This window comes from Zootoca vivipara, chromosome 13 (assembly GCF_963506605.1).
Source record: "Zootoca vivipara chromosome 13, rZooViv1.1, whole genome shotgun sequence".
Lineage (NCBI taxonomy): Eukaryota > Metazoa > Chordata > Lepidosauria > Squamata > Lacertidae > Zootoca > Zootoca vivipara.
The window spans coordinates 8,102,037-8,246,215 of record NC_083288.1 but is presented as its reverse complement, the minus strand read 5'-3'; the positions used below and the strand labels follow the sequence as shown (position 1 = coordinate 8,246,215).

Sequence of the window (144,179 nt, the reverse complement as noted above, 5' to 3'; positions counted from 1 at the left end):
TCACCTCATAGGAAGGACCATTAAACGACAGGAATGGCCTGGAGGATTTGTTTTCTGGGAACAGAAGCTGAACTTACTGGGGGGAAACACAAGAGGGTTTTAATTTGGAGGAGAGTATTTGTGTGGGGAAACTTCCAAAGGGCACGATTGCAGCCTGGCAATGAAAACGGTGGCATTCGCCTAGTGTCTGGGTGTAACTGGTTACAGGTAGGTAGCCATGTTGGTCTGACGTAGTCGAAACAAAATAAAAAAAATTCCTTCCAGTAGCACCTTAGAGACCAACTAAGTTTGTCATTGGTATGAGCTTTCGTGTGCATGGTATCTGAAGAAGTGTGCATGCACACGAAAGCTCGTACCAATGACAAACTTAGTTGGTCTCTAAGGTGCAACTGGAAGGAATTTTTTTATTGGGTGTAACTGGTAAAGCAGCACAACTTGTGCCAATTTTCCATTTAGTGGGTGGGTGAAAAAATATATGACTGTAAATTGCAGCAGCAGCAGCAGCAGCAGCAGCTCAAGGTTGTACAGCAGGAAAAGTAGCAAGCCGGAGGATGCGACAGAGCTGGGCCCCCCACCCGTCCTTTGGCTTGCTTCATGCAGTTCCAGGATGCTTGCTTAAAGTTGAAAGAGTTAGGAAGAAATGTTAAGCATGTGTATCTATGTGCTTGAACTTTTCAAAAAGAAGATTCCAGTTTCAGAGGAGAAGTGAGGCTATAGTGTCCATTATAAGGACTCTGAAATCCGAGGGTGGGAAGCTTAGAGAAGCTAAGGAACCATTGTCATCTCCTGCTTTCATTGATGGACGGAGAGACACTGGGAAATGCAGCTTGCTGCTCAAACCTTTCCACTACCCCTGACGTTATTCGGTGGGTGGGAATGTTGCATTGTGTTAAGCTAAGGTTACCAGACATCCCCGTTTCCTGGGGACAGTCCCCAGATTTTTCAAATCTGTCCCCATAGAAAATCCATTGAAGTTGAAATGTGTCCCCAGGTTTATTGAAAAAAAATCTGGTACCCTTATGTTAAGCTGGATGTTCTGAACACCCCTACAGTCAAAATTGGATCCTGGGTCAGGGGAAATCGCTCTGCTTTGAATTTTGGGTGGTGGAAGAGGAAAATAGGTACCTTTAAAAGCTACAGTCACTTTGCATACCAGAGACTAATTTCTAGGCTGCTGAAATAAAAGATAAAGCTCATGTTGATTTTTGTCACAGCCAATACCATCCAGCGTACAGTAGATTCAATATACTGTTATGAGTTCGTGGATGCTAAGTTTCTCGGGCAAGTGGATGCTAGAATTTAATTAAGGCTTGGGATGTCAAAAGCTAATTAGGATAGGCTAGTTGACCCATGTGTGTATTTGAGCTGTGTACTAGATGCTGTTAATCCTCTGGAATCAACATGTGTCAAAAGCTAATTAAGCCAGGACTAAGCCAGTGAGGCGATAGACTGGAAATAAGGAGCGATTAGGACAAGTAAGGATCAAGGACAAATCTCATTTGCAAATGAGTGGCTCTCCCTCCCTCTCTCAGCTGAGAGTTAGTTTTAAAAAGCAAGGCCGGTGTTTTAGATGAGATTTTTAGACTGCAGTTGGGAGTTATGCAATGGAGATAGTAAAGCAGTGGGCTGGAGAGCAATGTTTCAGAGCAATGGCTGAGTTCTCCAAGGCTGCCGTAGCACTGGGTGAAGTGAGGGTACTTTGGAGAGTGGTGCTGGGAAGCCTTCAATCATAGGCTCCGGTTGGATATATTCAAAGGTAAAAAGGTAAAAGACCCCCTGACAGTTAAGTCCAGTCGCAAATGACTCTGGGGTTGCAGCGCTCATCTCGCTTTGCTGGCCGAGGGAGCTGATGTTTGTCCGCAGACAGTTTTTCCGGGTCATGTGGCCAGCATGACTAAGCGGCTTCTGGCGAAACCAGAGCAGCGCACGGAAACGCTGTTTACCTTCCCACCGGAGCGGTACCTATTTATCTACTTGCACTTTGATGTGCTTTCGAACTGCTAGGTGGGCAGGAGCTGAGACCGAGCAACGGGAGCTCACCCCGTCGCGAGGATTCGAACCGCTGACCTTCTGATCGGCAAGCTCTAGGCTCAGTTGTCTAGACCACAGCGCCACCCACGTCGCTTGGATATATGGTAAAGGACTCTTGGATAGTTAAGTCCAATCAAAGGTGACTATGGGGTTGCGGCTTTCATCTCACTTTCAGGCCGAGGGAGCCGGAGTTTGTCCACAGAAAGCTTTCCGGGTCATGTGGCCAGCAGGACTAAAGCACTTCTGATGCAACGGAACGCTGTGACGGAAACCAGAGTGCATGGAAACGCTGCTTACCTTCCCGCTTCAGTCTACTTGCACTGGCGTGCTTTTGAACTGCTAGGTTGACAGGAGCTGGGACAGAGCAACGGGAGCTCACTCTGTTGCGGAGATTCAAACCGCTGACCTTCTGATCAGCAAGCCCAAGAGGCTCAGTGGTTTAGACTACAGTGCCACCTGCGTCCCTGTATGTGTACATAGGCCATGTATCATAAAGACAACATAGTCTCTGCTGTGCCTCATTTTCCAAAAGGAAACATGGACCCTGGGGAAATGCCTGGAATCCCAGAAATCTTGCACCGCTCAGAGATTGGGGTGGCATGTAAGAGTACTGCTATGTACTGAGCTGAATCCTAGAACAATAGGATCCAGAATGCAGCAGTCTTATTGGTCTACAGGAGCCACCCAATCCAGCTCCAGGTGGAAGTGAATCAGCGACCTGATTGGTCTACAGGAGCCACCCAATCCAGCTCCAGGTGGAAGTGAATCCGCAACCTGATTGGCCTACAGGAGCAGCCCGGAATTAGCCAACCACTTGGGGGAAAGTTTTGGGGAAAGTTTCATTCACTGTTTTACAAGCTGCAATAAAGAGCATGAAAGCACTACAGGACTCCCAGTATAATTCAAGTACCTTATATTTGCTTCCCAGTTCTCTCCCAGTTCTTAGAGAGATGGAGGCCCACAGACAAGAGGCTGAATTGCTAGATATGATTCTTCACTCTAGTGCCAAGCGCTGTCATTTGGACATGCCAGAATATTCAATTATCCTCTGGGCCTTGCACAGTACTCTCTCCATCTCTGCACGTGGGGGGGGGGGAGCAATATCTATGGTAATGAGACTTCTGTAGCCCAAGGGAGCAGCATAACCCTTTTACTACATGAAAGCTGTACACGTCTGCAGTTTTACTTACAGAAATTAACAAGTAAGAAGCAATGCAGTTCATAGCAGGACAGTGCTAGCCGTAGTTTAGCGTTGGCAATTGTTTAAAAATAATTTTAAAATCTCATTTGCAGTTGGAAATTAAGGGCTTTATTTATTTCCTGGTGCCAACTCTTTCCTGCCTGAGGAAACTGAAAGTGTCACAATTAAGTAGAAACTTTTGGTGCAGATAAACAATGTCTGCAATGGGATTAAGAAAATTAATTTTGTTTGATGCAGGACAAAGATAACTCAGGAGTATAACCAGTCAGCTTCTTATATGTACTGGCATTCAGGCTGCATTCACATGGCAGTTTATTCGATTTTCATGACACTTCCCTGTTAGGTTCTAGGTTATATTTGAGCTTCCACCCTACGTAAGAGCCACTTCTGGAACAATAATGGTGCTCATTTCCATGTTTTTGGCTTCCATAAAAACAACCCGTTTGCAAATAATATCGTAACAAGTGCTAAACTTGCACTATATTCCACTATAAAGGTAAAGGTAAAGGGGCCCCTGACCATCAGGTCCAGTTGTGTCCAACTCTGGGGTTGCGGCACTCATCTCGCTCTATAGGCCGAGGGAGCCGGCGTTTGTCCGCAGACAGCTTCCGGGTCATGTGGCCAGCATGACAAAGCTGCTTCTGGCGAACCAGAGCAGCGCACGGAAACGCCGTTTACCTTCCCGCCGGAGCAGTCCCTATTTATCTACTTGCACTTTGATGTGCTTTCAAACTGCTAGGTGGGCAGGAGCTGGGACTGAGCAACGGGAGCTCACCCTGTTGCAGGGATTCGAACCGCCGACCTTCTGATCAGCAAGTCCTTGACTCTGTGGTTTAACCCACAGCGCCACCTGGGTCCCCTACTGTACTACTAAGCAAGGGGAAATGGTATGATAATGTTATAAGAAAGTACTAGAAAGTACTAGAAAGCGACTCGCGGCACGAATTACTTTCGTCTTGCGAGGCACCACTGTACTACTAAAGGTAAAGGGGCCCCTGACCATCAGGTCCAGTCGTGTCCGACTCTGGGGTTGCGGCGCTCATCTCGCTCTATAGGCCGAGGGAGCCAGCGTTTGTCCACAGACAGCTTCCGGGTCATGTGGCCAGCATGACAAAGCTGCTTCTGGCGAACCAGAGCAGCGCACGGAAATGCCGTTTACCTTCCCGCCAGAGCGGTCTCTATTTATCTACTTGCACTTTGACGTGCTTTCGAACTGCTAGGTTGGCAGGAGCTGGGACCAAGCAACGGGAGCTCACCCCGTCACAGGGATTTGAACCCCCAACCTTATGATCGGCAAGCCCTAGGCTCTGTGGTTTAACCCACAGCGCCACCTGGGTCCCTATATTCCACTAGTAGTTTCATTAATTTGGCCACCTCCACCTGCCTAATGATAGGGCCAGTGCCCCTCCCCAAATTATCAGTCAGCATTCCGTGGCCACTGAGCATGCTCAGTCCTCATAGGGCTGATTTTGGCGCACACCTCTTGGGTGTCTCCCTCCCTTAGAGAATGAGGTTTTTTTGTTTTTTGGACTTCTGCAAACCTCAGGGTCTTCTGAAGCCTACAGATACCTCCGTCTTGTGTCTCTGGATGCTGTTTTGACCACATGAGGATCTACACTTGGAGAATGAGATCGCTGTTAGCAAATATGATTCTGTGCGTGTTTATCCTGCTCTTACCTTCAAGGAGCTCAGGGTGCCTTCCTGACGTCTTTTTCACCCCTTCTGTCCTTGTAATGATTCTGTGAGGTAGGTTAGGTTGAGAGACAGTAACTGCCCAAGGTCAGCTGGTTCTCATTTTGCAATCAAACCTAGGACTACTTTGCCATGTGTTTTATTGCCATAGCGACAGTTTTTCTTCAGACGAAGAGACAGTGCAATATAATAATAATAATAATAATAATAATAATAATAATAATAATAATAATATTTATTACTTATACCCCATCCATCTGTCTGGGTCTCCCCAGCCACACTCTGGGCAGCTCCCAACAGAATATTAAAAACACGATAAAACTTCAAACATTAAAAACTGCTTTTAAAGGGCTGCTTTCAGATGTCTTCTAAAAGTCAGCTAGTTTATTTCCTTGACATCTGATGGGAGGGCGTTCCACAGGACGGGCACCACTACCGAGAAGGCCCTCTGCCTTGTTCCCTGTAACTAGTAGTGTAGTAATGGGAGGATGGGGGACCTCTGACGGCCGCCACCATCGAGGAGAAGCCCCGATGCAAGCGAGACTACCTCATTGTATGCTTCCTGTTTGCCGCCCCGGGCAGCCAGGCGGCTAGCTACGCCGCTGCCTGTAACTCCACTTCTTGCAGCGAGGGGCTGGATGCTGGGGGTGGAGACGCTCCTTCAGTTATACTGGGGGGTGGCCGTTTAGGGCTTCAAAGGTCAGCACCAACACTTTGAATTGTGCTTGGAAATGTACAATGTAGGTCTTTCAGGACCGGTGTTATGTGGCCCTGTCGGCCGCTCCCAGTCACCAGTCTAGCTGCTGCATTCTGGTTTAGTTGTAGCTTCTGGGTCACCTTCAAATATAGCCCCACATAGAGCGCATTGCAGTAGTATACTGTATAGTTGAACTAGAACTGGAGAAATTAGTTCACAGGGTGACTTTGGATCATCTGGCGACTTCTTGCAACCAAACCTACATTGCAGGGTTGTGTGTATTCAAAGAGGGTTCAAAGAGAAGAACTATGGACACACGCCTGACCTCCCTGGGAAAAGTCTGGGACAGAAAATACAATTCACAACAACTGTGTTGATTTCTTAAAAGTTCAATTTGAGATTCCAAGTGTGCATTTATTTGCTTTGAAGACGGCTAACATACCAAAGGTTTTTGTTCACAAACTTGATGAGCTTTATTTGGAATGGATTAAATTAAATAAATAGATTACAGTGGTACCTCACAAGACGAATGCCCTGCAAGACGAAATTTTCGCGAGACAAATGCGTCTTGCGATCTAATGGTGACTCGCAAGACGAATTCGTTTTGCGAAAAATTCATCTTGTGACTCACGGTTTCCCGTAGGAATGCATTGAAATTTAATTAATGCGTTCCTATGGGCAAAAAAAAGAAATTTCAATGCATTCCTATGGGAAACCGTGATTCCCAAGACGATTTTTTCACAAAACGAATTGACTAGCGGAACGAATTAAATTCGTCTTGCGAGGCACCACTGTATATTGTATTTGTGGTTATCGTAAGACTGGTCCTTTGTAAGCGTTGGTACATTGTAAGTATTTGTACTTAAGTTGTACCCCTCATTCCCAGAGTGCTTGCTAGGTTCTCTCTACTCAACATCACTACATGACACAGGTAACAGTTTGAAGTCTTATTGAGGTCAGTTTCATGGTTAAAGGAAGTAACTTATCCAACACTTGAGACTCGAGTCACATTCACACCATGCATCTAAAGCAGTCAGTGCCCATTTAAAGCATGTGACTTCTCCAAAAGACTTCAGAGTTTACTCCTCACAGAGCTACAGTTGCCAGCACTCTTAATAAACTATAGTTCCCAGGATTCATTGCAGTGTGAGTCTGTGTGCCATGTGCTTTAAATGAGACAGGCTTGATTTAATTTCGGATGCCTTACCAAAGTAGGAAGAAAAGATTGGGGGCAATGGTTCTGTTTATTAAATGATGGAAAGATTTTGCTGGCTTTTTCAGAGCGCAGCAGTCAGCTAGAAGACACAGAGACTTTGAACCATGGAAGATCCTTCTCATCATTTTGGGCGCTTCGATTGCAGCAGCCATCGCCATCGGTCTCTTCGTTTACTTCATACACTTTCCGCAAGACAGGAAATATGGTAAATATCGTGTTCGATTTGTAGAGCTGCTTCCTGATGAATGGAAGTATTGGACCTGTCACTTTTGCATGGGGTCTGGGTAAAAGCCAGATCCAGTAGAATCAAAATGGCTTCCTGCAATCAAATTAAATATTATACATTCGCCCTAGTATTCTAGTATTCGCCAAAACCAAAAAATAAAATAAAAATTGCTCCAAGGCCCAGATCCTAATGGGTCTCATCATGATTTTTGGATGGCGATACCAGTAACAAATAATAGAACACAGTTGTGATCCATGATTTGAATGTGGTCTTTGAGTATCGCTTATAAAAACGATGAGGATCCATAACTATCTGTGCCCTGGATTCATTTTTTTGCACCTTTGCAGTGCAAGAAGGCATCAGATCCATGATTTTTATGATTCAGGGAATGGAGGCAAATTTGACAGTGGTTATGGGGAGGGAACCATGGGGGGGGGAGGGGAATCATTCAATTCCACTAGGATCTGTTTTACTGGATCCAATGTGTCTGAGCACACATCGTTGTCTTTTCTTGCTTTTTCTTGACTCCATCCCCAGTCACTCTGCCTGCCCCCTCTACTGGTCTCCCACATCCCTTCTATTCTCTCAGCTGCTCCACTTTCTGTTCAGCCGCTCAAGAAAGAGCATCACTCTTCAAGCTTCCTCCTTCAGGTCTATGAATTTTCTGAAAGTGGGGAAAGGAGCATTGAGTTTGCAGGAGGAGGAGACACAGGTGTTTGTGTCTGTGTAATTTTTATAGCAAAATGCAGGTGGAACTTGACCCACCCATACCATATTTCACCATATTTCAGTTCAATAAGGCTACCGGTATTGTGCCAGCCGAAGGTCATGCCAACACCATACAAGCACAATCAATAAAAATATAGAGCAAATACTCTGCATAAACCAACAGAACCAAGCAATGCAAGTGAGACTATAAATGGGGAGCCACCACAACTATGCACAGTGTGTTTCAAATTATACCTCCGAATCTGCCTTACAATTTACTGCAATTTTGCCCAGTTCCTTCTTCCTAATCTTTCTTGCCCCCAGTGTAAAACGCTCCAATTTATGAGTCACTGAGGGGTTCAAGTCACTCAGCAGTCACTCAGAACCCTCTTTGCCAAGGAGAGACTGCTTTCTTGAACCAACAGGAGATTTAGAAAACCATTCTTTATAGCAGTGGTTTCCAATTAGTGGTTTCACCGCGGCCACACCCCAACTAAACAATTGTCATTTTTCCATGGTAAGATCACAAATCTTATGGTCTGTTTTAGCGCTGTGCGGCTTTTCAATACATTGGCCAAAAATGGTTTTGAAATCACACTGTGCTAACAATTTTGACCCGGCAATACACAGCAATATATCGCTCCTCACTGAAGGGAGAGCAGGGCAGCCGATTTCAAGGCACCACCAATATCGCGCAATGATCTCAGCCAGGGCTGGATTTAGGTTTGATGAGGCCCTAAGCTACTGAAGGTAATGGGGCCCTTTATATCAGCTACTGAAGGTAATGGGGCCCTTTATACCAGGCTCTACGGCCAGGCTGGGCGCCACGCAGGCGCGCCCGCCCACCCACCGGCCGCTCCGCCGCGCAGCAAGCCCGCCCGCCCGCCGCGCTGGAAAACGGGGCGGCGGGGGGGGGCGGCAGAGGGATCCGTCACACCACGGCACCAGGGCGCCAAAGGTGCTTAAGGCGGCCCTGCTTTATATGTCCACAACAAATTGGTCAAATTGGTCAACAACAAATTGTGGCTGTTGTTGAATTTTGGGTTGAATATATGCTATAGCCCAGTGGTTCCCAACACGTGGTCCGGGGACCCCCAGGGGTTCGTGAGCTATGCCAGAGGGGTCCACAAGATGCTATTAGAATAAAAAATATATTAAATATATTTCATATGATAACAGATTTTTTGTTTTGGCCGCTTCCTGCATGAGCAGAGTCTAGCGCAAAACTAGAATTAGATGAGGCAGTAGTTCTGCTGTATGCCGTTAGGTGGCGCTTTACAAACACTACTGTTTTGCAAAGAGGCAGCGCACGCATTCTACTAACGCTCACCTCCCCAAGATGCTTTGCGCGTGTCGGCTTCATTTGTGCGCTACTGCGCAGGTACCCTGTCTTCTCCATTCCCCTCCCTCCTCCCTGGACTCTTATAAAAAGACTCTTAATTTGGCTCTCACTTTTTAATTTTAAGATTAGGAATTAATGGGGGTCCTTGTCACAATAGCGGCTCGATGAGGGGTCCTCGAGAAAATTTTGTTGGGAACCCCTGCTATAGCCTATGGTAATTTATGGGCCTAATAGGTATCTAAAGCCATTTGCACACAACAAATAGGAGCCTACACAACACAAAATGCTGTTGCTGTATGTAGGTTTTATTTTATTTGTTTTTTATATTATATTTTGGAAATGTACATGCAGTTTATTTTTCCCTTTAATTTTTTTGAGGCCCCCAAGAGAGTGGGGTCCTAAGCAGTAATGCTTGCTTAACTTATATGTAAATCTGGCACCGATCTCAGCCGATAGCGCTGCTGATCTGGGCTGCCTTTCCTCACGCTGACAGAGAACAGGGCAGCCGCTCGCCCTCACAAGGCACCATGGCACTACCTTCCCCTGGCACTGAGGCAGAGCAGCTTTTCTCAGTCAGCAGGAAAGCAGCAGCGGCCACAGTGGACGTGCATCTTCGCTGGCTGCCCCACTGATGAGGGCCAATCCCCATCCCCTCGCACTCAAACCATGAGGTGGACGTGACTCTGCTTCCTCTCCTCCCCCCACCCATTCAATCTCCGCAGCTGCTGCTTCCCTCACCCCCACGCCTGTTCTCCTATTTCAGACATCATGATATATCGGAATCTCGCACTGTTTAGCTGCTGACGTATCACGATGTTGAAAACCAGATATCGCTCAGCCCCGCTCTGTTTTTCCGTATACCTACAATCCTTTGTTTATTGGGGGCTACCCCAGATTTTGTTCAAAAAAGTGCTTTGTAGAGGTAACTACAGTAGATTTATCTAAAGTAAAGGGTCCGTGGCTTGGCTTTTGAAAAATAGGGAGTTCTCAGTAATTAGCTAATTGGAAATTGCCTTACACCAAGTCAGGCCATTGGTCTATTCAGCTCAGTTTTATCTACACTGACTGGCAGCAGCTCTCTGGGGTTTCACCTCTTCCTGGTCTGACCTGGAGATGCTGGGAATCGGATCTGCAACCTTTTTCATGCAAATTTCACGTTCCTTCAAAGTTCTTAGCTATTTTCAAACAGCTGAGGTTACTTACACCTTTCCAGGCCCAATTCCAGAAGTCAGTTGAGCTTGAGCAGGGCGAGAGAGTGGCTTAAGGTAGCCAAGTGTGGCAAGAGGGAGAGAGAATTGTTCCCCCCTTCCCCGCATGCTCATTTTGAGATATCTAGTGGAATGTAATTATTGGTGACTCTGGAGCGATGTGGACTTTCTAACACAACAGAGGCCTTATCATTCCCCCACTTTTTCTTTTACAGATCAGAGATTAACCTATTTCAGCAGCAACTTCAAAATTATGGGCGTCCAGTACAATCCTGCTTTGTCTCGACAGTCCTCAGATAGATTTAGAGACGCAGGAAATTGGATTGAGAAACTGGTATGTGCAATTTATTTGTTCATTGCAATTATTTATTTTCACTGTTTGAGATGCAAATCCTTCTAAGGTGGCTTACAAGTAACGTGAAACGACATCTAAAAGAATATGCAGTAAGCAATATCAAGAAATTGGGAAGCCCTTGGGATCCTTTCCATTGGGCAGTTGCGAGGAGATGTCCCTGGAGAGGGTGGGAACAGGCTCTGAGGACATTTTCCCTTCCTGCTTGCCTACTGCCACTTTGTTCTCCTGGATCAGTGTCACAGGGCAGTTGGTGGTTTATGATCTCCCTATCCCAGAGGTTTCCAAACTTTTTGAGTCCATGGCTTCCTTGGCCAGCTACATTCTTTCTGTGGCACCCCTGTGGGGCTCAAGAGCCCAGTTATGTCACCCTCTTGGCTGCAGAGCTGGCAGCCTCACCCTTTTTCGAACACCCTCCCTTGTGGAGTGTTTCCTCAGCTTCCTCTCCTCTCCTTAGCATACCTGCCAAGTTCCAGCCTGAGAAATAAGGGACCGGACTGGAAGTAGCAGACCGGAAGTAGCGCTGCCGCCATTTTGGAACTGGGCGGAGCATGCTCAGAAGTGACTTTTGATGCTGCTGTGCCCAGTTCCAAAATGGCCGCCACACCAGAAGTCACGCTGCAGCCATTTTGGAACTGGGCACAGCAGCATCAAAAGTCGCTTCTGAGCATGCTCCGCCCAATTCCAAAATGGCCGCCGCGCCAGAATAAACCGGGGGGAAAATATCCGTTTTTCCGGCTGGGAACAGCTGGGAAAACGGGGGTTTCCCGGGGAATACGGGAGACTTGGCAGCTATGCTCCTTAGGAGTCTTCTGGGCAGCTGCTACCCCTGATCTCTGAGCTGCCCGCCCTGCCCGCAAGAGAGGTGCCTCATGACACTGCCCCACAGTGGCCTGGGAAGAGGATGCCCCCAGCCTTAGTGGCCCAACAGAGACTGGCCAAGGTGAACTTGAGGCCAGCACCTTACTTTGGGAGGCAGCAGTGGGCGCTGCCAGGTCTGCATGGCAGAAAGGCTTCCCTTCAGCACCGGGCACTCAGCTCCCAGGCAGGTCTTGCACGCAGCAAGCACAAGAAAGGCCAGTGCAGCGCCTGCCCGGCCTCCCACTTGTCTGTCCATTCCCAACAGCAAGGGCTGGCGGACTGGCTGGCTGGGCTTCCTCCCCCACTTGCCTGTTTACTCTGAGGCTGTACCACTGACCACCATTCAAGGCCCCCGGGGTGCCATGGCACACTGGTTGAAAACCACTGCCCTGTCCTATTTTTCCTCCTGTCCTCATTGCTCAGCAGTACCAATTCTAGGAAATAAGAATGATGGGTAGTTGTTTTCCCCAACACCTGCTTCTAACATTGTGTCAGACCCCAGCAAAAACAGCCCATCTCACAGATAAGGTCTGCTGAATGTGACCATCAAGTCGCTATCTGAACATGGGTAAAAGCTAGACTTGTGTCTGTGTCCTTGGCCTGTGGCATTCATAGGACGGAAAGGATTATTGATGTATTTGGACTATTTGTGGAAGGCATGGGGAACCTGGGGGTCTCCAGATGTGGTTGGAAGTCTTCACACCACTAAATTCACAGGTAGATTGAGGGGAGAACAATCAGCTTGTTTCTTCCTAAAGTGAGGGGAAATGACCAAGGCCAGGGGTGTCCAAACTTTTTTCAAAGAGGGTCAGATTTGATGAAGTGAACATGAGTGAGGGCAGGATTAAATCGAGCTGCGGGCGGGATTAGGCCCCCCAAACGGACTTTGGACATGCCTGACCTAGGCTAAGCATGCCAGGACAGCCTACTCTATGGGCATTGGCAGGTAACCGCTGACTTCAACTAACAAGCGTAGGCAAACATTTTTAAACTGCCGAAGTTGTTCGTGAAAGATATGTGTAGCTTTTGGCTCAGCCCTGTGTTTCATACACTCCAAGCATGGAGTAAATTTACTGTGTGAGAACAGTGTTGTTTTTCCCCTGTGCAAATGCTTGGTGTTCCAATACTGGGGGAAAGTAGCGTATCTAAAACAGTCTACGGGAAAGAGTAGAAAGGCATTTGGATATCCCACACAGTTACAGAAGCGAATTCTCATTTATTGTACTCAAAAGTGAGTGTGCATTTTGAACGTTAAAGAGCTGCTGGCAGTTCTGTTGCAATTGGATTATCCTCTGGAAATTGGTTTTTAATCCATGTGAATCCTTTCTTGATGTATTCATTTGCTGCCTTACTGAAGATGATGGTGCTGATAATGTTTAATTGGTTACAGGTTTATGACTCTGGCTTTGAGAGTGCAGATGTCTTACTCTAGCATCTTTGTTTAGACGCCTATATACTTGTTTGGTCAGTACAACAAGCAAATATTCAGTTTCCTGTTCTTCTTTAAACAACCACGTGTTCACTTACTGAGAACCTAAATATATTGAACAAATGGTGTTTAAAGAAGGAGAGGAAACTGAGTTACCGTATATGCTGGCGTATAAGGCGACTGGGCGTATAAGACGACCCCTTACTTTTCAAGTTAAAATATAGAATTTGGGATGTGCTCCAGCCCTTTTTTGGCGGGGAGGGGAGGGGAGGCTGTCTTCTCCAGCACTCAAGTCTGCAGCCGGGGAAATGGTGGTTTGTTTGTTTGCTTGCTTGCTTAGTTATTGAGAGGGGGAAAGAAGCCAGAGAGAGGAGAGATAGAGAAGCAGAGACATCGATCAAAAGGAGGGAGAGGGAGGCAGAGACATCGAGCAAAAGGGGGGGGAAAGAAACCATAGAGAGGATAGCGATAGAGGGGCAGAGACATCGGAGGCTCGCACAGCCAGCGAAAGACGCTGAGCAGCAGTGAAAGAGAGAGACAACGAGGCTGGCTCAGTGAGCAAAAGGGGAATAGAAGCCAGGGAGAGGGAGAGGGAGGCAGAGACATCGAGCAAAAGGGGGGAAAGAAACCATAGAGAGGATAGCGATAGAGGGGCAGAGACATCGGAGGCTCACACAGCCAGCGAAAGACGCTGAGCAGCAGTGAAAGAGAGAGCGGAGAGAGAGACGGAGAGATCCCTTTGCTTTGCGCTGACAAAAAGAGAAGAGGCAGCAGCTTGACACCAATGAAATACACAAAACTGTATCTCTGCGCTGATCCAGGTCACAAAGCCATGAGGGAGCCATTCTCCCTGGCGGGGAGCAGCCCCATCCCGAGCGCACTTCTTTGCGTTCATATGGTCACTGCATACAGTGGGGATGCGGCCGTTTTTGAGCTCCCCCCACCGTATGCGGTGACTGCAGATTCTTGGACCCGGCGTATAAGACGGGCCCCCAACTTTTGAAAAAAATTTCCTGGGTTCAAAAGCCGTCTAATACGCCAGTATATACGGTATTTGCTTGTTGTACAGACCAAACAAATGCAACGCAGGAGTTCCGCCCTAGCCTTTTCCCAAGAGACTAGTTTTGTATATATGCAGGGATTCATTCACAAACCCACACTTGGCGGAAGCATTCGAGTGTTATTTCTACTCCTACTACAGCAGCCCATAAAGTAGGCCAGGAATATTAATTCCATAGTGCAGATTGTGGGGAAAGATTGAGAGTGAGAGAAGAGAAGCTTGACTCCTCAGGCTGTTTAGTGAGTCAATGGCTGAGGTGAAAACAACAGGGCCGGAAACACAATTTGGGTAGACTTGTGGCGGCATACGGGAAACAAAGATTGGGGAAAAAACCACACCTGCTAATGGATATATTCAAGATTGTAAAAAGGCAGTGTATTTTAAGGACATGCGTTGTGGTTATATCGGTGTATGTATCTATCAACATTATCCACATTTTGCAGGGGGGTTGGACTCGATCAGCCTCAGGGCCCCTTCCAACTCTACAATTCTATGACCAAGTAGACACCCCAAACTTTTTTTAAAAAAATATTTTTTTGAAGGAATTTGTGCCTTTGGTGTGCATAACATAGGTCCATACAGCAAAAATCTGTGATAGTCAATAGTCTGGAGTGTTGAAGTGATCCTGAGCAATCAGGGCCGGATTTAGGTTTGATGAGGCCCTAAGCTACTGAAGACAATGGGGCCCTTTATATGTCCAGCTGTCCTTTGTCAACAACAAATCGCCGCTGTTTTTTGTTGTTGAATATATGCTATGTGGCAATTTATGGACCTAATAGGTATCTAAAGCCATTTGCACATGCCGAATGTAGGTACCCTATATATAGATATATAGATATTTTAGGGAGCAGGCTACATCATAGGAGCCTACACAACACAAAACACTGTTGCTGCATGCAGGTTTTATTTTATTTGTTTTTTATCTTATATTTTGGAAATGTACATCTGGGGGGGTTTCCTTTAAAAAAAAAATGGGCCTCCAAGAGAGTGGGGCCCTAAGCTATAGCTGGCGATGTGGGTTAAACCACAGAGCCTAGGGCTTGCTGATCAGAAGGAGGTCAGCGGTTTGAATCCCTGGGACGGGGTGAGCTCCCGTTGCTCGGTCCCAGCTCCTGCCCACCTAGCAGTTCGAAAGCACATCAAAGTGCAAGTAGATAAATAGGTACCACTCTGGCAGGAAGACAAACGGCGTTTCCGTGTGCTGCTCTGGTTTGCCAGAAGCGGCTTTGTCATGCTGTCCACATGACCCGGAAGCTGTACGCCGGCTCCCTCGGCCAGTAAAGCGAGATGAGCGCCGCAACCCCAGAGTTGTTCACGACTGGACCTAACGGTCAGGGGTCTCTTTACCTTTAAATCCGGCACTGCGAGCAATAATGACCTATGACCTGAAATGTGACCCACCCAAATTTGAATGCCTTCTGTGGGAGCGGCAGGCCATATATCTAAGTGCCAGGCTGTCCCACTGAGCACCTAAACATAGAGAGTGGATAATGCTTTCCCTACGGTGACAAAGGCGCAGGAATGTCAGGATTCCTGCCGGAAGGATGATTAGCTCTGTGTACCAATCAGCTGCCGGTAACATCTGGAAAATCTGGGAAACGTGCTCCTTAGGTGGAGCTGAGACAAAGGAAGGAGTCAGTGACAAACAAAAAACTTTCACATTTCCTAATCATTAGAATTCTCTGAGGTTAACCATGGCCGTCTCCTCTTATTCCTACTCAAGTGGCCGCATGTTGCGCATGCGAGGACGAAACAAGACATGCTCTCCAATGTGTCTTTGCATTTGATGGGCAGGGTTGTTGCTTTTAAAAAATGGAAGCTTAGCTGGGAGGGTGGAAGTTGATACTTATTGGAGCATGAAAAGCATTTGTTTCACTGCTGCAGTCCTGAGGGAGGAAAAAAAATCTCATCTGAAACTTGCATTTTCTTATGGAGAAATCCAGTGGATTTCTCCCAAAGAAAACTTCACAGAACAGATATATCCCTCAGGGCTGCAGCAGGAGATGGAAGGTTTAAATCACCACCACCCTGCCTTCGGTGCTCCAATACAGTAATTATATTCCTCCTCCCAACGCTGATTTTATTTGCATTTTTTTAAGGCAGCAAAAATATGTTTAATGTCACAGGTACTCTTGCCATAAATCTTCTTGACCTGGATAATTATTTCCTTATCACCTGAGATCCTTCTCTCAAGGAGTAGAGAGAATGTTGTGAAACTAGACCTCGGAAGCTCAGTCCTGTGCACGTATACGCGGAATTATTATTGTCACTGTCTCCAGTTGGGCTCACTCCCATTTAAGCATGCATATAGCCTTCATCTCTCCCAGATCTTGCATTAGATGAAACTCCCAAGTCCTGTTTCTCTAAGGGCTGGTTTGCAAATGGCAGCAGGGCGTGCTGGATTTTTCAACTTTCAACTTCCCAAAATATAAGGGGTGCTAAAAAGGTTAGAACGACTTAGGAATTCAAAAGAGATTTTGGTTAAATATAATATAATTTAGTTTGCTTGTTAAGTAAAATGTGTGTAAAATTGCACAGGAAGAATTACAAATGATTGTCAAATACATTATTATTATTATTATTATTATTATTATTATTATTATTATTATTATTATTTTATATTTAGCATTACCTGACATTTTTGTAAGGTAAAATCAAAATTCTTTGGTTTTCCGAAAGCAGTTTGTGTGCTTCTTCATCATCAAACTCTTTAAGCCCATGCACGTGTCCCTGAGCTTCCTCTTTTGGGCTCTGTGCATCGGAACACCCGCCCACCTCTCCCTATATTTAGGGCTTGCGCTTGACCTTGCTATGCCGTCGTGTGTCGCCTGTCATTGGGACAGGGGCACGGCAGGAATTTTCTCCACTTGGCTGATTGGCTGGTGCCATTTGGGTTTCGCCTGCCGCGTAGCAAATCGTTACAACTTGTAAGGTTGCGGATAGGCTCTGGTTCAGGAGATAGGGGTGGCAGAATGCTCTAGCCTTCCCTATGCGATGGGTATTCCGCTAAAGGAATCCACAGACTCATTGGTTGGTCAACCCTGTGAGGGATTCTGCCCTGAGCCTGAGTCCAGGGGGGTATCTGGGTGGAGGACTAGCAGGTCTCCTGCTTTCCACTGTCCCAGGTGTTCACCCGAGGCTGACCTATGGTTGGTGCCCTGGGTCAGCGCTGCCTGCAAGGGTGCAGGGAGCTAGTCAAACCAGAGCCTATGCAACCACTCACTTGATTGCAATCAATAAAGTTGTGGCCTAAATTCTGCCAAAAACCAAAAATTTGAGTCTTGTCTGAATTTATTTCGGGGGGTGGTTAAAAGGTCTACACACGCAAAGCAACAGAGAGCTCATAGTAAGGTTATAAGAAAAAAATTTCTCCCTAGTTTGCTGATACTATGCCAAGACAGATTTACCGTATATACCGGTATCTCTTAGCTTCACAAACCGCAAAAGCAAGCTTTCATATTTAAAATGCATTATGTTTAAACTCTCTGAGTTGTCACTTCAAAAGAGCACAGTACTTCTATTAACTTTTTAATTTAAAAAAATCAAAAAATCCCTAGGAAACTCTGTGATCTAGTTCCCAAGGAGAACAGAACAGCATTTTAATGAATAACTGGGTGATATTATCTCTACCATCCCATTACAGTACAGTAGTCTTCTCAGATGCTACTTTTGAGAAGGAATTCAGAATGACTCATTTCCCTGTCTACATCATTAACATTCCCCGGTAATTTGGAAGAAACATTATTATAGTACTGCCACTAATGAGGTTGTGGTGTTGTGTTTGTGAAGTTGGACTTCGTTTAGTCAGATTATGCTACACTGTACAGATACAACCTATCTATTTGGAATCGGACCCATCAGAAGCCAATTAAGTCTATGACCTAGATGAGCACTTGCGTAACCAGCACTTAAAATCCAATTAAATTTAAATTAATAAAGGAACAGCACCAATTGTACTCATGATATCAGACACTCGTTGCATTAGACTAGGTTTCCGTAGCTTCGGATTGACTTGCAATGACCCCTTCCTCATAGCTCCGGTTATGGGCCTGCTGCCCGTTCCCTATAAAGTTGAGGGTGGAGGAGCTTCAAGGTCAGTTTGCAACAGCTGAGAAGGAGAACTAACTTCCACCTCTGGTTTTCTGCCCAAATGCATTGTTTTAAAACTCGGTTGTTCTCTTGGCAAGAATTATTGCAGTCCCATCAGGAGTGGGTGTGGGGGGGGGAGGGAGGGAGGGAGGGAGGGAGAGAGAACAAAAAAAAAAGGTTGTTGGAGGGAGTGTGATTCAACTCCCTCTTCCTACCCATATTGCACTTTAAACCACCACCATGGCTTTATAGGAAGTCAGCCGCAGACCTGAAGCATCATGGCAGGTGGGGGAGAGGGTTTTCCTCACTTACCTAAACAGGGTTGTATTTTGCGTTTGCACACACAGGAAAAATTAAATTAAAAAATTCCTTCAGTAGCACCTTAAAGACCAACTAAGTTTTTATTTTGGTATGAGCTTTTGTGTGCATGCACACTTCTTCAGATACACTTGAAACAGAAGAGTCAGACCCCTATGTATATACAGAGGATGGTGGGGGTGGGTGGGAATGGGTGATAGGCTGATGGGAGTGGTAAACCTGCAGATGGCTGTTAACGACTGATGATGACTGCAATTGGTCCTGCGGGGAAAAAGCAAGGGCTGAGGCGCTAAAGAAAGCTTGATCATGCATAATGAGATAAGAATGATCAATAATGAGATATGCATGATCAAGCTTTCTTTAGCGCCTCAGCGCTTGCTTTTTCCCCGCAGGACCAATTGCAGTCATCAGCAGTCGTTAACAGCCATCTACAGGTTTACCACTCCCATCAGCCCATCAGCCCGTCACCCATTCCCACCCCCCCACCCTCTGTAGTAAGTAAAACCTTTATTGGCAACAAACAAACTCGCAGACAAAATAATAACAGATTAAAACTGTCACTGTGGCAAACGCTGTGTTAAGAGAGAGAAGGGAATAATCCGCTATCCGCTTTCACGACAATGGGGCTTCTAATAATTCAGACGACTGCAGAGTATAACGACGAGAAAATAGTAAATTAAGATATTGAGCCACCATCTTGGTGAGGTCTGGGAATGCAGAGCCGGTCCAGGAATTGTTGACGAAGGTCGACATAAAGATTACAATGAAAAACCATATGTAGAAGGCTTTCCACCCTAGGGTCATGACACGGACAGATCCTCTCATCCTTCGCCCTGCCCGAGAATCTTCCCCACAGGAGGTTCGATGGATTTGTGTTGAACCTGGCCAACGGAAATGCCCTTCTTGTGGGTTCAGTAGGAAGTCAAGATAGTTAGGTTTTGTTTCATGAGGAAACAAACCCACCCTCTGTATATACATAAGGGTCTGACTCTTCTGTTTCAAGTGTATCTGAAGAAGTGTGCATGCACACGAAAGCTCGTACCAAAATAAAAACTTAGTTGGTCTTTAAGGTGCTACTGAAGGAATTTTTTTATTTTGCTTCGACTCAGACCAACACGGCTACCTACCTGTAAGGAAAAATTAAGTTTGCCACACAGGAAAAAAATTGAGTTGCAGTGGATGATTCCCCTGAGAAAACACTAATCACCTACTGAAAAACAAAGCACCACCTTGGGACTTTTATTTGACTAGGAAATACTTTTAATGGAACAAAAATACTTGCATTGCCGTGTGGCAAACTTAATTGACTTATACAAGAGTGACAGTACTGGCACAATAGTCTATGTAAGTTAATTGTCTTTGCCACACCTCAAAGAAAGCTGCAGTTCTTGTTGCGCTGCTTTGAAAAGGATATGTTCAGATTAGAAAAAGAACAAAGGAAATTAAAATTACGAGGGCATGAAAAGCGTTCTTCATCTTGGATAGAAAGAAGAAACAAATGAAAGAGACTGATAAAGTAATTGCGTGTGTCAGAGAATGTGAACAGGAAACTAGTTTTGGAGCAGCAAGTGTAAAACAACTGATTAATACTTTCATAAAATGATCAAAATAATGCACTGTGCAGACTTGGGGAAGTCTTGGGCAAACAGGTGGTATTGGGCAACATGACTGATGATTTTTTTTAACACAACACTACACAAATTCTTAAGAAAGTCTTGGTTGGTCTTTTAATGTGTAAAGGAGGTAATTTTAATCTGTTTCTGTATTTTAACTTTTGCGTGTTTTTATTTTACTGCCTTACATTTTGTAAACCACTTTGATGTTTGTTTGTTTTTACAGTCAAACGGTTTATAAATTTTATGAAATGGAATGAATGAATGAATGAATGGTCACTAAATTGTTAACTACTTGGAACCCCAGGAATGACAGGGGATAAGGCTCTCTTTTTGTATCATATGCCATTCTGAATTGGTGACTGTGATGCTGTTGCTCTCTTTGGGTGTCCAGCCTGGACATGCAAGAGCAAATAGTGTGCAGGGCTTGTGTTTGTGTATGCTGCTTCCCCCCCCCCCTGCATACACCAACCCAATTTGCTTCATTCCTGACTTCTGTGTGTTCGAAGTCAAGGGTCGACAATTTTTTTTAGCTGCAGGCCAGTCCACTGTCCCTCAGACCTTGTGGCGGGCCGGAGAAGCAGCACGGGGTGGGGGGAGCTGAAAGAAGAGGCAAGGGGGGCAAGTTGTCCTCCCCACATCCAACCCCAGCCACTGCGCTTACCTTCCCAGACCCATGATCTGAGCAACCCTGGCCCCTTCCCCTCTCCTGGGAAGGGGAAGCGGGAGCCCTTCCCTGGCGCTTCGGCCTCTAGGACTCTCGCCGGGCACCTCCTTCAGCAGCGGGCTGTGCTCGGGTCGGCCAGGAGCTGGCCTGCCAGGCCAGGACTCTTTGTGGCGGCCCTCTGGCTTGGCCCCTTCGCTCCACACCTGGCCCCTCCTGCGGGGCTGGAGCTTGCCCTGGGCTCGCTGGGTGGTGCGCTCGCAGTGTTTCTGGCTCCTCCTCACGCTCTTTCCCCAGGGTTCCCACAGGCAGGATGGCGGCCGTAGCCTGGCAGCCCTCGGCGGGCTGCAGGGTGGGTCCGTAGCTGGTGCGGGAGGGGGGGAATGGTGGCGCAGGGGGAAAAAAATGGTAGTGGGGTAAAAAAATGAACAGAATCCCCATGGCCCACGCAAATCCATGGACTGTTCACGAGCCAGATCCTGAAGGCAATTGGGCCGGATCCTAAGTTTGCCATGTTGGGCAATACGCACCAACCGAGTGGCAACAGCGGCAGGGTTGACGAAATAACAAAGTCGTCTTCAGTATCTTTGCTTGCTTTTATTTACAATTAAATACAACACACTCCTCTACTCCATTCATTTCATTTCACAATCCATCACCACCACACCCATGAACCATTTGGGTAGCTTAAATACAGAATTCAAAATAGTCAATTACCCAATCACATTACAGTAAGCAAACTCTACCTTCAATTATTCAAATTAGCAAAAGCTCACAGGTGTGTTAACATTCAGAACAAGGTTACAAACACACCATTTGTGTAGCACCATTGACCACATCAGTCTTAAAGGAAAAACCTAACATGCCAACCCCTGGTTTAGCTTGTAGTACAACCAGCCTGGTGTATTATAGCATTATCCAACCCAGTGCCCTCCATGGATTGTTGGATTCCTACAAGCTCCAGCCAATATGACCAGTGGTCAGGGTTGGTGGGAGCTATCATCCAAAACATCTAGTCTAGAGGACACCAGGTTGGGAAAGTCTGTTGTAATAGGTAAGGTGTCAAAACTAAGAGTTGATAGACCTTGGACAAATCCCCACTCTAGCTGCTCAGTGAGTGGTCTTGGGATAGTCACTGTCAGGATAATGCCAGCAGCTCCTGCCTGGTTGCCCAGGAAAGTATAAAGACAATGGAAAGTTTCTTACTGTCCTTTTTTATTTCAGTCTTTACAGAGAGAGTCTATAGAACCCAGCCTCAAGTTCTGTATCAAATCCCTAGAGCAGGCATAGGCAAACTCTGCCCTCCAGATGTTTTGGGATTACAATTCCCATCATCCGTGACCACTGGTCCTGTTAGCTAGGGATGATGGGAGTTGTCTGTACAGTTAAAGCTATGGTTTTCCCAGTAGTGATGTATGGAAGTGAGAGCTGGACCATAAAGAAGGCTGATTGCCAAAGAATGGATGCTTTTGAATTATGGTGCTGGAGGAGACTCTTGAGAGTCCCATGGACTGCAAGAAGATCAAACCTATCCATTCTGAAGGAAATCAGCCCTGAGTGCTCGCTGGAGAGACAGATCCTGAAGCTGAGGCTCCAATACTTTGGTCACCTCACGAGAAGAGAAGACTCCCTGGAAAAGACCCTGATGTTGGGAAAGATTGAGGGCACTAGGAGAAGGGGACGACAGAGGACGAGATGGTTGGACGGTGTTCTCGAAGCTACTAACATGAGTTTGACCGAACTGTGGGAGGCAGTAGAAGACAGGAGTGCCTGCCGTGCTCTGGTCCATGGAGTCACGAAGAGTCGGACACGACTAAACAACAACAACAAATGTGTGGTCCCACTGTTGCTTCAGCGGTTCAGCTGGGGCACAAGCCTGGGAAAGTGAATGACAGCTATGTAGTGTCTAGAAGTGTGTGTGTTTTTATTCAGTGCATCTCAGGAGCTGCTGTGAATGCCTGCTTTTGTCAGTAAATAATTGAACTCCTGGTTGTTTGTCCTCCTTGGTTGGGTGTGCTCAGGACACCAGGTAAATGATAGTCGCCTGAGGTTTTGATCTGGTGAGCTTGAATTCTAAAGGCAGGGAACAAAAATAGAGAAAGGCTGCATGTGCGTGACAGTTTATTTTAGAATCAACGGGGACTGACAGAAACCAAAAATAATTTTTGCCCCCCCAAAGTGCTTCTTGAGACACTGGTTTCATTCTGAAAATCAAAGCTCATTGAAGACTGATTCTGCATTGCCCCACAGTGTGTGCATTTGAAAACAGAGGTAGGTGATGGTGTCAATAAGAGGGTTGTGGGGGCATATACCCATACTGCAATGATGGTTTCTTTCTTCATTCACCTGGGGTATGTGCAAGGAGGAAAATGAATGGATAACTTTGGTATTCAGGGCAGATTGAGGGTTCTGCTAGTGCACTCCCCCCCCCTCCTGCTCATCTGTCTTCCTGCTTGAACTGTCAGAGGTGGTCGTGGATTTGGTGCTGGAAACTCCCAGAATGATTGTCCTGTGCGACTCTGAACATAAATCCCGAGGCTTAGGATTTCATGGCTTCCATGACAACTATGGGGCTGACCCAACATGTCATCAACCCAGGACATGCAGGACAGACTCTTGATTTGGATTTCTATTGTCATGGCCAGAAAACTTCATGTTTAACTTTAGACTTTCCACAGCTCTACTCCCCTGCACGGGTGGGGGAACTATTAGAACGGTCCACCCTTGGAGTGTAATGAGTCCTCTGGTGAACTTCCTGCTGTGGTGCTCCTGTCAAATCCCTAGTTGCATTGTGGATATGGAGATGACCCAAGTGGTTGATATGCTCCAGTACAATGGTTAGAAAGGAGATGGAGGAAGACTGGCGACGAGTTCAATGAAGTATGTTAAGAGGTGAGCTCATTATCGAGCCGACTCAATGGAAATGCTGGTATCAAAGAAGGATTTATTTTCACCATTGCATCTTCTCATTGTCAGATGTTCTGACAACAGTCCATGGCCTCATGCAGTTTGGCCTGGGGAGAAATGCTGTGGTATGTTTGGTAAATTTGCTCCCAATTGCCATGATCTGGACTCTGCAGTTTAATCAGTGGAGGTGTTCAGGGGCCTATCAGGTTCAGTTTTTATGGATATTTTAAGGGTTGTCTGAGGGTGTGGACAAAATCTTTGGTTACATCCAGCCGACCATCAATATGCTTGAGTGTCCTTGTCCACTGCGGCTTGTTACTCTAATAAAGAGGTGATGTCTGGCCGAGTCTAGGATCCATTTCAGTATGATTTCAAGATCAATGTTGGGCCTGATATTGCCTTGATCAGTCTATGGTGTTGGATCTGTTGATAAGAAGACAGAATGGGTGAACCCTTATTTATTATTTTCAACTTCTTGGAAGCTTGTGATGCCATCGGTCATAGTATCTTTCTGAATAGGCTGAGTAGTTTTCCCCACCTCTTGCAAAGAGTGACTGGGGAAACCCAGCCAGATGGGCGGGGTATAAATAATAATAATAAAAGTTTCCAATATTCTCCCTATTGACGTCTAGAGAGATGGTCCTGCAATTGTGTCAGGGAGAATGGTGCTGAGCCCTAAAGAAAAACAAATGCCACAATTATTAGGGAAATATAAGAGAGAGAGAGAGAGAGAGAGAGAGAGAGAGAGAGAGAGAGAGAGAGAGAGAGAGAGAGAGAGAGAATATGCAGCCCTGTCTGGAAAGCAGTGAAGTGGCTCAGTAAGAAATAAAATCGCCTTTGCATGAGATTATGTGACAGGACATAGGTGGCATCCTGGTTCATCTATGGGCTCATCCACACACCGTGCTTTCTAGGCACAAGTCTGCACTTTCCTGATCCCTGTTCGAGGACTTTCCCCACCACTTTCCCCAGGAAAACCCACTCTTTGATGCTGAATCAGAACAAACAGCAATTTGGGTTTTCTGCTGAATGGGGAGTGGAACTGCGGATGGGCACAAGAAAGCTGCCTCAGCAGCATCCTTGTGCAGTGTCGTCCGGCCGAGGAGAGGGGCAGAGAATTGACTCTCCTCTCCAGGCCAGGCTTGACGCAGGGGTGGAGCTGTGCGGTTCTGCCCTCCCAAAAAAGTGCAAACCTGTGCCTAGAAAGTGCGGAGGAAAATGAGTGTGGATGATCCCTATGTTGATAGGGATGCTGTGCAATTTGAGATGAAACCGAGATGATGAACTGCTGCGGTATGTGATAAGAATACATTTAGAAGACACCTGGGATTACTCACCAGCATTTTTTCTCAGCTACCAAGCAAGTCGTGTCTCCATCTAACATTCCAAAGCCTTGAGCCGCTGCTCAGAGGTGGCCATTAAACCATAGTAACAGCAATAACATTTCTGTACCAGAAACTGCATTGCCTCACTGTTAGGAGTCTTGCAGCACACTGTTAAGTAGGGAAGTGCTATTATCTCCTTTCTGCAGACCAGGACATCCTGGGAATTTGCAGTGGGAGGAGGGAAACTGAATCTTTGTCAAAAGCAGGGGCGCAGCCAAGGGGGGCAGGTGCCCCCCCAACCAAGTAGAACAATAAAAATAATTAATTAACTGAGTTTCTGCCCCTCCTCAGCATAAATCCTGGCTATGCCCATGGTCCAAAGACTTGGCAGTCATTTAAAAAAAGCAGATTTAACATTAAGGTTGTACTCTCTCTAGAAGTTCCACTGAACTTATGGTAGAACTTGCTTCCAAGTAAACATGTGCAGGATTGTGCTCTTAAGTCTTCCTTTGATATGAAATTTTGCTTTAACCATCTCATAAGTAATACCATAAACACAAACTTTGTACAACAAAACAGAGTAAGACTACATGAACACCCAGGGCTGGCCCTACGGCCAGGCTGGGTGGCGCAGGGCACACGGCGCCGGCCCGCCGCGCAGCTGCGCCCACGGCAACCACGCTGTGCCTGCCCACCCGCCATGCAGCTGCGCCCACCCACCCGCCCACTGCGCTGGGAAACGGGGCGGGGGGGGGCGCCGAAGGGATCCGTCACTCCACAGCGCCAGGGCGCTTAAGATGGCCCTGTGAACACCACCTTGAGCTCCTATAAAGCAGGATGCTTTATAAATATAACAAGTCATTGAAAAGTAATAAAACTGAGCAGGAAATATTTTCATTTTCATATGGGACATAAGGCTGCCTTTCAGTTATAAAGTGTTTGAAGAGTTTTGTAATTCAAGTCTACTAAATTTATGGATAACTAGTGGATTTTAGCCCGTTTAAAAACGGGCGCTAGAGGAAGCGGCCTGCCGGGACTGGCTTGGCGGTGGCGGGTCTTCCCGCCACCACCAAGCCAGTTCGCAGCGGGGGCTTTTCGCCGTTTGCCTTCCCCTGAGGGGGAGGCAAACGGCGAAAAACCCCGCCGCGCCGCAATTCGGCTCCGGGACTGGCTTGGCGGTGGCGGGTCTTCCCGCCACCGCCAAGCCAGTCCGCAGCGGGGGCTTTTCGCCGTTTGCCTTCCCCTGGGGGAGGCAAACGGCGAAAAACCTCGCCGCGCCGCAATTCGGCTCCGGGACTGGCTTGGCGGTGGCGGGTCTTCCCGCCACCGCCAAGCCAGTCCGCAGCGGGGGGTTTTCGCCGTTTGCCTTCCCCTGGGGGAGGCAAACAGCGAAAAACCCCGCCGCGCCGCAATTCGGCTCCGGGACTGGCTTGGCGGTGGCGGGATGTTCCCGCCACCGCCAAGCCAGTCCGCAGCGGGGGCTTTTCGCCGTTTGCCTTCCCCTGGGGGAGGCAAACGGCGAAAAACCCCGCCGCGCCGCAATTCGGCTCCGGGACTGGCTTGGCGGTGGCGGGTCTTCCCGCCACCGCCAAGCCAGTCCGCAGCGGGGGCTTTTCGCCGTTTGCCTTCCCTCGAGGGGGAGGCAAACGGCGAAAAACCCCGCCGCGCCGCAATTCGGCTCCGGGACTGGCTTGGCGGTGGCGGGTCTTCCCGCCACCGCCAAGCCAGTCCGCAGTGGGGTTTTTTCGCCGTTTGCCTTCCCCTGGGGGAGGCAAACGGCGAAAAACCCCGCCGCGCCGCAAATCGGCTCCGGGACTGGCTTGGCGGTGGCGGGTCTTCCCGCCACCGCCAAGCCAGTCCGCAGCGGGGGGTTTTCGCCGTTTGCCTTCCCTCGAGGGGGAGGCAAACGGCGAAAAACCCCGCCGCGCCGCAATTCGGCTCCGGGACTGGCTTGGCGGCGGCGGGAAAAAGGGGAGGAATTCCTCCCCTTCTTCCCGCCGCTGCCAAGCCAAAGCGGGCCTCCCTCCGCGCCCGCTGCCGCTTCGGCTTCCTCGGGTTCCCCGAGGAAGCGCCGTCCCATGCCGGAGGTGTGCGGCAAGGCTGCCGGGGGGGGGAGCGCTTCTCTCCCCCGCCGCCTCACCGCGCACCTCCAGCATGAGACTGGGCTTCGGAGCGGCGGTTGGCGGAGCGGCAGTTGGCTGTTCCCTGTGTCCCGAGAGCACGGGTCCAATCCCTGTGTCCCTGGTTGTCCCTCCGTCCAATCCCTGTGTCTCTGGGGGACATGCGCAGTACCCCAGGGACACACGGGACATCTGGACGCAGGGACAACATGGACATTATTATATAGGATATTAATTGGTTGTTGTGATTTGCATTTGTTAAATCACTTTATACAGAAGTTGCAAAGCAAGTTAACAGGATAAAAGACAAATAAAACTGGACATGTCTAAAATACGGGCAGGCTTCTTATTTACTGCTTGTGGTTAGAAAACAAATGGCAAGATGCTGCGAATGAAAATGCATTCTTAGGAAGTGGTAGAACATTTGCAGAAGACGTTTTGGACACAGATTACACAAGAAGACATTCCAGTCTAGCAAAGAGAATTTCAATTCTGGAGAACTGGGCTCAAACACTGTCTGAGATGGATAGCTTTGTGCAGGGGTCAGCAAACTTATTCAACAGGGGGTTGGTCCACTGTTCCTCAGACCTTGTGTGGGGCCAGACTATATTTTTGGGGGGCAGGGGGAATGAACAAATTCCTGTGCCCCACAAATAACCCAGAGATGCATTTTAAATAAAAGCCCACATTCTACTCATGTGAAAACACCAGGCAGGCCCCAGAAATAACCCAGAGATGCATTTTAAATAAAAGGATACATTCTACTCATGTAAAAACACGCTGACTCCCAGACCATCCGCGGGCCGGATTGAGAAGGCGATTGGGCCGGATCCTGCCCCTGGGCCTTAGTTTGCCTCCCCATGGCTGTGAGGCTTGTGGGTGATTTACAGTGCAATCTTAATCCCCACATTTGCTGGCTGGAAAGGGCTAGGATGGGGTGGAGATACCTTTCTGCAGGAAGAGAAGATCTTCATCAGCATGGGGTGCATATGCCAGAGAGGCCCTTGCTATACCTGTGAAAAGTACAATGGGCACCAATTTAGCATTAATAGTATTTTTGTTGACAGCAACCACTCAGCCCTGAAACGGGGCATTCTGAAGATGGAGCAGAGGCAACCTAAAATACCTTCATTCTTCTGTAAATCCCCAGGATCGGGCTCACCAGCTACGGTATACTAGCATCAACTACACCTCACCCAAATTGATTTTACAAAAATGGAAATCGGCTGGAGGGGGGAATAAAACTTATTTCTCCCACCCGGGCCACTGTGAGATGGCAACACTTTGAAAGCAGTGGACTATCCCCCCTTTCACTCCTTTTCAACGCATTCCAATTCAGGAATGCTCAGCCCAGTTGCGAGCCTACCCACTCGCAATGGGAGAAAGCCCTGTCCAATTCACGACTTCTGTGTAGGGATGCATAGGGTTGCACAGTTTAAATAATATACTGTACTTAAATCCTGTGAGAAATGTAGCCTTTCCTAAAATCACTTCGTTAATAGTGCTTGGGGTTCTGAGAAACAAATGAAGACAAGCTAGGCAGCTGTTTGTGATGCAAGCTCTTACTTTATGCTACTGCAGCTGAATTGGAGCCAGGGGCAGGTATGATTCAGCTGAACGAAAATGGTTCTTTCTGCATTCTGGAGGAGATCTCTGCAATGTGGCGTTGCAGAGCTAGTATGAGCAGGTGTTCCTCAGATGATCCTAAGTTCTCTTTGCTAAAAGAAGACTTTTGCTTTCTCCCAACAGATGTACGAGACATTTCACAATTCCATTTTAAGGCATAAATATAGAGGCTCACGGCTTGTCAAAGTGAGGTATGTAAAACCACAGTCCAAAGACATGGCAAAAATCTTCCCTCCTCTGCATTGCAGGGGAATGGAATGATTGATCCCCAGAGTCCCTTCCAACTCTACAATTCTGTGATTCTCCTGTGACTCAGCCAGCAGGTGGATTTGCCATGGTGTGTGTGTGTGTGTGTGTGCGAAGTTGTTTGCCTGGATTCCACCAAGCTGGTCCTGATGTGTGATACATTTCTCTATACCACTTAGCAGAATGGTACAGGTGACCACAGTTTGTTGGGCCAAGGTAGCTCATCCCAGCGTCCTTTTCACCTGTATTGGCTCTCTGAATAATCTTGCCACTTATGTGTGGTACAGATGTGTACAGATGTGTGGTAAAGGTAAAGGGACCCCTGACCGTTAGGGTCCAGTCGCGGACAACTCTGGGGTTGGGGCGCTCATTTCGCTTTACTGGCCGAGGGAGCCGGCATACAGCTTCCGGGTCATGTGGCCAGCATGACTAACCTGCTTCTGGCGAACCATAAATAGGTACTGCTATTTATCTACTTGGACTTTGATGTGCTTTTGAACTGCTAGGTGGGCAGGAGCAGGGACTGAGCAACGGGAGCTCACCCCGTGGTGCGGATTCGAACCGCCAACCTTCTGATCGGCAAGCCCTAGGCTCTGTGGTTTAACCCACAGCGCCACGTAGAAAGGTTATAAACTGCTCGTCTGGATCCACCTTGAATGGCATCTTTCTGCATGATCCCACACTAGCAGAGCCTTAGGAAGACACAGATGTCTCTGTACTGTAACAACTGTCAGCTTTAGATACCTTTGGAAATTATTTGCCTTGGAACTGAAATGCGTTAACCTGCGTTAGTGTACTAAACTGGAGAGCTTACACTCCTTTCTGCAATAATTTGTAAAAGACCACAGGACTGCTAAATCCACAAACCACATGTAATGCTGGTGACTGGGATAGCACAGAGCGTCACCGTCACACCTAGTTTGACACTAAAGCCACCTAGCAGGTTGATAACATAGGTGATAGTTCAGCTGGGGAATTTACTCTATGCCTCCTCCCTGTTCAACTCATATGAACCTAATCATTGCAACCTCTCCTCTTGACATATTACTCTTGAGAGGTACCTAGTTTTTCCAGTTTGTGCTGTAACACAGATGAACATTTTTAATTTCCAAGACCTGAGTATTTCCACATTTTCCTAAAGCTGCCAGTTGGGCAGTTCCTTTTGACTACTGTAGTTTGAAATGTGTTCAAAACCTTTCAGATATTTGTTCGGTGTAAACATGTCCTTGTGACCCTCGACAGCCTCACTCCTGTCCCTTTTAAATTTATCCCAGGGATCTGAAACGTCTTAACTTGTAATGCCAATGAAGGTATTTGTATTGTATTGTCCTATCTGAAGGTAGCAAATATGTGCTATATAGACTTGGTGGCCAGGAAACTAAGACTAGCCCAAGCTTCTAAGACAGGCTCTCTGTGGCAACACAGCTTTTCCTCTGTGTAATATGCAAAGCAGCCTTTATTGTTTGCTGGCATATTCTTAAGGAATAGAGGATGTAGTTAAATGTGCATTGCATTCCAGGTCATGAATCAGGGCACTGTATTTTAATTGGCAGCTCTTTGATTAAAATCAGTTGTATTCTCAGATGTTTATGAACTCCCGAGTTCCTTACACTGGCAGCATGACCCTCCATGACCCTCCCCGCAGCTCCAATCCACTGAACATATACCAGGAAGGCAAGGCTGTGTTGCTTTCCTGGTTCCTTCTTTTCAAAGCAGCAGCCTAGTGGCCATTGGCAGAGCACTTTCCATAAGCCCTTAATAGCTATATTTCACAGGTCATTCTATGTCACCTGCGGGTGACACAGTCCTGGATGGAAATGAGTATATTTCATTTGCATGAATGCAGTCAGCCGGGGACATTAAGGGCTTTGACTGTAGCAGGTGAAGAAAGCAATGACTGAATGCTCCCTCCCCATGGGCTGCACAGTATCAACTTAACTATGGTTGCCAGCTTTGAGAAGGGGAGGGTGTCTGGCTGTACTTCTTCAGCAGGCTGTGCCCCTAACCCCCCCCCCCATTTATTTGTCTTCCTGTGAGTTTAGGGCACTGTTCCTCAATTAGTATTTTTTATTTTTTAAAAAAACATAGGGCTTCCCTTCGAAATAAATTCCACCTTCTGTGACTGCAACAATGAACGTTCACCCTGTACTCATATTGATTTGCTTGTGGGGCGTTTATAATTTCCTGCTAATCATTCAGCACTCTCCGGTACATTTCCTTGCTACTTCCACAACTGCCAAAAGTCTTTTTAAAGGATGTTTTTAAAAAGGTGTCGTTGCAACACCTTAGGGTGACAGAGCACTTTAATCCACTTCAATCATATAAGCCTAAATTTACCAGCTGTTGCTCGAGGCTGCAGCAAAATGCTGACAGTCTGGAGGCACCTTGCAGCGTGCAGCTGTGTGAGGTCACCTGTAGACTGACAAATGAATAGTGGGGATTATTTTAGCTTTCTCTTTCACTTGATGACAGTAACCTTCTAGCAGCACTGGCCATTGACCTAAAGCAGGGGTGGGCAATTTCCGGTTTTCAACTCAATCGATGCCTGCCAGGGGGTCCAAACTGACCCATGAGGCCATTTTCCTCAAACCACGCCCACCTGTCCCCCAGGGGGACATCAGCTGATACATGGGAGGGGGGGTTCAAACTCGGTGGAATCTTCACTTGTGCAAAGCGGTCAGCAGAATTTCACTCTTTGCTCACCAGCTGGAGGCTCAAAGAAAAGCACAGGGCAGTGTGGAAAAGCAGCCAAGCACTACACTTTGAAGTCCCAACTGCTGGAGCATCAAAGTGCAGCATCCCTTGATGCCACCATGACAACAAGGGATTTGACCTGTCAAGTTTGGCCCTCCTGGGGTGGGGAGATAAGGATCTGGTCCACCAGCCATAAAAAGGTTCCTCGCCCCTGATCTGAAGAAAAGGAAGGAATGACGAAGCACTTTCCATCGGCTAATGCTTGCAAAGCTTGGGGTGAAGGAAAGGGGGGGGGGTGAAGAGAGAGAAAGAGAAAGTGAACTTTTAGGTTTTGCTTGCCTGCTCGCTCATTACTCCTAGTGTCCCTGCATTTGCAGCCTCCAACACACACTTTGGGAAGCAAAATGTTACAACTTTTGCTTGTGCACACTGTTTCGGTCCGTTTGAAAGATCAGGAAGGAAAGGAAAAGGAGCAGCTTTACTCTAAACCTTGTTGCCTTTTGAATTTGCAAGAAATTGAATGGAATTTGGAAGGTATCTTCAAGAGGTTGTTGACCCTGTTCTTCCCAGCTGTTTGCCTAAAATCCAGCTGCTCTTCTTTCTGAGATGTAAAAAGGATAGCTTATTCTTCCAGGCATAGGCAACCTTGGCTCTCCAGATGTTTTGGAACTACAACTCCCACGATCCCTGACCACTGGCCCTGTTAGCTAGGGATCATGGGAGTTGTAGTTCCAAAACATCTGGAGAGCCAAGGTTACCTATGCCTGCCTTATTCTGACTTGAGCGCATCAAATGTATCTGGAGTGATACATTGGGGCAGATTTCTGATGGTGCATGAGTGGTTGCTTCACATCAATTCATATATTATATTATTAAGGTGAAAGAACTGCAGTTAATTTTACCCTCAGGATCACTGCCATGTGAAAGAGTTTCCCTGGGACAAAATACCCAAGCACTGCATCCTGAAATCATACTAAAAAAACCAGTTCTTCAGGATGCAGAAACTCGCAGTGTTATCTTCTCGGAGGAACTTCCACGAGATCATTTTACAACATTTGTCTAGGAAGATCACTGTATAGTGACTCCCCTCAGTAATGGTTGGATTGGGACAGAACTAGAGTTTATAAACAACACTAAACACCTGCACTAAACACATTAGTTTGTAACATTTAGCACAACACACCTTGTGTCATCACACTAAGTGGCTCATCAAGTTTCACAGTGACCAGCCAGATGGTTATGGGGGCAGTGCTTTTTTTTTCCTTCTTAAAAAAATGTTTAGGGGTATTTTCAGCTCAAGAAAATCACCATTTTATAGTTCAAATCGGGGAAAATAAATACAGTAAATGGACAAGAGTACAAAGATTCACAAAATGTTTAGGGGTATGCAGGAGTGCCTGGCGTGCTATGGTCCATGGGGTCACGAAGAGTCGGACACGACTAAACAACAACAACAACAATGCATACCCCTGCGTCCCCATCCCCGCTCCGGAAAAAGAACTCTGGTTATGGGAAACCAAAAAGCAGGGCCTGAGCTCAAGAGCACTCTCCCCTCCTGTGGCCTCCAGAAAGTGGTATTCAGGAGCATTGTTGTGGAAGCAGAGCAGAACCATTCATAGTCTTCTCCTCCGTGAGTTTGTCCAATCCTCTTTTAAAGCCATCTAAGTTGGCGGCCACCACTGCCTCCCAGGGGAACAAGTTCCATAGTTTAACTATGTGGTGTGTAGCCATTGATAGCCTCCATGAATTTGTCGAATCCTCTTCTGAGATCAACACTACATCTTTGTAGCAAATGCCATCATTTATGCACTGTGTGAAGAACTTTCTTGTGACCGAATCTTCCAACATTCAACGTCATTGGATGACTCAGGGCTCTTATTATGAGAGAGGGAGGAAAACTCCTCTCTCTCCACAAACACAAACACAAACACAAACGCCTTCTCAAATACGAGGCATAATTTTATATACTTCTGTCTTATATACCTTACTGCTTTTTCTAAGCTAAAAAGCCTCAAATGTTGCAAGCTTTCCTCCTAGGCCTAGGGAATTGCTCCAGCCTCTGTACCATTTTGTCTGCCCTTTCTCGCACTTTCCCCAGCTCTACGGTATCCTTTTTGAGGTGCAGCAATAAGAACTAGACATAATATTCCAAGCACATGTGTGTTTTTAACAGTTTAAAAGTTGCATTTTCTCCCAAAGAATTCTAGGAACTGTAGTTTGGTGAAAATGCTAACAGTTCTGGATTAGTTTCTTAATGTTCCCAGGAATGACCATTAAAACGGGTTAAGCCTGCACTGTTGATATGCTTTTAGCCAATTTTCAGTCAACATTTCTTTAAGTATTTCCTTTTTTAACTTATTCAATGCAGTCAACATCTTTGAGTGGATGACAAATTTGCTGAATCTTATCCCTGAGAAGGAGCTAGCCTCAGAATATTACAGGAAGAAAAAAATACAGCCTTCTTTCCGTACAGCTGATATTTCCTTCCCCCTTCTCTCTTGAGTTGTTTTTACCCAATACAAGTCGCTTTCTGCAGTGGCATATAGAGCAGAAATGAAATTTTAGTTCGGTTATTAACTATATCATGTGAGTAAACGCTTGGTAACATTATATTGCCAAGAAAGGGCGATTGCATCCATGGTTGCATCCATACATTATTTAGAGTAAGTTATTAAAGGGTGAGACACTGTACTGCAGTGTTTGAAGAGGTGTGTCTCCAGACTAATTAAATTTGTGTGTGTGGTGCAGCACAGGAAGAAAGGGCGGGTTTGGGGTGAAGAGAGGAGAGGGAACATGCAGCATGGTACCCATTAAACAGACAATAAGATAATGACTCGTGTGTAGATTTAGTCATAATATTTAATATAATAGTATGATGGCTAATGGTACAGAAATCAGCCTTTGGGAGTACATATTTGGAGCCATATTTTACACTCCATAAAATCAGAACTGGGCTTTACATAGAATCATAGAGTTGGAAGGGACCACAAGGGCCATCCAGTCCAACACCCTGCCAAGCAGGAAACACCATCAAAGTATTCCTGACAGATGGCTGTCAAGCCTCCACTTAAAGACCTCCAAAGAAGGAGACTCCACCACACTCCTTGGCAGCAAGTTCCACTGTCGAACAGCTCTTACTGTCAGAAAGTTCTTCCTAATGTTTAAGTGCAATCTTCTTTCTTGTAGTTTGAATCCATTGCTCCGTGTCCGCTTCTCTGGAGCAGCAGAAAACAACCTTTCACCCTCTTCTATATGACATCCTTTTATATATTTGAACATGGCTATCATATCACCCCTTAACCTTCTCTTCTCCAGGCTAAACATACCCAGCTCCCTAAGCCGTTCCTCATAAGGCATTGTTTCCAGGCCTTTGACCATTTTGGTTGCCCTCCTCTGGACACGTTCCAGCTTGTCAGTATCCTTCTTGAACTGTGGTGCCCAGAACTGGACACGGGTTGCTTCCCATGACTTCCAGCAGAACATGTGAACTGTCTCCATGGGAATGTAATCTGCTTGAGTTAACCTTAAATGCCAGAGAAGTTCTTTCTGAGATGATTTTGAGAGCTTATTCACACATAGACGAGGGGCAGGTGGGGCTTGTCAACCTGGGAAGGCAGCTCATCCAGGAGAAGGAAAACTGATCCTAAACCTCTGCTGCTTTCTGGGAAAACTTCGGAAGAAGAAAAGGCTAAGGAGTAAACCCTACACACATTCAGAGTGGAGTCCCTAAGACGGTTGGATGGCACCTTATATGCCTCCTTCAGGCAACTCCTTCAGTCAAGCTGGTGCCAAACATCTTGCTCTGCTTTCCTTTGGACTACGGCAGAAAGGATGTCAACTGGGCAGCCCAGGACCTTCATACACCTTGTGCCCTGGGGAGGTCACTTCGGTGCTGCTGATGCAGCGGTTTGACTTCTCCCCTGGAGGCACACTCCATTGTCTCATTGCCAACAATTCACACATGCAATTCATTATTTGGTATACAGCTAATGTGTGGGGAACCGTCAACTGGTCTCATGTTGATAGCTCATTTTTGATGCTAAGATGCTAAAGCTGATTCCTGAGCACAAACTTTGCTCTCATAAGAAGCATATTTATTCTATAAGGGGGGGGTGCCCTGTTCATGGTTATTGATGAACGAAACTTGCCCATTCGGATTCAGAATGGAGTGGGTCTTTCTGTGGCTTTCTGGACATTTCTTTGGGGAGAGCTCAGTTTTCTGCCACTTCTACAAATCTCAAGAAGATTCAAGCTGGGGAGCCAGCCCTCTCGTGTACCAGTTATGTCCTGCCTCATTTTCCTGTACTTAAAAAGTTGTGATGAGTTGTGAGTTTCTGAGCTCTGAAACATTTGCAAGCTCTCTCAACTGCTAGTTTGCCTTCTTACCCTTGATAACTTTGGAGATGTGTGGGAATGGTGAAGAAGAAGAAATTACTTGAGAAGGCCAATCCTATGCCATGACAGGCTCACCTGGAATTTGGAAGGTGGGCTGGGCTCAATTCATAATGGCTCGATGATTTCCGAACTGGAGGAATTGGTTTCTGAACACCCCCGTTCTGAGATTATACTCAATCAGTATTCTTGATGGGAAGGGTTGTCTTGGTCCAATAAAAGCTTGTTGTTTCCTGTGTGTTTTTCTCTTTCCATTTTGCTTCATTGAAAATTGCCTCTGTGAGGGTGTGTAAACAGAAGCAGATGCACCTCTCCTCCTCCTACCTGAATCATCCAGCGCTGGCACAAATACAGTTTGTGGTTTCACAAATTTGCATGCTGCAACCACCTTTGGGTGGGGTGAATAAGCCAAAACAGAGGAGGAGACACAAGGAGACAGTCTTTAAGCGGAGTACTGTGCAAGCTTCATTAATTTCATTTGGGATTACTCATCATCCTCACAAGTGTATTGATAATGTCCAGCAGCAATTAGTGGGTTCCAGCTATTCTTTTCTATAACATTTAACCACGATGGGCATGAACAGGAATAAAAGGTGGGAAGTCATTCAAAAGGCTGCTATTCCAGATCTGATAGTGATACGCAGGGATAGCTACTGTACTTAGCTATCCTCTGCCAACTTGCTGCTACATATTTGAGAAAGTCCAATGTTCTAATGACAATAGATAAATTCAGATGCTGCCCCAATGTGCTTATATATGGGAAGGTGGAAGGAAAAATTGCTTGGTGGCTTAAGTGTAAGGTGATCTCTCGGGGAATATAAATTCAGGTCCTTACTCTTACATTTGCTTTAGGAAATAATGTCATATGGGTTAGCTCTCCATCTGTCAAATGAATATAGCTAAATAACTTTCCACTGTTTTATAGAAATTGTTGCCGTCCCCGTTGAAAGCATTCCAGTCTCAAGATGTGAGGCAAATGATTTATGGCCGGAATTTACTGTTCATCAATAGGTGTACAGTGGTACCTCGAGTTAAGAACTTAATTCGTTCCAGAGGTCCGTACTTAACCTGAAATGGTTCTTAACCTGAGGCGTGCTTTCGCTAATGGGGCCTTCTGCTGCCGCTGCGCCGCTTGCACGCGATTCCCGTTCTTATTCTGGGGCAAAGTTCTTAACCAGGAGCAACCACTTCCTGGTTAGCGGAGTTTGTAACCCGAAGCACCTGTAACCAGAGGTGTCACTGTATTGCCTTGTGTGCAATCCATATGTTCTCTAAAATATGGTTACATGTTGTAGAATGCATCCAGATACAGTATACATAATTTGAGCAGTGAGCATGCTGTGGAATTGCACTGTTTTAGTCAGATATACAACCCTCTCTTCATCAGGGAAAACCCACTCCTCTTGGCCAAATGTGAAGATGTGCACAGCAATGAGTTCATGTGACAGTCATGAAGCCACCTCACGCCATACCTGCCAAGTTGCTGTCAGAGAAATAAGGGACCGGGCCGGAAATAGCAGACCAGAAGTAGCGCTGCCGCCATTTTGGAACTGGGCGGAGCATGCTCAGAAGTGACTTTTGATGCTGTTTTGCCCAGTTCCAAAATGGCCACCGCGCCAGAAGTCGCACTGCAGCCATTTTGGAACTGGGCAGAGCAGCATCAAAAGTTGCTTCTGAGCATGCTCCGCCCAGTTCCAAAATGGCCGCCGCACCAGAATAAACCGGGGAAAAACAAAAAAATCCGTTTTTTCAGCTAGGAACAGCTGGGAAACGGGGATTTCCCGGGGGAAATGGGAGACTTGGCAGCTATGCCTCACGCCTCCCTTGAGCTGTTATCAGTTTAAAGGAACTTACTGGGATGTTTTAATTTAAAAACAAATTATTACTAAGGTAAACTTACAAGGTGCTTGGTGTGGATGTGTGCGTAGCAAAAAGGTGAACAGCCTGGGGAAAGGGTTAGAACCAAGAGGAAATCAGCATTGGATTCAGAAGCAAGTATATCCATCCATTGGGAGAAAGGGGGACAGGGAGAAGTTTTTCTGTCTCCCTTATAATACAAGAACCAAGTGCCATCTAATGATGCTAAACACTCAGGACAGACCAAAGAAAGCACTTCTTCACACAGTATATGAAGTTAAACTATGCCATTCTCTCTCACAAGATGCAGTGAGATGTCTAGGGATTGTCCACGTGCTGGTCTGAATTGTTTTGCCTTTGCCTCGCCACTTTCCCATGGAAAACCCACTTTTTAGTGCAAAATCAGAACAGCAGTCCATGGGAAATCAGATTGCCGTTTGTTCAGTGCTAAAGGGTGGTTTTTTTTCTGGGGGGCAGTGGTTGGGCAAATGGAGGTGTGGGTGAGGCCTGAGGAGTAAATTACAGTGCCCAGAATCCATAGTTCTAGTTACAGGTAGGTAGCCGTGTTGGTCTGCTGTAGTAATAATATTAATATTAATAATAATAATAATAATTCCTTCCAGTAGCACCTTAGAGACCAGCTAAGTTTGTCATTGGTATGAGCTTTTGTACTTCAGACAGGTGCCCAGAATGTAATTGAAAGAGAGAGAGAAATGCTTTGAATGTGCTTTCAGGTATAGGGTGGACACAGCCATAAACCAACCAGTTAGTTTTTGTGTGTGGTTTGGTTCTCTTTCAGCCCAGACACAGGCGGAGTGATTGCACAAGTTGTGCTGATGTTTCTCTTCTCTTCTACTGATAACACGGCACTACGGATGGCAGTTGACAAGATTTTGCAGGAGAGGCTGAAGATGTATCCTGGGTCTGCTCGCATCAACCTCTCCTCTTCCACCCTCACAGGCAAGTACCTTGAGTTTTTTTTAAACTATTGATTGGGCTTTCTATCCCAGGGTTTGTTATATTTATCATGTTGTGTTCCTACTCAACCTTGCCAGCTTCGTTTTTGTTTTTAAGAACAAGTTTTGTAGGCTAAAAGTACTGGGAAAGGTAGGTCTAAATTTCAATCAAGCAACATATTTTCTATTTTAGGCATATCATATTGTGAATCATAGTTCTGATTTATTTTTAAATAAGTAATGCTACAGTGCTGATGTATCTGATGGTAGACATGGGGTCAGCAAACTTTTTCAGCAGGAGCCAGTGCAGTTGGTAAAGCACTGGATGAATATGATCCCGCAGCCGGGACCCCATAAGGAGCCTCGCCGCGGCATTCTGCACCCGCTGGAGTTTCTGGGTCAGTTTCAAGGGCAGCCCCGCGTAGAGCGAATTACAATAATCAAGCCTAGAGGTGACCATCGCATGGATCACTGTGGCTAGATCAGGTTGAGAGAGATAGGGGACCAACTGCTTAATGCGGCGGAGATGGAAAAATGCCACCTTGGCTGTGGTTGCAACCTGTGCCTCCATGGAAAGGGAGGCATCCAAGGTTACCCCCAAGCTCTTGACAGAAGGGGCTGACACTAATTGGGCCCCAGCGAAAGATGGAAGTTGGCCCCCCCGCCCCATGTCATCCCGACCCAGCCAGAGGACCTCTGTCTTCGAAGGATTTAGCTTCAGCCGACTCCCACGTAGCCATCCAGCAACAGCTTCCAGGCACTTGGTCAATGTGTCCGGGGCCGAGGCAGGACGGTCATCCATCAACAGATAAATCTGGGTGTCATCAGCATATTGATGACAACCCAGCCCAAAACTCCGGACAATCTGGGCAAGGGGGCGCATGAAGATATTAAAAAGCATTGGGGAAAGGATTGCACCTTGCGGGACTCCACACACCAAGGAGTGCCGCGGTGACAACCCCCTCCCTAGCGCCACCCTCTGTCCCCGACCTGAGATAAAGGAACGCAGCCATTGTTGGACTGTACCCTGAATCCCCACGTCGGCAAGGCGGTGGTCTAAAAGCTCATAATCGACCATGTCGAAGGCGGCTGACAGATCTAGAAGAATCAGCAGCCCCGACCCGCCTTGATCCAGCTGTTTACGGAGGTCATCTGTTAGGGCGACCAGTGCTGTCTCGGTCCCGTGGCCGGGACGAAAGCCGGACTGGAATGGATCTAAAGCCAATGTTTCATCCAGAAACCTACCGAGCTGTTCGGCAACCGCTCTTTCAATTATCTTACCCAAGTATGGAAGATTTGAAACAGGGCGATAATTGGATAGATCTAGCGGATCTGACGATGCTTTCTTTAAGAGCGGACGCACCACTGCTTCCTTCAACTCCTCTGGGAAAGTCCCTGAACTGAGAGACAAGTTGATAATCTCAACCAGGGGGCCCCGTACCTCGTCTGGACACGCTCTAATCAGCCAGGACGGGCAGGGGTCTAGGGAGCAAGTGGTGGGCCTCCCAGCCTGGAGGAATCTGTCTACATCAGCGGGGAGTATGTGGTCGAAATGGTCCAATACTAAACTCGAAGACAGTCGAGGGGCCTCTAGTTCCGCTATTGTATCAAAATTGGCAGAAAGGTCACGGCGAAGTGTCAAGACTTTCTCCGCAAAAAAGCTCGCAAATGCCTCACAGCTATGGGTCGAATTAGTGCCTAAATTTGACTGATCCTCAAGGGTTGTTAGAGACCTGATTGTTCGAAAAAGTTGTGCCGGGCGAGAGCTAGCGGATGCGATGGAAGCTGAGAAGTAAGACTTCTTTGTGGCTTTCACCGCCATCTCGTAGGTTTTCATAAGCGACCTATAAGATGTTCTTGAGGCTCCGTCGCGAGTATGCCGCCATACTCGCTCAAGCCGTCTGAGGTCCCGCTTCATTTTCCGAAGTTCCTCGGTGAACCAAGGGGCCCGGTTTCGGCGGGGTTGCAGAGGGCGCTTAGGTGCGATCTCATCAATGGCCGCCAAGAGCCGGTTATTCCAGTTCTCGACCAGCTCATTTAACGAGCCACCAGGGGGAGCAGGGTCCCGTAAAGCCTGACGGAATCTATCAGGATCCATCAGCCTTCGCGGACGAGCCCAAATCGGCTCACCACCCAAGCGGGGCAGAGGCGGTAAGTCAATCCTGGCTTTCAGAGCGTAGTGATCAGACCATGGCACTTCCATAATTGGGGACATGATCACATCTATACCTGCACCAAAAATCAAATCCAGCGTGTGGCCTGCTTGGTGTGTGGGACCCAAAACAAACTGGGAGAGCCCTAATGTCGCCATGGAAGACACCAGGTCCAGAACCCGTGAGGAGGGGGTGGCATCAGCATGGATGTTGAAGTCCCCCAAAACCAATAAGTTAGGGAACTCCAAGGCCCAGCCGGCCACCACCTCCAACAGGTCCGACAGGGTGGCTGCTGGTGCGCTGGGTGGTCGGTACACCAGCCAGACAGCCAAGCCCTCCTTGGTGCCCCACACTAGGCCAACACATTCAATGCCGGTGATTGATGGTGATGGCAGAGCCCTGAAAGAGCAATCCTCCCGGATTAACAACGCCACCCCTCCCCCCCGACCCACAGTCCGTGACTGGTGGAGGACGGAGAACCCAGGGGGTGTTATTTCATGTAATGCAACTACTTCCCCTTCACGTACCCAGGTCTCCGTCACACAAGCCAGGTCAACCCCCAGTGAGATAAAAAAGTCTCGCATAGTGGCGGTTTTATTGCCTATGGACCTGGCATTGCACAACACCAGTGACGGAGGTGGATAATCCCTGCTCACCCTACCCTCGTCCCTCGGGATGGGGCGTAGATTGGAAGGGATTCGAGCATCACCACATCTCAAAACCCTTCGTCTGTGAAATCTACCCCCACCACCATACCTCCCTCGCCCATCGACAGTGGTGATCCCTAGCCCCGTGTCAGCGTCCTCCCCAAAGGAGTGATGTCCCTTCAATAACAGATCTGCCCTAGGCCCAGTCTCTTGAATAGGAAGGATATAATGATGATATGTAGAATCGGATGGACAGACATCTCCAATAGGTATAAGTATAGCCCCTCCCGCCACATCCCGGATTAAATTAAAGTGCACAGTTTGTCCATCAAGGCACCCGTCCCCTGGGTTCCTGTGTCAGTCTTCTGCCTGAATGGTTTCTAAAGTGCCAAGTTTGTCCACGAAGACTGAACCATTTCCAGGCCTAGGCTGCACCAGTTCAACTTGGTGTGTTGTCAATTTTGGTGTTGAAGGAAGTGTTGGGGGGCCCATTTCTTCCGGGGTCAGGTATTGACATGCCAACCACTCCTCATTAGATAGGGGCTTTGTTTTGTGATTGGCGTAATAATAATCCAAAGGGGCCGGAGGAGCTAGAAGGAAAATATGTTTTCTTAGGGCCGAGAGTTCATCGATCAGTGTATCCTGAGACTGCTGAAGTTGCTCTAGATTGGCCATCAGGCATTGCCCATTCTTTAGAATAAAATCATTTCCTTCCTTGCTAAATGATGTTTGGGGTTTGGGGGGCTTATTCTCATGGAGATGGGTTTTAACAGTGACTGGGTGTGGTGATTTAGGATTATCCTGGAGGCGGGTTTCATTTTTTGTAATGTCTGGCTGTGGTGGCTTAGGATTTTCCACCTTGCTGGGCTTGTTAATAGATATTTGAGTTTTGGGGAGCTTGACCTCCCGGGTGCTGCAGGCCCTCACACACACACATGTTTTAAAGCATGGTGGGCTGCAAGGGAGAAACATCCCCCCCCCCAATATTTTTTTGCAGTAGGAGCAAACGGTGCAAATAGGAGTTTTCCTCTCAATGTAAATAGCAGTGATGGGGAGGAGGGGCGATTTCTGTCAGGATTCCAGCAGGAGGGGATGGTTTAAAGCAGGGGTGGGCAACCAAGCGGCCCACGGGTGTCGTTTAACCGGCCCACGAGCCGCCCCTGAACCGAGCCGCCTGCTCGACGAGTCCCCGCGTGCTGCGCTAAAGCAATGTGGCACCGGAACTCACTTTCATGGTGCCAGAAATCGCCTCTGCACAGACGCTGGAAATCGTGGGCGTGCGATCTGGCCCATGGAGGGATCTCCACTGGAGTGATCCGGCCCAGGCAAGGTAAACCTTGCCAACCACTGGTTTAAAGTCTCCCTTCCTGTTTGCCACATTCCAGGTCTTGATCTTGTTCTGGGATGCCTTATGCCATTTAGTTGCACTAAAACCCCATGCACACTAAATAGGGCCAGCCCACCCATGAGACAAGATGAGGCAACTGCCTCAGGTGGCAACATCCACAGGGGCAGCAGATCCTGATGTCAATTCCCCCCACCCTGTTCCTGCTATAGAGCTTCATTCACCCCTTCTCCCCTGGAGGTGAGGGAAGCACCATTTTGTGGTTTGCCTCTGGTGCCAAAATGTCTTGGGCTGCCCTGACTTAAATGCATTAAAGCATTTAACTTCAGCCTACTTTGATGCTAACTAATAATGGACTTAATTGCTCTAAGCACTTAATGAACAAGCAACGAAGGGTGGTCTTAAGTCTTTGTGTCTACTGTCTAAACGGGTGAAAGAAGCAGAGCCAGTGCTGGCGTTTTCCAAAGCTGGATACTTGCTAGGGCCAGGTGATCGTCTTGGCCAAGATCTTCACACTTTCACGTAACAGAAAACCAAGGGGAAGGTGGGGCCTGAATCATGTCACTTGTCTATCCATCGACTCTTCCTGCTAGCCCTCTTCACAAATCCTGAAGCTAGTGCCGATGATACATAGTGCATTAACAAAACGCTCTTCCAGGCAAAGCATAAATCAACAAAACCGAATCAAGAAATCAGTTCCTTCTTTGATGAAAGCTATGGAATAATATTTTGAACGAATGCACGTGTTCAAAAATGTGGCATACACTCCAAATTAATCAGAATGAGATTGGGCTGCTGTAGCCTTCCTGTCTGAACCTCCCGACGGTGTTTCAAAACATCCTGCCTCTTCTCTGCTGTCTGTATCTTCTTCCCAGTAGACTAGCTGTAAATAGGTTTGGGGGTTTAGTGATAGCTTCAGTGCCTTGTAGCGCTCTCTTTTCTCAAAATGAAGGGAGAGAAAATAAGACCCCAAACAACTTCTGAACAGCTCAGAATATTGCTGGCTTTAAAAAAAAAACGAACAAAAAAATTTAAATGACAAACAAGGGAAAGAGCTTCTCTTCTCCCCCACCCCCTTATAAGATCCTCCTTGGGTGCCATGCTGATCGCTATCTGACCTGAATTGCTACCAACTGTGTCATCACATTTTTTCTCAAGGCATGTGCTTGTTATCTCACACATCTCTCCTGGCACAGAAGTGGGAGCAACCTGGAGGGGGATAGTGAAATTCGCATTGGAATGCTGACAACCAGTCTCATAAATAACTCTTATGACTACTGCTTTGCCAGGCACGGTGGAAGCTATTAATCTGGGATTGCTGGTGTGCACTGATCCCATGGCATTCCACAGCTGATGAAGGTTGGGGAACTCAGGAGACAGGATGGCTACCAATGCCCTCTGATTGTTGTTGTGCAAACATGGCACCACTGTGAAGGTGGAGCCTCAGCAATATTAATCCATAGCTCTGATTGATACCAACTTCCTCTGTTAGGGCTTCTTTCCAGGCACAGGTCTGTGCTTCAAAGCTGCATGTCCGAACGCCGTTTCCTTTGCTCTGGAGCCTTCGCCACGAAAACCCACTCTTTTAGCTGAATCATAGCAGGTGGTTATTTGGGTTTTTGGCTATTTGCAAAAAGCGGTTTTCTCTTGAGGTGTCTCAGGGCTTGATTCTGGATGATTCTGAGCTAAGCAGCCCAGAATTGATATGCCAAACAACTTTCAAGCTATCTCTATTCCTCTAAAGATGAAATATACACTCAGGTTTATATTTCCTTCTGCTGTTGCTTTGATGCATCAGGCAGTAAGAGAGACCGGAAGATGCTGTGTGAGAGAAATCTGTGTAAACACCATTGTTATTTACTCTTCCGAGGGACTGTAGCTTTGCAATTGTGCAAAGATCTGTTCGAAAGTCCACTGCCTTTCCTAGCAGCACAGTTCCCAGGGGTTATGAGACAAATACTTAAAAGTTAAATCAATTTAAGTTTGGAGTGCAGACCTGTCCTCTCTTCTGTTTGGTGAGATTTTGGATGCGAGCTCCCAATCCATCCTGGCATTAATGGGCCTTGAAGAAATCAAACAATTAGCTCAAGGTCGTGGCTACAACAGTCCTATAGAAAGCAGGACTCCTATTCTCTTACTTCTAATATCTCAAAATGAAATTCGGTATAGTTTTGTTAATGTGACAAAACGATAGAAGTTGTCCCCTTTCACACTCTCCCAAATGCCATGTGCATTTGGAAGTCTGAGGTGGCCTGCAGCAATACTTATAACCAATCTCTGAGCGGGATGAGATTCCAGGGGTTTCAGATGCTGGAAATGAGACACACCTGAGACTGTGGTGTCTTTATGACTATATGGTTTATTTACACATACATACAACCTGAGCCTACAATGGAGGGGTTCAGAGCATTAACACGCCAAGAGGGTCCTGCTTCATTCATAGTCACAGCCTAGGATGCAAGCAGAAATCAGGCATGTCTCTCCCTCATGGGCTTCAGTCTACTTCTTCCTCCAGCTTCTAGCTTACACACACACACAACACAGCTCTGGCCTATTTTCTAACCATCTACCAGTGAGCTAGAGCAGGCATGTCCAACAGGTAGATCATGATCTACCAGTAGATCACTGGATGTCTGTGGTAGATCACTGGTAGATCACCGGCTCCCCCCAAGAAGCCCTGCACCCCTAAAAAATGGGGCTTTCCTCCCTAAAAAAAGCTCAATAACTTTATCCTGAACCACCCAAAACAGGGTTTTCCTTCCTAAAAAAAAAGCTCAGCATCGCTTTCCTACTCCCTAAAGAAGCTCCACAACTTTGACCTGAATCCCCAAAAAGGGGGTAGATCACTGTCAGTTTTTAACTCTGTGAGTAGATCGCAGTCTCTTGGAAGTTGGCCACCCCTGAGCTAGAGGGAGCCCCCCCCCCGCCCATTTGTCATCTGGCATGGAGCCACTTCCTTTGTTACCTTAACAGCCCACATTTAGAGGGCTATTACCACACCAGGAAGCTAGCCTGGTTATTTCCATGGGACTCTCAAGAGTCTCCTCCAGCACCACAATTCAAAAGCATCAATTCTTCGGCGATCAGCCTTCTTTATGGTCCAGCTCTCACTTCCATACATCACTACTGGGAAAACCATAGCTTTAACTATACGGACCTTTGTCGGCAAGGTGATGTCTCTGCTTTTTAAGATGCTGTCTAGGTTTGTCATTGCTTTTCTCCCAAGAAGCAGGCGTCTTTTAATTTCGTGACTGCTGTCACCATCTGCAGTGATCAAGGAGCCCAAGAAGGTGAAATCTCTCACTGCCTCCATTTCTTCCCCTTCTATTTGCCAGGAGGTGATGGGACCAGTGGCCATGATCTTGGTTTTTTTGATGTTGAGCTTCAGACCATATTTTGCACTCTCCTCTTTCACCCTCATTAAAAGGTTTTTTAATTCCTCCTCGCTTTCTGCCATCAAGGTTGTGTCATCTGCATATCTGAGGTTGTTGATATTTCTTCCGGCAATCTTAATTCCGGCTTGGGATTCATCTAGTCCAGCCTTTCGCATGATGAATTCTGCATATAAGTTAAATAAGCAGGGAGACAATATACAACCTTGTCGTACTCCTTTCCCAGTTTTGAACCACTCAGTTGTTCCATATCCAGTTCTAACTGTAGCTTCTTGTCCCACATAGAGATTTCTCAGGAGACAGATGAGGTGATCAGGCACTCCCATTTCTTTAAGAACTTGCCATAGTTTGCTGTGGTCGACACAGTCAAAGGCTTTTGCATAGTCAATGAAGCAGAAGTAGACGTTTTTCTGGAACTCTCTAGCTTTCTCCACAATCCAGCACATGTTTGCTATTTGGTCTCTGGTTCCTCTGCCCTTTCGAAATCCAGCTTGCACTTCTGGGAGTTCTCGGTCCATATACTGCTTAAGCCTGCCTTGTAGAATTTTAAGCATAACCTTGCTAGCGTGTGAAATGAGCGCAATTGTGCGGTAGTTGGAGCATTCTTTGGCACTGCGCTTCTTTGGAATTGGGATGTAGACTGATCTTCTCCAATCCTCTGGCCATTGCTGAGTTTTCCAAACTTGCTGGCATATTGGGTGTAGCACCTTAACAGCATCATCTTTTAAAATTTTAAATAGTTCAGCTGGAATATCATCACTTCCACTGGCCTTGTTATTAGCAGTGCTTTCTAAGGCCCATTTGACTTCACTCTCCAAGATGTCTGGCTCAAGGTCAGCAACCACACTACCTGGGGTGTATGAGACCTCCATATCTTTCTGGTATAATTCCTCTGTGTATTCTTGCCACCTCTTCTTGATGTCTTCTGCTTCTGTTAGGTCCTTACCACTTTTGTCCTTGATTATGGTAATCTTTGTACGAAATGTTCCTTTCATGTCTCCAATTTTCTTGAACAGATCTCTGGTTTTCCCCATTCTATTGTTTTCCTCTATTTCTTTGCATTGCAAAGATATAACTGCCATTGCAAAGATATAACTGCCTTAAAAATGAGATTCATGTCTGATATGGGAAGATTTGTTTCTGCAACTGCAACAACAAAACATTTTAAAGGAATCCTTAGAGGCCTGCCCTGAATAAACTGGCCATCAGTTCAATCTAAAAAAAACCACCTGCATCTCAATAACTTGGATGACACTATTCCTGCAGTTCCGCAATACCACCTAGTCCTGTTTTATTGGATGAATGTCATTTGTTGATGCCTGAGGATGTGGACAAGGTGTTTGAAGGAGTGCAGCCTATTAACTGTTGCTCAACTCTCACTGCTCCTAGCCAATAACCTGCTCCTGTAGGAGATGGATCATCTGGCTTCATTTCTATTGGGTTTCTGTTCTGGTTGGCCTGGATACAGACTTGGTTTCTCTGATGGATGACCTGTATTAGGACTAGGGAATGTGACACTTCTAATTCTCCTGGACCTCTAAGTGTTTTCCAGTGCTCTGGTAACCTCTCTGAGTGAAGCTGTCTGGGATCAAAATTGGGGGCAATGTATTTCATCAGTTCTGCTTCTACCTCATTCCAGAATGGTAGTTGAGGGAGCTTATTATTACAGTAAATGATGTTAAAATTTATGTGAAACCCTTTGGCCAAAACTGCTGGTGCTGAGTAAGATCACACAAAGATCTGAGGTGATATCAATATCTAACTCTATTTCTCACAAATGCCCCCACAACACCTTAAAAAAGACGTGTTGCATCATTCCTGCCTTCATCTATACCCCCACATGCTACCACCTAAAGTAGACCACTTTACACTGGCACATGGCCACTGTGCTTCACCTGCTAGTAAACGTAAAACTGGATTACTGTTGTACATGGGGTTGGCTTCTCAAAACTTAGAAAAAATTGGAAGTTCAAAACGCAGGTACCAGATTTCTGGCAGGGACTAGTAGGATGGAACAGATCTTTCCAGTTCTTAAGCATCTTCTGGTCCATTTCTGCACACAATATAAAGTGATGGCCATATCCTTTGAAGCCCTATATCAGGCATCCCCAAACTGCGGCCCTCCAGATGTTTTGGCCTACAACGCCCATGATCCCTAGCTAACAGGACCAGTGGTCGAGGAAGATGGGAATTGTAGTCCAAAACATCTGGAGGGCTGAAGTTTGGGGATGCCTGCCCTATATTATATATTATTGACGGCTTGTACTTATTGCTCACTTTTTTTGGAAGTAAACTTAAAGAGACTTAGAATATGTTTTGTGTGCTGAGTCTCTTCAGGACTTACTGCACCAACGCGAGCCTGCTCAAATGCTGAGATTATCTTCAGAGGGCCTACTCAGGGTCTCCCTGCCTTCAGAAGTTAGGTGGGTGGCATCCAGAGAGGGTCCGTGTGGTTCAGTTGTGACAATACATTATAGAATGTTGTCTGCCGAGGCGCTGGTTTGGCGATGAACTGTTTGTCTTTTGTTGACACCAGGTCAAAACTGACATGTTTTACTCAGGCCTTTGACCATATAATGAGCTGATTTTTCTGTTAATGACAACTGTATTAAGCTGTTGTGGGATATGTCTTTCTTGCCTTGCTGTTTCAAACCTTACTGTATAGTAAGTTGCTCTGAATATTGCAAAACTGAAGGGCACAGGGAATAAATGCTACTGTATAATTTTATTTGATACAGAGCTCCACCTTGTGAATATTTGGTGCCAGTACATATAAGCAACTGCCTTGTGCTGAATTGGTTTATGTACCCCAGTACCAATTACTGTGCTTGGAAGTGGCTCCACCAAGATATTGGACAGGATCTTTCCCAGCACGATTACCGTATTTTTCCATGTTTAAAACTATATTTTCCCCTAAATTTTCAAAGTTTAAAATAAGGCATTGTCTTATACACGGATAGTGCATAGTGCGTTTTACTTAATTTTGAGTCCCAAAAAATCTCTCATTTTATCCCCACAACAAACCTGGGAGTTTGTGTAGGCTGAGAGACAGTGATGAGGCCAAGGTCATCCAGTGAGCTTCATGGCTAAGTGACGACTAGAATGGATACCAATAAAAGAATCTGAATTAATCCACTGCCTTAGGCCACAGTAACAGTTCTTTTATGCTAATGTTTTAATTGTTTTATGACTTGCAGGGATATTATTTTGACTGTTATATGTAAATCACTTCAATAATAAATCCATCAATCCCTTTTGTGTCTTAACAAAAAGCACAGGCGTTCTTGTAATAAATCATCTATCTATTCAATCTAATTTGAAGTAGCTCTTTCCAAAATTCATTCTAACTTGGAGTGAGATGTCAGATGACTGCAGTGCAATCTAATCCTGATTATGTCTTTCTTCCAGATATGAGGAAAGAAATGGCTGAAAAACTCTTTAGTGACTGTAAGTTTAAATCCTTCCTATTAGTTATAAGAAATGCAGTAATTCTCTTGAAGACATTTCTAAGCGACTCATGGTGATCAGGTCTTTGACTAATCTAGCAAAGTATAAATTGGGCTTATTAGGAGCCCATAAGGTTGATTTTCTGAAAGAGGTGGAGAAGTATTCTCTGCCCCCCTTGGGGATTGGCCCTCTTGTATAGTAAGAAGCAGGGCCAAGCTGCTGATTGGCTCCTCCATCAAAGGTGAGTGGATGAGAATCATAAACTTGCTGATTGGCTCTGCCCTCTCTTTTGTCCTCTTCTGCTTGTAATTGAAATGATTTTACTCAGAAAATGAATTTTCCTTAGTTCATCTTCCCCGCTAAAGGTGCATAGCTCAAAAGGCCCTGAACCATTTGTCTACAGTTTGGCAGGGCTATTAAGGCATCTTTCTCAGGTCTGCAATGGTCAAACTGCGCACAAAACACTACAAGAGATTAAACTATTCCTTTTTTAAAAAATCCATCCCAAATTGTAATGGCTGCTCTTGAAGTAAAATGATTGAAGCTAACCTTCTGAAAATTGATGGGATTTATGGCTTTGGAAGGGACAGACATGCCTGCAAATTTCTTCCAATTCTGCCCCAAAATAATAAAAAAGGTGTAATTTTGTGTGTGTGTGTGTGTGTGTGAAAACGCATTTTAGAAGTGTGCTGCACAAAAGCCTCTGGATCTATTTGCCTGTAATTTGGTATGCTTTATTCACAGTGGGGTGGCACTACCATGCCTGCAAATTTCATACACTTATGTCAAAAGGGGGAAACGTTATAACCAGTTTTTGATCCCCCAATAATGAATATGGGGAGGTTAAATAAAGTGCACTAAAACTCCCAAGCCAAGTTGAGCAGCCTCTGGATTGGTCTGAGCCAAACCAGCATAGCTGCCAAGTTTTCCCTTTTCTCGTGAGGAAGCCTATTCAGCATAAGGGAAAATCCCTTAAAAAAGGGATAACTTGGCAGCTATGCAAACCAGGCTATTTTACAAAGTCCCAAATTGAGGTTTGAACACAATATTGAGATTGAAGCACATCCCTACCAGAAACCAACCCCGACGGACATGGCTTGTTTATCTATTTATGTCTAGAAACGACCTCTGTTTTCTACATGATAGCAAATTGAAGTTGTATGGTTTGATTAATCAATGATTAAATTCTAGGCTGAATAGGCAAAATAAAAACGGACAAATGGCTGGCTCTGGATGATGTCCATCCAGGTTCAAAGAACCCAAATGTGAAATTGCTGATCTTCTAACAAAAAAAGGTGTAAATTGATCCTCCATACCTGAGAACTGGAAAGTAGCCAACGTGACACCAATTTAAAAAAAGGGATACAGGGGGCATCCTGAAAATTACAAGCCAGTTAGCTTAATGTCTGCATGGGAAAACTGGTGGAAAGTACCATTAAAGATAAGCAAGCATATAGAACAGGCTTCCTCAAACTCGGCCCTCCAGATGTTTTTGGCCTACATGATCCCTAGCTAGCAGGACCGGTGGTCAGGGATGATGAGAATTGTAGTCTCAAAACATCTGGAGGGCCGAGTTTGAGGAAGCCTGATATAGAAGAACAAGCATTGCTAAAGCAGAACCTGCATGACTTCTATAATATAAACCTATTAAGAGTTATTTGAGAGTGTAAACAAGCATACAGATGGCATAATGCACTTGGACTTTCAAAAAGCTTCTGGCAAGGTACCAAACCAAAGATTCCTGTGTAAGCTTAGCAGTCATGGAATAACAGAGTTCCTCTTGTGGATTGGGAACTGGTTAAGTAGCAGGAAGCAAGGAGCAGTAACAAATGGAGAATTCTCAAAATGGAGGGCTATAGAAAGGGGAGTCTCCTGCTGATTTTATCTTATTTTTGCAGCCATTTTTAAAGTTGTTCTAAGCCATTCCAAGCATTGCAGCTCAGAGGAGGAATCTAAACACTTCAAATTAGTAAAATGCATGTCTAGTAAAGAAAATTATCTTTATTACTACATGAGAGCTAGCCTGCCATATGCACGTATCCATGGGATAAGCACCATGATCTAAGTGTTTGGTTTAATGAGGTACTGAATACATATTTTGACTATGGTAAATTTGCAGAGCCTAACAAGAAAGAGGGAGTATACAGAAGAGTGTGTGAAGAGTACTGAAGTATATAGAATTTTGTGGGCTCACGGTGCCATACAGAGTCTGAATTAGGAGCATGTGGCAAAACTGACCCAGGTTTTGAAAGAAGGCCCCAGTGAAGATGGAGGTCTCCCCCCCCCAATGATTTTATGATCAGTATACACCAGAGATGTCCAACCAGTAGATCGTGATCTACCGGTAGATCCCCGGCTGATCCTGGTAGATCGTGGGATCCCTATCGTGTACAAAAAAAGTTATGGGGGAAAGCTAAAAAGCTGTGGGCAATCCACCCACCCCATGCACGCTCCTCCTCCCTCCAATGACAATTGTCCAATGACAGTTTTTTTATACTGGGAGTAGATCACAGTCTCTTGGGAGTTGGACATGCCTGGTATACACATACACCGCGGTAGACAGATCAGCAGGCTTATTTCATAAACCTCAACATCTAACTTTTTCTTGACATTAACAGTCTGTGGGCTTCGATATAACAGATCAACAGTTTCTCCAAGAATAACTGGAGGAGTTGAGATCTGGGGGTCTGGAGAGTGGCCATGGCAGGCCAGTCTCATGCGGAATAACATCCATCGTTGTGGTGCAACGCTGATCAGTAACACGTGGCTTGTGTCTGCAGCTCATTGCTTCAAAGAGTAAGTTTTCAACTGGAATAAGAAATGTATGTACTGGTTGAATTATAAAGTTAAGCAAGCTCTCTGATGTCATGAGAGATGTCTTGCTGACTTGTTGAGAACATATGAAGCTGCTCATTTAGCTTACCTTGCGGAATGATCTTCCCGGGGAGAGAACAGGTGGGCTCTAGCTGTTGCTTTACCAATTTCTTTACCAGTTGCTACTGTTCCCCATTACTGTGACATTTTAGTGTTTTATTATGATTGATATTTTAACTTGAGGAACATATCTGTCACCAGTGCACAGGACATGGTTGAATTATATGTTAAATTAAGTGGGTGGCACTGTGGTCTAAACCACTTAGCCTCTTGGGCTTGCCAATCAGAAGGTCGTGAGTTCAAATCCCCGTGACTGGGTGAGCTCCCGTTGCTCTGCCAACCTAGCAGTTCAAAAGCACGCCAGTGTAAGTAGATAAATAGCTACTGCTGTGACAGGAAGGTAAACAGTGTTTCTGTGCGCTCTGGTTTCCGGTCACAGTGTTCTGTTGCGCCAGAAGCGGTACAGTCATGGTGGCCACATGACCCGGAAAGCTGTCTGTGGACAGGCTCCCTTGGCCTGAAAGCGAATTGAGCGCCGCAACCCCATAGTCGCCTTTGACTGGACTTAACCATCTGGGGTCCTTTACCTTTTACCTTTCCTTACATTAAACTACCAACTGCCACCTTTAAGCTGGTCTCTGGGCTATCCTTAAAATGCATATACTTGTGCACACTTTTCTTATCTGTCCCCTATTATGATCCTCAGATGAAGTAGGGTATAGAAATTTAATAAATAACAATTAAATGTGTTTTATTGAAGTAACTTGATCGTTTTGTTTGTGAACCACCTTGACATTCTTGAAATGAAATGAAAGGCGGTATACAAATTTTATTAAATAAAATTAATAGCTCAGCATTGTCTACTTTGACCAAGTAGACAACACTGGGCAATTCATTTTATCTCCAGGAACTCAGGCAGTGGTCTTTTCCAGCACATGATCCTTTTTAGCTGGAGATGCCAGCCACTGAAATTGGGACCTTCTGCATGCTGAGCATGTTTCCTCTCATGAGCTATAGCCCATTCACAGCATAAAAGTTCTTGTAGAACAGGCCTTTATATAAAAATCAGAAGGAACAAAAGGGATGTATTATTGCAGTGAACTCATAGGCCTAGCCTACAGGTGAAGTTTATTTGCGTGAATCCCAGCTCCCGCTTTGTTTTTACCAAAAGCAGCTGCTGCAGGGTTGTAATTTTGATCTAAGCCTACTTTGTTCTTGACACCTACTGTGATAGCTGGGGAACAACAATGAATGCAAGTACAGTCGTACCTCGGGTACGAACACCTCGGGTTACGAACACCTCGGGTTACGAACTGTGCAAACCCGGAAGTATTTTCGCCGCACGCGCGTGCGCAGAAGCAGCACGCGCGGTTTGCGCATGCGCAAAATGGTGGTTCGGGTTACGAACTGCGACCCAGAACGGATCGTGTTCGTAACCCGAGGTATTACTGTAGGAGCTGCCATTTTCCTCACCTTACTGGTCTTTCACTCAACATTGCAGTCTCTGCAAACTGCTTTTCATTTAAAAACACTGCTGCCACATTAGGGAAAAGTTCAGTACAGTGGTACCTCGGTTTACAAACTTAATCTGTTCTAGAAGTCCATTTTTAAACCGAAACCGTTCTTAAACTGAGGTGCGCTTTCCCTAATGAGGCCTCCCAACGCTGGTGCCCTTCCACTGCTCGGCTTCCATTTGTAGTAAAATTCACTAACCAGAACACTACTTCTGGTTTTACGGAGTTCGTATACCAAACTAGCTGGCCCGGCCACACATTGCTGTGGCTCATCTCTGTGATTGGCCCCACCCTGTCTCGAGCCATGACCTTTCACGCCCCTCCTCCCCCCACCCAGGAGAGCCCCCACCTCTGCTCGGCCTAGTCTGTAAAGCTGAGCCTAGATGTTGTGGAGAGGGAAGATTTCCTACCTGCAGTACCAGTGTAGCCGCTGCTAGAGGCCGCTGTTGTGCAACCTCTCCTGTGCTCCTAGCATCTCCGGCTATCTGAGTTTTGTGTTCGGAAACAGTGGGTTTTATCTGCTTTACGTGCTGTAGGTGTGACATCTGTCTATGCAAATGGTATGTAAACCCTTGGATATTTGCATATGACATTGTGTCCAAATTTCAATGCAATTGGTTAAGCAGTTGCGGAGAAAGGTCATAAAACACAAACATGGACCTTTTACATCTATAGTTCGTAAAAAGGGCTGTTCTTAAATCAAGGTACCACTGTAATTGGGGATCAGCTGATATCTGAAAAATGACTCTTACCCAGTGCAGTGATTACTCCAGGCATAGGCAAACTTGACGCTCCAGATGTTTTGGGACTACAATTCCCATGATCCCTGACCACTGGCCCTGCAAACTAGGGATCATAGGAGTTGTAGTCCCAAAACATCTGGAGCGCTAAGTTTGCCTATGCCTGGAGTAATCACTGCTCTGGGTAAGAGTCATTTTTCAGATATCAGCTGATTCCCAATTACAGTGGTACCTCGCACGTGCGTGATGCGATTTGGCACTTCTGTGCATGCGTGAAGCGCGATTTAGCGCTTCTGCGCATGTGCAAGCGGCTAAACCCGGAAGTAACCCTAACCGGTACTTCCGGGTTTTCTGGCTTGCGGCTGCAGGATACGAACGCTGCGGGTTGTGGACGTGCCTCTGTCACGGATTACGTCCGCAACCCGAGGTTCCACTGTATAAATTAAGCACATATGCACATTTCTACTTTGTACAGCTTCATCTGCCTTTAGTTTTTGGGGTGTGGGGAGAGGAACTGGAGTGGTGGTATCTGTCAAGAAAGGAGAACTATAGGGACAGCCTAGAGCAGGCACCCCCAAACTTTGGCCCTCCAGATGTTTGGGACTACAATTCCCATCATCCCTGACCACTGGTCCTGTTAGCTAGGGATCATGGGAGTTGTAGGCCGAAAGATCTGGAGGGCCGCAGTTTGGGGATACCTAGCCTAGAGTATGGCCTTAGCTAGAAATACATGTTGTAGAGATTAAACAGTGGACTCACAATATTCTGTTTTCTTTGTAATGCTAATGTGAGTTGTAAGTATTGGAAGGGAATCAGTGGGCGAGGGATGCATAACCTTCCCCCCTCTTGAGAATTATCATCTGTAAATAACATCTCCTCCCTCTGCCACATTTATACTGCTCTTCTCTAGTTGGGCTCTCAGCTGGGAGTTCCGATTTGTCAAGAAGAACCTAGCAGGCATGGGAAGGGTTAAGCCAGGCACCCCCAAACTTTGGCCCTCCAGATGTTTTGGACTACAATTCCCATCACCCCTGACCACTGGTCCTGTTAGCTAGGGATCATGGGAGTTGTAGGCCAAAACATCTGGAGGGCCAAAGTTTGGGGATGCCTTGGTTAAGCAACCTCTCCTCCTGCCCACTGATGCTCTTTTAAAAAATCCTCTCCCAGTTTTTGTATTAGCTCATCACATATTGATTTGGGGACATGTATACTGACAAAAGTACTCAGAATCGGGGAGACAGATATGAATAGCAATGGGAGAAGGAGGAATAGCAGCTTGTGCAGAGAAATAACATTCCACCAACCAAAGTGGAGGTCCTTCTCAAATCCTTTCACAGATGGGTCTTCACTAGATGCCGTTCACATACTTCCAAGGCCTTGTGTGACCGTGAGGATTGTAGCTTGTTGCTTTGCTTTTTCTTTAGAAAAGATGAAGACAACAAAGAATCTCAAAATGCTGATTGGTAACATCATAATCAGTTCAACAGGAGCTAGAATACATGTAGCCCTTCTCTGCTTTCTCTTGGAGTCTAGTACAGTGGTGCCTCGCTAGACGAATTTGATTCGTTCCACGGGTCTTTTCTTATAACGAAAAATTCGTCTAGCGAATCCCATAGGAATGCATTGAATTTTTTTCTGAATTTTTTTTTGCCCATAGGAACACATTAATTGAATTTCAATGCATTCCTATGGGAAACCGCGATTTGCTAGACAAATTTTTCATAAAACGAATTCGTCTAGCGAGGCAACCTCCGCTCGAAAAATCCTTTCGTTAAGCAGAAATTTTGTTAAGCAGGGCATTCGTTAAGCGAGGCACCACTGTATTTCTGTTGTGTATCTGCATATGAACAAGTTCAGCAATGCTGGGATTCACTCTGTTGCTTCTTTTCAGGTCCAGTAACCCACGCTTATGGACTGTTAGCTTTGGAACCTATTTGACACCTTCACTACTTGTACGGCCTGTCAAGACCATTATAGTTCATGAAAAGTACCGTTATCCAGCCCATGAATACGACATTGCTGTTCTGCAGCTGGCTAAAGGTGTGGACTTCACAAGCGCTGTTCATCGGGTTTGCCTTCCAGATGCAAGTGAGATGATTCCATATAATATAGATGCTGTTATTACAGGATGGGGAGCAATGAGTGATGATGGTAAGCACATCTACTTAGAAGAAGACAGTATTTCATATGATAAGATTAAGGGTAGAGGTGGGAACGTATCTTTCTTCAGTGTTAAGATTTAAGGAGATGAAGACAGGAATGGATTCTTTTTTGCACAGGAGATTATGTTAAATCACCAATGCCATCTTTAAACTGGCCTCTGGGCTATGCTGAAAATGCATATACGTGTTCACACTTCCCTATTCCCATCTAATTGTACATACAGTTTTTGGAACCTTGTACAGGGAGTGGCCAGGCAGGGAGCAGAGGAGTGACAGCAGACTGCTGAGGGCTGCTGGTTTCTGTGGAGATGAGAAAATGCTGAGCAGGGAATGAAACGATAATTGCGGAGGGGCAAAAACCCCTCCCCCAAGCTGCCAAAGTGAGAGGAAAGGAAGGTGAAGAGAAGATGAAAGAAATCTTCGCCTGAGTGGAAGAAGAAATCATGGAGCTTAGAAGGGAATGGCTCAACAGCAGAGACACAAATATCTCCCCCCTTAAATCTCTTATATTCATGCAGGTTTAAGCAGCTGTGGCTAATCTTATATGACACACCATAAAAGTTTATTCTATGCCTTGCCTTACCTAGAGCAAAATTATTTGATGCACTGATGAATATTTTCCCTTTAGGTGAAACTCCTAATGTTCTTCAAGAAGCAACAGTAAAGCTCATAGACTCCAACACTTGTAACAGAAAAGAAGTGTACAATGGGGCCATAACACCTGGGATGATATGTGCTGGGTACTTGGAAGGAGGAGTAGATTCCTGTCAGGTATGTCCACTCTCATCTGATAAAATTAATCCCCTGTATACAAAGGTGACATTCCTGTGGGAAGAATATATTTAATATATATATTTATTATATATATATATATATATATATATATATATATATATATATATATATAATTTTATAATATATATATTTAAAGGAACATTACTTCCTGGTTTTGAGTACAGTCATACCTCGGGTTGCGTACTTTCGGGTTGCGTACTTGGCGGACCCGGAAGTGTTTACTTCCGAGTTCCGCTGCGTGTGCATGCGCAGAAGCGTTCTGCGCACTTCGCGCGTGCGCAGAAGCGCTCTATTGGTGCTTTGTGCATACGTTAAAGTGCCACTCGGGTTGAGTACTTTTCGGGGTGCAAACAGCACCCCGAAACGGATTGTGTACTCAACCCGAGGTACAACTTGTATTAGAAACCTTCCTCAATGTCCCGTACTTACTCTTATTTATTAAACGCAATATTTATAACCTGCCCTTCATTAATACAGACACCAGGGTGGGGTATAGAGCACAAAATAAAAGCAATCAATGAAATAAGCAGCAGTAGATGTAAAAACACAACATCAAACAAATAAATCAGCTAAAAACAAAAGAACGGAGGAGAGGCAGAGGTCCTTGCCACAGTGAGCCCTGAACTGAGTCTGTGCTTCCATCTCAAGGCTGGAAGGCTAGATCCGCCATCTGTATTGGGATGGCTTCTCTAGAGAAGCTCTTGTTGGAGAGAATGAATGTGAAACACAGCAGCTGGCTCTAGTTGCTCCATCTGTACATGCTCAAACTAAGCATTCTTCTTTGTGGTCTCTGCAGTTCCCCATATGGGTTCCTCGTCTGCACATAGCACAGCACACAACTAGAGCTAAAGACTCAACTGTTTTCGGTGCAAAGGTCAAACCCAAGAGCAGAGTGGCATACCCAGAGGGTAAGGCCAGCACCTTCCCACTCATTTCTTTTCTGTCTGCCTTAGGAGCAGCCATGTCTGAGACTAAAGACTGTGGACTGAGTCTGGTCTCTCCCCCTCATTCTTCCTTTCGTCTTTTTTTTTTGCTCCTCCTCTCTTTCTTTCCTGCCTTTTCCATTTGTGTTTTACCTATTGGAACTCGCGGAATACCAGTTATCTTTCAAATCCAGACTTCTTTTCTTGTTCTTACAAACACATCAATGTGGGATGAAGCAGGGGCCCTCTCTCTGAATGAATAACCACTACCGGTATGTGTCGAACATGCAAATATATCCTACTACTACTCAGTCTAGTTTCTCTCTCACTGGCTCTGATCCAGAGATACACACATGAAACCCAACACAAATAATTGCTTCCGTTAACACCATGTATTTTCTGGCACAGCAGAAATGCATGGCTCTTTGATTAAACTGTTGCAAAATTCAAAAATAGCTATCCTGTTGCCTCTGGTTTGGGGGGAGGGGATAACATTCGCAAAATGGGTAGGGAGGGACAACAGCAAGTACAACACCTGAATGTACTTTTAACATTCACTTGAAATGAATATATTTTAGCTTGATGCTGCCTCTTTAATCTTCTGCTTCTACTGAAAATCAATGTTTTATTAAACTCCCTTTCTTCCCCCTCTAGGGTGACTCTGGTGGCCCACTGGTTACACCTGACACAAGAAACATGTGGTATCTTGTCGGCATAGTGAGCTGGGGAGATGAATGTGCTAAGCCAAATAAGCCTGGAGTCTACACACGAGTGACCTACTTTCGGGACTGGATTACCAAATATACTGGGCTCTGATGCAAAATTTGTACGTTTTGCACATCATAAGTGGTATGCAGGTCATACTTGTTTGTAACTTGTGCAAAAGTCCTCTACGTGAGATTATCTGCCTTCTTTCCAAAGTTGTTGGCATTGCTCTGGTATGTTAAGAAGTAATGGAGGCTGACTGTTAAACAGTATTTATTTACAGTATTCACACAGGCTTTCCTCACAAAACAAGGGTAACCATCCCTTGCATAGCTTGAATGATTCCCCCCCCCCACTTTCCTCTGTTTTCTATTCCCCTCTCCCTATCCTTGTCCTGGAAGCTGCATGTTAGCAGAAAATATTGTGAGTTCAGAACATGGAAGGATTTACCCATTGCCTTCTGCCACTAAACAGCTACAACAGCAGTCAGGGCTGGCACCAGAGGTGAACACAAAATGGTACTCTCCACTAGGGAAGAAGGGGTGAGTGAAGATCTGCATCAGAAACAAGTTTACCCAATGGTTGAAGTGAGAATCGAAGGGCGCTTGGGGGTGGGGAGGGAGGGGAAGGTGCCCGCTCTGAATAATGCCACGCAGGTGCAGAGCCCAGGAGACTCCAGAGGTCACTCCTGCCATTTCCTCGCTAGGGGTGGGAGGAGACCAGCAGCACCTCCTGTTTGAAAATAGGCCGCTGTCAAGGAGGCCCAGGGGGAAGCTGCCAAGGAGGTGGCAGATTTCACCTCCAAGGAGTGTGCTGCTGCAGCCATCTCCGCCAGTGCAGTAGAGGGTGATACGTTCCTTGGGAGGCCGAATCTGCTGCCCCTGTGAATCCTGCTGCCAGAGGAGGTTACCTCACCTTGCGTCATGAGTGGCCCATCCCTGACAGCAGTCATAGATAAGGCGGACAGCTTGAAGTGAACTACATAGGACATTCTCTCTTTAGAGAGGGAACATACAGAGCTCCAGAGAACGGGAAGCAGCAGTCTCACTGCAAGGCATTCAGATGAGGCCATTGCCCTTAATTTTATCATGTAGAACCATTGCTATGTTCCTCTTTGCCTTGCATCCAGAAACATGCTAATGGTACCTTTTCCTGCATTATATCAGTAACATTATGGTAGGCCTGCTAGACACTTTCAACCAGCAGCAAAAGTAAACTACACATTTTTTTCAGAATTCCTATATTGCCCTGCTGGCACTTTAGCACAGTGATGTAAGTAGGTGCCATGCATTTTGGAACTTTGTAAAATTTAACATGTGCCTGTCTTCATCACATACACACAATCTGATGAAGGCGAGGATAAGTTGCACAAATCTTTTAATTGTACAACCTGAATTTGCCAAAATAGTGATAGTTTGAAAGCACCCTTAGAATGATGATGGATGTAATATATTATCAAGCTTCCTTTTGGCTTCATAGCTGAAATTAAAGTTATGCATGCTAGCAAATCAAATGCCACCTAAGGCATCAGTCTTGTCCACCTTAAAAAACAAACAAACTGCTGCATGTATGCTAATTTGCTCTTTGTGATTAAAAAAAGCGCCCAGAAATCTTTTTAGTGAAAAAGCTGTCCAAGGGATATTGAGGGGTGGGGTGGGGGGAGTTTCTTGGCAATTCCATGGATTCCAGCCTATAAACTTTCAGGACTGGGATGGTTATGTTTCCAAAACTATGCTCCTAGTCTAAAAACATTTCCGTTTGTCTTCACTAAAAAAACATCCAAAGATCAAAGGTTTATGCAAAACTAGAAAAAATCACTTACTTGAGTGATGCAAAGGACAATGCCTTGAGCTATGGATATTGTTACTTTCTCCTAAATTGAGGTGTGGATAAATAATTCATTTTCAGTTAAGATCTAAGAGTAGTCAACTACCGGTATGTTGTACGCAGAGCAGGCCCACTGAAAATAATGCAGATGACTAAGCTAGGTCCTTTAATTTAAATGAGTAGAGTAAAACTTAAATCACTATTACCCTGAATGATTTAAGGGCAACTGCTTTTAATATTTCCAAAGATGGAGAATTCATCATTGCATGAAATGTGCATAACACCAGAGTCTCCTGGAACAGACTCTCTCCGAAGGTGGTGGACTCTCCTTCATTGGAGGTATTTAAGCTGAGGATGGGTGGCCACCTGACAGGGGTGCCTTAGTTGAGATTCTTGCATTGGAAGGGGTTGGACTAGATGACCCTTGGGGTCACTTCCAACTCTACAATTCAGTGATTCTATATGTATGTCTGCTATCTCCTCCAACACTGCAGCTTTTAGATTCTTACCAGATTCAGACACGGATGGCTATGTTTCTAGCCTATTTTTTCTCCTCCATACCTGCTTTGTTTTCCAACTACCTTTCACACTATTTTGTAACATTTTGGTTGGCATAATAAAAGTATTGTCCCAATATGATTTTTGGAATTTAATTTATCCTTGAATTTCATTTTAGCAGCTCACTGGTAACTTCTTTCTCAGTGCCATGGCCATTAGCATGGTGGGTGCAGGGGGGGGCAGCTGCCCCCCAATCAATAAATAAAAATATTTAACTAACGACCAATTGTATTGCAGATAACTTGGTTCTAACCCCCCCAATAAATCCAGGCTATGCACATGCTCAGTGTCCTATATTTGAAAAGCTCCTGCCTATTGGTGCTAATGATTCAATACAAGAACATTGAGAAAAGAAATAAAGGAACTCTGAAGGAGGATCTTCTTTATCTTTTAAGATTAAATAATGGAAGAAACTTATCACAACATACTTTTGTTGGGTCATCTTTCTACATTTCTCTCTCTAAATCACTCATTAAACCATTTTTATACATACTGAAGTATATCAGTAGCTTTTTAACTTGTCTGCAGATGCCAATCAAGTACGAAACAACAAAAATGAGGAAGACAGACTTCCATTTCAGATTGTGGTTTTGTGGCTGCAAGGAGGCAAGCACAGAGAACTCTTTCACTGAGTTCACATGGGGGGCGGGGAATTCTGTTGAGGGTTACCATATACACCATCTTACACAAGTCCACCTTTGCTACTGCAGGTGAACAGATTCCCACTTGCATCTTAAGAAGGTCACAGGGAAAAGGTGTGGTTACAGAGGATTTAAATGGAGATTCTAACAAACCCTACAGCTGCAACACTAATTCCCGAAGGCCTCTACAGTATTGTGAAATCCATGACTTCCTTTCACTCAGTTTCACTTCGTCTGGTAACACTTGATGGGTTGCAGAAGCCAAAACTTTCACCATATAATTATAATATAATTTCAGACACATTTCATATTGTTTGTGGTGAGGTTTTCTTTTTCTTTTTCAAAAAATTAATTAGACTTTTGTGGATTATAGGCACAGCTAAATATTACATGTTCTAATGCAGTGTTTTTTTAGTTTTTAAACTTTGATATTTCTATTCTGAGTTTCCAATTTGTTATATATACATGTGTGTGTGTGTGTGTGTACACACACACACACACACACACACACACACGTGTCCTAGCCAATTAAGAATGTAACCAGATTTTTAAGATTGGAGAAAGGGTTATTGCATGGGTCAGCAACCTTTTTCAGCTGTTGGCTGGCCCACCGTCCCTCAGACCATGTGGTGGGCCAGACTATATGGGGGGGGATGAACTAATTTCTATGCCCCGCAAATAACCCAGAGATGCATTTAAAATAAAAGCACACATTCTACTCATGTAAAAACACCAGGCAGGCCCCACAAATAACCCAGAGATGCATTTAAAATAAAAGCACACATTCTACTCATGTAAAAACACGCTGATCCCGGACCATCTGTGGGCTGGATTGAGAAGGCGATTGGGCCTTAGGTTGCCTACCCCTGGGTTATTGTTTCACTTGTGTAAGGTATTTGCCTTTACCCATCTTAGATTGACATTCTTCAGCTATAGAATATTCCAGGCATGTCCAACAGGTAGATCCTGATCTACTGGTAGATCACTGGACATCTGTGGTAGATCACTGGTAGATCACTGGCACCCCCCAAAGAAGCTCAGCAACTTTGGCTCCCTCTACATCTTTGCAGGCTTCTTATCAACAGGACATCTTTGCATTATGCATTTATAAATTTACTAATAAAAAGTACATAAACGTTGCCTGATTTGTTTTGCTTTCAATCTATATTTCAAGATCTTCTTTCCTGATAGGCCATCAGACAGCCCAGGGGACTCCTTTATTAATTTCTAATGTGTTTGTCAGCCTGCTTTTCTCTCTGCTTGGTTTCAGTGTTAATTTACAGCTAATATCACCAGTAAAACTATATCTGATGAATAAACATTAGACCCTGTTTCAAGTGTTATTAAAAATGTGTTTTGAAACATCCCCGTTTCCTTTGGTGTGAATGATAATTTTCATTGATGTTCGCAACAGTTTGTTTTCATGTTGTTTATGTAGCAAATACTGGTATGAGCTAGTCAGTCTATGGGTTCTTACATGCAGCCTGACCTCACACTTCCCTATCTGCTCAACCTATAAAGCTACAGCCCTGCATTGGCCCTGGCAACTGAGTTGTTGTTAGAATTATAGAATCATAGAGTTGGAAGAGACCACAAGGGCCATCCAGTCCAACCCCCTGCCAAGCAGGAAACACCATCAAAGCATTCTTGACATATGCCTGTCAAGCCTCTGCTTAAAGACCTCCAAAGGAGACTCCACCACACTCCTTGGGAGCAAATTCCACTGCCGAACAGCTCTTACTGTCAGGAAGTTCTTCCTAATGTTTAGGTGGAATCTTATTTCTTGTAGTTTGAATCCATTGCTCCGTGTCCGCTTCTCTGGAGCAGCAGAAAACAACCTTTCTCCCTCCTCTATATGGCATCCTTTTATATATTGCTGTTGCTGTTGCTGTTGTTAGCTACTGGGCCAAGTTCAATGTGTTTCTATTAGTTCAGAAAGACCTTAGTAACTTGATTTACTCATGATATTACCCTACCACACATGCACCCACTTAACCACTTCAATCGTTAAACTTTGGAACTCCCGGCCTATTGAGATCAAGCAGGCACCTTCACTGTACTCTTTTTGGGTAAAGGTAAAGGGACCCCTGACCATTAGGCCCAGTCGTGACCGACTCTGGGGTTGCGGCGCTCATCTCGCATTATTGGCCGAGGGAGCCGGCGTACAGCTTCCAGGTCATGTGGCCAACATGACAATGCCGCTTCTGGCAAATCAGAACAGCACATGGAAACGCTGTTTACCTTCCCGCTGTCTGTAGAGGGTCCTATTTATCTACTTGCATTTTGACGTGCTTTCGAACTGCTAGGTTGGCAGGAGCTGGGACCAAGCAACGGGAGCTCACCCTGTCACAGGAATTCGAACAGCCGACCTTCTGATCGGCAAGCCCTAGGCTCAGTGGTTTAACCCACTGCGCCACTATTTTTGACACCTGCTAAAAACATTCTTGTGTAGGCAAGCCTACCCAGATGCTTAGAAATGTGAGGTAGTTTTAATCTGTTTTAGCACTTTTAAGTTTAGGTGGCAAGTGCGGCAGGAAGATTCAAGGACGATCAAAGAAACATTTAAACATTTCAGTGTAGTATCGTATCAAATTATTATTTTTCATATATGTGGATTAATATGAAGGGTGGTTTACAAATTTAATTAACAACAACAACAACAACAAATCTCTTTTCAAAACGAGAGCAAGACCACATAGACAATTCTTCCACAGTTCTGCACAATGTAATGTTGAGAACTGGGATTTTCAACTCTGACAGATACAAAAGATCAGAAAAGACCAAGGCAAAGGTGAAGGTGAGACGAGTTTGTCTCAAATTAGACCTAAAATAAATGAGTTTAGTTGGCAAAAGCAAACTCACACCTCTCCCTGAGTTTGTATAAATACATAGGGTACACATGTAGTAAGAGTCTCGTTCATCATTATATTTTTTTTTGGGGGGGGGGGTGGCATTCATGTTCTTATGCAGCTGCATTGCCTATACCAGGCATCCCCAAACTGTGGCCCTCCAGATGTTTTGGCCTACAACTCCCATGATCCCTAGCTAACAGGATCAATGGTCAGGGAAGATGGGAGTTGTAGTTCAAAACATCTGGAGGGCCAAAGTTTGGGGATGCCTGGCCTATACTTTCTGGATGCCCCATGATCCTATTACAAAGTAGTCTTGTCCTATGTTACACATCAAGCACTGCTGGTTGTTTCTTTTTCCCTTTCGTCTTCCAATGTATTTCTTATCAATAAGAAAATTCGGCATGGGAAATTTTCATTCTGAAAGTGTGGCGGGGTGTGTGTGCGTGGAGAGTCCGAGATCCTACTTACTGCTTCAGAGAATTGTCATCGGGATATCTATGTGCAATCATGAGGACTAGAAACGAATGAAAACCAGTCACAAAAAAAAGTCGGGAGAAGGTTGAGAGCCGCCGCCGCTGCTGCTGCTGCCCTACCGACCCGACAGGGCGCTCCTCCTCCCTCGCGCCCGCCTTTCTTTCACACGAGCGCGTCAGTCACGCGTCGTTCGCGCCTCCTCCTCCTCTTCACGGTGCTTTTTTTTGCATTTGAAAACACGCAACGACTGGCAAAGCCCCGGCCTACCTGCCTGAGGAGAACCGCGCGCGGCGGTTGGCGGCGAGAAGGGGAGGCCTCCGTCCTGGCAGGAGGCGGACGGAGTGTCGCTTCGGCTCCCGGATTGGCCTGCGAGGCGCCGCGGGCCCGGCCTCCCTGCACCCGGGAAGGGCGCCGCGGGGCGGAGCGAGGCCGGGCGGGAGGGCGCTGCTTTCCTCGCCGGCTTCGGAGCTGCGGCCGACGACGCTTCCTCCTTTTCCTCATCGCCCTGCTCGCCTCCCCCGTCGCTTCCTCTTCTTCCCTCAGGGCCTGAGGTTCGGGGCAGCCGGAGCGCCGCGTGACGGGGCGGAGAGGCAGCCGGCGGCAGCGGCGAGGAGGGTGTCGTCGGGTGAGGAATCAGCCGAGGCGCGGGGCCTCTGCGGCGAGGGAGGCCGGCCGGGCCTTCGCTTGGCCGAGGGGACCTGTCCGACCGGGTGGGGAGGGGATGATTTTTTTGGGGGGGGGCGTCTTCACAGGCCTTAGCATCCCCCCCCCCAGTCCCACAGCCTAAACCTGGGACGGGAGGAAGGAGGGAAGCCGTGGCGTGACAGGGAGTATGTCGCACATGGCAATTTTTATTTTTTGGTTCGACGTGAATTCGGGTGGGGGGAAGGGGCTGTCCATGACTCGGTCCCCCCCTCCCAAATTAAAATCAAATACCAGGTTTCAGTTTCTATCATTACAGCCCCACCCCATCCAAAGCTCAATGCCAGGCTTCAGCTTTTTATAAGTTACATCCCCGCTTCAAATCCAAAATTCAGGGCCAGGTTTCAGCTTCTAGAATTATCACCCCCGCCAAAAATACCCAAAATTCAATGCTAGGCTTCAGCTTCCATAGCTACAACCCCAATCCAAAATTCAATGCCAGATTTCAGTTTCTAGAATTACATGCCCCCTCTCAAAAAATAATAATCCAAAATTCAATGTCGGATTCTAGGATTACGTGCCCCCTCTCCAAAAGGATTCAATGCCAGGTTTCAGCTTCTAGAATTACACCCCCACCCCCTTCCAAATTAAATTTCAGCTTCCATAATTACATTACGCCCCAAAATTAAAAATTCTATGCTACATTTCAACTTTCATAATCACCCTCCCTAATAATAATAATAATAATAATTCAGTGCCATATTTCATGGGCGTAGCCACCATTTATGTTGTGGGGCAGGCTTCATGTGGGGGTGGGGCAAACCTCAGTTAAGTATTTTTATTGATTTACTTGATGGGGGGCAGCTGCTTCCCTGCCCCCCCTGGCTACGCCCATGCCATATTTCAACTTCCATTAATCCAAGTGTTAGTCCTTAAGGAACTGGAAAGAAAACCCACCCCAAACTCTTCATTGTTTCTGGAAGACAAGAAGTAATAATCATCATGGATGTGCAGAGTGTGTACCACTCTGTTGTTGTTGAACCTTTCTCTTTCTCTCTCTCCCTGCATCAAAGACTGTGTGCGCCTTGCGACAGAACTGTGAAATTTGGAGGCAGGTAAGGCTGCTGTATCTATACCTGAGTTGTTGCTCCAGGTTTGCTTTTCTGTTACTATTTCCGTGGGCATATGTGCAAGGCAGTGACCGAAATGGAGGGGCTAGGCCAGGGGTCAGCAAACTTTTTCAGCAGGGGGCCGGTCCCCTGCCCCTCAGACCATGTGGGGTAGGCAACCTAAGGCCCGGGGGCTGGATGCGGCCCAATCGCCTTCTCAATCTGGCCCATGGACGGTCCGGGAATCAGCGTGTTTTTACATGAGTAGAATGTGTGCTTTTATTTAAAATGCATCTCTGGGTTATTTGTGGGGCATAGGAATTCGTTCACCACCCCCAATATAGTCCTCCACCCCCCCAAGGTCTGAGGGATAGTGGACCGGCCTCCTGCTTCATTTTCGGTTAAACAAATACCGTATTGTGTTTCAACACAGACTTGAATGGGTCACAAGAGATAAATTCTCTCCTGTTTGGAATGGAGTGAAAAGGTCCATCTCATCTAAAGATCTATTCAGTGTTTATTAGAGCTCCACCTCTGCAACACTCCATTTCCCAAAAATATAAGGCTTATGTCTCTATTTCTATGCTTTATGACAGGAAGAATGACTCCTGTGCTTCTTAAAACCAACCTTTGGTTGAAACAGGAAGTGGAGATGTTTCTTCTGTGCAGCCCCTCAGAACTCAAAAACTGCCTGAAAACGGACATAAGTAGCAGTTTCATATGCACTGAAGGCCTTCAAAGTATATGCTACCGTGTTTCTCCGAAAATAAGACACGTTCTTATATCCATTTATCCTCAAAAAACACACACTATGGCTTATTTTCAGGGAATGTCCTATTTTTTTCCTCCTCCTGCTGCGGCCGGCATTGCTGCTGCGCCTAGCACTATGTCTTATTTTCAGGGTATGGCTTATATTCCTTGAATGCTTAAAAATCCTGCTACGGCTTATCTCTCCCCCCTCCCCCCCCAATATACAAGGTTGAAATGCATCTATGTTTCTTAAAACACTGATTTTAGCAGACATACAATATTGGATTCTAATAAGTACTTATTAAAGGGATTATCTTTTGAAGCAAACCTAGGAGACTTGCAGGTCCTTAAGGATTTAAAATTGTTTCTTTTTTAGTCCCTTACAATATAGGTTTCAAAAAACAATGATTTTTTCCCCCTGTCTTTCTAGAAATAATCAACAAGGAAAGGGTGCTCTTGCTAGTTCCTTACGTTTGGCAGATACTGCATGGTAGCCATTGTCTCAGTGCTCCATTCCCATATCTAAATTTCTAACATTTAAGCCTCTTGTTTTTCTAATATGGGTTATACTCCCTCCTTGCAGGGTAGGGACCATATCAACCGTGTTGTTGCGTAGTCCAATATTATTAAAATACTTATTTTTGTACATAACTATGCAGTTTATTTCTGTTCATATATTTTCATGTACCCTGTTTCTCATATTTTAAGACATACCCATAAAATAAGCCATAGCAGGATTTTTAAGCATTCAAGGAATATAAGCCATACCCCAAAAATAAGACATAGTGATAGGCGCAGCAGCAATGCTGGCCGCGGCAGGAGGAGGAGGAAAAAAATAAGACATCCCTTGAAAATAACCCATAGTGTGTGTTTTTGAGGAAAAAATAAATATAAGACATGTCTTATAATATGAGAAACACGGTATTAACTCAGTTGAGAAAACAAAAGTGAATGAACTGTGTTGCTTTTTTGTTGGTGATCACACCTATCTTTTTTATTTCTAGTCCAAGCAAATATATCATAATGGCAGCAGATTCTATGGAAATTGATGATGCTTTGTACAGGTAAGTAATTGAGCAACATAGTGAAGCATAGTAGATTCATAATAGTACTAATGATGGATTTGGCTTGTTTTCGCTAAAGTTCAAATACTAGTGGTTCCTGATGTATGGAACACACCATAGCTGCCATGGTTCTTGATCTTCAATGGTGTCTAGCTATTGTCAGCTTGCTATTACAACGGTTGAGTAGTCTATATTGGCACGACTGAAAAGCCTTTGTTGCAATGACTGAAGAGCAAATTCAAATAGCATTTGCTGATTATGTGATAACCTTCAAAACTTGGGCAAGTCTTTTGTACTGTGTTTAAAGAACAATGCATAATCTCATGTAAAACTATGTTTAAGGAACCCCTTAATTATTTTCTGTACTTGACTTAAGTTGCATTTTCTTTAGATAGAATGCCTTTATCGTCATGTGCAGATACAATGGCCTAGCTTGGAAATTAAAAATGGCAATGTTCTTGACTCAGCACCATAGATTACTTTTGCTGTAGTCCTCCACACAGACTGCTTGAATCCCATTTCATCTGCATGCAGGTTTACAGCCTTTGTGCTTAGTACTCTCATGAGTTAGAATACAAAAGAAAGGCAAATATTCTGAAAATCATGTTACTGCTGTATCCTTTATGTTGAAAGTACCAGTGGTAATGGTTATTTTGTGTTGAAACTCTGTACCCTGTGATGTCCTGATGTCAAATTATCTTTTTCCACTTGGATCCTCTTTGTTAAGTAGTCTCATTTGTAGAAGGGATCATGCCACTGATTAATTGTTTTATGGCTATTTACTCTTTTTTCTTTTCTTAATTGTACATAGTCGGCAGAGGTATGTTCTTGGAGACACAGCAATGCAGAAGATGGCTCAGTCCCATGTGTTCCTGAGTGGAATGGGTGGGCTTGGAGTGGAGATAGGTAATTTAAGAAACACCATTTTTCTCCCTGTTGTACATTTTGTAAGGATAAAATTTACATATTAAAATGTGCATAAATTTACATTGTGCTAAGTTTTAAGTCTTTAATGAATGTTTTGTTGACTTCGGGATTTGTTTATATGGCTGATATCTTTGTTACAGATTATAATGAAAGTGGAATTGCATAGAATTTCTGTGGCTAATCTTTTAACAGTTGTGTAATTCATAGGGATAGGATTGAGAAGGAATTACTGTTTTTCAAAGATGATGGAGCAGTTAAAAAATTGAATTACAGTGGTACCTTGGTTTACAACCATAATCCATTCCGGAGGTCCAGTTGTAAACCAAAACAGCTTGTAACCCAAGGCGCACTTTCGCCAATGGGGCCTCCCCCTCCAAAAAAAGGGTTGTAATTTAAACAAAAGGGGGTTGCAATCCAGAAAAAGGGACACACACTTCTGGGTTTGACGTGGTTGTAATCCAAAACAGTTGTAATCCAGAATGGCTGCAAACCCAAGGTACCACTGTATTGCCAAAGGGTCTTGATGAAAATTATCTAATAAATAAATTTTATAATATTCATCTTTTTCAGCTAAGAACATAGTTCTTGCAGGAATAAAGGTAAGGAGAATGATTTTTTCTAAGTAAATTTTCTTTTAAAATTAGAATGTTTCCTCAGATAACTGAGGATACTTTCATAGATTTCAGCCATTACCATTTCCCTAGTAAAATGTTATTAACACAAGTTTCCTAAATGTGGCATGCCAACAGATTTGACCGCAGTGCTGGAGTGTCCAAGATGAAGCAATGGTTTCTGTGGGAAGAGTAGCTGTGGATGTGCCACTATCTAAGCACTGGCATGCTAGAGGATAGGGCTGCTCTCTGCTCTCCAAGAGGCATTATGGGTTTTTGTTTTCCATTGACTTCAAGAATTCCATCTTGATAGTTCTGCTTTAAAAACAACCGAAATGCATTGACTATTTTTAGGCATCTTGGTTCTATTAGATGGCAACTAAAACTGGTAAAGGACCTCAAATATTATTATTTTATAAATCAATACCTGCAGCATATGGGATCTTTTTAAGCATTTAGAACTTGTCCTTAAGCTACTTTTTGTAGCGTTGTATATGTGCTGGCATGGATTAAAAAAAACACAATTGGAGAGGTGAAGAGCAAGGACAGTCCAGAATAGAAGAAAATGGTCCTGTCTTGGGACAGTGGGAAGTGTTTGCTCTTCCAAAACTCAGTAATATATTCTTAATATTCCTCAGCACCAGAAGTCTTCATTTAGGATTTCTGCATTTTAAATTTGGTCACTGCATTTCAGTGTCCTTTGCAGTGCTGAATGAATCCTCCCTCTGATGGTGCTTCACTACGTACTTTTGCAGATTAATTTTTGTTGCTAGATAACAGTGTCCCTTCACTGTAAAACAAATGAAATGTCTAGGTTGGCCCTATGCCATAAACTTGATAAATTCACATGACTTGTAATCACAGTGTACAAAACATTATATAATTGCCACTAAATTTTAATCTTGTATCCCTTATCCTTTCCGAAGGCTCTTACCATCCATGATACCAAGCAGTGCAAGACGTGGGATTTAGGGACAAACTTTTTTGTTCGTGAAGATGATGTTCTAAATTTAAGAAACAGGTGTGTGTACAATTCTTCACAAATACCGTAAGCTTTTGAAGGTTTTTGTCCGACTTTGTACCAGTTTTAAGTACATTATTATTATTATTATTATTATTATTATTATTATTATTATTAAATGTCACTTTCAAGAAAAATTGGATTGATTCCTGTTAGCTTTTTGCAGCAGAGAAGCTGGAATTGCATTTATGGTATCTTTCATGGATTTTTTAAAAATTTTTTAAAAGAATGAGTGCAATTATCCTGCAGAATTGGTACAGTATTGTTTTGTGTGAAGGAGTAAAGCCACACCATTGTCTGTGCTGAATAGATGATATGTGGGAACTAAGGATATACAGTAGCTGCTTATTTTTTGTGCTACAATTTTACATTAGTAACTAATACTGTATGGATGTATCCCTTTTTCAGTTGAAAGCAATATCAAAGGAAAGCAGTATGATACAAAATGCTTTAATCAATTTACTTTTACATATAATCTAGTACTTAAAAAAGCCACAATACTATGGTAAAATTATTATAAACATTGTTTGACAAAATGATATGCTTAAAAATGTGATCACCACTATATATGGTAAATAATATTTCCAGTTGCTGGATGTGTTTCAGCCTTGTGGTCTTTCTCTAGTGGCATCAATGTTGCAAATAGTGGGTTAAGAACAGCAAAAGTAAGACAGGGCATTTCAGGCTTTTATAGATTGAGAGTCGTATCCTTGAAGGATTTTCTCCTCTGTTAAGATTCACTGCATGAAACAATACATTTCTGTGAACGGAAAACTTGCTGTGGCAAAATACAGCAGTGGAAAACTTTACAGCACACATAACTATAATATTTCCTCAGTGAAACATTTTCTTCAATAGATAATGCATTTATACCTAAAGTATAGTGTGAAATATCTTTCAGAGGGACAAATTTGACTTTTAACAAAGCAAAGTTCCGTGTAAAGCCTGCAATTAAAATGATGGTCGGTGACAGATCACTGTTGCACATTTAACTTGACCTTTGTAGTTAAAAGTTGAATCAGAAGCACAGGTAACTTAAGTAAAACCTTAGCTTAACCAGCTGATGTTGGCTAAGATAGACCAGCTTGGCCAATGATGATGGGAGTTAGTCCAAGAACTTGTGGAGTGTCCCACTTTGGTTGCCCCTAGGTAAAATCATTTCGTCAGTGAAACATTTTCTTCAGTAGATAATGCTGAACTCGTTTTCAAAATCATGTGATCAAAGTTAAATACATACATACATACTGAGTTCACACAGTTTTATAAATAACTGGTTTTCTGGTACATAATCTCTCAACTAGGTAGCAATGTTTTCCTAATTTGGATGATTGGTACTTTTCAACCTTCCAGAAAGTTGGTGTACTAATCATGGCTGACTTGAACATTTATATTAGCAGGTGCTCTAGTAATGTTTGGTGCCATATTTGAATGGCTGAACTTAAAGGTATAACCTATTGATAATGCAACTGGAAAATGTATTTCAGAGGTGAGGCATCACTTCATCACATTGCAGAGCTAAACCCATATGTCCAGGTGATGTCATCAACTGCCCCTTTAAATGAAGTTACAGACATCTCTTTCCTCAGAAAGTACCAGGTATGTGGCATGCATTTGAAACATCTGTCCTCTTTTCAGGGGTCTGCAAATTTTGGCTGTTTGTGGTAGCCAATCATTATTTGTGACTATTCCTGACTTTCCTTACCCTTCCCAGAGTCCCTTTGCAAATACAAAATACTTGAGAAAGGGGTAGGTTCACTATCTCACTTTTCTGGGAGGGATTTAAAGGTACCTATAGGTACTTAAAGGTACTTAAAGAGAACCTGCCCCATCTCCATCTTACAGAGGACTTGCAGATGGTGGTGGAAGAGTGGAATAATTCTTTCGCTTCGTGGGGTACTCTGAAGGCATTTAGGAGCAAGAGTAATTCTTGTAGCTTTTGCAATGGCACAGACTGAGAAACTAACCCTTCCCTTAAGTCCTTTAGCTGCACCTTGGTTGAGCAGAACAAGCGAAGCACCTGTCCAGAGGCTAAGAGAAGCTGGAATGCTTGTTCTGATGGCTCATAGTTCAGTGTCAGAAATGTGCAAATGTGCAAATCCTTGCGGCTGTGGCTACTGTATATTCCTGCGTATAAGACTACTTTTTAACCCAGGAAAATCTTCTCAAAAGTCGGGGGTCGTCTTATACGCCGGGCCATATTTCTTATACGGCAAGTATATCCCAAACTCTGTATTTTAACTGGAAAAGTTGGGGGTCGTCTTATATGCCGGAATATATGGTATATAACTTACAGTTTGAAGAAACTTGAATATATGGCTAGTTAAGTTCATGGCCTTTGATAACTTAGAATTTATCTCTGGGATTTTTCTTTCAAAAGTGTGTCATAGTAACTGAGATGAAGCTGTCACTACAGAAGAAGATAAATGACTTTTGCCGTGAGCAACACCCACCTATTAAGGTAATGCAAAACAGTGAGAATATAATATATTGACAAAAAATGGCTGTGTCCATTACTTCTGAGAACTTCCCCATATCTGTTACAAGACTAAATTATTTCCATGCAGACACTATTATAACTTGGTACTGTTCCTTGTTCTGTTCCTGGATATGCCTGTGCCAAATGCCCATGAAGAGCTCATAACTTAGTTTCCTCATAGAGGTTGGAACCCTTTACAGTACAGTAGAACTGAGCAGCGAGAACAAAATGAAGGTATCCGAGGAGTTTCCGGCTGCATGTGTGTTGAGTATATGGAATCCAGGTGCTGGGCACTTAGAGATCACACAGCTCCAGATGATCCTGGATGATACTGCTCACATTAATCTATTTTAATCCAGTTTCAGGCTGTAGTTCAGTAAGAAACAGGTTCCATTGTGTTGACGTAGAAATAGGGAGTGTGACCCTGTTGATTCTCTTGGACCCCTCAGCAGCATTCCACACCACTGGCCATGGTATTGTTCTGGACCAATTCGCTGAATTGCTGTCTGGGTTTGGTATTCAGTTGGTTGGGTGCTCATATAAGCTAAAGCTCCCGGGCAAAATAGAGGTTATTTGTGAGTGGTTTGTTTGACCTGGGATATGATTTGATCCTGTCTGATTAGGACTGCATTCCTTCTGAAAGATAAGGCTTGTCTTTGGAGACCCCAATGGCCTTTCAGCACACCTAAGCCTGATCTGCCAGCTCCAACCTCTCCTGGACAGAGAGTTTCTGCCCACAGTTAATCAGTGTTCTGGGAGCATCTTGTTTGAATTGTTGCAGTTTGCTGTATGCATGGCTGCTTTTGTTGGAAACTACAGTTAGTGCAAAATAAATAAGCTAGACTGCTCACATGCCCAGTCAGCAGATCTCATTGGTTTTAAAATAACTACACTAGCTCCCAGTCAGTTTCTGGGCACAGTTCAAAGTGCTGATTTTAACTTGTATAGAGCTCTTAAGTGGCTGAGGACCTTGGTACCTAAAGGATAATCTCCTTCAACATGAACCAGCCACCTTTTATCAAGCGGCTGGAATGCTGAATTAAAATCCTTGTACAAAAAGAAACCCCCATGGTTTTTGGGGAGCACACCAGGTAATATGCTGGACAGAGCAGAATAATGGGCTGGTAGAGAATAAACCCACAAGGAACATCATTCACTTAAAAATAAATTTATTTAAGAAAATTGGAATTTATATGGCATTTAAAATTAAGGGAAGAAAACATAAAATGGCAAAATACATAATGTAGAAAAGACAAGCTTGTTTAGGCATGTTATCCTTCATTTGACTATATAGCAGATGTAATGGCTACCAGGCTTCTTCAAATCTTATATAATCTTTTTGTTAAAATAGAGAGGGGGTCTATGTTTTTCTGAGGTAAAGAGGCAAGGAGAAGCAGAAAGTTATACGAATGGTAAATTCACACCAACTGCAAGTTTTCCAGAGAAAGGCAACCTTTACTTTTGAATTGTCCATTTTTTCTCTTTGTAATCAAAAACTGATCCAGTCAGGATAAGCAAAAAAAAAAAAAAAGCTTTTTAGTCAATGAAAGAAAGGGTTGGTAATTTTTTGACTCTTGGAAGAGGAAGCAGATAAAATTTTCAGACCTCATGCAAATGCAGGGAAGAGATAATTACATCTTGATTATATGTCCTCAAATATATTGTTTATATATATCAAATATAGTGGGACGCGGGTGGCGCTGTGTGATCAGAAGGTCAGCGGTTCAAATCCCCGCGACGAAGTGAGCTCCTGTTGCTCAGTCCCAGCTAGCAGTTCAAAAGCACGTCAAAGTGCAAGTAGATAAATAGGTACCGCTCTGGCGGGAAGGTAAATAGCATTTCTGTGTGCTGCTCTGGTTCACCAGAAGCTGCTTAGTTATGCTGGCCACATGACCCGGAAGCTGTATGCCGTCTCTCTCTGCTTATAGAGCGAGATGAGCACCGCAGCCCCATAGTTGTCTCTGACTGGACCTAATGGTCAGGGGTCTCTTTACCTTTACCTGTATGAGGTGGAGTTTTCCCTACAGGAAATTGTACACTTAATGCAGTCAAACCAATGTTTGGGAAGGAAGAATCATTTGGGGGCTATCCTCTTACATTTTATCTCTTTGCTTTGAATCAAGATTGTGAAATTTATTTAACTTATTTGCCTTTCGTATAGTTTATAAGTGCAGATGTATATGGGATATGGGCACGCCTGTTTTGTGACTTTGGTGATGAATTTGAAGTCCTGGACACCACAGGTGAAGAGCCAAAAGAAATCTTCATTTCGAACATATCTCAGGTGAGGACGATAGCAAGGTTTACTATATCAGTCCAGTTTGAGAGTCCAGTGTATTCTGAGGAAGCTACTGTGGTGGGGTCTAATTAGCCCCACAGTTTTAGAACTTAAAAAAATATGCCATCAATGTGCCATTAACTTACGTATAACATAATTATAGGAACTACTTAAGTGTAGCTGCAATAATTACATTACAGAACTTGAAACTGTAGCACATGCTACTCTGCTAGCATAGGCACAATTACTTCTTTTCTCAAGTGCATGAATTGGGCAAGCGAGAAGGGTATATGAGGCAAATCATTACTGTGATTTTATTTTTTCGTATCAGCCACAGAGAAAACACCCTTTTCTTGGTGGCAGCAGTGACCGGCCCTACCAGTTCTGTGACTCCCTTTCTTGATACCCCAGAGATATGACTCAAACCCAGGGCTTCATCTACTCTGCTAGGAATATACTTTTTGGGTGGGTTCAGCTGAGAAACTATACAGGCAATTAAATAGGTACTGCCTATTGTATTTGAAAAGCACTGTATTTTTCGGTCCATAGGACACACCTAATTTTTTTTTTAAGGAGGAAAACAAGAAAAAAATTTTTTTGCCTGAAACCTGGCAGTGGCGGCTGCAAAGAAGGAGAAAGCAGTTTTTGGGCTGCACATTCCTGCTCTGCTATGGTCCATCCCTTCTTCCCAGCTGCATTTAAAGCAAGCAGGGGGGGGGGTCGCCCTGACGCTGTGCATGAAGCTAGCGGTTCTCCCCCTCCCTACTTTAAAGCCTGCTGGGGAGAAGGGACGGACCATAGCATCTTCCTCTCCCCAGCTGGCTTTAAAGCAAGGGGGGGGGAAACGCTAGCGCAGCGCACAGCGTCAGGGCAGCTCTCCCCTTCTGGGCCGCTAGGTCCCGCCCCCAGCCTCTTGCCGCATTCAGCAAGAGGCGGCGGGCGGTGGCAGGACCAGCAGCCTGGAAGGGCTCCTTTCGGGCCGCTGGTCCTGCCCCCCGCTGCCCCCTCCTCTTGCTGTCTTCAGCGAGAGGCGGGCAGTGGAGGAGATGCTGCTGGTTGCTCCACGCTGCCTCAGTTCGCAAAAGCAGGTGGCTGGGAAGAACCAGCAGCATCACCTCCCCTCGCCTCTTGCCACGTTCAGCGAGAGGCGGCAGCGGTGGTGCAGAGGTGGGGGCAGACATAGAAGCAGCCGAAAGGAGTGCTTTCGGGCGCTTTTTCGGCCACCCCCGTCTCTCCCGCTGCCCGCCTTCGCTTTTAGCAAGAGCAAAGATTGGAGAGCAGGGATCTGCCGCTGTCTTTGATCTCCCAGCAGGGATCTTTTGGGCGCCCCCACCCCCGCCTCCACTCCATAGGACGCACAGAGATTTTCCCTCTTGAGGAGGAAAAAAGTGCGTCCTATGGAGCGAAAAATACGGTAACAGTACACCATTGGCTTCTGATCATTTATTTGGAAATACAGGTAGAGAGCATCTGGTCCTAGATGTCCTCACCACCTTTAGTTTTATGTATAAAAAACTGTCTCAGGTTTGGGTGTGCTGTCTGAGATTGTTGCATCTTTATGGATTGAAGAAAGGAGAATATTTGTCCTTTTAAATATATAACTTAAAAGAGTGAAACTTTTTTGAAAATTATTGCCAGTTTAGATTCTGCCACACAAGTGAATTTTTGGCAGTATCTATGCTGCAGTTGCAATGATTTTCAATCTGTGTATTTGTTTGAGCCAAGAGAATGTTTGTGTGGCAATGTCTTGCAATTGGTTCTTTCCCCTACTAATTTTTGGTGTTTTACAATTTCAGTCCAATCCTGGTATCGTCACTTGCCTTGATAATAACCCTCATAAGCTTGAAACGGGACAGTTTGTAACTTTCCGGGAAGTTAATGGAATGCAGTGTTTAAACGGATCTACGCATCAAATAACTGGTAAGCCATGTTTTGTATAGCTTTCCTGCTTGTGTGCAGCCACTGCTTTACAAATTGATTGAAATGCATATCCCTTTCATGTTGTTCTGCTGTGTGTGCTCCCTTAACTCTGTTGCTGCCAGTTCATGACATTATTGTTCAGCATTGCTCCATCGTTGGGAGACATGCTGCACAGATTGGCTTGAAACTCTCTGCAGAAATGCCTGCATCAAATCTTGAACTCAGGCTTTTAAATACTGTAGTTAGAGGGCAGAACTTCAGCAACTTGCTTAAGTTTCTCTCCATGACTAGCAGGAGTTAAATACATTGTGGAAATGTGCTTGCTTTGCATAATCATAGAACTGTAGATTTGGAAGGGACCCTGGGGGTCATCTAGTGCAACCCCCTCTAATGCAGAAATCTCAATTAAAGCATCCATGACAGATGTCTCCAATGAAGGAGAGTCCACCACCAAAGAGTACATGTTTAGTGTTAACTCTTTGAAAGTCCATTAGGTTTGCAGATACTGTATAAAATCAAAAGTGTTTTTTCTGCTCTTTCTGTAATTCTGCTTCATTTAACTACCTTGCTAACAGCGATTTACACTTTCTCCTCTCTTACAGTGGTATCACCTTATTCTTTTAGCATTGGGAATACGGTGGATATGGAACCTTACTTACATGGCGGCATAGCTATCCAAATAAAGACACCTAAGATATTCCATTTTGTAAGTATCCTGCATAAAGACAACAGTCAGCAGTGATCACATCTGTTTTCACCTCTAGAAATCATTGAAGCTTGGTGCTCAGGCCAGGGATCTGACTTTTTGAATAAAAATATTATTTAGCCCTTCTTCATATGAGGCACCTGTATAACTTGATCTCAAAAGGGCAAGGTTACGTTGAAATGACAGAACATAAAATCAGGGATACATGAATTCACTTACCCACACCTTCTTGCTATGGTGAATGTCTCTCGTTTCTTCTGGTGATTGTGCTATACTGTACTTCAAAGGGGTTTGCAGTACATTAGAGGTATAACTACAGGGACAGTTCTTCTCCCTTGATTCTGATTTTGTCTTGAGCTTTGGAGGTGTTTGAAGCCCCTTGATTCAAGGAAGTAGTCTATACATCTTTTGCTTAGCCTTTGCCTCAGAGTACCTGTAGGGCACAACACAAGGTTAGGTACAGTTCCTGGTCTTCTCACTTGTGTTGCAAAGGGTCTGTACATCAGATCACACATTTTTAAGCTGCACATTTTAGCCTTGTAACTTGGAACATGGTGTGTTCCAAACTCCTTTTGTCTCTACTGCAATGTTTTCCACAAGTTTTGTGCTTTACATTTTCTTATACCATGGCACCTGTTCACTTACATAGCAGAGAGTAAAAGGATGCATTCATTGTGATGGAGGCTAAACCCATCCCTTGCTCCTAGTCAGATTTGTATCTGTGGCAGAGGTAGGTTTTCCTCTCCCCAACAGTATTTCCCATTTAATGTGTTCTTAGTGAGCTATGATGACTCCCATTTCTGGTTTTGTCTTTTGAATTGTACCTACAGTTACACCCTGCTAAAATTTGCAAGCTAATCCTGGGAACGTTTGGGAAATTTTAAAGATGCTTGCATGTACTTTGCTTTCTTCTGTTCTAAAGTGTGTGCAAATTGATTTTTTTTTTACCTTTTAGCAAGAGCTGGAGAAGCAGTTGATTAACCCAACATGCCTTGTTGCAGATTTCAGCAAGCCTGAGGTTGGTTTTTTTTTGTTTGTTTCGTTTTTAATATGACACTTTGATTTTTTAAAAATATTGTATACTGCATTGTTTTTCCCTTAAGGCCTTAGTGGCTTCTTGCTGTAACAAGCTAATGTAGTTAGTCCTTAGAGCAGAGCTTTCCAAACTTTTCATGCTGGTAACATGCTTTTTAGACATGCATCATTTCGGGAGTTTTACTAGCAAACTGGAGGTTAAACTAACCCCTTTCCAGCCCTGGGAGGAGCGTAGGGAGGATTCATGCGACACACCTACATACTACAGCCGACACACTAATGTGTCATGACACAGTTCGGAAAGCTCTGCCTTGGAGTATACAGACTTCTTCTTATGTGATTGCTCTGCATGTTACTGATCATCCACTATTTTCTCCTCCTTGCAGGCCCCTTTGCAAATTCACATTGCCATGCTTGCCTTGAATCAGTTTCAAGAGAGTTTTGCTCGTATGCCGACAATTGGGTAAGATATCTGTACCACAGCTGCACAAAGTTTGGGTTGGTGCGTACACTGTTAATATTGTTATAGGTGGAGAGATTGTTATCGATAGCAGTTTAAACTGTAACTCATCAGGTTATTTAATTAACTGAATTGCAATCCTGTGCACAGTTCAGCTGTTTACAATTCACTTGGGCTTCTGTGGGATTTAATCTGCCTAAATGTGTGCAGAATTGAGGCCATGATTTTCTTATCCCTGCTACTTGGGAGAGTCATGGGCAGAGAATCGATTTGTTATGTCAGTTGTACAAGAAATTTCAACTGTTGGCTAGTTGAGGATAGACTGATGTATTTATATAACATTTAAGACTCTCCACTGCTTTACGGCCATGAATTGGAACTATTGTCCACAATATGGTATTTTTGGGGGTGGGTGGGATTAAAAAAATGTTAAGGTGGGGGGGGGGCTTGGCTAAAACCACCTTTTGAGTTCTTCTGTTTTATGTATTTATTTAGAAGTATTTATACCCTGCCTACTAACTGAAGTTCTCAAGGCACCTTGCAGTATATTTAAAACACAATCAAATAGACAGTGATACAACCGTCAATAGAGCAAGGGAAAATGTTCCAACAAATGCAGCTGAATCTCCTGGCGGTTGAAGCAACTAAATGTCAGCCTCACGTAGGCAAGGACATTCTCATTAGGCAGCCCCAGCTCTGGTAGCAGATATAAGAGGTGCTGCGTGGAACAGAGATGCTATGCTGTTTGTTTGGGTTGCAGGTGCCTTCAGGATGCCGAGGAGATGCTGAAGATGGCAGTGTCCATAAGTAAAACATTGGAAGGAAAAGTGAGTAATTTTGTGCTACCTAGCATACTCACCTGTGATTGTAGTAATGCATGTAATTACATAGTATAGTGCATTTAAATGTTGAACTGAGCTTTGTGAGATCCCTCATCATCTTCAGTTTTCTGCTGTAGTTGGTCTCTGCTGTCTCTCTTGTATGTTTATATCTTTATCACGTGAGCATCTTTGTGATGCATTACAGTACCTTCTTTTGCATCAGTCAAAAGTTGTCCTGCATGGAAACTGCAGAAATGTAATTAAGACCATTGCTCAGCTCCTTAGCTATCTTAGTGAACATTCTGTTGAGCATTTGTATTTCAAAAGAGAGGCATGCCATCTAAATCTGTCTTTTACTTTTTTAACTTTTATTTCCACCCCCACCCTCCCAGTATATAGGAAATTTTAATAACTGACCAATGAAACTTATGCATCACTCATACCCTTAATCTCTTACACACTCATCTTACTACTACCACGCATACATATTATGAATGAATGAGCAAGTATTCTCCTTATTTAACCTCAGAACAGCCCTGTGAGGTAGGTTAGGCTAAGATTGAGTGACTGGCCCAAGGTCACCCAGTGAGCTTCATGGCCGAGTGGGGATTTGAACCCTGCTTTCCCAGGTTCTGGTCCAACACTAACCACTACACCACACTGGCTCTCAGTTATGTGGCTTCTCATTTAAAAATAGGCACAATGGTTGGGGTTGTGTTGCTGATATCATCACTATGTGACACTATGATGTGAAACAGCTCTACGTATTAAATTTTCAGATTTTAATGTATAGTTACATTTTTTTTCATTTTCAAAAACAGGAACAGAGAGCATATTTAACCCCCCTCCCCTCCCCTCCCCCTGTCTCACTTAAAACTTCATACCAAATACAATATGTATACCTATACCATATGACTTCCTTTCTATACTTTTCTTGCTTCCTTTTGCTTTTCTATCACATGAAAGGACATCTTTTTAGTCATCCAATTTGTTATCTATTAAATACTCTTTATCTATTTCAACTCTGCTGGATTTACACGAGACCTGCTAAGCTATATATTTGTCTATACTGGTTCTTGAAGTAGTCAATAAACATTGTCCATTCCTCCTTATATTCCTTATCTTCGTTTTCTCTTATCCTGTTCATCAGACCAGCCAACATTTTACACTGCCATTCTTCCTTAGTGGGTACTAGACTTGTTCTCCACATTTGTGCCAAAGAGATTCTAGCTACGGCCGTGGCATATAGTAGTACAGTACTGTAAACCCTTTTGTTTTTTTGGGACCTTCCCCCCCCCCAAAAAAAAGATTTACTCTAAATGGATTGGAAGTAACACTGATTCTGTAAGCACTGTTTTTACATCAGTAGTAAGTTGAAATTGCCCAAACTTCTCAAGGCAAATTTTGAGCAACAGTTTGGAAGAATAGAAAGATTGTAATCCAGTGAGGGTTATGTAAACAAAAATGTAGCTTTGCTGATGTTTTCCCGTTGCTGCTTCTTGCTTTCAATGAGCTCTTGTTCCAACATTTTCCATGTTAAAATATATTCCAGGCTAACAGGTCATGTTGGAGGATTATCTTTATGTTTTTTAGGGCTGCCGTGGCTACCCCATGCAGTGAGAAGCTCAGTTACCAGTTTGCAATTGCCATAGTCAAAGGGTCAGAAGCTGAGGACTGAATTTTAATTGAGAAACAGCTCTTACCTCTAATGTGTTTTACTTCCCATGTTTACTGTGCACCAATTTACCAAATCAGCAACCTACTAATTTTAAAGAATTGAATGCTATTTGTATACAAACATTGTTCTTATTTTGTTTTTAAATTGTAGCCTCAAGTTAATGAAGACATGGTGAAATGGCTATCAAGGATGGCTCAGGGATCTTTGGCACCTCTTACAGCAGCACTCGGTGGTGTTGCCAGTCAAGAAGTCTTGAAAGCAGTGACAGGAAAATTTTCTCCCCTGCAACAATGGGTCAGCTGTCTTTGTTTTGGATTAGGTTACATAAATTTAGGGACGAGAGCATGCTGTGAGCATAATATTGCTTGTGTTCAGATGAACCATCAAAGATGGTGGAGAATAGCAAATGAGCGTTCTTCTCCCTTTCTTTCATCCAGGCCTTAATTCTGTATTTCAGATTTAAGGAAGCCATAGTTTACTATTATGTCTAAACTGGCAACCTTTTGGTTTGAGTGAGACTTCAAGGTTGTCCGAATAGTTTGCCAGGAAGTGATGAATTTAGCCCCTTTTTTTGGGGGGGGGGGAAGAGTTGACACCTGAGTACAGTGTTCATTCATGATACTCCACCATGGTCAAGAGCAGGGGTCAGCAACCCAAGGCCCACAAGCGGCCCACGAGGGTCATTTAACCGGCCCATGAGCTGCCCCTGAACTGAGCCGCCCGCTCGGCGAGTCCCCCCAGTGCCGGAAATCGTGTCGACGTGGACCCTGGAAATGGCGGGCCCATGGAGGGGTCTCCGCTGGAGTGAACCGGCCCAGGCAAGGTAGCCAATCTAGTGCTCCTGCTGATGCATGGACATAGTGCCAATCTCAGTAAGAAGGAGCAGCTCGGCTGCCAAGAGGCCAGGTTCATGGCAGCAGCCCTTCTCACCGATCATTCCTGCTGTGTTGCCTTGTCAGAGTGTTCCCACTATAAGATAGGATGCATTACTATAAGGAATTACTACAGATGAGAGTATTAAAGGTGTTTTCTGGACATTTAAATTCACAGTAACAGAATACTAAATTGATAAATAGTAAATTATGAGACATAGTACTAGTCTGCTGGCAAAGCATCCCATAGATATATATTGCTTGTTGCACACATATCAGTTTTGTTTTGAAGTAAGCAAGAACCAATTTATGTGCGAAAGATAAAGAGTTGGTAGAGGGAGGTAATAAAGCATTGCAGTATATCATTTCAGACTTTTAAGTATGAAATTCATTTCTGTAGGCTTTCCCTTCTTAAAAAAACCAAACTACTCCCTGCTTATACTAAACATTGTGGAGAATAGCCATTTTCCTGTTGTGTTAGTGTGTCACATGAAGGGAACTTTTTATGTGGGGGAGCGGTAATTAATGCAATATACCACCAGCAGTCTGAAGTGGTGCAGTCTAGAATTCTACCACACCAGTCTAATATCTTGTTCCGCCCCCCCCCCCAAACCAGGTTGTATGCTGTAATGAAATATATATATATATATTAGTGTATTTTTAGTGTAGCATGTTTTAAGACATGCTGAATCTTGTTTTCCCTCCTCTCCTCCAGTTGTATACTGATGCATTTGAATTAGTCACATTTCTGGAAAAAGTGAGCCATGAAGAATTCCTTCCAAGGTAAAAAATGGCACAGTCAAGCTGCTTTTGCTCTGTTCCTTAATCAAATAATTTGTTTACTTCTTCAACATTTATGTTCCACTTTTCTTCCAAGCAGCTCAGAGTAGTGTAAATTATCTCCCCTCCCCACCAATTTTACCTTCATAACAAACCTGTTTAGTCGGATAGGCTCAGAAATATTGGCTGCTCACGGTCATCCAGCGAGCTTCATGGCCTAGCAGGGATTTGAATTTGGATCCACCTGGTCCCAATCCCAGCTAACCACTACACGAATGCTGCCGTTGTATCTGAAGGCATGCATATTTAAAAGATCTTATATAAAACATGTATACATGTGTACTTTTTTAACCCAGTGGTTGGGAACCTCAGAGCTAGGCCCCTCTATCCAGCCCTCAATACCCTTCCTGGGTCATATCTCTCAAGGAGCATCTCCCATGCCCTCTCTGAATGCTTTTGCCTGGCTGGAATGTGTCTTTAAATTGTGTTAATGCCTTTTGCTTTATGGGATGGCAAGGGAAGAGGGAATGTGATGCTCAGAATGAAAAGGTTCCTTATCCCTGTCCTAACCCATTGAAGCAGGCCCTGCTCAGAGAAGATGAGGTTATCTGTTTCCAGAGGAGCATAGGGAGCTGCCATATACCAAGGCAGAATATTGATTTATTGTAGCTCAGTACATTCTGCATTGACTGGCCATGTCCCTTCAGAGTTTCGGGCAGGAGTCTTTCCCTGACCTACCTGGAGATGCTAGGGATTGAATGTGGGACCTTATTCATGCAAAGCTGAGCTTTGGCTCTTCCTGGCTATGTTTCTTTAGAGCAAAATAAAACACAAAACAATGAGAATATGGCACCTGAAATACTGATAAGACTTACTGTGGCATACGTTTTCATGGACTAGAGCCAACTTCTTCAGGTGCATAAAGTGTTGCCTTCAATTGACAGCTGTGTATGTACACAGCTCTGGACTTCAATACCTTAAGGACAGCCTCTCCCCATGCAAACCAACCCAGACCCTGTGCCATCTGAGGCCCTTCGGCCCTTCTCTACATTCCTCCCTCCCAGAGAGGTTTGGAGGGTGGCAACAAATGAACGGGCCTTTTCTGTGGTGGCTCCCCAATTGTGGTATGCTCTCCGCAGAGAGGCTCGCTGGTGCCATCATTACATGTCTTTAGACACCAGGCAAAAACATTCCTCTTTAACGAGACCTATTGCTATTTAATAATCTACAGCCTGTAAAAGTATAGGAGAGAAGACTGTGACTATTATTTTCTTAGTAGGCTGGCTGTCAGTATGCTGTTTATCATGGTTTTATTATGTTTTATCATAGATGTTTTGTAATGTGTTTCTAATGTTGAACACTGCCCTGAGATCTTTTCATAAAGGGTGGTATATAAATAGAATTAATAATAATCTTTTTTGTGATATCGGAAGGAGGAGAGTATGCTAGGGAAATATGAGCATCTTTGTTGCCTTGTACTGCAGTACACAAGTGAAGCAATTCTGAAACATTTGTGTCTCTTTCTGTCAATGTTATCTTCACTTCTTTCCCACATCTGTCTGCAACAGAGGGGACAGGTACGACGCCTTGAGAGCCTGCATTGGAGACGCCTTGTGTCAGAAGCTGCACCATCTTAATGTTTTCTTGGTAAGCATGGCTTGTAGGAGATGTCTGACATTATATCACAGAATTGTAGAGTTAGAAGAGGGTCATCTTGTCCAGCTGTGTGCAATGCAGGAATCCTGCCCACAGCCGTCCCTGGGTGGGCTTGAACCACCAGCCTGGTTAACAGCGCTGACCTATTGCCTTTGTTGGATAGTAGTCTATATTATATTGCAGTAAGAAAACCCAGTGGACAAGTATTTTAGAAATTACTGTTCTGTGAATTAGTTGGAACTTTGAAACTGCCTTTTCCTGGAAGTTTAGAACATATAGTGGTGGGTTAAAAGGTAAAGGGACCCCTGACCATTAGGTCCAGTCGTGACCGACTCTGGGGTTGCGGTGCTCATCTTGCGTTATTGGCTGAAGGAGCCGGCGTACAGCTTCCAGGTCATGTGGTCAGCATGACAAAGCCGCTTCTGGCAAACCAGAGCAGCACACGGAAACGCCGTTTACCTTCCCACCTATTTATGTACTTGCACTTTGACGTGCTTTCGAACTGCTAGGTTGGCAGGAGCTGGGACTGAACAATGGGAGCTCACCCAGTAGCGGGGATTCGAACCGCCGACCTTCTGATCGGCAAGCCCTAGGCTCTGTGGTTTAACCCACAGCGCCACCTGCATCCCATACAGTGAGTTAAAGCATGCAAAATACCCAGATGGCTCATAGTGATGCCTTTTATAGTAGGATCAGGAATTCTGCATCTTTTGATGCGTTTCAGTCCAGTATTTAACTTGTTGGGTATAATCTTCTCTTTATGGCATCTTCTATCTTTCATTTCACAATTGAAAGGCTGTCTAAATTTCCAGCCAATAGGTAGGTTAGCATGTCAATATGTCCTTGGCACCCCAACAATTTAGGGATACCCCGCCCCCCCAGAAGTTTGTGTATTCTAGTTCTATCAAACAAGGAGCTCAACTAAAAGTTTAGCTGCATAAAGGATGGAAATATATAATATCTGTGTAAGGATTGGAAATTTATACATCTATTACTTTGCAGGTTGGTTGTGGTGCGATAGGCTGTGAAATGTTGAAAAATTTTGCGCTCCTTGGTGTTGGCACTGGCCAAGAAAGGGGCATGGTAGGTTTGGTTTTCCATACTAATTTCAGTTCCTTATACTCTGTTTGCATGTTGTTTTAAAATTATTCTATGATCTTAGTAAGATCAGATCTATTATGCCTTGGGTGTGATAGAACTAGGAGGGGAATCTCTGTCCTGCCAATTTCTCCATGTAATAATGGGGGATGCTTTGTTACAACTACACATTTGGGTTCTGTAATCTCACATTTCCATGCTTTGGTTTCTGTTTTTGAACTTCCAGAAATCACAATGTATTGGAATATGTGTTTATCAGAATTCTAGGTAGTGGTAAACTACCATAGCAATTTTGATACATCTGTAGGTTAGTTGGTCAATCGTTATGTGGCATTTTTAGGTGATAATTTACTAGTTGTATAAGTAAGCCTGAATTCATGCCATTTTGTAGTCTTGTTATTTTGAAAGAGCTTTGAATCTGTTTCTGGACAGAACATGCATTTTTTAGGGTAAAGGGAAAATTCTCTCTTAATTGGGGGGGGGTAACCAAATTGAGGGCTTTCAGGACTGATTCAAACTAGAAACAATCAAAATTTATATTAACCATAACTTTTAATTCCACCTATTTGTCCAACCTACTATAGGTTACAATTACAGATCCTGACTTAATAGAAAAATCCAATTTAAATAGGCAATTTCTGTTCCGTCCACACCATATACAGGTAAGTTGGAGCTAGCTGTTGGTGAGAAAAAGCAATTTGTGCATATTTTTTGAAAAAAGTCAAGTGTGATTGTGGAATAAACTTTCTATTTTAAGAGCTATTTTAAAGTTATTGAGGTGAATCTTCATATATTTACCCTTGTTGTTGTTTAGTCGTTTAGTCGTGTCCGACTCTTCGTGACCCCATGGACCATAGCACGCCAGGCACTCCTGTCTTGCACTGCCACCCGCAGTTTGGTCAAACTCATGTTCGTAGCTTCGAGAACACTGTCCAACCATCTCGTCCTCTGTCGTCCCCTTCTGTCGTCCCTAGGACAAAATAAATTGATTTTGTTGGTGAAGATGTGGTTAACATCAGGGCTGTATGCATATCTCAAAAGGCAGGGCACACACCTGGCATGTAGAAGTTTGACTGAATAACTTTTTTACTTGCTTAAGTTGTGTTTATTTTAATGATTGTTGGATTTGTTTGTTGCGTTTTATTGTATTGGGTCTGGTTTGGATTATATTATTCATTATACAATTAATAATTAATACCATAACTTTATTTTATTATTTATTATTTTATTAATAAACAAAATATACCAATAAAGAACATAAAGAAATACTGTTGGAGCAAGTTATAAGCAGCTTAAGGTTGGATAGTATCACTGAACTTGTTGTTCCCAAAAAAATTAGAAAAATTTTGTGTTCTTTTGTTATAAGTTAGCTTAATCATATAAAGTATTTAATCTGTTGATCATCTTGAGTTTCTTTTGTAAATAAGGCTTATTATTATTATTATTATTATTAAAAATAATGTTTTAGGTTTAATCATGGTGTCTCCAGTGAAAATAATTTTGGGTAGAGTGGTTGGGAAATATATAGAGATGCTATAGAGAGGCATTGCTGTTTCAGATTGCCAGTATTCTGCTGCTGTTTAATAAATAACAGCATGTTTCATCTTTCCATTCCTAAAAAGAATTTTCAATGCAGCTAACAACCACATCAGTAGAATAACATTAAAGACAAAAAATAGGGAAAGAACGCCAAAATAGCAACAGCAATATTAAATTAGTAGCAACATGCACAAGAATCCAGATTTCCATGGGTTAAGGAAGGGTTAACTGGGTTGGGTGATGATCACGAGCTGTGATGAACGCAGGAGAGCAGAATTGTGGGAGGTGTAGTGACTAGATGTACAGTGGTACCTCCGTTCCGGAGCCCCTGACGCTCGATGAAAGGGACACTCAACAAAGTGCCGCTCTGCACACACACGCAGAGTGGTTTGCACTTCTGCACATGCGCGAACTGCGATTTAGTGCTTCTGCACATGCATGAGCGGCAAACCCGGAAGTAACCCGTTCTGGTACTTCCGGGTTTGTTGCGGACGTTCGCTGAAATGGACAGTCGAAGGGGCAGACGTCCGCGGAGGTATTACTGTATCCGTGGTCTTGCTTGGCTTACACATGCTCTATAAATGGTCTCTGAGCTTTCCAGTTACAAAATACTGTTGTACCTCGGAAGTCAAATTGAATCTGTTCCGGAGGTCTGTTCAACTTCCAAGGCACGGCTTCCGATTGGCTGCAGCCAATCAGAAGCTGCGCTGGACTTTCATGCTTCCGAAAATCATTCGAAAACTGGAACAATCACTTCCAGTTTTGATCGTTCAGGAGCCGAAATGTTCGAGTTTACAGGTGGTCGGCTTCCGAGGTGCCACTGTATTTTACTTTAGGAAGTGTTTTGTATCGGCCTCAATACAGAACTTTGATTAATTTTTGCTGTCAGTTGTTCTTTCCAGAATTTCAGAGTTCAACGTGGTAAAACAGAATGTTTTATTCATTTTCTTTGCTCAAGAGTCAGCGTTACATGTATATTCAGCTCATTATTTCATACCTCATTTCACTAAAGGGATGATTCTTTTGAGTGTGTTATCAGTGATTTGGAAGCTTTTGTTTTGCATTGCAATTGCCTTGTTTCCAGCAAGAATATTAACTAAAGTTGATTAATATTTTAATTTTGGTTAGAAGCCCAAAAGTTGTACAGCAGCAACAGCAACGCGTAACATCAATCCTCAGATCAAGATAGACCCATATCTGAACAAAGTTTGCCCAGCTACTGAGAACGTTTACAGTGATGATTTCTACACTGCACAAGATGTAGTTGTTACTGCGCTAGACAATGTGGAAGCAAGGAGATACATTGACAGGTAGGTGCATGATCTGAGAGTTAAATTTCCACCCTTCATAGCATTTCTGTTCTTGCCACCCTTCACAGCAGTTTTCCTTCTGCTTTCTTGGCATTAACCGTGGGTTCATGTGGCAAGCTGTGGATAATTCAAAACCAGTTGCCTCGAACCCACTTCAAGCCATGTTTTTAATCTCCTGGTTTGTTTAAAATTAGTTTAGTATTTAATTTTATATATAATTTCTGAATGTTAACTTGATTAATGACCCAAAGCTGTGTAGTTGCAAATGTATCTAAAGTGTTATGGAATCTCATGGGAGGGGCCTGCTTACGAATGCATTGGGTTTGTGACATATTAAAATGTATACATCTGGTAGCAAGCCCAAGGCTTGCTCCTACACACTATGTGGTCAGACTGCATTGTCTAGCAGTTTATGAATCTGAGGTCCAAACTTGATGCAACACCATTCATATAGCAACTGCATGAATAGGTGGGGCTTGTTTTTATAGAGAAGATAGCCTGCACAATTTGGGACTACTATACTGTAAACAGCCCTGTGGTTCACGGATGAATGGTAGTATATAAATTTAATAAAATAAATTCCACTAGCCCCCAATTTGGATTGTACCCCAAGCCTTTAACTTCTTTGCTATCCCCTGTGCTCTGATCCAGATTAGCCCCCTGCCTCTTCCATTGGTGCTAAGAAGCAACAAAGGGCGGAGGGGCAGATAAACATGGTCTGTGTTACTTATGCATTGGGAAACTTTTGTTCCTTTTCTCTAATGTTGCTGTATAGTGGTACTGATACTCAGCAGCTTAGGCTCAAGATACTTAAAGGGCTGCTTCCTCCCATATGTGTGTATGTGCTCAGTAAGACCTACTGAAGAGGGTTTCTCCATGTTGCTAGAGGGAGTGTGGCTATAGAGAGCCTTCCCTGTGGCTGTTTCAAAGCTGTAGAATTCTTCCTAGGAAGGCTCATGTTCTGCAAACCACAGAGATTGAGAAAAAATGAAGCAAAGCAGATCCTGATCACAGAGCATTTCCGGAATTTTGAAGTTCTTAGTTACTGTTCTCAGTTGCGTTAAAATGTAGGCGCTGGGTGTGATGATATGGCTAGGCCCTGTTCCATAGAGCTGTTTCTCCATCTAGAGTTTTGGTGCTTTAGATCAGTGTTTCCCAACCAGTGTGCCTCCAGATGTTTTGGGACTACAACGCCCATCATCCCTAGCTAGCAAGACCAGTGGTCAGGAATGATGGGAGATGTAGTCCCAAAACATCTGGAGGCACACTGGTTGGGAAACACTGTTTTAGATCACTATCTGAAATACGTTTCAAAATTTGCTCAGGTGCAGGAATTGTGTGCCTTAGGTATTAATAAACTTGCCTATTATGTGGAGATAATGCATTCCATTAATGATATGCTTCCTCAAACCACATTCTTGCCATTCTTTGGCCTTATGAAGACCTTCCTTTTTGGACCCGGGTTGACTTTCCAAATTGAAGATATTTTCCTGATTCACCAAATTTATATTGGGTTTATCAGTAATTCTTAATTTATTCATGATATAAATGGTTTTAAACTGCCAAGCATTATTTTTTAATTGGGAAGCCAGCAGATACCGTGTTTCCCCCTTTTTAATACATAGTCAGAAAGTAAGCCATAGCAGGCTTTTTAAGCATTTGTGCAGATTAAACACCCCCTGAAAATAAGCCATACCTCCGCGCAGCAGCGCCGCTCGCCTTGAGGCAGCGGGACCCAGCAGCAGCGCCGTCCTTGTCCTCCCGCTGCTGTTGCTGTTGCTGCTGCCGGGCCAGGAGGAGGCGAGGCTGCTGCTCGCCCCTGTGGGCTGCATGGCCCAAGGCTGAGCTGCGGCGGGAGGCCCGCGGGCGCTTCCGCACCGCTGGAGTGATGGACGGCGGTGGGAGCGCTGCTGGCCCCTTCCGCGACGCCGGAGTGTTATGGGCTGCATGGCCCAAGGCAGAGTGGTGACGGGAGGCCCGCAGGCCTTCCGCACCACCGGGGCGACACACGGCGGGAGCGCTGCTGGCCCCTTCTGCGCCGCCAGAGCGCCCGGCGAGGAGGCCTGCCGCCCCAGCGCCCAGAATCAGCGGCGGCAGAGCGGAGCGCTCCGCAGCGCCGATCGGGCGGAGCGCTCCACAGCTCCGATCGGGGTGGAGCGCTCCGCAGCGCCGATCGGGTGGAGTGCTCCGCAGGTCCGATCGGGCGGAGCGCTCTGCAGCACCGATCGGGCGGAGCGCCGATCCAGCGACCTGGCCTCTTCCTGCCTGCCGCCCGCCGCCCTTAACGCAAGGAAGAGGGGAAAGGGGCGCCTGGGAAGGAGTCGGGAGGGCCCTTGCTGCATGAGCCGTGGGCGCGCGGCTCCTTCCAAGTGCAGTGAGCGCCTCGTTTTGAGCGAGAGGCTTGAAAGGAACACAGCAACAAGGGCGATGGCTGCGCGACCGTGGGGGCTCTCAGTGCCGCCTTGCCCGGGCCCCACATTCCCCGGAGGCCTTCCACCTCGCCAAGCTCGGCTAGCCAAGCTCGGAAGGCGCGCGGGTGGCCTGTCTAAGGCCGGGCGGGATCCCTCAGCCCTGCTCATCCTCATGCAAAACACCACCCCCCCAAAATAAAGTAGCAGGAACCTTGGAGCAGTTGGCAGGGGGGAAATAGAAGAAAGAATTAAAAAACCGAGACAAAGGCATCGCCGGGCGGAGCGCCTAGCCAGCGGCCTGGCCTCTTCATGGCCCGGCCGAGGAGGCCTGCCGCCCCACCGCCCAGAACCATAGATACCATAAAAACATAATAACAATAAGACATCCCCTGAAAATAAGACACCGTGTGTTTTTTTGAGGAAAAAAAGTTATAAGACGGTGTCTTAAAAAAGGGGAAACACGGTACATGAAAATGCTGTTTTTGGTTATAGGGATATGGTACTAGTTAATTCCTGCAACAACTGAAATCCCTTGTTTTAAACCAATTACACCAATGGCAGGAGGTCATACCATGTTTTTTGTCTCCCCCCCTGCACTCTGGCATGTGTTCATTTTCTTCACTTATTTTCTTCTATGTAGTCGCTGTCTGGCAAGCTTGCGCCCTCTCTTAGATTCTGGAACGATGGGGACCAAAGGGCATACAGAAGTCATTGTGCCTCACCTAACAGAATCATACAACAGTCATGTAAGTGCTCCATCTACAAAAACAATGTACCATACTTTTCTGTGTATTAGATGAGGTTTTTTATACTCCAAAATAAAGAGGGGGGGGTCTTATACATGGCTAGTGCAGAGGGAGGACGGGCGATTGGTTGCATCCGCAAACAGGATCTAGCGATTGTTAGCGTTTGCCAATTGGGTGAGTGATATTCGATTCAGCATTCCTCCCCCCCAAAATTGCTCAACAACCGTGGGCATTCCACCCCCCCCCACAAAAGTTCAACAACTCTGTGCCATCTCCCCCCATTTTCTTAAAATTGAGGGGGGGGAGCAAAATACATGGGGGCGTCTTATAGACAGAAAAGTACAGTACTTAGCTTGATGAATCCATATCTCTTCCTTACTCTTCCATAAAGTGCTCAATCCTTTGGAACATTGTCAAATCACAGAGCTGGCTCTCTAAGTGCACTCAGGAGCTTGGCCATGCCCATTGTGGTCTCTCTCCCCCTCCCCCCGCTCTGCTTTTTAAAACTTTGAATTCCAAATCCCAATGCAGCACCCCATACTGCTTTTGAAAGGCCCCTCAATTTCAAAATTGGATTGTTATGTGCCAAAAGTCCAAAGTGTCCATGGGCATGCGAAACTGACTGCATGGCTTTGTGGATGCTAGTCAAGAAAGTGTATATGCCTAGAGGTAAAAAGTTCTTTTAAGGGCTCAATTAATTGTATAGAGTGGTCTTTTTTACTGGGGCTTTTATGGAAATCTGCTTTTGTGAGGTCAATATTTTTGGAAACCTTCTTGGCCTTGTAACAAGTCAATTTGGGTACTGTATGTATGGATATATGTATATCTCAAAATAAATATTCATTTGTAAAGGAAAAAAAAACCAGAAGCCTGTCAGTAATTGATACTAAAAGCACAAACCTATAAAGTGGACCCTCAAAATACGAACTTAATTTATTCTGGGAGTCCGTACATACCCCAAAAAGTCTGCATCTAGAGGTGCCGCTTCTGCACGTGGTGCGATAGCATGCTTCTGTGTATGCGCGCAACGAAACCCGAAAATATACACTTACGGGTTTGCCACATTTGCAACCCGGAAGTTACGTTACCCGAAGCTAATATAACCTGAGGATCCACTGTACATGAGTGCTTGGAAGGAAGTTCAGTTGAATTCATTGGGACTTGTTCCCAGGCAAGTATGTATAGCAGGGGTGGAAACTAGAGCCCTTCAAATCTTGATAGACTCTAGCTCCCCTCAACACCAGCCAGCAGTGGCAGTAGGCAGGGATGTTGGGAGTTGTAGTCCAGTAACATCTGGAAGACCATAGGTTTCCTGCCCCTGGAGTACAGAAAGAATTTGATCTGATATTAGAAATAGATAATGCAAGAGGAAAAACAGCTGCATGTGTATATGATATATTTCGATATTTTGTCCCCCCCTTTTTTTACGTGTAGCGAGATCCACCTGAAGAAGAAATACCATTTTGTACTTTAAAGTCTTTCCCAGCTGCCACTGAGCACACAATACAGTGGGCAAGAGACAAGGCAAGTTTGTCTGTTTGTTATTGTAAGCATGATACATCTAGTCCAAGGGGGTTGGACTAGATGACCCTTGTAGCCCCTTCCAACTCTACAATTCTGTGATTATGGGCACAATTCAGTGGGAAGTTCTCTTGCACTGAAATGAAGGAGAATTACACATTTCAGTAAGGGCACCAACATACCCCCCCCCCAAAAAAAACACACAGTTGGAGATGGGAAGGAAATCCAATGCTATTTTCTCATATCTCCTTTTCTTTTAGTTTGAAAGTGCTTTTTCACACAAGCCTTCCCTGTTTAACAAGTTTTGGCAAACATATCCATCAGCAGAAGAGGTGCTACAGGTAATAGCTAACTTTTATGTTGAATATTGCGCGTAAAGCTACTCCGGATGTCGTTGTAACTTTGCTGTGCTGAGCCTTGCAGATAGCTGGTAATATAGACTGATTTTAATACAGTGGTGAAATCTAACTAAGACTATGTTTTCATGCTGGTCATGTCTTGGGGTATACAAAGGTTTGGATCAGATTAGCAGCTTAATTCTACCTAGAAAGGAAAGCGAATGGGGCGGAATTTGTGTTTTAAGCTTATTGTGAATAATTTCAAGGGCTTTGTGCAGGTGTTCTAAATAGCAGTAGCAGATGAATCTGAGGAGCTTCCATTTTACAGCTGCTGATTTTAGTCTCTGCATGTTTCACTGTTAGTCAGAAGCAGTTAGTAAAAATTATATGTGTTTCAAATTGTATTAGTTGATAGGGTTAGACAAAGTGTTCCCTTCTGGGTGTTTTTGACTACACCTCTCATCAGCCCCAGCCAGCATTGCCAGTCATCAGGGATGATGGGAGTTGTAGTCTGAAAAAATCTGGAGGGTGCCGTGTTGGCTGTCCCTGTAGTAGGTTGGTCCAGTTTACTGGTTTCCAACCAAATGGAAGCAGGAAATGAATTGTGATGTGGCTGATACTTTGTGAAAAATAATGTGTTTGCTGACTTGTGTGTGTTCTCCCGTTTTCACCTTTATTTTCCCTTTCTTAGAGAATAAAGTCTGGCGAGAGTTTGGAAGGCTCTTTCCAAGTTATTAAATGCCTTAGTAGAAGGCCAAGAAGTTGGCCCCAGTGTGTTGAATTAGCAAGATTAAAATTTGAGAAATACTTTAATCATAAGGTGAGCATTTGAGATCTGTTTTAATCTGGTGGTTGATGCTGTTTTCTTTATATTGTCAATTTGTAATGTGCATTTAATGCTAATTGAGCTGTTGTCTAAACCTTTTTAATATGAGGGGAAGACCTCAATGGTTTCAGTAGCACTGGATTATCTTTTATATAAAAATGATGTTAGTTGTATTGGTCATCTTGTTTTGGTAGACATACATTTCTTTAAAAATCCAAATAATTCTTACTGATTTTCATTTAAATACAACAACATATAACTACAGTAACTTGTCCAGTGGTACATTCTTATTAAGTTTCATATGCAGTAGACAGTACACAAGCAATACGTTTATTTATGCAGTGTCAATTCAAGTATCCTCTCCATAGATAGATAGATAGATAGATAGATAGATAGATAGATAATCTTTATTTCGGCTATAAGCCCACAGAAATAAAAATAGATCAGAACATAAAACACACAAACACATTTCTGATACATAAATAAAATGTAACTATAAAATGATTACACCACCACGTATAGGGGGCGCAATCTTTAAATATCACATATGATTACTGATAATAAATCAAATAATGTGTTAAAATTCAAAAATTGTGGAGCATTCCAGTTCGCCTTTTGTGCAAAAGAACTGAAATAAGAAATCTTGCTACCTGCAATATTCTGTGTGGGTCATTGTACAGAACTCAAAACAATTTTGCATAGGGACAAATTTGCCAGGAAGTGTTTTAGAACTGAATATTTTAATAGCTAATGAGAATGCTTTCTGCCTTTCTGTTAAAAATAAGGTTGGCTTTAGAGCAGCAGAATGAATTGCAAGGTTTCGGTAATGTGAACAAATGCTGATGTATGTTATCTCACTACAGTACACTGAGAGTATTTCTTCCCATCTAGGCACTCCAGTTACTTCATTCGTTTCCCATTGACACACGATTAAAAGATGGCAGTAAGTACAGTAAAAGTTTAAATTAATTTTGATATGATTGATGTATTTTTAACTTCACTGCTTTTAAGATTCAAAATGCTTTCTTTCAAACCACCAGGTTTATTTTGGCAGTCACCAAAGAGACCACCTTTCCCGATACAGTTTGATATCAACGATCCTTTGTGAGTAAATCTCTCTCTTTAGAATTTGTTATTGTAAGGGGCAAATAACTTCACATGATATGTTTGTGGGCATATTGGTACTCATATAAAAGGTGTGTTATTAGACGATCTCTTCAAAGAAGATGTCCGGAAAACCTATATGGCCTTTAGAATAAATCTGTTGACTCCTCTAATCTGAAACCCACCCACATGAAATAATGCGTAATTTTGTGACTTGTTTCCTTTTGGCAGCAGTTTTTTCTTTGAGTATTTGCCATACATCAAACTTTGGAGATCTCCATGAGAGTTGCCTCATGTGCATGTTAGTTTATGCTGTCCCCCCCCCCCCCCCCGTTTTCTTGTTGGCGCTTTCCACGCAAAACTCCAGATCAACTTTAGCCAGCATTTTGGGAATTGTTGTAAGCATCTACTAAGAATGACAGTTCGAATTGAACATTATCAATTCCTGAGCAAAATAGATATTGACTGCACATTTCTACTTCCAAGTCTTACATTACCCCTTTCCTCTCTGCTTTCCGACAATCAACATCTCCATATGAAAACTGGCAAACCTTCACTGTGCTCCCAGTCTCTGTATGATCCACAGTGAGTTCTGAAGGATCCCTGTACAGTGGAACCTCAGTTTATGAACACCTTGGTTTACGAATTTTCAGTTTACGAACTCCGCGGACCATCTGGAACAGATTAATTCACTTTCCATTACTTTCAATGGGAAAGTTCGCTTCAGTTTATGAACAGACTTCTGGAACCAATTACACCCATGCTTTGGGTTAAGTACGCCTCAGGTTGAGTACTCCGCGGACCCTTCTGGAACGGATTAATCCACTTTCCATTATTTTCAATGGGAAAGTTCGCTTCAGTTTATGAACGCTTCAGTTTAAGTACTCCGCGGACCATCTGGAACAGATTAATCCACTTTCCATTACTTTCAATGAGAAAGTTCGCTTCAGTTTATGAACAGACTTCCGGAACCAATTGTGTTCATAAACCGAGGTACCACTGTAGTGTGGTTTTGCATTCCTTCAGAAGCAGTGCCAGGGCCTGCAGCTCATAAACTCTCCTTTTGCTTCATTTAGAAGAAGAGTGGAAGTACAGGCAGTCTACATTTTGGGTCTCGAATATTAGCACTTCCTAGCAATGTCAAGTTCCTAAAGAAGGTTCTCTGCCACTCTTATTTTGGACTACGCAGTTCTGCTCCCTCTGTTTGTCACTTTTATCTTTTATGTGTGCTGCATATTTAGCAGGCAATTTCCTTTAGTTCTTCCTCCCAGCTTTGTGACTTCTGCCAGACTCTTCCTTATACAGTATAACCTCGGTTTGCGACCGCCTCCGTTTACGACAAACTCGGCGAGCGACCGCTGCAGACGCGGAAGTATTTATATCCGGGTTCCGCGCGCGCAGATGTGCAGAAGCGATCTGCACAGCGCATGCGCAGAAGCGCTCTATCGGCGCTTCGCGCACGCACAGAAGCATGCCTTCGGCGAACGACGAACTCGGGGAGCGACCGGCTCCCCGGAATGGATCGTCATCATCAACCGAGGTACCACTGTACCTTGAATAGCATCCTCCTCAGTCAGGTCATACCATTCTGCACCTCCCATCTTTCCCCAGCAATTTCTCTTCACTTTTTAAAAAGAATTCATCATAATTAGATGGGTGTACTCTGACCTCACACTTCTGCATTCTATACATTACAGACTATAGGTAATTCCTACGTATATGTTCATAGTTGTAGTCTGAAGTGATTTGTTAGGTGAAATTTATCTGAAGTAGGTGTATCCTGAATTTTTGTCATTTAAAAGCAAACACGCTAAGCAGGTAAGCATTTTCTCAAAAGCAACCTTGCCCCCTGCTCTCTCAGCCCCTCTGCTTCACCTGCTCAGTGAATTTCTTCTCCTTCCCACCCTCCCACTGAGGACAGCTGTTAGCTAGGTTTGCAGTATATCTGAAAGCAGGCAAATGGATTAAAAACCCACCCTGATCTCATTTTTCCTCCAGGCACTACAGCTTCATACTGAGTACAGCAAAATTATTTGCAGTTATTTACTGTATCCCTTTTACAGAAAAGGTAAGCCTTCGGTTGGAGGGTGTAGAATTTGCACTGTTTGGCTCTCTGTGTTAATTTTTCAGCATCCTTTGATAAGTGAAGCGTTTTTGTTACAAAGGGAAAATATACTCCAAAATCCAACTTTTAGGCAAAGCATTACTCCTGCTACTGGCAGTGACTGAATGTAGTACCTTCAGGAATCTTCAGTATATCCAAAGATGATTTGAATAAGTTATGAGAGCTATATCCCTCCTCTATGAATTATTCTTCCTGATATTTCACTTTGATAGAATTCTTTCTTGCAACGTATTTTGGCAGATGCATTGAAATCTAATCTTGTTGCCTGGACTATTGAAATTTGTATCCTGGTCCATCTCTACTTTTAATAATGCATTTGCAAAGTAACTTAAAATCAATGCAAAATTGACTTCCCTTGGTGTATATTTATGTGTCTGGTGTGAAAGCGATATCCATTAGTCCATATTTATTCGTTCACATGCATTTTTTTTTAAGAAAATGAGTTTTATTTGGAATGTAAGGTATACAAGGTTCAGCGTTTGTAGAAACGTTTGCTAGGAAATGTTCATGAGCCACACGGTTGATAAGTTATAGCTTCCTTGGCTGTTTATTGGGATAAGTGGATTCTTAATTAGTTTTGGTTTAAAGTTGAAGAGCAGAGGATGCGTGGTTTCATCAATTCATGCTAACTGGTGCTGTTTTAACAAAACACAGGATATGTCAGAAGAAACCGTTTTAAAGATAATTTCTGGACTGAGGATTCAAGAGTTTCGGCCTTCTAACAAAGTAAGCTCATTTAAATAATGTTCCTCTTCACCTCTTCCCCTTTTCCTGATGATCAGTTATTTATTCATCCTACGCATGATGTTCTGCAGGCTGCTTCCTAGTTCTCCAGTATTGTAGCATTTGCCATTAACTCACTGCTCTCTCTTGGCTTCTGGCTTACCTTTATAGGGTGGCTGTAAACATTATGACCATGTAATTCAGGCATAGGCAGCCTCGGCCCTTCTCATGTTTTAGGACTACAATTCCCATCATCCCTGACCACTGGTCCTGTTAGCTAGGGGTCATGGGAGTTGTAGTCCCAAAACATCTGGAGGGCTGAGGTTGCCTATGCTTGATGTAATTTGTGCCAGGGCTTGGAATACTCTAAAGCAGGGGAGAGGAAGCTGTGGCCCTTTAGATGTTGTTGGACTCCAACTCCCATCAGCCCCAGCCAGCATGCCCAATTGTCAGAGATGAGCAAAGTTGTAGTCTGGCAACATCTGGATGGCCACAAGCTCCCCGTCCCTCTTTTACAAGCGTTTCCATACTAATATTTAGCATGCAGATATTTTCAGCTTTTCGGTTAAATGCTTACTAAAATTGATGCAAGAATCTGTAAAACTAACTTTAATAATAAAAAGTAATGTATATTTCTTTAGTGTAGACCTGGTTTTCTTTGCGCAAAGCTCCTCCTTCGGTGGTATAGTCTTAGGAAACATGTTTCCAAAAATTGTCGGAGACATGTGCTGGAAAGGTACTGTTTGTGCCAAATCCCACATTTACAGAAAGTATTAGACTCTGTTTAAGTGCACATGCAGTTCTCCCTTAAGTTTCTAATTGTAGGCTCATAGTTTCCATCTATGTTTGTACTGTTGATTTTTATTGTTTATGTGTTGTTTAGTCGTCTTAGTCGTGTTTGACTCTCCGTGACCCCATGAACCAGAGCATGCCTTTGAAACTTTCACTTTCTTCTTAAAGCTTCTCCTTTTTAAATGTCCATGTAGTTTTCTTGGCAAAATACTGGAGTGGTTTGCCAGTTCCTTCTCCAGGTGGATCACATATAGTCTAAACTCTTGGCTATGACCTGTCCGTCTTGGGTGGCCCTGCACAGCATAGCTCATAGCTTCTCTGAGTTATTCAAGCCCCTTCACCATGACAAGGCAGTGATCCATGAAGCGGACTGCTGATTTTTAGACAGAGTTAATAAGCTGCTTTAGTATCCCTTCAAAATGTGGTGTTTTAGAACATCTGTTGGTCACTTCTGGACTGTGGACCTGATTGGGCCCAGTAAGGGTCCCAGTATGGCCCATAAGGCCATTTTCCTCCAAGCCATGCTCACCTCCTTCCCCCCTGCCTCACGCCGGCACATGATCTCAGATATATGACTGGAGCCTTTGACATAGCTGCAAAGGAAGAATCATGAGAGCCTTAAAGGCTTGAAGTTGGTGCTTTGTAAATTGCAAAGCATAGCTCTGGGGTGTAGCTGATCCCTGATGAAATTTAGGCTTGAAGTTGGTGCCAGCCAGCTAATTGGCAGTGACTTAAAGCTTGCTTGGATCAGCTACACCTGGGATTTTTTGACTGGAAACTCTGGAATGTATCTGATCCAAGTAGGGCTTGAAATTATCAGCAATGTTGCCAAGCCCCACTTGGATTGGCTGGGGAGATGTTCCTTTGCAGTTCAAGCCACATTTCAAGTGAAAAATGGGTCATCTGGTGTCAAGGTGATGACAGGTGATTGACAGGTGAGTCAAAGTGGCTGCCAGAGTGGGGGACCTCAGGATCCAGGCCACCAGGCTGAAAATGTTCCCTCATTTTACATAATATTGCAACTAAAAAATACAGGTTTTCTCTATTTGACAAAAACGTTGCTTATTGATGAATAAACAATGCAGGGCAAGCATATATTTCAATCTGCTTCAATAAATCAAGGTATTGTACAGAAATAGATTCATACACTAACATTTATTCTATTTACTTTTGATGTTCTCAGGTTGTACAAACAGATGAAACAGTGAGAAAACCAGATCCCATTCCGATAAGCAGTGAGGATGAAAGGAATGCTGTTCTTCAATTGGAGACTGCGATATTGGCCAATGAAGCTACAAAAAGTGAGTATTAATTATTAGATATTTATTTATTTATTTTATAATTAAAAAAACATTTATTCAAAGGTTACAATACAATACATTTTCAATCAATGTATTTATATCAGATCCTTTTAGTTCAGATAGAACCATTAGCTCAAATAGAATCACTCAAGGCAGAGAATATCAACATGAGCACATTAAACTCATAACATACTGAACAGATAAGCAGGATAGGTGGGAATACAGGAGACCAAGGAATGTAATTAAAGGGAACCCAGACTGCAAAATGAAATAAATGGTTACTTAGGCCAAGCATATCTAATGATAGCACCAGGTGAGCCTCCCTGAGTACCAAAATGGGCTAATATAATCTACTCACAAGATGGAGAAGGCTTTCATTGAACCGAACTAACAGTGTATTTCATTAAATTGCATTGCAGGGTGTTGGACTAGCTGACCCTTGGCACTTCTTCCAATTCAATGATTCTGTGAATTAAAATACCACAGATTCCTAAACAATGAATTAATTTGTTTCTGAACAGATGATTTACAAATGAAGGAACTTGCTTTTGAAAAGGATGATGACAGTAATGGGCACATAGACTTCATAACAGCAGCTTCAAATTTGCGAGCCAAAATGTATAACATTGAACCAGCAGATCGACTCAAAACAAAACGGATTGCTGGAAAGATTATCCCTGCCATTGCAACTTCCACAGCGGCTGTGTCTGGCTTGGTGAGTGAGGGCGCATTTTTCACGAATGCTAGCTTCCGTTCTGGATTGGCCAAACGTTACAAGGCAGAAGGCTCTTTTCTTTCTATTAGCAATGTTAGTTTGTCATGGGACTAGAAGGTAGTCTCGTTTTAATTCTTGATGGAGACAGCGTGTCAGCTGTAGGAAAGAGGTGATATAAGCAATTTATGGGGTGGGAAAATGGAAACATTTGCTGCAGTTTTTCCTGGTTATCACATATTCCTTCATAACAGTAATGGATTAAAGAGAAGCCTGGGACATGCTGTTGGGTTTAAATTCAGAGATTTTTTTTCTGATCTTCCAGACTGATTCCAGACTACTTTGGTTCATGTTGCATATTGTACAGATCAGAACAGCTACATCTTTTTTAGTTCTGTTTTTGTTAGCTACTGCAAAGTTTTTCTACTTCTTACATTTCTTCCCTAGGTTGCTTTGGAATTGATCAAAATTGTGGGTGGCTACCCCTTTGAAGCATACAAAAACTGCTTTTTCAACTTGGCCATTCCAATAATTGTCTTCACAGAAACAGCTGAAGTGAGAAAAACTGAAATAAGGTAAATACCACATATGAAGGATTCCGCAATGGGGTGTATTCAAGTAGCAGATTTTGGCAGGTGGTACATCTGGGTTGATGATGACTCCTGGCTATACAGGCATCAAATTGACACCCACGAGCATGGACATTTATAGGAAAGTGACCTGTTTGCTCTTTTGCTATGCTTTGTGGTGGGAAGCTTGTGTCCAACTTGTCACATTATTAGTTATTGCTGATGTTAAATTATTGAAAAATGTGCTGCAGCACAGTGTCATGGATAAAGTGTTTTACATTCTTGCTCTCTGACAGAAATGGGATATCTTTTACAATCTGGGATCGATGGACTATTTATGGGAAAGATGATTTCACACTCTTGGACTTCATAAATGCTGTCAAAGTAAGCTATTTGTGATAAATAAGCAGTAGAAACAGATGGAGGAGATAGTGTTGCTGTTTCTCGTTCTGGTGGATTGCAGTGTGGTGTACAGCCCATAGAATTTACTACTTTACAAAAGTTGTAATCCATTCTGTCTATGGAGGTTCATATTCTGTAGCATATGGAGTGGGGGAACATGAGCATACTGTAAAGCCATGGTAGGCAGACTTCAGGCATGTCAGTTCTACTTCATTTTTTTACTGGAACTTTTGGTTCTTCCTAGAGAACTGCCACCTAGCATCCACAAGCAGAAAATGCAGATTCTCAGTCCCCTGTCTGCCTCCTATCCAGATGGTTCTGTTTCTTTTCCCTCATTTCTAGCATTGCTTTTTTTTACTGTTTTGTGTCTTCCTTCCCTTTGTATTTGCTTATTGTTGTGTTGGTGAGTGTGACTGTTTTTAGAGCATTTTCACTTTTTTCTTTCACACAAGTCCTTCTCTCGCTTTCCCCCTTAAGGGTTTTTTTGGGGGGGTCTTCCTGTCCCCTGATTTTATTTGAGGTAACAGAGTGGTTTTGTTTTTTCTCAAGTGCAGTCTGTTTTTTAAAAAATTAAACTCTCGTATCCCCTAAATTTCTAACCAGTTCACTTTCTGCACAGTATAGTTCCAAATATTGTTGTGTTTGTGTGTTACAGGAGAAATACGGAATTGAGCCAACTATGGTGGTTCAGGGAGTTAAAATGCTGTATGTTCCTGTAATGCCTGGACATGTCAAAAGATTAAAGCTGACGTAAGTATTAACTGACGTAAGTATTAAGTATTAACTATAGGGACGCGGGTGGCGCTATGGTCTAAACCACAGAGCCTAGGGCTTGCCGATCAGAAGGTCGGTGGTTTGAATCCCCGTGACGGGGTGAGCTCCCATTGCTCGGTCCCTAGCAGTTCAAAAGCACGTCAAAGTGCAAGTAGATAAATAGGCACCGCTCCGGTGGGAAGGTAAACGGCGTTTCCATGTGCTGCTCTGGTTCACCAGAAGCGGCTTAGTCATGCTGGCCACATGACCCGGAAGCTGTCTGCGGACAAACGCCCGGCTCCCTTGGCCAGTAAAACTAGATGAGCGCTGCAACCACAGAGTCGTCCGCAACTGGACTTAATGGTCAGGGGTCCCTTTACCTTTACCTAAGTATTAACTAAATAATAAAGCTGAAGAGGGTATGCAGTGTATTAGCTCACAGATAGCATGATTCTTCCCAGATCTTGTTTGGTGCATGCTCTGTCAGCTTGTTCATTGAGGATCTGATTCTGAATGGCAGAGGTTTTCCAATTCACCACCCTGGTATTTTGAACAGCAGTATTTTAAGTACTGGCATGGCAGTTATGGGTGCCTCAGATGAGAGAAGGGCTAGAGAGGAGGGTAGCCCAATATTACTTAAGCCACCTTCTATTCATCTTGCTAGTCACATCCCTTTGCCATATCTCCTCCTCTGTGCATACTGAATCACAGCGTCTTGCCCTTCCCAGTTGCATCACTTGCCCAAACACATAACAAAAGCAGGACAGCAAGAAATGAAAACTTAATTAACCCAATTCTCCTCCCTAGCCCCACAATTCATATTAAGAGCATATAAAAATGGCAAAGATCCCTTAGGAACACAGATCTGATTCCCTGCTATGAAGCAGAGCTGCCCTGGGAAATACTGAGCCCTTCCTCAAGTCAGCGAGGAAAGTGCCTCCTCTCCTTCCATATGGGATTGGCAGTCCAAAGGGATGAAGAACACCCTGTCATCTGCCTTGGAGAAGTGCTGTGACCTTTTATAGATTTATTTTATTAATCAACACCTTATTAATCAACTTTAGCTATCTCCCTTCTAGACCTGTGGTGTCTTGGAATGCAGGACTTGCCAGATCCAGATTTGTTGCATCTTTAACAAGTTCTCTCATATGGGTTGCAATTTGAATTTGTTTGTGGTACTTCAGGAGAGCTTGGTTCATTTATGATGCGCTGCTGATACTTGATTTTTGTATCCTGTCTTGTAGGATGCAAAAACTTGTGAAACCAGCAGCGAATAAGAGGTATGTGGACCTTACAGTATCATTTGCTCCAGAAACAGATGGTGAAGAAGACTTGCCGGGACCACCAGTTCGATACTATTTTGCCCACGAAAATAACTGATGCAGGCATACCGTTTACAGCATAGCAGGACCACATAAAAGGAGTGTGGCACCATTTTTAAATGGTACTATATACTTGGTGAAGCCTTAATTCAGAAACAAAACAGTGGAAACTTGTGAGATGTACTAAGGAGCTCCATAGCAAATCGGACTTGCAATTTCCTTGTATGTAGCATTTTCATAGCTATCTATACCTAAGGAGGATTAGAAGCTTGCTGGAAATGATGGTTCTTTTTGAAGAAAACACACTTATTAACCACTGCAGGAACACCAGAACTGCAATCATAAAATCTGATCACAGACACTGACCATTAAAGGAGGTAGCAGTTGAGATTTGAAGAAGCTGCCAATTTATACCATTCTAAAACTGATTTCTTTTCCTTTTGTTTTGTTTTAACCTGGCCCCTAAGCCAGTTCATCCTGCTGGTGTTCATTACAATAACACGGCTTTTCTCTCTCTTTCCCTTCTGATGCTGATAGCACATTTGAAATGTTGCTTTGGAATAGAATCATAGTGAGGAGAAGCTGAGCTCTTGTAAAGTTAGGTTTTATGTTTTTCTTAAAAAAAAAAATAATTATGTCTTTCCTTGTAAAGCAGAAACAACTCCAATTCTGTTCCAGGCATTCCTTTGTCAGAACGGCGATTGTCAGGGCTAGTTTGCTTTTTCATACTGGTTTTATTTAATAAGCTTGGTAATTCATTCTTTGTATGAAGAGTTTAGCCCTATACATTGATCCGAATTGAAAGTACAAGTGTGGGGCTTTTAGTTGAAACTTGTCAACTGCCACATCCTTCAACTGCCACCTAGAGTCAGAGAGAGAACACTTGGTGACAGAACCAAGCATTTTTACACCTTGATCTGCTTCAATCACATAGGAAGAAAGAGATGGGTCCTATTTTGGCAGTAAAAAGAATATACAATGGAAGGCATCCCTCTCTGGCCACTAGTTTTCTCCCTGCAAGCCCCTCACCCCCAAGTGTTTTGCTCTGAGTCAAGCTCACTTGCAATACTAGCCACAGACTGAGAAAGTAAGTCCGCAGTAACAAGAGGGTGTAGCAGTCTTTGCCCACACCACTTTTGTTGCTCAAAATTCAGCCCATCCACCTGCCGCATTCTTATGGAATAGGGCAGATCCAGGTTTAAACACACTGTTTACATACCCAGGATACTGAATTATGCCATCAGTGCTATTGTCTGACCACTGGCGCTACTTGGTTGCGTATTAGGGACCCCCCCCCCCATCAGCTTTTGAAGGTTTCACAAATGCTGGCCATAACTCAACATGGACCTTGGCATGCTTATGCCCAAATCAGGGGGCTTACATGTGTTCAGTTCTGTGTTGGGTTGTGACCTCTTATTTTAAAACCGCAAAAGCTTCCTGCCCGCCGCCACCACTTGGTGTGCCAGTTCTGTAAAGCATGTTAATATACATAATCAATTTCGCCTGAAATGAGTGATTAACAAAACAGTTTAGACAGCCACATTTAAATAGTCCTGTACAAAATATACTAGGAAGCAGAGAAAGAACTTCGGCCATAGTCTATATGAAATGGCAGTGTGCTGCATATACATAATGGCCCATTTTTTGCTTCCTCATCTGTGTAGCACTTGAAGGGTAATGCTGTTGCTTATCATCTTCTCTTCCTCTTATTCCCCTCCATGCTTTACTAGAGAAGTCAAATCCACATTCAACATTGTTAGTGCTTTTTAAAAAATCACCAGGTGTCTACAAAGGCTTCAGGCTGTGTCCCTAAAGTACTTCATCATGAGATACTTGGTTATATCAATATTTTCTGACATTACGACATACATTTTCTCCGGTTTCGTATTTCTATAGGCACATGAGTACCAAATACATTTTTCCATAAATATTTGGAAAATAGTCTTAAAATGTAATTAATGCTACACAATGTGTTTCCCCAAATATACAGATGATAGTTTATTATAATTTGTTATAGTTTATAATATTTGATTTGACAACTGGCTGATTAATTTATTTTAACAACAAATATTTCTTATGGTGGTGGGAGTTGGGGAGAGAAGATATACCATGTGACAGTGCGGCGTGGAGGGGTGCTGAAGCTTTTGTTTATGTTGCCATAGTGGCAATAGAGGTATATATTTCAAATAAAAGCTTTGATCTTTTTGTTTTAAATACTTTTGGAAAAGGCAAACTACCGTGAGCTCTGAAAGCTATAGAAGATGGGTAGAAATAAAACAAAGAATGGCTGTCATGAACTTCCAGTGGAATGCAATGAGTGTTTTTCACAATTTGGATGTGATCATGTCTTGTACTAGCATTTTAAAAATTATTATTATTATTATTATTATTATTAGTCTGTGGGGTTACTAATCAGTGTTCAAAAGTAAGAATGAGACTATCTTTGCATTTGCAAAATTGCATTTGATGTCATACATCAGTAGGCTTGAAACCGAAGAACCTTTTCCAGCAAGTCTTCCTTGCAGACCTTACAGTATAGAAAATTACAGAACAGGTAGCAAAAACAACACACAGATGTCCCTACCTGTTTCGCAGTCCGTTAGTCTTATCTTGAGGATTATTCTGCTCACATAAGTGATCTCAAAGAATGATTTCAGTTTAAGTAATATACACACACGGACTATACATTTCCACAGTTTGTGTTATCTATGAATTTATTTCAGTACATTTTGAAGTGGGAGTGGGGTTTGTGTACACAAGATATGATGTACAGCCAAAGCAGTTATGAAAACTGCTTTTTGTCTTTTTCATATTAAATGATTTGAAAACATACACTCAAAATGCACATGGTTTTGTCAATGGTTTCTAATAGGATACGTTGCCATATGAAGTGTGTGGATCATTGAAAATGCTTTTATAACTAGCAGTCCATGCAAAAAACCGGGCACGTCATCTTAAGGTGTGTGAACCTGAGATAATGCATTGGTGTGGGTGGGTGGGTATCATTCATAAGATCATTCCATAGCCAAAAGATCTGGGCAGGAATAAATACTTTAAGCCCCTTGTATTCCAGCTACATTTGGGCCCTTTTTGGGGGTGCGAGCCAGGGGTGAATTATACATGCACACTTTTGATTTCTGGGCCCTCTAGTCTAGAGAAACATTTATTTCTGATAGTGCACTTGTACCTGGTTATGTAGGGAGGGCTGTGGAGGCTGGTCTGTTCCACCACTGCTCCACCACTCAAGTCTAGCCCTCAGCTAGTCTTTGTCTTCCTGGCTTCTATCTTAAAGCTAGTCAGAAAAAGGCTCTGTGTTTCGTTGACTGGGTCTACTGTTGGGTCTCCCTGCCTTCCTGCCCTACCAGTTCCATTGGTCACCCACCACCACGGGGGGGGGGGCACATTTATACCAAGCAGCTGAAAATCATTGTGTTGTTCCTATGTTTTTTTTGTGCTGCTTTAATAGGGCATTGGCATCTTGTAGAGGAAACTCCTGTTTCCTTGGGTGAATGGTTTGTCCTGGCCCAAAACACATTTAGGCTTGGGCACTCCCAGTTACTTACATTTTTCTACACAGGTTGACTATTTTGTCTGTGCCAAGATGCCCTTGGCTGTGCCATGCACCCCCACAGGAAGCTCTGGGCCAGACGGGATGCATTGGCACCTGGTACACAACACTCTACTTGTTTACTTACGTGTACAATTTATCCTCATCCGAAGTATATTTTGGGGCGGACACACATTCATTGGCGCCATGTCTTTGTGATCATTTCAAAAGAACGGCCATCCTGATGATCAACTTCATTCTTGTGCTTGAACGTGTCCCCTGATTATTGCTGGCATCCATCTGTCTCGAGGGACAATGGAGTGTGCCTCTGGGGGTGAAGTTAAAACCACTGAGTTAGGAGTGAAGTGGTGTCCCTGGGGCACAAGCCTAGACATTGTGCATGGCGGTCCTGGGCTGCCCAGACGACAAGACACACACACACACACACACACACCCGGCCTTGGAAAGCAGAGCAAGACTTTTCTTGCTAGCTTGGCTGTAGGAGTTGCTGGAAGGAGGCGTACAAGGTGCCATCTAACCATCTTCGGGACTCTGCTCCGGATTTGGGTAGGGTCCACTCCTTAGCCAGAAAAGGCCTGAGACCAAGACATGTCCAGACACGTTACCTTATGCCAGCAATGCCCAAGGGTAACTGACGACGCTAGAATAAAAGACACAACACACGACCACATGAATGCAAAAGTTACTTTTATTAAAGGTCCTGTCTTACAAAATTATGCATAGCGTTAAGACAGGAAACACTGGACGCTTCACATAAATCCCCCCAACAGCCTCGCCTCCAGGAAAAACCTCTGTCTTCCCGTCAAATAAAGATAACCATTTTAACGCATCCACTTCCTGATGTAAGAAACAACCACTCAAGTCGTCTCACACATATTGAGGTGACAAAACAGCACACTTGCAACACCATTCTTTCCATGTCACCTGTGAATGCTGGGAAGGCATTATGAAGGGAGGGGGAGTGAAGGAGAAGGAAAAGCTTTTGATGTAAACTGTATAAAAGTCTGGAGATTCTTTGGTTCTGGCTTGCCTGTTTCCCCGCGTAACACGGTGAGAGCCTCGTGCAGCGGATCTTTTCTTTAATAAAGGTCAGGCATCGTTTTGCCGCTTTGCTTCAATTTTGCCTGCCCTGGTCGCGTTCCGTTCTTTCTCCGACCGTCTACCTAGGTTCTATCTATCTATCTCTATCTATCTATCTATCTATCTATCTATCTATCTATCTATCTAATTGTCTAGTAGCACCAACTAAGTTCTTGGTATGAGCTTTCGTGTGCATGCATGCATGATGCATTGGTCTTTAAGGTGCTACTAGACAATTTTTGTTGTTGTTGTTTATATCTATGTATCTAATCTCACCTTTCTCAGGAGGAGGAAGCCCGAGCCACCACAGTTAAGGAAACCTCTGTATTTTTAGTACCACTTATTATTTCGCTTGGATACCTTCAACCCCGTCGGCCACCTCCCCCCCGCCCCCGCCCCATTTCTCTAGGGATGCCCTTTCATCGCTTCCACTCCGACTCGCCCCCTTTCACGGCGGCCACAGCAAACCCGCAATATCGCCTTCCGCGCGCGAGTCTATAACACAGAAAACGCGCAGTAGATCTTTTCTCCGGGCGGGGCGGGACGGGGGGGGGTGAGGAAACCACCTCCGTCTCCGCCTCTCGGTTTGAAGCTCTTTCCGTGAAGCGCCGCCGCCTCCTCCGATGACGTCGCAAATCCGCCCGGCCAATGAGCGGTCTCTTCCTCTCCCCCCCCCCCGCGAGCTTTTGAAACGGGGTTGAAGGAGAGAAAATCCCGCGCGGCGGAGGCGGCCCCTCCCCTTACGGCTGCCCGAACGTCGCTATCATGCACTCCTTGGTAAGAGGGGGGGGAGAGGGAGGGAGAGGGGTGAGACCTGGGGGGCAGGGATGGGTAACATGGGCGCGGGGGGGGGCAACTGTCCTCCCCCACTCAAAAAATCAAGGAAATAATTAGAAATAATTAGTTAAATAACTGACCAATCGCGCCACCCCCCACCCCCCCAATATAAATCCTGGCTACGCCTCTCGTGAGGCGATTTCGCTCGTTACAGCCTTCAATTTCTAGTACTAAATGCTGCTTCTTTCTTTGGCGATCACTCATAGCCGAGTAAGATTGTCTTCCATAAACACGGTTTTAACAGTGACTGTGGAGGCCAATTCTGGATCCACACAACCTTCCACAGTGGGGACATTGGTTTCCGGGCGGGAGTTGATCACGATGTAGATTTGCCAAGCCTTCCTCTTAGCAAGTTTCTCCCTTGCTCCCTGAGATCGAGTTTCTTCAAAGCCCATGACACCTTTGATAAAGGCTGTTCTCCAACAAGATTTGCCTTGAGACAGTCTTTAAACCTATTTTGTCTGGAAAAAGCTCTATGTTCATTTAATATCTCATCCGATTTTTCTCCTGAAATATTTACATCAAAGATGTAACAACCCACCTCATCCGCATAGGGGATGATGCCCATTTTTAATATATAATAAAATGGATAGCAGACATCCATGCCTGGTTCTGCTTGCCAGATTAAATGTCTTAGAAGATTTACCATCAATTGAAAGTACAACAGCTGATTTAGTATAGATTACAATGTATGCTAAAACATCTTTCTGCCCAAGGCAGAACAGGAAATAAAAAGCTCGTCCCTGAGACAATATATTTAGTACCCTAGGTCAGTCAAGTCATTTTGGCACCTGACGTAGAACATCCCACAAGTGCCTCCCTTCTCCCGTGAAAGTGAAAATACAACAATTATTAAAGAAATAACAACTTGCTGCCTTTTCATGACACACTAGCTCAGGGGTCAGCAACCTTTTTGGGCCGGTCCACCGTCTATCAGACCATATGGTGGGGCGGACTATATTTTTTATTGGGGGTGGGTGGGAAATGAACGAATTCCTGTGCCCCACAAATAACCCAGAGATGCATTTTAAATAAAAGCACACATTCTACTCATGTAAAAACACCAGGCAGGCCCCACAAATAACCCAGAGATGCATTTTAAATAAAAGGTCACATTCTACTCATGTAAAAACATGCTGATTCCTCCGCGGGTCGGATTGACAAGGCGAATGGGCCACATCCGGCCCATGGACCTTAGGTTGCCGACCCCTGCTGTAGCTGCCAGAGTCAGCTGCCTTACTCTGCCTAACAGGAAGTCAGGTCCTATAACTTCAAATACAGGACAGTTTTTTCAAACTGTTCATTACTGAATGAATAATTTTACTTCTATGATTATTCAAACTTCTGTTGTTTGTGTGCAGCCCTGAGTTGCCTTGATTATGTTTCGTATAGCTTCGTGGCATATGATTACCGCAATAAATATTGTCATTTTCAAGAAGCATATTCATAAGAGTTATTTCTTTTTTTGTCATCAGAATCACTTAAAAGATAACTACAGAGCAAGATACTGCAACCAACAAGGGTAATTAACTTTTGTTTATTAAACTTCTATTATTCTGAAGCAACCAAAAATGTAGATAGCTTTCTATTAGTTACCGGTAAGTGTGTCTCTTTTTCAGTATTTCATATCAGCTAGGATCAAAAGAACTGTGCTACTAATTCTACACACCTAAGAAATTTGATTATTGAGCTTGTGTTTCTTGAATATACCGTATCCCCACTCCTAATGAATAGCAAACCACTTTTCAAATACAGTCATACCTAAGATTACAGACGCTTCAGGTTGCGCATTTTTGGGTTGTGCACCACGCCGAATCTGGAAGTCCCGGAACGGGTTACTTCCGGGTTTCGGTGCTTGCACATGCACAGAAGCGCTAAATCGTGCTTTGCGCATGTGCAGAAGCGCTGAATCGTGACCCGCGTGTGCGCAGACGTGGCGCTGCGGTTGCAAACGCTGCTGGTTGCGAACGTGCCTCCCGCACGGATCACGTTCGCAACCCGAGCGTCCACTGTAGAGTTCAATCATTGCATATCCCATCATGAAATCAAATCGCTGTTGTTTGACTGCTTTGTTTATTGCAGCATTATCAATATGCTGAGAAGGCAATATTTGCAAGTTGGAATGATTTTTGAAGTCACTCATATCATTTGTCTTTCCCCCCTGCCAGTCAAAATAAAGTTCCTGAAATAAAGCAAGGAGAAAATGTATTGAAATATATACAAGACTGCTTTAAAAGTAAGTTATCTATTTTGTGAATCGTTTACAACGCAGTATGCAATATGTGAACTGTTTTGGAAAAAAAAGTTGTGATCATGATTCCGCAAATTGTGGATGGGGTTGGTAATGGACCATTATTTTCTTGTCAGCTATAAAGTCCAGTTCCATTGCAGTACAGCTTGCCACAGTTTCTGAACCTATCAGATTGTGTAGTCAGAACCGTGGGCCAAATCCATAAATTCTTCACATCTTGTTTGTACCAGAACGTATACATGCGCTGTGTTTTTAAAGCTGTTTTTTAAAGGGCTACTTTAAATTCCTGCCTGTGTGCCACAAAAGTGAAAGAGAATTCCACATTTCCAAGAACAGTAAGATTTATGGTGCCTTAAAGGTTGGAGTATGTAGGCATTCTCATAGGCAACTCACTTGGTTTGTTAAAAAATAAATCTTACGTGCTAAATTAAATACAGGTAGTGAACGTTTTGAGTGGGGTTTGTGTTCCTGATCCCCACATGTGTCGGCAGAGAGACCCCTTTTCTGGCCACTTCCAGCGTCAGAACGATGCATGCATCACTTGGGTGTGCCTGAAACGGCTGTTGCCTGTATAACCAAAGGCAAAAGAGGATGTGTTTGTAGTGGTGTAGGAAGATATGAATTGGGAACGTCTCTGAGCGTTCTAGATCAGTTTCTCTCTGATACTTGTTAGGGTTCCACCACTAGATGTCACAGTAAGCTATGGTTTAGCACAGGCATCCCCAAACTGCGGCCCTCCAGATGTTTTGGCCTACAACTCCCATGATTCCTAGCTAGCAGGACCAGTGGTCGGGGAAGATGAATAAGTGTGTTGTCCTGGACTCAGGCTTCCTTCCCCCTCTTTCAGCACAGCCAGAAAAATAAATTTGGAAGCTCCTGCTTTTAATTACCCATGATTTATCATGTCATCAACTAATTCATGGTCTGTAAAAAGCTGCTCCCTGCTGCTGTGCTAAGAGCGCAAGCCTAGGGAGAATGAAATGTACCCAAACCCATTAAATCAGGGGGCTTGCTGAGCTCTGTGTAGAATTGTCCTGCAAGCTTCATGCCACACAGTCATATTCCTCTTGAGGAATCTTACTTGTTATATTTTCCACTGCTGGCAGGTTTGCAAACACCATTTTGAATCCCTTAAAATGACATTTTAGCTTAGGATATTTGTGTCCTTTCTAGCTAAAAGAACCAACGAGCGTGTGCTACTAGATTTTTCTACTTAACTGTCCCGCCCCGCCCCCCCTTTTAGCTGGTGCAGAGGAAAATGCAGTATGCTCCCCAAGCACATCATGTTGCTCATCCACGTGCTCAGACGTCAGTCAAACTCTATCTCAGAGGAGAAAGGTAAGCTGTTTCTCTTTTTAACATGGTTTGCTTTTGTGATTGTCCATGTATCCATGCATGTTATGTCATTTAACATATCCAGTCACGTTTGGTCAGCTGAAGTTGTTTATATTGGAAAAAGTGACACTTCTGTTATGCTGCTGGTTTAAAATATTCTTTTTCTTTGTTAACCTGTGTTACTCAGACATGGACATGGTGTTATTGGTGGCTTATTTGATAACATTTCCCCCTTCAGCCCATATGAGCTACTTAATCTGAGAAAAAAGTGATCTGCAGATCTGAAAAGAAAACCCCAGCTGCTGTTCTGCTCTGCTGGATTTGTAACATCTTTAATGGGTGCTAATAAATTGAAGCTGAATTCAGACAAGACAGGGAAACTGGGGGCGAACTTTTTATCTAATGCTGGTATCATGATACTGGTTTCACAATTTTTGACCTGGCAATATATTGCGACTTATGATATGTGTGTGTGCTGTGCCTGACGCAAAAAAGATAAGAAATGTGGCAATAGGTGACTCTTTCGGAGTTCCACAACTCAGAAGGTGCTCTTGCTAGTTGTGATCCACGAGAGCAGAGCTGGAGATACTGTGTGTGATCTCTACTACCTCCCTAAGTCAAGAGTGTAACTTACCACATGTGTTAGACTCATGAAAAATTGGGAAAAACAGCTCCATGATTATTGCAAGAGCCATGAGCTCCGTGAGCTGCCCACAACAGTGTAGGCTCAGCATGGATGTTCACACTGTGTGTGTTTTCTCCTGTATTAAGATTGATATTGTATAAAATAACCAGCATGATTTACGCAGCCCAAATCTCAAAAAGCTTTATTTGTGAAGCTTGTTTTTATTGTGTTTGTTAACAGTGATATAAGTAAAAAAAAAACTGCTCCTTTTCCCTTATGGGGTACCCAAGAGCCCATATACCGTGTTTCTCCTAAAATAAGACACGTCTTATATTTATTTTTCCTATAAAAAAACACATCGCGGCTTATTTTCGGGGGATGTCTTATTTTTTATTAAGCATGGTACAGCATTGTTACTGTAAGTATGATACGGGGCTTTCTTGCGCCGCCCGCTGAGCCCACTGCTGGGTCCCTGGGCTTGGCTTGGCGCGGCTGGGGCTGCTGCCGGGTCCTGTGGCTTTGTGCGCCGCCCGCTGAGCCCACTGCTGGGTCCCTGGGCTTGACGCGGCGCAGCGCGGCTGGGGCTGCTGCCGGCTCCTGCCGGCTGCTGCGGCTTCGCGCGCCGCCCGCTGAGCCCACTGCTGGGTCCCTGGGCGCAGCGCGGCTGGGGCTGCTGCCGGGTCCTGTGGCTTTGTGCGCCGCCCGCTGAGCCCACTGCTGGGTCCCTGGGCTTGGCGCGGCTGGGGCTGCTGCCGGCTCCTGCCGGTGGCTGCGGCTTCGCGCGCTGCCCGCTGAGCCCATTGCTGGGTCCTGGGGCCCGTTCAGTCGGAGCTCGGCACGTCGCTGCTGCGTTTGCCGGCTCCTGCTGGGTCGGGTAGGTACCGGTACCCCCAACATGTCTTATTTTGGGGGGATGTCTTATTTTTTTTTTTGCCTTTAAAAGATCGTGCCACGGCTTATTTTAGAGGCACGTCTTATTTTAGGAGAAACACGGTAGAGTCCTTTTGTAGGTTCTCTATCGGAAGGAGAAAATAACAGAGATCAACCAGAGAATATTGACAAGCAAAGCAGCTACCGGTAGTAAGCCTGATCTTTATTAACTGTTGCAACAGGTTGCTCCCCCACACGCAGTAGAGAGGAGGAGGAACCCCAAGCCATGTGCGCATGCCCTTATATAGACATTTTAAATTCCCCGGCCCGGAGTCCAACACCACCCCCAGAAACATCATACATACATCCCAGAAGGGGTGTAGCCCAAGACCACCACCCCAGATACATCACAGAAAAGGCGGACTACAACAGAAATCTTGAGTCCCTTGTTTTTACACTGTCTGCCAGGTTACCTCTTAATGGTCTCTTCACTGGATTACCTAGGGAGCCTGGCCATCCTTTTGTAATGATAATACTTAATTCCTGAGCGAGGTCACAGGCTCACCCTATTCACATCTTAAAGGTAAAGGGACCCCTGACCATTAGGTCCAGTCGCGGACAACTCTGGGGTTGCACCACTCATCTCGCTTTACTGGCCGAGGGAGCCGGCGTACAGATTCTGGGTCATATGGCCAGCATGACTAAGCTGCTTCTGGCGAACCAGAGCAGCACACGGAAACGCTGTTTACCTTCCCACTGGAGCGATACCTATTTATCTACTTGCACTTTGTGCTTTCGAACTGCAGGAGCAGGGACTGAGCAATGGGAGCTCACCCCGTCGCGGGGATTCGAACCGCCGACCTTCTGATCGGCAAGCCCTAGGCTCTGTGGTTTAACCCACAGCGCCACCCGCGTCCCACATTCACACCTTAAATGTGTCCTTAAGGCAGGATTTGTGAGCACAGAGACAATGGGGAGGTTTCTGCATTTTCTTTGACCTTGTAGAGAAATATTTGAGGGGACTGAAAGAGTCAAAATGGCTTTAGGACTTTTCCTGTGGGTTTTAGACATGTGGTTTATATATTTATATACTGTATGTGTTTGCTTGGTACATTTATTAACAATATATATATATATATATATATATATATATATATATATATATATATATATATATATATAACACCTAAAAATTCTTATAACAACAGTGTAAACAGTGTATTTTTCTATTATGTTGCCCTTTTGATTGTCAGGAAGAACAGATAGAGCCAGAACCAAATAAGATTAACTACGTGCAGAATGTATTTAATACAAACATCTCCTTACCATCACCAGAAGAAAATGACAGGATTTCAGGTGGGCAGCATTATTTTTCAACTGGTAGTCATTTGGGTGAGGATATTAAAATGCCGGTCTTTTATACGTTAATGCTACCAAAACTTTCTGAAGTACAATTTTTTTAAAAAATTAAACATAGATCATTTCCAGATAATTTGAAAAGTGAACGTAGCAGTTCCGATCTCTGCTATGTTTCCATTCCCCATGTAAGAAGTGAGGGAAGGGGAAGAGTGGTGAGTTTTATAATTAGAAAATAGGGATTTCAGTCCAAACTTTATGGGGGCAAGGGGGCGGGGAGGTAGCTAAAGAACAGAACTACAGTAGATGGAAATGGAGCACATAGAAACCATGTGAAATTTTGCTTTTCAAAATGGCATGGGGGCGGCAGGTGGAGGACAGATTGACCAGAATAACCCACTTGAGTACAAATGTGCAGGTCTGAAGTTCCAGTTCACACTAAATGCCTTATTTTGTATGTGTGTGGAATTTTGGAAGTTCTTTAGCTGTTCATTGTAGAGCTTACATGGGGGGCCATGTGTAAACTGAGTTACTCCATAACTACAAAATAGCCTTTGTTTGGGGTTTCACCTGAAGTCTGAGCATCTATATCAGAAGGTCCATCCTTTCCTGTATAAACCTGGAATCTGTCTGAGGTGATGATCGGGGGCCTGCCACATTTGGAGGTTAGGTGGGTCGCTGCAAGAGACAGGGCTTCTTCACTGCTGCTTCCTTGTCGGTTTCTATTGATGTTGGCCTATCTGTTTCTAGTCTGAGATTTGTTTTGATAATTTATCTTTGCATTATCTTAAAAATGAAATATATAACATGCCCTCAAGCCCTGTTAATAGAAAATCTTTATTGAACTATTCCAAACTTAACTGGAAAACAAAACAAAATGCAGTGGTACCTTGGTTCTCAAACGGCTTAGTTGTGAAACAAATTAGCGCCCGAGCGCTGCAAACCCGGAAGTAAGTGTTCCGGTTTGTGAACATTTTTCGACGCAGCTTCCACTTGAGTGCAGGAAGCTCCTGCAGTCAATCGGAAGCTGCGCCTTGGTTTGCGAATGGTTTCGGGAGTTGAATGGACTCCCGGAAGGGATTGAGTTTGAGAACCAAGGTACCACACTGTAGCTACTTCTGATTACTTGAGGCATATTTTCCTGGAAAGGGAAAAAAAATGTAACCTGTTCTCAGATGTGGCCAGCTAGGTGCCGCCCCTTTCACTCCAGTGTAACTTCACTTGATCTAAACAGTAACCCCCTAGTTGCTCCCCATTGCCTATTTGGCTATTCAAAGTTCCTGCCAGCTCTGGCATCCACCTTCCTCTTTCTTATAGCGCAGGGACTGTATACCACCCACCACTCAAAAGATGACAGCGCTCATCTGTCAACAGCATTACCTTGTCACTTCAGGGCTTGCAGAAACTTCAGCAATGTTTTGAAATAAGATGAGCCCTTCTGAAGCACACCCCCTCAAAAGGCGGTGGGAAGGTGTGAATTATCAGTGGTATACACTTTCAGTAAAGTGAGACAATTTTAATCAATGCAGCTTTAGCTTTTAAGTATGTTTCAATATATACTGTTCTCTTGGAGGAGAGCAGGAGAATACAAATCCATTTTTTTAAAAAAGGTAGTCACAATGAACATCCTTTAAAAATCAACAATGAAAAATGTCTGGGCAGGCAATGTTTGGCTGATAATAGTGTGGAACGAGAATAGTTCTTAGGTTAGAAATAGTAACAATTACGTACCACTATTCTGTTTATTTGGTTTGTTCCACCATTAAAACAGATGCGGCAACATTAAAAGGTGCTGAAACATCAAGCAGTGAGCATGCGGATTCTACAGATGAGGATGTCTCAGTGATGTTCGCATTACCTGTTTTCCTGAATGAGGACGAAGAAATGTAAGTCCTGATGAAAGTGAAATATTGTGCAGCAATATTTACGTTCCCACTTAACATCACACTGACGAGTAAACAAATGTCCAACTTCTATAGTGTAATTGAAGGTATATATGGCTTGGAAGAAGGACTTGGTTTTGTCTGAAATGGTGCACTGGGTTTCAGAGGTTGTTTCAGAGTATTGAGATAAACCTGGAAAACCAAAATATCAGTGTGGTTTAATTCACACACACACACACACACACACACCCCAAGAAAAAATTGGTTGCATCTTTATTTTTATTTATCGGATTTATATCTTACCTTTCCTCCCAAAGGAGGCCAGGGTGGCATGAAGAGGCACCTGATAAAGATTTACAGAGCAGCACAGATGCTAGAGAATCTGAGGAGCATCATGCAAGGAAAGAAACAAAGGAGCTTTCAACATGTTTTGCTACCTCTTCCTGTCAAAAGAAAATACCAGCGTCTGTAGCATCATTAGACACCATGACAAGATCTTCTAAAGAACGGTGAGATAAGTTTTGTACTGGAAGCATAATATCACTGTATTTTAGTTTTGTGTAAGATGTTTGAGGATTTGTAATTTGAAGCATAGCCGCCGAATTATGTTGGCACCCATCTGTCTAGAGAAACAATGGAGTGTGCCTCTTGGGGTGAAGTTAAATCACTGAGTTAACAGGAGTGAAGTGATGTCCCTGGGGCACAAGCCTGGACATTGTGTATGCTGCCCAAACAACAAGACATGCCCCCCCCCGCCTCGTTAATGTGATTCAAAGGAAGGTAGAGCAAGACATTTGGTGCTAGCTTGGCTGCAGGAGTTGCTGCAAGGAGTACCTGACTTGTGGACCTAAACCTTTTGAAGTTTGGTGGCATCTCACCCCGGTGAAAATCCATAAAATGTATAAGACCAAGGATAATTTATGTTGGAAATGTCGGGGGGGGGGAACGGGGACATACATGCATGCGTGGTGGCACTGTGGGGAAATAAAAAGTTTTTGGAATCAAGTATTTGAATAAATTAAAAAAATACTTAAATATAATATTAAGAAAACCCCTGAATCCTTTCTATTGGGGATAATGGATAATACAATAAAAAAACAGGACGCGACACTGTTCTTGTATGCCGTAACAGCTGCAAGAACTCTGCTTGCATACTATTGGAAAAAGAAAGAAATACCCAATATTTTGGAATGGCAGGAGAAGCTAGTTAGTTATTTAGATTTGGATAACCTGACCAATTCAATTAGAGGGTATACTAATAAAAAATTTCATCAGAATTTGGAAAAGTTTGGAGAGTACATGAAGGGACAGTGCCTCATGGTAAAATCTTGGGTTTATTTCTAATACCTCGTATTGAGCCAATTTGAGTCAATTTAAATGGATAAAGTTGAATGATGGTAACCCCCCCCCCCCAGTTTTGATCTAATTTGAATTTACATATTATTTGAGGATTATATGATATATTTATATACTTATATAATTATATAGAATTGAGGGGTAGCAGTATTAGAGAATGGTAATTAAAGAATCTGAGATGGAGATAAGTGGAAGTCTAATATGGGAAGAGGAGATATAGGGAAACGATTAAAATAAAGGTGTAAGGTAAATAAGGAATTAGGAATATAGCTGAAGTGTATGCTGATCTCATGATTTTGGACATGACTGAATAATTGAATGAATGTTTTTTTGTTTGTTGATTGTATTTCCTTTATTTTTTATGTTTATGATTATTACGATTATTATCCTTTACATTATATTATGATTATTATTATTTGTAGTAGAAGCTACATGGTATTATTTTATATGTTATATTATTGTTATTATTTATATATGATTTTGTATATTATCATTTCTATATGTTTGTTTTTTTGTATGTCATTATTTCTATATGTTTGTTTTTTTAGTGTGTTTGTGAATGTATTTTATTTTAAATTCCCATAAAGTTAAATTTTAATATAAAAAATAAATAAAGTAAACCTTTTGAAGTTTACTTAGAATAATACAATGTGAAATGTTTACTGATTTGGAAAATATCTGGGTGTATTCTAAAAGCAGAAGCATCTCTGAGAATAACATTTGGAGTAGCTGGGGTTGTTTTGCTTTCTTGCTGTTGGTGATATGCAAGCAATCAAGCCCCTACCTTTTCTTCCTAGAAACACAGCCAGTATAGAGCCAGAAGATGAGTGTGAGTTTGTGATAGAAGAATCATATGGATTCAGTTCTACATCTTGGATTTCAACGCCCCAAAGCAACAAAAAGCGACAGAAAGTCGACTTAATATCTCCATCATCTGAAGGGGGAAAAAGAGCTAAGCAGCAGAGTGTAAGAAGACAAGATAAAAGGACACCGAAGAAACTTGTTACACCAACGCCAATAAAGCAAAGCAAACGGAAGTTAATTAACTCCGCTGAAAGAACTGTTAAAGGAATGCAGACTGTTTCAAGGACTAATGAAAGAATCGCTGTGGAAGGCTGCCGCTCGCCGCTAACTGTAAATACCACCCAACAAGTAAGAAAGCGAACACCTTCCAAAGGTAAGCCATCTGTCGGTATATGCAATGAGGATTGCCAAGTGTCTGCAAGTGGAAGCCACGCAGGGGACGTTCTGTTTTCACAGGAGCAGGACCACGCTTTTTCATTGCAGCCACAGGCCATTGTAAGTCCAGCCCAGAGGTCATGCCAGCGTAAGCGATCTGTGAAGCAGAGCTGCTCAAAAGTTAAGCCTTTGGTGGCATCACGTGATGAAGGCTACCAGGATTCTGCAAGTCCTGTAGAGGTGCGCCCAGAACGGATTCCTTCTTCAGGCCACAATGTTTTGAAAGCGCCATCGCCTGCGATAAGTACAGGCGAGCAATTATCTTGCGGTAAAAAACCTAGGAAACAAACACATTCAAAAAGGAAGCCATCGGTAGAAATTCATGAAGATGATAGGCAAGAATGCACACCTGCAGCTGCGTCCCCAAAGGGTCGTCGAAAGTCTATAGACGCCGAGGACCCTGCTCCTGTTCGGGGTGGGAAATTATCAAAGCACAAACAGTCCCCTAAACCTACAGCCCGAAAGTCATCACGCAGCAAATCAGCTAAGAGGCGAAAGCCTAAAAAAAGGCCGTCTCGAAAAGATTTGGAAACTCCAATGAGTACTGCTCAAAGACCCAGAAGGAAAAACAAGGTGCTGGTTTCGAGTGATAACTCTGAAAGCGAGCATGGAGGAGAAGAACAGCGCAGTGAAAAAGGTGAAGCCACTGGAGAAAGCAAGAGGGTGCCGGTTTCAGAGCAGATCTCAGAAAACAAGAGTGCTGAAGGGGGTAGAATAAGTGAATCAAGGAAGACGTTGCCTCGGGAAGTAAGACCGACTTCCTTAGCAAGTGCTGAAGAAAGTGGAATTGCCTTCTGCCAAGAGGATTATCCTGAACGGTACATGGCAGAAAAAATATTAAATCCTTCTATGGAACGAAAAAACAGCAATACGCGTTCCTTGCAGTAAGTGCTTTCATCCATTTATGTTGCATGTTCATTTGACTACGGGGGTGTATAAATATTAAATCAATACAATGCGTCCTTCACTTAGGCGTAATTTACTAATCAATCGTGACCTTAGGTGCGTGGCCCAAAAATGAATAAAATAAATGAATTGGGGTGTGGGGGGGGGGGTGGAACCCGCCACAGAAAGAACGTTTAAGTCATTTGCCTCACTTACTGGGTTCTGGGATGCTCGCAGAGCCCTCATGCCTTTCTTACCTGGCTTTGGGAAGGTGGCTCAAGGGCTCTGGGAGTGAATCTGGTAAGCAAGGTGGAGGGCAAGGCCAGCTTCAGACAAGTGAGGGTTTTTTTGGGGGGGGTCCTGGTTTTATTCAATTTTGCCTTTGCTCATAGAGCCCACTATATGTTCTTGTTTCTTCTTTCTTTCTATATGTTTCTTCTTCCTTTGCTCCTAACCTAAAATTTTATAACCAAATCCAGGAGTTTCAATCCTGCAGTTCACCCTTGATCCCTTACTTAGGCCATCTTTAAGGTTATTAAAAGCAATAGAATTGAACCTAGGGAAAAGTTAAATACAAGAAACCCTTGAGTCCACTCTAATAGCTCTTGATAAGTTAACCATTTCTTCTTGCCTGTCGCTTTTTTTCTATGAAACGCTTCTTGTTTCTTCATAAAGTTTCTACTAGTATGGTACTTTTAATTTGCAGGGATGGAAGAAAATCTTTTGTAAAAAAAGTTTTGATTTTTTTTGCTCTCTAAGGATTTTACCATTGTTCTTTTCTTTTAAGTGGCCTTGTTTCTAAAAATAAAACTTCTTCAAAACATCAGATTGCTGTTAACAGGGAGGATTCAACATCAGGTATGACTTATTGATTGGTCTGGTATGCTCTTTGAGTTCCTTTTGCTGTATATCTGTGCAATATTTGTAAACAGACATGTATTTATTCTGTGCCAGTAAATGGCGCTTGCGTCCTTCAAGCAATAGCTGCTTGTTCCTTGATGAAGCAGTCACAGGTCTAATCCTGAAGAGGCAATTGAACTATCACAGCCCTAACATTGTGTTTCATGTTTGGCTTCGCTTGTTTTGTGCTGGCCTCCATTGTGAGGTAAAAGGTAGCCTTTCCTTTGAGCATTCAGTACAAAGTTTTCCAACTTCCAGTGTTTTCTTGCCGTCAATGTGACTTGGGCTAAATGTATGCCAAGTCCCGGCTTTGGGGGAGGCTGTAGAAGAACTTTTAACCATGACACCCTGTTTAAAATGATCTATTTTCCAATAATCTGGACCTCTTGGATTAAACATGTGCCAAATATCAAGGCTATTACACACTGAAAAGTACTCACATCATTTTGGTGCCCCTATGAATGAGTCGGTCATTGAAACCCAGGGCATCATGTAGAGCAAGTGGGGCTGATCACGTCTTCTTCAAATGTTATACAAAAATTACTGTCTGGGGACCAATGGGAAGGGAGCCGTAACTCAAGGACATGGAGAGCACCACATTGACTACCCCCATGTAGAAAAATATGTAAATCAGTGGTGGCAAACTGTCAACATGTGGTTAGTACACTGGTTAAATAGAGGATCAGGTAGATCCACAGCTGGTTGGAAAATGAGTCAAACTGCGCTCACCAATGGTACCTACAGGACTCTGTTCTGAGCCTGGTGCTCTTTAATATTTCCATCAGTAATAAAAGGGTACAAATTCTACTCCAGTGGGTGGCTCAAAGCTGGGAGGTAAAACTGGCTGATTTTGCTGTGTTCTGTTGTGGTTTTGATTATGATTTTATTGTTCTATGGTTCTTTCAGTTAATTTGTGTTAGCCCTCTGCTGATTGGAGGGAGGGTGGGATATAAAAAATAAGAATTGCCAGTAATTTGTATTTTACTATTTAGATGAATCTGAAGACTTGGAAGAGGAGCAATGTCCAACTTATTCAAGTGCACTGAAGCGCAAAATGAGTAAGATTTCTTTCTTTCTTTCTTTCTTTCTTTCTTTCTTTCTTTCTTTCTTTCTTTCTTTCTTTTTAAATGAAGACTGCATCAAATGAACTGGGATCTCTCTTTCTGCAAGATGGCATGTTAAGAAGGCCTATTGTCAGTCTTCGAACTGGGGATATATATAGAGAGAGAGAGAGCATGCATGCGTGCATTTATTCTGAATTGGTGCCAGTGGACTTTAGACTGCTTTCAGGTTGTCCTCAGTGCCACAGTTTGCCTCATGGCCTCACTTTCCTTGGTTGGGCCAATGTCAGTACTAGCAGCTCCTTGCATGCTGACTAAAGGTGGTCAGGAGACAGAAATTGGTGGGAGGTGCCAGTTTTCTGCAGGCAAAGGGCCAGAGAAGATGTTTCCACCTGCCACCTTCTTGTAGCTCTAGGTACAACAAAAACAGAAATAATGGGCTAATGCTGCCAATTTCTTCAAAAGTCCAATACAAAACAAGCAGCACGCAAGGGCACAAGATTCAATCAAGTTTCAATCAAGTATTATTAATCCAAAAAGAAAACAATAAGAGAACCATATACAAGTGCTGACACAGAAGCCAAAACCAAATTGACACTTCGTTCGACCTGCTGCCACTTTGCTGACCCCTATATAGCCTCAAAGACCATAAAGACTGGTTTGCCTTTCAGTATTTATTTGTATATGCTATCTGCTTGACGTTTGGTTTTGGCTTCTGTGTCAGCACTTGTATATGGTTCTCTTATTGTTTTCTTTTTGGATTAATAATACTTGATTGAAACTTGATTGAATCTTGTGCCCTTGCGTCCTGCTTGTTTTGTATTGGACCTTCTTGTAGCTGGCTCTGCTCTTTTAAAGTTAGGCCCACTTAATCACCGTTAAGGAATACATGAGAGGACAGTGCAAATATTGATTGAACTCTGTAAAAATTGGTTAATACAATATAGGGTGGGAGGAACTCTCCCCACAGTTGTGTAGCGGCTGTAGTTTTGGACCTTTAAGTGTGCAGATATACTTTAAACTGCTTGTTCATAAAGTTTGCTAGCTGACGTTGACTCTCGCAGCCTCTCTAACATATTGCAGTGTTTAAAATGGGACTGGGGGCAGATATACTGATCCAAATTCCATGGGGGGGGGAGGGAGGAATAAAAATAAATAATAATTTTCTAACACTGCATTAAACTGCATCTATCATTTTAAGTTGCAGGATTATAAAGTGTGTGGCAGGTCCAAACGTTGTGCTCATCCCTGTATGTGTGTTCCTGTTCCGCTTCTGGGTTTTTACCCAACCTAAATCTGCATTTCATTACCTGTCTTGTTTGTTAGTATTGCCTTCCAACACGCCCAATATTCGTCGGACCAAAAGAATACGTCTTAAACCATTGGAGTACTGGCGAGGAGAACGCGTGAAATACAAGATGAGACCTTCAGGTGTGAGGTTCTATACAAAGCTCTATACAAAGTTCTATACAAAGCTCATATATGTTATCTGGTTATGGCACATGCATAAAAGTAAAAGTCAGCTCGGTGTAAAAAATAAATATTTATTTTGCCATGCTTGGCATTGTAATTTCTTCTTTCTATCTCATTTCTATAGCCCTATATGTTAGTGGTTGCCCTTGTGTCAGGGAGGGCGGTGGAGAATGTTTTAGCTCTGCCCCCTCTGTTACCTCACCCTGCCCGTTCTTGTTGCCATACACATATTGGAAGGCAGACTTATCTGCAGCAGGGAGCCTGCAGGGCTCATGTGGTTTCTCTGTGTTATTTAGGACCCTGGTGATAGAGGCTTCTTAAATGGCGTGGTAGCCTGCAGGTGGCACTGTGGTCTAAACCACTGAGCCTCTTGGGCTTGCCAATCAGAAGGTCGGCGGTTCGAATCCACGCGACAGGGTTCCAGCTCCTGCCAACCTAGCAATTAGAAAGCATACCAGTGCGAGTAGATAAATAGGTACCGCTGTGGTGGGAAGGTAAAAGGTGTGCCTGTGTGCTCTAGCACTCGTCACGGTGTCCCGTTGCGCCAGAAGGGGTTTAGTCATGCTGGCCACATGACCCCTCAGCCTGAAAGCGAGATGAGCTCTGCACCCCATTGTCAATTTTGACTGGACTTAACTGCCCAGAGGTCCTTTACCTTTTAGCTTGCAGGACCACATCAGGCTCCCCGCTGCAGACGCTTGCCCTCCAGCATTTGGAAGGTGGCAAGGGCACCATTAATTTTATTTCCCCTTTATTGAGTGCTCCTCTCATGTTGCTTGCATTTGAAAACCACGTGGACTTGGTGTGCTTTATTGCATTCTTCAACATGCATACCAGTGCTCTTTAAAAATGTTGAACTCTGGCCACTTTTAAACTTACTCTGTTGCCCTGACCCTCCTAATATATTGGGAGATATCTCTTGAGCAGGCAAATACACAAAATGCCGCTACAGCTTTCATTTCTGCACAAGAATAAAGTCTCAAGTTGTTTCTTCTCAGCTTGGTAAAGAGAGAGTTAACAGCAGGCATGCAACTCTCACTCTTTAATAAGCCAGAATTTATGAACATATTTTTAACCCACAAGCATAATTTCAAGATCTCATTTTATTCCAAAGACATCAGAAAGTATATACTGTAGCTTAATTAGCAATTTAGGTTTTGGTAACATGTTTGTGCAGTTCCTACAAAGAGTAATAGTTTATATTTGATCTTATTTCCATTATCAGTTGTCAGTATTATTTTTACTTTGATGATAGTGTGTTTAATCAAAATTATTGTGAATGTAATCAAAAATGAATGCAGTAGCTAATCAAGCTAACATAAAAGAGAGGCGGTAATGATTAAAAAATCTGTGTGCCTCCAGCTTCAAGAAGAAAATACTTATTTGTAGAATGGGAAACTAACACATTAAAGTAAAACGGAGTCTGACTACAGTGTCAAATGGGGAATTCTCAGACAGGGCTCAATTTGCCACAAGTAGGAGCCATTTTAAATCCAGAAAACCACCCCATAAACTGCTTCTCTTGCCCAATATTAGTTTGAGAGGTATGATCAAGGAATTGTGAAATAGAATCCTGGGAAGAGGCACTTAGTAGTGAACTGTGTTTCTTGTAAGACATCCTAATGGGAGACCGTTTTCTTCATTGGACTTGATAAGAACTAATCTGCTAGTGGTTCACCAGTAATTCCATCATCCCTTGATTCACACAAAAATAATCTTATGGTTATGAGAAATGATTCCTAAAATTAATTGTTATTTCAGGTGGCTTTGTAGTCAATGGGGTAATATCACCTGAACAGAGAGAACCCAGGAAACTAAAACCTAAAAGGACAACACCTGTTCTGGAGTTTGGTATGATAATCATTTATATACTAGTGTCATTCAGCCCGTTAAGTAAACGGGCGCTAGCTGGGCGGGAATGGAGGGGAAGCCCTGGGGGGGAGGCAAATGGTGAAAAGCCCCCGCCGCCAAGCCAGTCCCTGTGGCAGATAAAGATAGCTATGAAACCTCTTGTCTACTAATAGTGAAGATTAATCATAGGAGTCTCTCTGTAGACCTGAGCATTCTTGAGCTGACCAGAGCAAAGGCCTTAACAATATTATGAACTTACTTGAGTCAACCTGCGGTAAATTCACAGCCCTTCACTGTCTAAGATCCGCTTTCAGTGACCCACAAATTGGTTTGCCAGTGCCAAGCATATTTCTTAATCATAGGATCTGCCTCAGTCCAAAATACGAGATTGGTGGGGGCACATCTCTTAACTTTTTGCTGGGCTTTGGCAGAAGTAAACAGCCTCACTGCTTTCAAGTAGCTCCTAAGCTCTGCACAAGTACAAGTATGAACTCCTGATCAGAAAAGGAGCAATGACTTAGGCAACCTGCAGTTAGAGGAGGATTTCATGAGACTTGCAAAGAACTCTTAGAACCTGCATGGACTTAATCCTGAAGACTATTTATTCCAAAAGCTCACATCTAGAAGTATAGTCAGGTTGACTGAATCTTCCAGCCCCGCCGCTTGTTATTTAACAGGGTAACCACTATATGACCTGGAATCCAATTCTGTTTGTACTTCTGTTTTGCAGAAGTACCTAGTGACTCAACTGTTTCCTTAAAAAGTCTTTCTGAGCAGGCTGTTGTGTTTGACAAAGATGCCAATAAAGAGGTTCTTCTAGGTGAGTAATGTGACACAGGTTTAAAGGTATGAATAGCAAGTATATTGAAAACTTGCTCTGTGGCCAAGTTTCAAGAACCATAATGATCCTGCAGATATTCTCCCCACCCCACCCCCGTGCAGAGCTGGTTGTATCATTCCTTTGCTTTTCATATTTCACTTTTTGAATACAGTATACTTACCTTAAATATTACAACTCTCTGATTTTGCCATTGACTGCAATGCAAACTTTCAGTGCGCTGCAGAATTTAGCATTATTGCCTTTTGATGAAGTAAGCAGGTTTTTGCATACGACTAAGATAGCACACTGGCCGGGGAGTGCGGTTCGGTTGCCTGCGGTTCTCCAGAGGTTCCTGAAAACCCTGTCGCCTAGGGCTTGCCGATCAGAAGGCCAGCGGGTCAAATCCCTGCGACGGGGTGAGCTCCCGTTGCTCGGTCCCTGCTCCTGCCAACCTAGCAGTTCGAAAGCACGAAGTGCAATTAGATAAATAGGTATCGCTCCAGTGGGAAGGTAAACGGCGTTTCCGTGTGCTGCTCTGGTTCGCCAGAAGCGGCTTTGTCATGCTGGCCACATGACCTGGAAGCTGTATGCTGGCTTCCTCGGCCACTAAAGCAAGATGAGCGCCGCAACCCCAGAGTCGTCTGCGACTGGACCTACCATAATGGTCAGGAGTCCCTTTACCTTTAAGATAGCACATGTTATATTGCAGTGTACATTATCTGACCTTGTCATCGCCTATGAATATTAAATAATGTATTTATTTTCTGGTTTTGTAACAGACTGTGTGAGCAGCAGTAATTCACATTTGCTTTACATCAATGATGATACTGTGTCCATATATAAACAACTGAATACCCCTTTATTTTCTGCTGGCAAACTGATACTAAAGCCATTAAAAGAAAAGGGATTTCAGTATTCCCACACAGAGACACTGGTGAGTATACCAGATATTGTATATGTTTTTGCATTATGGAATTGTTATGTTCTCACATTTTTCTTATGTATGCTATCATATTGGTATTTTACCAGTTTTGTTAATATTCCCTCTTGTGAGATGGAGCAACTGTTTTCTTCTCAGTTGTTCAGGCATGTCCAAAGTCTGTTTCGGGGGCCTAATCCGGCCCGCTGGTCTGTTCAATCCGGCCCCTGTGGCAGTTTATTTCCTGGGGCAACAACTTCCATTCTTTAAAAAAAAAAAGCTTTGGGGTAAAATCATAAAAAAAACTTCAATCCTAAAAAAAGGTTAACAACTTTGGTCGGCCCTCAAGGCACATCACTTCCAAATCTGGCCCTCTTTGAAAAAGGTTTGGACACCATTGATCTACATGACTTGTGCATTTCTGTGGTAAAGTATCTCAAGGCTCTGCAGGGCAAAGAGTGTGCTGGGACACTTGTATGTATTATGAAATCTTAACTGATTAAACAATCCTATAAGCCCAAAACACCCGCTTACTGAGGATGCTGCTCATTATATTTTTGCTGATCCTACGGCAGACACAACAGAATTACACACCTTGGAGGAGGCTGCTTGCCGCATCTCTGCATGAGTCATTGCTTCATGTGGCCCCTCTTGAGGAGGGGGCACATGAAGGAGGATCTTAGAAGATGATCTCAGGGTCCAGGTAGGTTCATATGGAAAGAGGTGGTCCTTGAGGTACTGTGGTCCTAAGCCGTTTAAGGCTTCATAGGTCAAAACCAGCACCAGGATCGGTGTAATAGGCTCAAACCATCTTGCTCTGGTGAGCAACCTGGCCGCTGAATTTTGCACCAGCTGAAGTTTCCGAACCATCTTCAGGGGCATCCCTACTACCACCCACAAATTAATTGGCTGCTGCTTACCAAGGCAGGAGTATAATGACATCACATCAGACACTTTACATTACAACCAATTTCCTTGGGTCCAATTGATGTGCGACCAAGACTGTGCTCATTGCAGCGACTGACCAGAAAAGGGGGTGGAGCAGGCTTATGCCCACAATGACCTGGAACGCAACCCCCAAGCAAATCAGGGGTTCCCTGTACTAGGCATTACCATGGAGTGGGGTAGAATGAGACATGGACCTGCTGGCTTTGGTGAGCCCAACATCTGCCATACTTGATGACACAGATTAATGTTTGACCAAAATAGTGTGTGACTCTCCTGCTATTGTACTACCAAACTTACTGTATGCCTTTGAAACATGGACCACTTATAAATGCCATCTCCAACTCCTTGAAAGATTCCATCAACTGTGTCTCTGAAAATTTTTGCACATCACTTGGGAAGACAGGTGAACTAATACCAGTGTACTGGAAGGAGCAAAGATCACCAGTGTTGAATCAATGATTCTTCAACATCAACTCCGTTGGGCTGGTCATGTTGTGTGGATGCAACTACTCTATTGTGAATTTAAAAATGGAAAGCGTAATGCTGGTGGTCATCAAAAGAGGTTTAAAGACTGTCTCAAGGCAAATCTTTAAAAATGTAGTATAAACACTGACAACTGGGAAACACTGGCCTACCAAAGGTGTCATGGGCTTTGAAGACCCTCAAACTCAGGTCGCAAGGGAGAAACGTGCTAAGAGGAAGGCATGCTCGGCAAATCCACACTGTGATCAACTCCCACCAATGTCTCCACTGTGGAAGGATGTGTGGATCCAGAATTGGCCTCCACAGTCACTTACGAACCCATTGTTAAAACCGTGTTTATGGAAGACAATCTTACTCGGCTACGAGTGATGGCCAAAGAAGAAGACAAAAGAAAAATAACTAATAATCTTCAAGAACGCAGAATGGCTGCTTAAGAGAAATTGCAGAAACCCAGTAATGATTCGCTCCTTTTTGAATCAAACCCAAATCTTGTTTATCCAGGTATAATCTGCTGATCATCTCAGTGTCCTGAAGGAGTAATCACTGCTTGATTTCTAATTAAATGGAGTAGGAAACATCAGAACTATGATCAATATAGTTAATTATTATTAATTTTATGGAAAACATGTATATTCCACATTCCTTTATAAAATAAAAGTTGCTTAACAAAAAATTATTAAAAAATGAGACATAACAAAACATTCAGATTACTAAAATTAGTTTCCTACATGAAACCACAAGTGGGCAGGGGAATTCAGTATAATTTCAGGGAGACAGAATTTTAATCGACACACCCCTAATTTCAGAGCTCTCTGGAAAGATCTGCAGGTGTTCAGCTTAGTTGTGCATCATTCCAGTCGACATATCTACTCCGTCCCAATTAGTTGTTTTTGTATACGTGGTAAAACCCTTGTTATTCCTAGATTGGACTGATGTCACCAGAGGTCTTTAAGTACAGCAATGTGAGCCTCTTGAAATCCCAGAGCCCTGTTGATATTTTATTTATTCAAGTTTTGAGATGAAAAGTGAAGTAACGTTGATGGCTTTCATTTCTGAAGGTTTTTCACATTTCTTGTGGAACGCTCCTTTTGACGCTGTATGACCAGTGTTACCGCCTGACTGCCGGAGACTATTTTTATATCCCGCCAGGTAAGTGTAACGATCATCTGCCAAATAATGAGCTTTTTCGAGAGGGAGAAGGGCTAAGGTGAAGATGAATGCGGAAGGGGGGGGGGGTAAGTGTTTATGGAAGGAGATGATCCTGTTTTCTTGAGCAATGTCGGGGCATACATTGTGTCTGACTGCATGACTAAGGGCCACTTCACATGCTCCTTTGAAGAAGCAAGAGAGGAATCGAGTAGATTGGCGTTTCTTCCCGCTGTTCCTTCTGGGCTTTCCGCAAAGGATAGAGCAACATTGGGTGTCCCCGCACTGGAAGAATGTGCCTTTCCCTTGCCTCTTCTTCGCACAACACCTGGACTGAGACCAGAGGAAGAATCAGTCGTGTTTCCTCTCTTGCTACTTTTGAGAAGCCTGCCTCTCTGCCTTTTGGAGGAGAAGTAAGGCAGGCAGCTGTGAAGCATCTAACCTGATGAGAAGACCTTGCCCCTCATATCCTGAGCTGTTGTTTAAACTGGGTTGATGTGGCCCTTTTGGGAGGCTGTGAGACCAGCAGGTGTGGGGTTAGCTATTTTTACAGTTCATGCTGACCCTTTTGTAATTGATTACAGTGGTACCTCGACATCTGAATGCCTCGACTTATAAAGTCGGCAAACCCGGAAGTCTTTTCGCCGCACGCACATTCTGCGCATGTGCAGAAGTGCAAAATCGTGCTTCGCACATGCGCAAAATGGACGCTTCGACAACCGAAGGATTCAACTTACGAAGAGCGCTGCGGAACGGATCGCCTTCGTAAGTCGAGGTACCACTGTATATGAATTCAGTATAAAACGTTCTGCACTTGGATACAATGGAGGAAGTGGTACTCAGGAAACATAGTTTTGTATTTTTAGTTGGGAACCACCTTGTGATCTTTGGATGAAGGGCAGTATACAGATTTAATAAATAATACTGCAATAGTAATAATAAATTGAGTAAAAAGACTTGTATCCAAAGAACTGTGTGGGGAGCTCTAATCACATAACAGGTCCCCCCCACTCGCTCCATTCCCACTGCAGCCCCTAACATGCAGATCAAAATGAAATGTAAGGCACAGGGAAGTGTTGGCAAAAATGAGGGTGTGGGTGTTTGTACTAGATTTTTTTTAATTTGACTCAAAGACTTCTCCAGTGTCCTTTAAGCTTTGGACAGTGCACTGTTGAAGTGGTGATATTTAGGAAGCAGGTCCATTTAGGATGCATGCCCCACAGATACCCAACTATAAGTGAAATGAAAACCACCTCATTTTTGAATTTATAAAATGGTAGACTTGTCCTATAATGGAATCACTCTGTTTAATTGTAGGGAACGTCTACAACATACGTAATCTCTTGAATAAAGAATGTGTTGTCTTCTTCACTCAAATAAAAGGAAGCCGGTAAGAAAAATGCAGATGCAGCTTTTCTTTGGGTTCTGTAATATTTCCACGCCCACTCTGTCTCCACTGAGGATAAAATGAGGCATGCCCTCCCTTACTATTTTGCTTTTTTAAAGAAAACCCTGGCACTTATGAAAAGTTAAACAGATTAAAGGTTTTCTTTTAAGAACAAAATTGGTAAAACAAAAGAAGTGTCAGGAGATAGAATTATTTCAAGAAACAGTAAACACACTTACTCACGCATATATATGACATTCAGTGAATATTGCAGGCTTCTAAACAAGCGGTTATATTTCCTTCAGTTCTTTAAAGTAAACTTTGAGGTATTAAAGTCGTGACAGGTTACTGTGTCGGCTGCAGTGTGTAGGTGTGTCACACGAACGCTCCCTGCGCTCCTCCGGGGGCTGGAAAGGGGTTAGTTTAACTTCCAATTTGCTAGGGAAAACTGAATTACCGTGTCGCGAAATGATGCAAAACTGAATTGCTGTGTCACAACATGATGCATGTCCAAAAAGTGTGTCACCAACTTGAAAAGTTTGGAAAGCTCTGTCTTAAGTCTTAATACTTGGGTTCTGAGGCAGTTTCCCAACCTTCTATAAATCTCACTGCCGAGACCAGGGGATCACCACACTCTTCCTCAATTATTTTGGGTTTATACTTCTCTCATCCGAAGTTCTGTTCCCTGTTTACCGAATTGAGACCCAAGTAGAGTCTTCCCTCACAGCTCCACTTTTCCTGTCTCAAATTCAGCTGCCCATTTCTCACTTGTCTGTATACTTTCAAAAGACACTAATCACCGTCTTTCTCTGAGACTTCTTGCACTGACTTCCAGACCTTTCCCCCAGGGTGGATGTTACACACACAGCTGAGGGGCTAAACTTTTGTCCAGCTGAATGCCAGGAGCCCGGTTCTCAACTGCTTTTCTCTCTCTCTCTCTCACTGAGTGCTGTCTCTCACCCCCTTCTGGCTAGCTGTCCCCGCAGCTAGTGAGGTTGCAGCTCAGCACTCTGCGAGCTACACCGCTCTGGCAGAAATCCACTGCGCTGCACCACCAAACTCAGGTCTGCCCGAGCTTTCCGTCACAGGCACACATCACCTTGAGTTCCTTGGAAGAAATTTGAGAAATAAATCAGTATTGCTAGAAACGCTTCAAAGATGCACCAGCAGATGGAGCCAATAAGCCAAAAAACTTAAAGCTCCTTGCATATACAGCGGTACCTCGCAAGACGAATGCCCTGCAAGACGTCTTGCAATCTGATGCGTCTTGCAATCTGATGGTGACTCGCAAGACGAATTTGTTTTGCAAAAAAAATGTCTTGCAAATCGCGGTTTCCCATAGGAATGCATTGAAATTTAATTAATGCGTTCCTATGGGCAAAAAAAGAAGTTTCAATGCATTCCTATGGGAAACCGTGATTCGCAAGATGAATTTTTCGCAAAACGAATTGACTCTCGGAATGAATTAAATTCGTCTTGTGAGTCACCACTGTAGTGGCAGGATCAGATTAACAAAAGCTGCTTGTAGGGCCTTTAGACTCATCCTGCTTGCGTGAATATTAATTGCGGCTGGATTAATGAGTGGAATGAATGGATGGTGGTAGACCATTCATTAATTTTATTTTTCTGTGCTCTTTCCGTGCTTTGAGAGGTACAAAGAGTGGCTTATGGTTAAGCCTTCTAAATAAGCAATCCTGATACAGCAGGATTGCAATTTACAAAGGTTTTACTCAGTCGCAGCTTTATGCAGATTGCCCCCTAACAAACAAAACAAACAAACAGAAAGAAAGAAAGAAAGAAAGAAAGCCCTTGCCTACCTTTGGGGAAGCCCCCAAAACTCTTGTGCAACTGTCCCAGAGCTTGCTAAGCAAGGCAGAGGACTTTAAAGCCCTTTCTGTGCAGGGTTTTCCCACTGGGGAAAGTGCTTTCAAGCAGTGGTCCTCAACCTTGGGCCGCCAGATGTTTTTGGCCTACAACTCCCATGATCCCTAGCTAGCAGGATCAGTGGTCAGGGGTGATGGGAATTGTACGGTAGTCTCAAATCATCTGGAGGCCCAAGGTTGAGGACCAGAGCTTTAAAGCTCTCTGCCTTGCTTCCTGGGCTCTGGGGGGGTTGCAAGAGATCTCGGACAGCCCTGATCTTGCAAGAACTCAAGACGGGGGGCTGTTCTGACTTTGCACGATTTTCCCTTGATGTGCCGCTCCTGGGAATTTAGCCCTCGTGAAAGTTGCAACCGCGCCGAATCCCGTTCATCTGTTGGCACAAAGCAGACTGGAATAGCTGAGGTTCACTGAACTAAAAAGGAAGAGGGAAACGCTTATTGCTTTTTTTTTTTTTTGCTGAGAGTTATATTTAAATACATGAAAACTATGGAGAAGAGAGTGTTAGCAAACCGGCATAGGCAAATAAGAGAGGGTTTGGAGTTTGTTTGTTTTTTTTAAAAAACCCAACAACAATTCCTTCTGTCTATTAAATTTTCCTTTAGCAATAAGCAGAGATGAGGGAAAGGGCCAGCGAAACTGATTATATCGGGGTTTTTTTCAGATGTTCTGTGACCTATAAGGTCTTGCTGGAAAGCAGCTTATGAATTGCATTTAAATAATAATAATTAATAAACTGCATGTGAACGTACTGAGAAAATGAAAGACAGTGTCTCCATTTTTTTTAAAATACAAGAAAGTAAAAAAGTAGTGGGTTGCTAGTTTGTGTGTCCTCCCCTGGTTTAAATTTAAGAGAATTTCTTACCATCTGTTGCATTTCAACAAAATATTTCCACCCAAATAGTAATCACTTCTTATTTCCATGGCTATATTGACTATAAATGTTCTTTCGGCTAGTAACTTGACATAATGTTATAAATTGCCCCGTAGCCATTTGATTTTGCGGGGTTGTGGCATAGTTGGAAAATAAAGTTTTGTGGAAGATTTCTAATTTTGTTTCATTTCAGGTCCGAAAATTCATGAAACCTACCCTTGTATCGACATTTCTTGGAGCAACTTAAAGATCGTCTCATGTGGGGGTGGGGAATAGTGAACCGTCCTAGTTTGCACCATTCCAGGCTTGCAGGACAACAAAATTAAATATATTTTTGTAGTTTGAGTTGTATGTTTTTTTAATTATTTATATTGCACAAGTTCCCTTCTGATCTTGTCATTTCTTTGACTGAACTGATAGCTTGGCAGGCTCCTTCGGTGGCATAACGAAATGTCGTGGCAACTGCAGCTTACGATGCCATCCTGCACTGGACAAGTGGCACAGAGCCACACCGTTATTTGGCGTGCTAACCTTCAAGGCCTTTGCTGCTATCTTGCTGGTACTAGGCGTGGAGGCAGAGCTACCCCAAAGACTGCAAAACATCCGTAAAAGGGGCTGTTTGTGCCCAGAGTGGGGGTGGAAATGACTGGCGATGGGTCTGTATAGCAATACAGGTGTTGCTCCTACTTTTCGTTTGTACAGTTTGTACCTTTGTTACATAAATTACACACATTAATAAAACTGATCACGCAGGCGTTGTTTTATATTTCAAAACGTAACTTTCTTGAGAAGCATAAAATGTTGTTGGTTTCGCAGATTTAAGTCATATCACATCTGGCTTGGGCTATGCTATTCCACCAACTATATAATGCTTTGTCTAGGGTTCCTAATGTTAAATTCTACTGTCCACATTTCCTGTTATCTTGCTTGTAGGGATAAGTCAAATGGTTTTTTTTTATAAAAAAAAAACTGGATAGAAAATAAAGATTTTGAGAAGTTGAGTCTAACATTTGGCCTAATTCCAAAAGCCAAGTGACTCGTTATTATTCCAACTCATCGGAAACCTGTTCTCTGCACCTTATATCTAGCACAGTCCACATTGAAAGCTTCCAGCTTTGAAATGGATTAACTGGCCATACTTGGACTTCCTTTTCCACAGTGTGAACTTCTTTCTGACTTGCAGATGAGAAGAAGAAGAAGGCAGGCCACCTGTCGCCAGAAAACAGCGGCAGGTGCCCCGCCCCCTTTTCACTGGAAGTCCCACCCCTTCCCTCAAAAGTCCTGCCATTCAATGCAAATTCTATATTAATGTTTTTGAAAATGTTCGTTTTCGCATATCATGCAGCCTACATATGTCACTGCTTTCGGTCTGAAGGAGTAGTTTTTTTTAGTCCCTCTAGCAAACTGGTGAGGAACCGCGTTATATCTTGTCTGCCAGTGGGACTTGACCCTTACCAGTTTGCGTACAAGGCAAGGAGATCCACGGAGGATGCTGTGGCAATGGCTTTACACACTGCCCTGGCTCATTTGGAGAAGCGAGGGAACTAGTGAGATTGTTATTTGCAGACTTTAGTTCTGCATTTAATACTATTCTCCCGCATAGATTGGTGCCCAAACTATTAGATCTGGGACTTCCACTGTGTTTGTGCAGGTGGATATTGGATTTTCTATCAAACCGTTCCCAATGGGTCAGTATGGTTTCCCACATCTCTGCAGATCTCATCATGAATACGGGGATGCCACAGGGGTGTGTGTTCAGCCCGCTTTTATATACGCTCTTTACAGCTGACTGTGCCCCCCAAATACCCCAGTAATAAGATCATTAAGTTTGCAGGTGATACAACGGTGGTTGGTTTAATCCAGGGGTCTCCAAACTAAGGCCTGGGGGCCGGATGTGGCTCAATTGCCTTCTAAATCTGGCCCGCAGACGGTCCAGGAATCGGCATGTTTTTACATGAGTAGAATGTGTCCTTTTATTTAAAATGCATCTCTGGGTTATTTGTGGGCCTGCCTGGTGTTTTTACATGAGTAGAATGTGTGCTTTTATTTAAAATGCATCTCTGGGTTATTTGTGGGGCATAGGAATTCGTTCATAATTTTTTTCAAAATGTAGTCTGGCCCCCCACAAGGTCTGAGGGACAGTGGACCGGCCCCCTGCTGAAAAAGTTTGCTGACCCCTGGTTTAATCACTGCTGAAGAGGGGGAAGCGGCCTATAGGAAGGAAGTTGAGCAGTTGAGGGAGTGTTGCAGGAAAAATAACTTACTCCTTAACTTAAAGAAAACAAAAGAGAGTATTGTAGACTTTAGGAAATGTAAATTGAATATTCAGCCACTTATTATTATTGAGGGGGGAGTATGTGGAACAGGCCTCCGTGTTTCGATTTCTGGAAATGGAGTTGAGAGACAACCTAACCTGGGGAGAAAACAGCAAAGACCTGATGAAGAGAGTACAGCAGAGGTTATATTTTCTGTGAATTCTCCGGGAAAACAATCTCTCAAAGGACCTGTTGACGGCATTTTACCAGTGTATTGTTGAGAGTGTATTAATTGATGGTCTGTGTGTGTGGTTCAGGAGCTGCACGGCCAGGGGAAAAACAATGCTGTCAGGGGTTGTAAAGACTGCAGAGAGAATAATTGGGTGCACTCTTCTCGCCTTGGATCAAATCTATGCTTCCAGGTGCCATAAGAAAGCTGCAGAGAGAGAGCGCAGGATAGTGTGCAACCTGGAAATGATCTCTTTCAGCTTCTGCCTTCTGGAAGAAGGTACAGAGTTATGAAGACTAGGACTAGCCGCCTGAGAAACAGTTTCTATCCAAATGCGATTTTGGTTTTAAATGCAGCGTAAGGTAGTCTTTATGGGAGTATATTGTATTTAATTATGGGGTATCAGAGTCTGTGGGGGGATGGGATAGCAGGCTTGTTGGTTTTGCAGGGGTCAGCAAACTTTTCAGCAGGGGGCCAGTCTACTGTCCCTCAGACCTTGTGGGGGGCCGGACTATATTTTGAAGGGGGGAAAAAGAATTCCTATGCCCCACAAATAACCCAGAGATGCATTTTAAATAAAAGGGCACATTCTACTCATGTAAAAACATGCTGATTCCTGGACCGTCCACGGGCCGGATTTAGAAGACGATTGGGCCGCATCCGGCCCCCGGGACTCCTGGTTTTGAATGTCTAATGTGGAGGTTTTTTTCAATTTCATTGTTCTGTATGGGACAATGATAATAAAGATTATACGGTGTGGATGGTGACCCCCCCCCCCCGGCCCAGAGCACAAATGTGAGCCCCCATGCGTGTTTGTCTCATGCCCCTTGGATATATGAAAGTTTTTTTGTTGTCGTTTTGTTTTGAGCATCCCTGATTCAATGGAATAGTTTGTTAAATGCTAGACCTTTGATGTTATGTTATTTTTAAAAAAAATCATGGAAAGTCCTTGTATCTGGTCTCCCACAGCTGCTGCTGTAGACGCGCTCCCTTCAATGACCAGGTTGGTGTTATTTTGACTTGGCCCATCCTTTGCCCCACCAATAAGGAATGTTGGGCATGAAGTAAGCCAGAAAAGCTCTGTTCTAGGGAAGGTATTTTGCCTTTTATAAATTTATATGTTGTTGTTGTTTAGTTGTGTCCCACTCTCCGTGACCCCATGGACCATAGCACACCAGGCACTCCTGTCTTGCACTGCCTCCCACAGTTTGGTCAAACTCATGTTCGTAGCTTCGAGAACACTATCCAACCATCTCGTCCTCTGTCGTCCCCTTCTCCTAGTGCCCTCAATCTTTCCCAACATCAGGGTCTTTTCCAGGGAGTCTTCTCAAAGTATTGGAGCCTCAGCTTCACGATCTGTCCTTCCAGTGAGCACTCAGGGCTGATTTCCTTCAGAATGGATAGGTTTGATCTTCTTGCAGTCCATGGGACTCTCAAGAGTCTCCTCCAGCACCATAATTCAAAAGCATCAATTCTTCGGCGATCAGCCTTCTTTATGGTCCAGCTCTCACTTCCATACATCACTACTGGGAAAACCATAGCTTTAACTATACGGACCTTTGTAGGCAAGGTGATGTTTCTGCTTTTTAAGATGCTGTCTAGGTTTGTCATTGCTTTTCTCCCAAGAAGCAGGTGTCTTTTAATTTCGTGACTGCTGTCACCAACAATTTATATCCCACTCTTCAAAAACACTTTACGAGGTTGCTTAACAGAACATGATGCAAAACCGAAATATAGATAAAAGCAAACTTGCAAAACAAACATTGGAGATCAAATTCACACTGGGCTGTGAATGGTACCCCAGAAGGGCCCATTTCTGCCAGGGCGCTGACTCATGTGAACCGGGGCAAGGGGGCTGGAGCCTGACTTGGGAGAGCAGGGCAGTGATTTGTGGTGACCTGTACCAGCCCTGCAGCAAGAATCAAGAGGCAGGGGAAGCTTCAGAGCTGGAGGAAGAAGGTCAGGTAAGTGAAGGGCCAGGTGCTTTCCCACACCCTCCTACACCACTCCTTCCCAGAACCAGGAGGGGATGGAAGAGAGAAAAGCAGAGGCAGCTTCCATGCAGGCGGAGTCTTTGGCTGCATGCATGCAGCCCGTTGGGACAAGGTACATAAACTGGTGGGGGGGGCAGGGGCAGCTCCCTATAGCACAGACCTGGGAATAGCTGCCTAGCTACCAGGCTGGTGTGAGGAACAGGGCATTTTTGGGTAATCTTTTGCACAGAACAAAAAAGCCTCCAGCAAGAGCACTAACAATGCCAGCCACAAGTGCCTTCAGGAATATCTCTGGATCCATCCACCTGCAGGCAACCTGTTTTAATTGTTCCAACAGCCCTGCAGAGGGACACACAAACACACACATGTCTGACCAGGGAGTGATGAAGGAATTTCTGCTTGACCCCAGATCACGTTTGTCCTGCCAATACAGAATATTGAAATATCAAATCCAGGGTATGCATGATTCCTGGTAATCTGGTGGGACAGTCCTGAGCTTTTTGTCATGGTAATTTGGAAGCTCTGAGAAACCCTGGACAAGTCAGCCTTTAGAATGTACATTGAGAATCCGCTAGACCACATTGGCCTGAATATAAGCTGCACCTTTAAAATTCATTTGGGGGGGTGGGGGAGAATACCCGAATACAGTGGTACCTCGGTTTTCAATCAGCTTAGTTCTCAAACTGCAGTACTTGGAACCCAAACACTTCAAACCCAGAAATGAGTGTTCTGGTTTGCGAACTTTTTTTTGGAAGGCGAACGTGCTCTGATTTGAGTGCACACTTCCGTTTTGAGCGAGCGGATTGGGAAGCGCCTCTTTCCTCCGTACAATGGTACCTCTACTTACGAATAACTACTTACGAATGTTTCTACTTACGGATGGAGCTCCGTCCGCCATCTTGGATGCAGTTTAGATAGGATTTTTTCTACTTACGATTTTTTTCTCCCAATGCATTCCTATGGGATACGACTTACAACTTTTTTCGACTTACAAATGTGCGTTCGGAAGGCATTAAATCCGTAAGTAGAGGTACCACTGTACAAAGTTTGGTGGCTCCTTGGAATGTATGTAAATGACTCCGGAGTAGGGAGACTTGGAAGCTGGCGATTCTCCCCCAGAGAGAAAGTGTTTGGGGGGGGATATGCTGGGCAGGTTGACCTTCCCGCCCCCTCGCCTTCCCTCCCCGCCCCCGTCCCAAGCCCGCCCCCAACTGAGGTCCAGGCGAGGCAGCGCGGGCGCTGCATTCCCAAGCAGGGTGATGTGGCGCTCGCACTGCGCGCAGGCAGGGCGTATGAAGGGAGGCAGAGGGGGCGGGCCACCCTGGTTACCATTCGGGGGGGTGACAAGATGGCCTACTGCTTCCCCCCCAGCTGTAGAGCGGCCAAGGGCCCACGCGGTTAGTATGGGTGCCATGCCAGGGACACACAGGCAGCGCCACCCCAACCGGCTCACAGCTGCTGCTTTGTCATGCTGCCCAAAGTGGAGACAGACGCAACTGTCACCCCTCCAGTTTGAGAGTTTTTCCTCCCCCACACTTAAACTCACCTCTCCCACATCCAGTTAGCCACCTCCTCCCCCACACGTGCTCCTCCTCCCTCCAGTTTGAGTGTTTTTCCTCCCCCCCCTTAATCTCCCCCCCTCCTGCCTCTTCCCTCCAATGGCAATGTGTAGATCATTGCCAGCTTTCGATACTGGGTAGTAGATTGCAGCCTGGTTTATTGCTTTTATTTTATGGTCTCATTAGATAGTAAAATTCATGTTAAATTGCTGTTTTAGCGGTTGTTTTTAATTGTCAGTTAATCAATTTTGCATTACTTTCCATGGAAAAGCATGCCTTGGTTTTGGAATGCTTTGGTTTTGGAACAGACTTCTGGAACGGATTAAGTTTGAGAACCGAGGTACCACTGTGTGTGTGTATGAATGAGACCAGCAATTACTCTGGAACAGGCATGTCAAACCTGCGGCCCTCCAGATGTTTTGGACTACAATTCCCATCTTCCCCAACCACTGGTCCTGCTAGCTAGTAGTTGTAGGCCAAAACATCTGGAGGGCCGCAGGTTTGACATGCCTGCTCTGGAAGGTCTCAGGGCAGCAGTATTTCCACACACACAAATGGCTTTAGCCATTGAGGTCCCCAACCCAGGCACATTTTCCTTGGGAGGAAACCCCATTGAACTGTTGGGATTTATTTCCAAGTAGAAGACAGCCTCCAGATCTGGAATGGAAACGACCATTTCCCCTCAAACGATGCCCAAATTGCTTCTTTTGTTTCGTGTATATTGTATTTTATTTTATCATATTACACATTGAATTCCATAAAACGATGCTCCTCTTAATTCTGTAGGATACCTCCTGCAGTCCTGCATCAGTTTTGAGCTTTCCCACTGCTTCTCAA

General features: G+C 44.0%; 3 protein-coding genes across 7 annotated transcripts; all 3 read left to right on the top strand.

Annotated features, from left to right (window-relative positions):
- Nucleotides 1-36,587: 36,587 nt before the first annotated feature.
- LOC118094551 (transmembrane protease serine 11E-like) lies at nt 36,588-59,824 on the top strand. Its single transcript, XM_035135068.2, has 6 exons — nt 36,588-36,610; nt 38,674-38,834; nt 52,433-52,610; nt 56,834-57,093; nt 57,733-57,875; nt 59,477-59,824. Exons 1-6 carry the CDS (start codon nt 36,588-36,590, stop codon nt 59,636-59,638), a joined length of 927 nt encoding a protein of 308 aa, XP_034990959.1. The 3' UTR covers nt 59,639-59,824.
- A 6,303-nt stretch (nt 59,825-66,127) lies between these two features.
- On the top strand, nt 66,128-109,261 carry UBA6 (ubiquitin like modifier activating enzyme 6). 2 transcript variants are annotated; one of them, XM_035135098.2, is made up of 34 exons: nt 66,128-66,504; nt 67,595-67,636; nt 69,385-69,444; nt 70,256-70,350; nt 70,942-70,970; nt 71,909-72,003; nt 73,488-73,599; nt 74,381-74,461; nt 76,641-76,763; nt 78,554-78,677; nt 79,280-79,383; nt 80,339-80,401; nt 80,805-80,881; nt 81,639-81,705; nt 83,528-83,671; nt 84,965-85,032; nt 86,598-86,676; nt 87,688-87,768; nt 88,368-88,445; nt 90,451-90,632; nt 93,684-93,789; nt 95,224-95,313; nt 95,571-95,651; nt 96,340-96,468; nt 97,366-97,417; nt 97,515-97,578; nt 99,577-99,646; nt 100,358-100,429; nt 102,402-102,519; nt 103,041-103,234; nt 103,679-103,806; nt 104,097-104,184; nt 104,858-104,952; nt 106,200-109,260. In XM_035135098.2, the coding sequence occupies exons 3-34, from the start codon at nt 69,404-69,406 to the stop codon at nt 106,333-106,335; spliced, it is 3,066 nt and encodes a 1,021-aa protein (XP_034990989.1). In that variant the 5' UTR covers nt 66,128-66,504; nt 67,595-67,636; nt 69,385-69,403; the 3' UTR covers nt 106,336-109,260. The 2 variants fall into 2 exon arrangements, with proteins under 2 accessions (XP_034990989.1, XP_060138227.1); XM_060282244.1 differs by lacking the exon at nt 66,128-66,504 and having other exon boundaries at nt 66,513-67,636; nt 106,200-109,261.
- Nucleotides 109,262-111,509: 2,248 nt separating this feature from the next.
- CENPC (centromere protein C) lies at nt 111,510-138,913 on the top strand. 4 transcript variants are annotated; one of them, XM_035136453.2, is made up of 17 exons: nt 111,511-111,702; nt 113,238-113,284; nt 113,931-113,998; nt 115,257-115,351; nt 118,097-118,199; nt 119,971-120,085; nt 120,400-120,591; nt 122,236-123,561; nt 124,350-124,420; nt 125,455-125,520; nt 126,850-126,954; nt 128,758-128,847; nt 129,578-129,667; nt 130,447-130,601; nt 133,076-133,166; nt 134,481-134,553; nt 137,499-138,913. In XM_035136453.2, exons 1-17 carry the CDS (start codon nt 111,691-111,693, stop codon nt 137,512-137,514), a joined length of 2,715 nt encoding a protein of 904 aa, XP_034992344.1. In that variant the 5' UTR covers nt 111,511-111,690; the 3' UTR covers nt 137,515-138,913. The 4 variants fall into 4 exon arrangements, with proteins under 4 accessions (XP_060138225.1, XP_034992344.1, XP_060138226.1 ...); XM_035136454.2 differs by having other exon boundaries at nt 111,512-111,702; nt 122,236-123,495; XM_060282243.1 differs by lacking the exons at nt 130,447-130,601; nt 133,076-133,166; nt 134,481-134,553; nt 137,499-138,913 and having other exon boundaries at nt 129,578-130,435.
- Nucleotides 138,914-144,179: the final 5,266 nt, after the last annotated feature.

Bases quoted from the DNA above. Each gene is read 5' to 3' on its own strand.
- LOC118094551 (XM_035135068.2), top strand. From the start codon at position 36,588: ATGGGCATGAACAGGAATAAAAG. The intron at 36,611-38,673 runs GTGGGAAGTCAT...GTTCTCTTTCAG, and splicing joins GGCATGAACAGGAATAAAAG to CCCAGACACAGGCGGAGTGA. The intron at 38,835-52,432 runs GCAAGTACCTTG...TGACATTAACAG, and splicing joins CTCCTCTTCCACCCTCACAG to TCTGTGGGCTTCGATATAAC.
- CENPC (XM_035136453.2), top strand. The intron at 125,521-126,849 runs GTAAGATTTCTT...CTTGTTTGTTAG, and splicing joins TGCACTGAAGCGCAAAATGA to TATTGCCTTCCAACACGCCC. The intron at 126,955-128,757 runs GTGTGAGGTTCT...TTGTTATTTCAG, and splicing joins ATACAAGATGAGACCTTCAG to GTGGCTTTGTAGTCAATGGG.
- UBA6 (XM_060282244.1), top strand. From the start codon at position 67,524: ATGGATGTGCAGAGTGTGTACCACTCTGTTGTTGTTGAACCTTTCTCT. The intron at 67,637-69,384 runs GTAAGGCTGCTG...TTTTATTTCTAG, and splicing joins ACTGTGAAATTTGGAGGCAG to TCCAAGCAAATATATCATAA. The intron at 78,678-79,279 runs GTAAGCCATGTT...CCTCTCTTACAG, and splicing joins ATCTACGCATCAAATAACTG to TGGTATCACCTTATTCTTTT.